The sequence below is a fragment of the Lissotriton helveticus genome, chromosome 10, assembly GCF_964261635.1.
Source record: "Lissotriton helveticus chromosome 10, aLisHel1.1, whole genome shotgun sequence".
NCBI lineage: Eukaryota > Metazoa > Chordata > Amphibia > Caudata > Salamandridae > Lissotriton > Lissotriton helveticus.
The window spans coordinates 55358244-55502422 of NC_136071.1; the positions used below are offsets into that span (position 1 = coordinate 55358244).

The 144179-nt window shown below is 44.6% G+C and overlaps 1 protein-coding gene across 1 annotated transcript; it reads left to right on the plus strand.

Annotated features, from left to right (window-relative positions):
* Window positions 1-994: 994 nt before the first annotated feature.
* Window positions 995-98175, plus strand: LOC144785032 (olfactory receptor 1f45-like). Its single transcript, XM_078664154.1, has 5 exons — window positions 995-1440; window positions 31629-31681; window positions 32438-32560; window positions 79251-79426; window positions 96945-98175. Exon 5 carries the CDS (start codon window positions 96958-96960, stop codon window positions 97882-97884), a length of 927 nt encoding a protein of 308 aa, XP_078520280.1. The 5' UTR covers window positions 995-1440; window positions 31629-31681; window positions 32438-32560; window positions 79251-79426; window positions 96945-96957; the 3' UTR covers window positions 97885-98175.
* The last annotated feature ends 46004 nt before the right edge of the window (window positions 98176-144179 follow it).

Below are 144179 nucleotides of genomic sequence, written 5' to 3' on the forward strand. Positions count from 1 at the left end.
AAATGCCTCCATAACTTTCCACAGATACTTACACGCTGTCAAATGCCTTCTCGGCATCCGACAGGGTGACCCCTATGGGTTCTTCTGCATTTTCTGTAGCATCAATCAAGACAATTACACGTTGCATATGATCTGAGGTCCCCCTCCCCGGAATGAACCCAATGCTGCCTAACCGATACTAATCTATCTATAATGCTACCCAGTCTATTTCCCAGGATCTCAGAGTAGAGTTTGATTTTGCTGTTTACCAACAGAGTGATTGGACTATAGCATCTCAGATCAACAGCCTCCTTTCCTTACTTAAATGAAATTATTACATTGGCTGTCATTCATGGGTCCGGGGGATGCTTTCCATTTCTCACCTGCCTGAATAACGCTGACAGCCCACCCAAAAGTTCTGATGAAAAAACGTTATAACATTTTAGGAGAACCGAATCAGTTCCCACTGCCTTCCCGGAAGGGAGGTCCTGAAGAGCAAGCTGGATTGTCTGGAGAGAGAATTCCACCCCTAACAGTTACCGCTCATCCAGGGTTACTTTATTAGATTATGCTCTAAGTATTCGAGACAAGCCGTTGCTGGAGCTTTATATAAATCAATATAATATGCTTGAAAAGCTTCTCTAACCTCATACAGATCTGTCACAACTCTACCTTGTGTTAGGAATTAACATTGGCAAGTGTGCTTCATTCTGGTTCGTGCATTTTCAGTTGAACCCTTAGCGTCAAAATCCGTACTTTCCTGACGCTCCCTAAGTGGGATAAGGAGGAGCTGGGCCCTCCCATCATTGCTTGGCTTACTTGCTGTGACCACGCCCCCTTCCCACTTCCTGGTTCCTGTTCGAGTTGCTTTGCTGCCGTCTAGAGCTCTGCTGGGCTCTGTCTTCTAGTCGCCTGATACCTGATTCTCCTGACCCTCTGCTACTCGCTTTTCTGCCCTGTGAGTGTGCGTGTGGTGTCTGGTTGTGAAAGCGGTATTCTTTGCCGCTTCGTTTTCCGTGAACACGACGCCCTGCTATTCCTCACGCATTTTGCGGGCGTAATCGGTTCACTCTCTGCTTTATACTGGTTTTGCTACCACTGTTACCTCTTTGGTTTGCCCCTTTGCTTTAGTGGTTTTTTCCTCTTGAGAGTGAGCGCTCCGCCCTATCCTCCTAGGGGCCGGGTGTCTCACCTCCTGAGTGGGTGCTGCTCCGCTGTATTCGCCCCCTGTGCAGCCGGTCGGTGCCCCTCACTCCTTTTCTGTTTTGTGTGTGTTTTGTCTGGTGTTTTGGTGTTACTGCTCCGCTGGCCTGGTCCTCTTTAGTCAGCCGGCCAGTTCACCTCACCTACCCTTACCATTTGCTTTGCGTCAGAGGTGTGTTGAGTCCTTCGTGAGTCCTGTTTGGACCCCTCCCTGATTGCCTGGACTCATCGTTGACGCCGGCCCGATCTACACTTGGGGTAAGATCCATGAGTGATCACACTTGTCAATGTTTTATGGTGTTTCATGTAAGCATAGGGATTGTGTCTATTCCTAACTTGATCTTTGTTTCCTAGCCTGGACCACCCCCCCCGGAGACGCCTTTTCTACTATTCTGTTACCCCACGTATGAGGAGAGTGGTGGACACTCCTTGGGTAAATTCCCTCATACTTTTAGGATACAACAGATAGGAGTGTGGTCTACCTTGTTAGCGCATTCCTGCTGCTGTGTCTTGGAGGTGTGGGGATTTGTCTTCGCTCCCGTGGAAGTTGGCCCTTCTCTTAACACCTTGCCCATTCCTAATTTCATTACTATGCCCTGCAGCCTGTTTTTGCCTCTTCCTGACTGCTTACACCCGCCCCACCCATTCATTATATTTATAGCACTCTTGCGTTCTAGCCACGAATTTCCCGGCCATCTTCTTAGCCGTAAATTAATTCAAGTGTGACCTAAATATGGCTATGTGATTCAGCACCAGGGATCACTCTTGTCCAGATGTACCGGCTACAACCAAGTCTGCCTCTGCTCCCCCTAGCTTTTGATAAAGTTCTCTAATCTGATGGTTAGAATGCCTCTCTATACTAAATCTAAGGGTTGCCCCTCTTATGCCAGCCTTGAAGGTTTCCCAGACTATCCCAGTTGAGGGACTACCTTTGTTAAGTTAAAAGAATTCTGGGATCCACCCCTTCATATGCCTTACATATTCCAGATCGTGCATGAGACTCTTCTCAAAAGACCATCTTCTAAGCACCCTCCCCAATCCCTCGAGTGGTAGCTAGCTTTAAAAAAAGAGGGTTGTGGTCTGACATCAATCTTGGAAAGAACTGTATTTGCATCCCCCTAACCAGTGATGGCGGCACCAAAAAATAATCCAGTCTTGCAAATGTGCCATAAAATGCTGAATACTAAGTGTACCCAGCATCAGGTAATTTCAAGTTTACCCAAATACCTACTAACCCAATTTCATTTCTGAGATGGTTGAAGGATCGTAAAGACTGCGGTTAATGTACGATATAGTGGCCTGCCTTTTCTTTTTGCCTTTCTCTAGAGACATTCTGATTAAAAATCCAACATACTATATACAGGGCTGGCCAAGTTGGTAGCTCTATTGCTAAGAAATTAAGCAGAGCTGGATCATCCAAGACAGGTGCATTTAATAAGGAGAACATAAACCCCCGTGTAATATTTACACTACACCATACTTGTCCACTACCTACTGGCCATTGATAATGGTCTTCCCATTTGCTAATATGGCCAGCCCCTTAGTTCTCGTATCCTGAGTTGTACAACAGAGAACGTTGAATCCCAATGATTCGAATGGGGCTCTAATGCTCCAGGCGATTTCTTGTAGACAAAAACACCTTCTTTTAAGAATTTTAAGTCCTGTTGTATACTTCTCTTTTTGGCCATGTAATTTAGCCCACAAAAATTAACTGTCGCAATACGTAACTTAGCCATCCCCCATACAGAGCACACAGCCTTCATGCTTAATTTTCCGTAATCTTATATCCATAATAGGACATCAAAAAAGCCCCCCAACTCATACCACTATTTGTATAGATCGACTGAAGTGACCCGACCATATCAATAATACAACAATTTTTGCATTCCCCCCACCATTTTTCACACTTTGCCTTCCATGTGCACATTACATTTGCTGCTTTTCAACCATATTAGAATCCTGTCCCACCCTTCCACTCAACCACCACCCTTGAGAACCGTCCTCCTGTCCTCCCCATAACCCCCACCCCTTTCCCCCCAACTGACAGACAGCCAGACCACCTGAGGTCTGTCTAGTAGAAACTTATGACAGGTGCTGCTAGCCCCACCTCTCCAACGGCACTCCCCACCAAGGAGAGAAGAAAAACAATAGGCAATATCAAGCCTGTGTAAAGCCAAGATACCTAGCGATCCCATAGGGCTGTATGAAGAAGAAGAGAAAGGATTAGAGGCGAAAGAACAAACAGAGGAGCAGACCCAAAGCAACCAAGTACAAGTGTTTTCAGCCAGAAGGCCCATAACATCACTTATACCTTAACCTTAGCATCCACCACGTCACACAAGTATTCCTTAACTTGGATTTCTGAGGTAAAAACCTAATGGTAACCTTAACAAGAGTACCCTTAACACCGGGGCACAGGGTCTTTCCGGGATAGTGCGTTGGGTGATTAGCTCTGTGGTCTCATTGGTCTCATTTGGGCCTGGGGTAAGGAAAGAAACACTCTCAATGTCTGTTGTTTTTGTCTTTTCTAGACCTGGAATATTTGCACAGAGTTTTAGAAGATTGCTGCGGTTAAGGATGTCCCACTTGCCCTGTGAGGCATATTCAGGGTACAGCAGTATTTTCCGGTCATAGTGGTTTATAGATGTCAGATTTTGTAGAGTGATTGCCTCCTGTGGGTCATGGGCCTTTGCAGGGGCGTAACAAAGGCCCCCGCAGCCCACGTGGTCCGGGGGGGCCCCCTGAGCTCCAGGGCCCCCCCTGCAGCGACCGTGCATTGTACACTAATATTGTAAGTGTCCGTCTCGTTTTAAAAGTTATTCTTGTGAGGTTTAGTGTTCAAGTGATTAATTGGGAGCCCTTTGCATGATAAAATGTCGGTAAATAATTTGCTAAGTCAGTGGCGTAACGAAACTTGAGGGGGCCCCCCTGTAAAGTACATGGAGGGGGCCCCCTCCTAGCGGCCCAGCCAACCACCTACCTCATTTCCCCACCACTCAAAACTCTGGTATATTTTTATTTGAAACAACCAACATTTAATGAAATGCTTCTCATTCAAAGTTTCAATAAAATATATAAATATATAATAGATAATATATAAACTACACCATTCATAACATTATTGTGCAGAGCAGATTATTTAACTTAGACAACAATGAGAAAAATGGCAAGGAGTGGTCCTATTCGCTTAAGAACTGCCTATCGCTGAAGAACAAATAACTATTTAGGGTCTGAATTAGAATTTACATTGATAGACAATAACTTTAAATTTTGAAAGACAAACCCAAACCAGCAATTTCACAGACGCGACTGACAATATACATGAGGATTACACAAGATATAACTCAGTATCCTGCCAACCCCATGAGAGATAAACTAGTGAATTCTCTGCATGCCACACACTTCCGACTGTCAAGGGTGTGCATAATAACGTGACCTGAGGAAGCACTTTTAATTTCTACCATCACGTCTGTTAGACCTGGCATCATTGGCATGAGTCTCTCCTCCGTTTTTTTTCTGTTTGCCTCCTCTGTTTACGATGTTTTTTGCTGGTATATGCTTTGGGCACTGTGCCACTGCTGATCAGTGTCACAGTGCAAGTGCTCCCTATGTGAAATTGCTGTATTGATTGACTTCCATGTTTGGCTTATTTGGTTTACTATCAGTCCCTAGTAGAGTGCACCAGGAGTGCCAGGGCTTGTAAATACAAATGCTGCTAGTGGGCCTGCAGCACATGTTGTGCCACCCACAAGAGCGGCCTAGTAAAAGTATGTCTGAAGGTCTGCCATTGCCAGACCACGTGCAGTCTGACTGTCACGAGGACTGCGCAAGTACACCTACTTGCCAGTCCCTAAACCTTCCCTTAACTTCATGTTAGTCACCCCTATGGTAGGCCCACGGGCAGGGTGCATTGTAAGCATAAGGTAGGACAAGCCTGACAAGGTTGGCATGTCCTAATAGTGAATTACATCCATAGTCGTTTTTCACTATTGTAAGGTAGCCTGCTCTCCATCAGTTAGAATGGGCTGCCAGGATTATTAATGTTATAATCCTAGCGGGCTCGGGGAGCATGGTGCAATGTCGAGTTTGGTATCCCTGAACTCAGGGTTTAATAACGCATCCGTTTGTGTGGATGGTTTTTGGACTCTGTGTTTGAAAATAGCACTTTTAGAAAGTAGCTATTTTCTTGTCTAACTGTCTACCGGTCTCTGCTGGTTCTGGTGTGCGTGTGACAGGAGCTGGGCGGCTCCAGTGAGTCTGAATGAGTCAGTGTGGGATGAGTGGGGCATCTGCATTGAGAGTAGGGGAAGAGTAGCTCTTGATAGCCTGCCCTGCCTGATACAATGTTGGCTCCGCCCCCCTGCCAGGCGACTGATGACTCTGTGCTTGCCTGGGACTTTCCTGGCCCGCCTCCTGCCGGGCAGCTGATGGCCCTGCCCCTGCCAGTAACAATGCTGGCTCCGCTCCTGCTGAGCGGCTGAGGACTCTGCCCTGCCCAGTGAATAGGCCAGGTGCTCTGGCCTGGCAACACCCACAACAAACCCAGGATGGGGGGAAATTCCCCTGCATGGACAAAGGGATCAAAGCCAAAAAGGGGTATAAGAGAAGGACCCCTGAACCAAGAAATCAGATCACTTCTGACAAGGAAACCTGAACCAAGGACAAGAAGCCTGCTGATCTAAGGACTGCCTACCCCTTCTGCCAGAGTGCTGTTTGTTGGGGGAATCCTGCATTGCTTCTTTATTTTTGCCAAGGAACCAGGAGAGAGGAACTTTGTGTGTACTCTCACTCTTTGCTGAGAAAATCTCCAAGGACTGGAAGAGTGCCAGTCTCCTGTTGAAGTCACAGGGCTAAAGGACTTCATCTGCTTAAAGTGCTATTTGCTGGGATTTGTGAATCCAGCACCTCTGAAAGAATCCAGCAATCTCGACGCCGACGGACGCCGCCGAATCCAGCTCGACATCGTGAGTAACGGCTCCAGTGTCCCGCTTCCTCGACGCCGGCCGCCGGGCCCGATCGACGCCAGCAGCAACGCAAGTGAGTAGTGAGTTCGGCTCCAGCTCCAAGTGACCCCGTGTCTGCACCGCTGCTGATCGCATCGACTTCGAGCCCTCTCGACGCCGTGAGCGCTGCTCACTCTTGCAACATCGACATCGACGACGCCGTATCCTGCTTCATCCCGTGAGCGCTGCTCCCGCCTGACTTCGGTCGACGCCGCTGCAGATCGCCCCGACTCCGAGGCCCGATCGACGCCGAAGGCGCGACGCCGGACATCTCGACGCCGCTGATCATCGAGTGCTTCACTTTTCCAAGGTACTGTGTTGTTGGGGTCTGTGCGACTCCGGGCTCGACGTAGCGCTCCTCGCGGTCGACGCCGAACCTTTGGATTAACTTTGCCTCGACGTCGTGTGACTCCCGTGTGGGTTACATTGTTGCCAAGAACTGTGTTTTAGAGAAGAAGAGTTGCTTTTGATACTAAAGACTTTTGTGCTAAGAAGAAACCGTGCTTGAACTATTATTTTTCCTTCCAAGAGTATTTATTGAAACTGTGGTATATTTTTGTCGTTATTTGGTCTTGTGCTAAGCCTTATATAAAAATACTTATTTTTATAATACTACTGTGTCGTGTCCATTTGTAGTGTATTCACTTTATTACTGTATGTGGTCATAAATGCTTAACGCACTGCCTCTGAGATAAGCCTGTCTGCTTTGCCAAGCTACCAAGGGGGTGAGCAGGGGTTATCTAAGTGTGTGATCTCCTTGCCCTGACTAGAAAAGGTGTGTCCCTATTTGTCAGAAGTGTATACCTCTGCCAACTAGAGACAGCCGCTTCTAACATTGGTGGGTCAGCGGTGGGATTTTGAACTTTGCATTTATGACCCATGTGCAGTGATTAGTGTGCGCTACATAGTGAAAGCAGACCATAGCGCAGCCACAATCTGTTTTGGTTGGATAATCTATTTTTGTTCTCCGCTTTTCCTGAAGCTTGATTTTTGAACTGCCAGTTTTAACCATGAGTGATACCGGAGTCACTCCCCTTGTTGTTGTTGTGGAGGAATTTGATAGAGCCAAGATAGGGACATACGAAAAGAAGCAACTGCAATACTTTTGCAAGCAGTTTCAAGTTCCTACCAAAGGCATCTCCCGGAAAGGAGACTATTCCAAAGCATTGGAGGCCTGGTTAGAGGCCAGAGACCCCTCTGCCCCGGTGGTGGTACCGCCAGAGGAAGGGGAGGAGGAAGTGCCCGTGACTGGGCCTGTATCCCCTCCTGGCAGCAGTATTTCCTCCAAAGGTCTTTCCCCTGAAGAAAGAGAAGAAAGGGCGAAGGAGCGAGCCTACAACGTGGAAATGGCAAAACTTAAGATAAATGGGCAGTTGGAGATAGAGAATGCAAGAGGCAGGAGAGAAGCCGATTTGGAGATCAAAAGATTAGAGTTTGAAAGAGAGAAGTTAGCTTTTGAGCGTGAGAGAATGGTGAGGGACATGGAGCTCAAAGCTAAGGAGTTAGAATTGAATCCCTCTGGTGGCAGCGTCCCATCTGTGCCTGCAGAAAGTAGGTTTTATTTTCCCAAAGATGTGATCAAAGATTTTCAGAAGAATGAGGATATTGGTCAATGGTTTAAAGCATATGAGTTAGCATTGTTGGCCCACCGGGTCCCTGAGAAGGATTGGGGAGCGGGGTTGTGGGGTCGCTTTGTGAATGAGGGAAGAGATACCCTGTTAGACATGCCTGTTGAGAATAGGACGTCTTATGCTCATATGAAAGATGCTTTAATGTTAAGGTATGGCCTAACCCCAGAAAAGTACAGACAGGCCTTTAGAGAATGTAAGAAGTTGCCTGGTACCACGTGGGTGGAGTATGTGTCATATTTTTGCAGAGCCATGGATGGTTGGGTAAAGGGCAGCAAAGTGGAAAGTTATGATGCTCTTTATGATTTGTTTGCTTGGGAGCACTTGTCTAATAACTGTTTTCCAGAGCTGCGCCAGCACCTTATTGATAGCAAGATATCTAACCCTAGAAAACTTGCTGAAGAGGCGGACCGCTGGGTCAGTACCAGGGTCCACAAGGGTCCAGTGGGAGACTCAGCCAAAGGTGGGCAGGGTCCCCAGCAGAAGAGTGGGGGGGACAAGGGTAAACAGAAGGAGTCCCAGAAAGGGCCCCAAAGTAATCCCCAAGGGAACCAAGGGAAAGGTTCCCAGCCTCCCCCTGTGAAGAAATCAGAGGCCCCGCCAGGTAAACCTGGTCATAGGGGCCCACTGACCTGCTTCGTTTGTAAGCAGGTAGGACACCGTTTTTATGACCCTCAGTGTCCCTTGAAGAAGTCTGGTGCACTACCCAGTGCACCACCCCGTCAGTTGGCTAGTGTAGCTCTGGGAGGGGAGGAGATGGTTGCCCATGGTGGGGAGGGTCCCGCGGAGATGTCCCTGGTCTCTCTAGGAGACATGGAATTGGTCCCTCCACCCCCTCTGCCTAGTAACACTAAGAAATATAGGCAGTGGGTGACCATTAATGGCCATAGAGTGGAAGCTCTCAGAGACACCGGAGCGAGTGTGACAGCTGTCAAGTGTCACTTGGTGTCCAGAGAGCAGGTTGTCCCCCACGCATTCTACCCTGTGATAGCTGCTGACAACTCCCAGAAAGAGTGTGAGGTAGCTCAAGTTTCCTTTGAATGGGGGGGAGTTTCAGGTACTCTTCAAGTTGCTGTAAGGCCCGCCATGCCTGTTGATTGTCTCCTGGGCAACGATTTGGAAGACTCCCCTTGGGCTAAGGTGGAGAGGGAGACACATTTGAAAATGTTGGGTGTGCCAGAGTGGGTGTGTGCAACCACTCGATCCATGACAGCAAGTAAGGGTGTTGATGGGGTTCTGGAGCCTGAAAGTATGGCCCAGGACCCAGCGGTGAAGAGAAGAGGCAGGGGGCGCGGGAAACCGTCCCCCGTAGTTCCCGTGGTCCAGGAGGAGGCAGACCTCGAGGGGGATGCCCTGGAACCCACAGGTGAACAAGTTGCCGAACTGGGAGACCTGCCCGAGCTGACCCATTGGCAGCAGGATGGTGGTCCCTCCAGGGAGGAATTCTGTGCAGAACAGAAAGTGTGCCCTTCTCTTGTGGGTATGAGGCAGCAGGCCTCAGCCCAAACCTCAGGTGATCAGTCAGGGTCACATTTTGTGTACTGGGAGAACGACCTCCTGTATAGCGAGCCTAAGGCTGCTGAGCCTGGGTCAGCCTGTGTGCTGGTGGTACCCCAGCGCTTCAGAGCCTTCCTACTGGGTTTGGCTCATGACGTTCCGTTAGCTGGACATCTGGGGCAGGACAAGACCTATGACAGGCTTGTCACCCATTTCTATTGGCCTCAGATGCGGAGGGATGTAGACATCCAGTGCAAGACCTGTCAGACTTGCCAGGCAAGTGGGAAGAGCGGGCGGAAGCAGAAGGCTCCCCTCCAACCTTTTCCCGTGGTCAGTACCCCCTTTGACCGGGTGGGGATTGACATTGTTGGGCCACTGGACCCCAAGACAGCCCTGGGCAACAGGTTCATCCTGGTCTTGGTGGACCATGCCACACGGTACCCGGAAGCCATCCCTCTCAGAACAGTGACCGCCCCCGTGGTGGGACGGGCACTAATGGGTGTTTTCTCCCGAATGGGGTTCCCCAGAGAGGTGGTGTCAGACCGGGGCACCAACTTCATTTCCAACTATATGAAGTCTCTGTGGAAGGAGTGTGGGGTAACTTATAAGTTCACCACTCCTTACCACCCTCAAGGTAATGGGTTGGTTGAAAGATTCAACCGTACCCTTAAAGGCATGATCATGGGTCTTGAAGAACCAATGAGGCGTAAATGGGACGTCCTCTTGCCATGCCTGTTGTTTGCTTACCGTGAGGTGCCACAGAAGTCTCTAGGGTTCAGCCCCTTTGAGCTTTTGTATGGTCACCCGGTAAGAGGACCTTTAAGTCTGGTCAAAGAAGGCTGGGAGCAATCTCCCAGGAAACCTCCCCAGGATGTATACAGTTACATGCTGGCCTTTAGGAACCAGACTAGGCGCTTCAGGGATCTTGCTCAGGCAAATCTGGAGGCCAGCCAGGAGGAGATGAAGCGGTGGTACGACCAGAGGGCCACTCTGGTAGAGCTTCAACCTGGACAGAAAGTTTGGGTCATGTCCCCTGTGGAACCTTGTGCGCTCAAGGACAGGTGGACTGGACCATTCGAGGTTGTGGAGAAGAAGAGCGATGTCACCTACCTGGTGGATTTAAAGTCTCCCAGGAACCCCTTGCGGGTCCTGCATGTCAACCGTTTGAAGCCCCACTTAGAAAGGTCCGAAGTGGGCATGCTCCTAGCTACAGATGCTGGAATGGAGGAGGAGAGTGAGCCTCTTCCTGACCTCCTGTATGCCAAAGAGCAAGATGGGTCAGTGGATGGTGTTGTCCTCTCTGACACACTGACCCCTGAACAGCAGCAGGATTGTCTCCATTTGTTGGGGCAATTCCCTGATCTGTTCTCCTTGATTCCTGGTGTTACTCAGTGGTGTGTCCATGATGTAGACACCGGGGACAGCACTCCTGTCAAGCACAAGGCTTACAGAGTGACTGACAAGGTCAGAGCATACATCAAGGAGGAGGTCTCCAAGATGTTTGCCCTAGGGGTGGTTGAGTCCTCTAGCAGTCCTTGGGCCAGCCCAGTGGTCTTGGTTCCAAAGGCTGCAGCGCCTGGTGCTTCACCGGAACTTCGGTTCTGTGTGGATTACCGAGGACTCAATTCAGTCACCAAGACTGACGCGCACCCCATCCCCAGAGCTGATGAGCTCATCGATCGGTTAGGGGCTGCCCAGTACCTTAGTACGTTTGATCTAACGTCTGGGTACTGGCAGATCGCCTTGACCGATGGGGCAAAAGAGAGGTCAGCATTCTCCACACCAGATGGGCACTACCAGTTCCGGGTTATGCCCTTTGGGATGAAGAATGCCCCTGCCACCTTCCAGAGGTTGGTCAACCAGGTCTTGGCTGGGCTGGAGGATTTCAGTGCTGCCTACCTGGACGACATCGCAGTGTTCAGCACCAGCTGGGAAGAACACTTGTGCCACCTCCAGGAAGTGTTGTTGGCCCTGCGCAGAGCAGGCCTCACAATCAAGGCCAGTAAATGCCAGATTGGGCAGGGTTCAGTGGTGTACTTGGGGCACCAAGTAGGGAGCGGCAAGGTGGCCCCCCTGCAACCCAAGATTGATACCATCCTGGCATGGGCACCGCCCAAAACCCAGACTCAGGTGAGAGCCTTCCTGGGTCTCACGGGTTACTACAGGAGGTTTGTCAAGGATTATGGTAACATTGTGCACCCCTTGACTTCGCTGACTTCCAGGAAGCAGCCACGACTTGTGAACTGGACTGACGCCTGTCAGACGGCCTTTGACACCCTGAAAACTGCAATGTGCACAGCACCCATACTCCAGGCACCCGACTTTTTGAAAGAATTTGTTGTCCAGACGGACGCTTCAGAGCATGGCGTGGGGGCTGTTCTAGCTCAGGTGAATGAAGAGGGCCGAGACTTACCTGTAGCCTTCATCAGCAGGAGGTTACTCCCCAGGGAACAGAGGTGGAGTGCGATAGAAAGAGAAGCATTTGCTGTGGTCTGGGCACTGAAAAAGCTGAGACCCTACCTGTTTGGGACTCACTTCCGGGTGCAGACAGACCACAGGCCCCTCAGATGGTTGATGCAGATGAGGGGTGAGAATCCAAAGCTGTTGAGGTGGTCCATTTCCCTACAGGGGATGGACTTCACGGTGGAACACCGCCCTGGCACAGATCACGCCAATGCTGATGGTCTGTCCAGATTTTTCCGCCTTAGTGATGAGGACTCCCTAGGGTAAGGGTAGTTCTCCCCACATTTCAGCTGGAGGGGACACGTGTTAGACCTGGCATCATTGGCATGAGTCTCTCCTCCGTTTTTTTTCTGTTTGCCTCCTCTGTTTACGATGTTTTTTGCTGGTATATGCTTTGGGCACTGTGCCACTGCTGATCAGTGTCACAGTGCAAGTGCTCCCTATGTGAAATTGCTGTATTGATTGACTTCCATGTTTGGCTTATTTGGTTTACTATCAGTCCCTAGTAGAGTGCACCAGGAGTGCCAGGGCTTGTAAATACAAATGCTGCTAGTGGGCCTGCAGCACATGTTGTGCCACCCACAAGAGCGGCCTAGTAAAAGTATGTCTGAAGGTCTGCCATTGCCAGACCACGTGCAGTCTGACTGTCACGAGGACTGCGCAAGTACACCTACTTGCCAGTCCCTAAACCTTCCCTTAACTTCATGTTAGTCACCCCTATGGTAGGCCCACGGGCAGGGTGCATTGTAAGCATAAGGTAGGACAAGCCTGACAAGGTTGGCATGTCCTAATAGTGAATTACATCCATAGTCGTTTTTCACTATTGTAAGGTAGCCTGCTCTCCATCAGTTAGAATGGGCTGCCAGGATTATTAATGTTATAATCCTAGCGGGCTCGGGGAGCATGGTGCAATGTCGAGTTTGGTATCCCTGAACTCAGGGTTTAATAACGCATCCGTTTGTGTGGATGGTTTTTGGACTCTGTGTTTGAAAATAGCACTTTTAGAAAGTAGCTATTTTCTTGTCTAACTGTCTACCGGTCTCTGCTGGTTCTGGTGTGCGTGTGACAGGAGCTGGGCGGCTCCAGTGAGTCTGAATGAGTCAGTGTGGGATGAGTGGGGCATCTGCATTGAGAGTAGGGGAAGAGTAGCTCTTGATAGCCTGCCCTGCCTGATACAATGTTGGCTCCGCCCCCCTGCCAGGCGACTGATGACTCTGTGCTTGCCTGGGACTTTCCTGGCCCGCCTCCTGCCGGGCAGCTGATGGCCCTGCCCCTGCCAGTAACAATGCTGGCTCCGCTCCTGCTGAGCGGCTGAGGACTCTGCCCTGCCCAGTGAATAGGCCAGGTGCTCTGGCCTGGCAACACCCACAACAAACCCAGGATGGGGGGAAATTCCCCTGCATGGACAAAGGGATCAAAGCCAAAAAGGGGTATAAGAGAAGGACCCCTGAACCAAGAAATCAGATCACTTCTGACAAGGAAACCTGAACCAAGGACAAGAAGCCTGCTGATCTAAGGACTGCCTACCCCTTCTGCCAGAGTGCTGTTTGTTGGGGGAATCCTGCATTGCTTCTTTATTTTTGCCAAGGAACCAGGAGAGAGGAACTTTGTGTGTACTCTCACTCTTTGCTGAGAAAATCTCCAAGGACTGGAAGAGTGCCAGTCTCCTGTTGAAGTCACAGGGCTAAAGGACTTCATCTGCTTAAAGTGCTATTTGCTGGGATTTGTGAATCCAGCACCTCTGAAAGAATCCAGCAATCTCGACGCCGACGGACGCCGCCGAATCCAGCTCGACATCGTGAGTAACGGCTCCAGTGTCCCGCTTCCTCGACGCCGGCCGCCGGGCCCGATCGACGCCAGCAGCAACGCAAGTGAGTAGTGAGTTCGGCTCCAGCTCCAAGTGACCCCGTGTCTGCACCGCTGCTGATCGCATCGACTTCGAGCCCTCTCGACGCCGTGAGCGCTGCTCACTCTTGCAACATCGACATCGACGACGCCGTATCCTGCTTCATCCCGTGAGCGCTGCTCCCGCCTGACTTCGGTCGACGCCGCTGCAGATCGCCCCGACTCCGAGGCCCGATCGACGCCGAAGGCGCGACGCCGGACATCTCGACGCCGCTGATCATCGAGTGCTTCACTTTTCCAAGGTACTGTGTTGTTGGGGTCTGTGCGACTCCGGGCTCGACGTAGCGCTCCTCGCGGTCGACGCCGAACCTTTGGATTAACTTTGCCTCGACGTCGTGTGACTCCCGTGTGGGTTACATTGTTGCCAAGAACTGTGTTTTAGAGAAGAAGAGTTGCTTTTGATACTAAAGACTTTTGTGCTAAGAAGAAACCGTGCTTGAACTATTATTTTTCCTTCCAAGAGTATTTATTGAAACTGTGGTATATTTTTGTCGTTATTTGGTCTTGTGCTAAGCCTTATATAAAAATACTTATTTTTATAATACTACTGTGTCGTGTCCATTTGTAGTGTATTCACTTTATTACTGTATGTGGTCATAAATGCTTAACGCACTGCCTCTGAGATAAGCCTGTCTGCTTTGCCAAGCTACCAAGGGGGTGAGCAGGGGTTATCTAAGTGTGTGATCTCCTTGCCCTGACTAGAAAAGGTGTGTCCCTATTTGTCAGAAGTGTATACCTCTGCCAACTAGAGACAGCCGCTTCTAACAACGTCTTTGCTAGTAAGCAGGACAAAAACAGGCAGGCAAATGAGGCTGATGATGAAAACTACTTGGATGCTTCAGAACATAGTTGCAGATGTGTGTCAGTTTGAATGTATCATTTCTGTTGTGTAAACAATACTAATTGCAAGATTTAAGGGCCACGTTTTACAGACAAGAGAAAGCAAAAGCATAATTATCACAGCATGGAGCATAAAATCAAACCATATCAGCAAGTACCTAATGACAGAATCTATACAACTATAGTTGGTAAAGCAAAGGAAAAAGTGCAAATACTTCAAAGTGCAAAATAAAACAATCACCAATCCAGCAATATACAAAAATCAAGCATGTTTTGTAAAATCAAGGAATTTATGCAAGAAGGCGAGTACTCAAGGGAAAGATTCAACAGAGGAAATAGCAGAAGGGATGGGATTAGGAGGTAATCACTCAACAGTTGGATGAGGACGATAAGAGCCAAGAATGCAGGAGTTGAAGGGATAGATGCAAGAAGGGATGATCTAAATGTACAGCTGCAAGGAGGCAGGAGCTAAAGGGACAGAGCCCAAAAGACAGGCAATAAGGGGCTGGAGCGGTCTTGAATGTAATGTATTGTTATATTTATAGAGTGCTTACTTCCCCTATATGGAGCACTGAAGCGCTTGCCACTTGCCTACATGAGTAGCAAGCTACACTATGTGTAGGGTGTGGGGTTGGAAGGGTGTTGTATTTGTTTTGATGCTGAAGCGTGCACGCAGAATGCAGTGAAAAGGGATGAGCATAACTTTAAAACTGTAGGGAGTGTCTGGCATTACATTACAGATACATGAGCTGAGCTTTGGCACCGGCAATCATTCTCCTACAAATTAAGCACTGCTCATCTATCTTGGCTTTCTTCTATCCGTTAGACCCATTCAAAAGACAGTGAAAGAAGACAAGAAACTGTGAAGCACTGCACAGCCAAATATCCATGTTAACATTTTTCGAGGGATATCTTGACTATATGACGCATATTCTTGTAGAAAGGATGTTGGAAAGCCCATGCAGAAGCCTACACATCTGTAATTAGATCATATCTCAAAAATTCAATAGATGCAACCTTAGCTTTAGTGGAACATGCAGTATTCGGCAGAAGAGAGTGGTTGTGTAGAAAGTTGCAGCGCTAAAGTCATGATGTGATAGTCCTGTTGAGGATGTCTGGGTCGGACTGGAGTATAAGGCAGTCAAGCAGTGTTTGATGGACTGGTCTGGCAGGTCAGTGTTTGGACCTGTTTTTTGGATGTTCGTGGGTCGGTTTTAAAGTCTACTGGGCTGGTTTGATAGTTGATTTCCCTTGTATTAAAGCAAACATTGCCTCAGATAGCTCAAATCAATGCAGTCTTTCATACCTTACCAAACATATTATACAGTGGTTCTTTACAAGTTAAAAACGACCACAATTTGCAAATATGGGCCACTTTTTTACTATCTAATTCACTATTGGGGCCACTTCTCTTTTGGTGCCCTGGCCAATCCTGTCCTCATGGGCGTAACAAAGGCCCCCGAAGTACGGGGGGCCCGAGCTCCAGGGGCCACCTGCAGCGCACAGTACTCCAATACTGTAAGTGTCCGTCTTTTGGAACTAGTTTTAAAGTTATGCTCATCCCTTTTCACTGCATTCTGCGTGCACGCTTCAGCATCAAAACAAATACAACACCCTTCCAACCACACACCCTACACATAGTGTGTAGGGGGAAGCAAGCGCTTCAGTGCTCCATATAGGGGAAGTAAGCCCTCTATAAATATAACAATACATTACATTCAAGACCGCTCCAGCCCCTTCTTGCCTGTCTTTTGGGCTCTGTCCCTTTAGCTCCTGCCTCCTTGCAGCCGTACATTTAGATCATCCCTTCTTGCATCTATCCCTTCAACTCCTGCATTCTTGGCTCTTATCGTCCTCATCCAACTGTTGAGTGATTACCTCCTAATCCCATCCCTTCTGCTATTTCCTCTGTTGAATCTTTCCCTTGAGTACTCGCCTTCTTGCATAAATTCCTTGATTTTTGTATATTGCTGGATTGGTGATTGTTTTATTTTGCACTTTGAAGTATTTGCACTTTTTCCTTTGCTTTACCAACTATAGTTGTATAGATTCTGTCATTAGGTACTTGCTGATATGGTTTGATTTTATGCTCCATGCTGTGTTAATTATGCTTTTGCTTTCTCTTGTCTGTAAAACGTGGCCCTTAAATCTTGCAATTAGTATTGTTTACACAACAGAAATGATACATTCAAACTGACACACATCTGCAACTATGTTCTGAAGCATCCAAGTAGTTTTCATCATCAGCCTCATTTACCTGCCTGTTTTTGTCCTGCTTACTAGCAAAGATGTGATGGTAGAAATTAAAAGTGCTTCCTCAGGTCACGTTATTATGCACACCCTTGACAGTCGGAAGTGTGTGGCATGCAGAGAATTCACTAGTTTATCTCTCATGGGACTGGCAGGATACTGAGTTATATCTTGTGTAATCCTCATGTATATTGTCAGTCGCGTCTGTGAAATTGCTGGTTTGGGTTTGTCTTTCAAAATTTAAAGTTATTGTCTATCAATGTAAATTCTAATTCAGACCCTAAATAGTTCTTTGTTCTTCAGCGATAGGCAGTTCTTAGGCGAATAGGACCACTCTTTGGCATTGTTCTCATTGTTGTCTAAGTTAAATAATCAGCTCTGCATAATAATTTTATGAATGGTGTAGTTTATATATTTTCTATTATATATTTATATATTATATATTAAAACTTTGAATGAGAAGCATTTTATTAAATGTTGGCGGTTTCAAATAAAAATATACCAGAGTTTTGGGTGGTGGGGAAATGAGGTAGGTGGTTGGCTGGGCCGCTAGGAGGGGGCCCCCTCCATGTACTTTGCAGGGGGGCCCCCTCAAGTTTCATTATGCCACTGGGCCTTTGTAGAGTTTGGGGTTGCCTGTGCCAGGGTGTCCAAACAAACTTCTACCCGGTTTGATGTGACCGCCGTCTGCTGCACTGCACTGTCGTCCCGGAGCGTGGTCTAGTTGGCCTAGGTTTCATCTTGCTGTTATAGGTGGACTCAATGTTGCCTTGAGATAACCTATGATCTGGTGCTGTCGTGATGATTTGTTTATTTGTTTTTGGGGTTTCTTGGTTCCTGCTGCTCGTTCTTATGTTCGATGATTTAGTGAGCAGGGGGCTTTTGAAGTTAGGTTCCCAATCTCTCTGTAAGTTCTGATTTCCTTCCCCGGCTTGTTGTCCTTGTGATTGGTTAGCACACCAGCTTTGTTTTTGTTCCCTCGTATCCCTAGGGTCTAAGGGGTGGTCTGTGGAGTGATGCACGATGGTCAAGTTGATTTGAGAGGTAATTTTACCTAGTATTTCTAAGCCTACAATGTTTTTGTCTAAGTTTTCAATCTGGAATGGAATATTGATCACATGTTAATCATCGGTGTGGGCGTCGGTCTCCTGGTTTTCGGGCAGCAACCATTTCCGAATGGAGCCATTGTTGATGGATTGCTTTTTTCTCTGTTTGTTCAGCTTTCTTAATTTTTTCTTATTTTTTCGGGAAAGATGATAGGTGTCAGGGCTTGCCGGCTTTAGATTATTATGGTGACCATGGTTGTTATCAGGGTTGGAGCTGATTTTTGTTCCAATTTCGTCAGCCCTGCCTGGATGCTCGGTCGCTGCCCTTATCATGTCTTGTGAGGATTCTATGTCGCTGGTTTATGGCTCATTTGTATTGGAAGGCTCCTTGGTGTTTTGCTGGGAATGTGAGTTGTTCCGCTGCCTGCTAACTTCATTCTTAAGGTCCTCGATTAGCGTGTTCATTATATCTGGAAGTTTTTCTAGGTTGAGCAATATGGGGCTGTAGCCACAGCCCTCTGGTTTGGCTATTGATGTGGTGTTAGCCTGGGCTCTGTGTATTAGTGAGTTCAAATGTTCCAGTTTGGAGTCTATCCCTGAAATCAGGCCAGCAACTGTTTGTAGTATGTTTATTTGAGCGTCAAGTTTGTCTGCGTGCATTATTGCCGCGTTTGCCATTGAAATCAAGGCTTTGTTAATTAGTACTAAGTGATTTCCTATTATTGGGGGCTTCTATTCTTTTTCCACACCCCCGCTTCAAGGACTAAGGATCCAAGAATCTTTGTCTTGTACGAAACCACTAAGGTTTGAGGAATTTGTTTCTGGTGTTCCTATTGTTTCACTAATTGTGTGTGCTTTAGTTCTGTTGGCTCTATTAGCTCCGTTGTTTCCATTTGATTGCGTGTACCCTAGTCTTTGAGGAGCTGAGTTCAGTGGACTATTATGGGTGGGCGTAGCTAGTACTGTGTTTCTTTCTGATATTTCTGATGTTCTGTCCCCTCAAAAAATGATTATTTCTGGCGAAAGTGGAGAGGCTAAACACCTGGGTGATTGGGGTCCTGTAGGTCTATCAGCGTCTGTTAGCGTGCTGACAATTCTGGTGATTTTTACTGTACGTGGTGTGCATGGTGGGCACGCTACCCCTCTAGGTTCCGCAGATGCTGTGCGGTGCAGGAATTCTCTTATATCTCCGCTACATTCTGTACAAGTTGTTTTCTTTTTAGTGCTGAGACGGGTGTTACCCATGGGTTCGTCTGGACTAGAAGCCCTTCCCGATGGGGTTGCAGGTGCTGATACTGCTAGTAAGTCTCCTGTTTGCTGGTCTTCCTTGGGACCTGACCTGGTTTGGAGCTCCCTCTTCCTGGGGGGTAGAGCAGCTTTGCCTTTTGCCGCCTTAGTGATTTTTGGGGCGAGGCTTCTCTTGATGTTGGACCAGGTTTGAGTTTCTTGTCCTCATGGTTGTGAGTACATTGTTAGCTATTAAGCTGTTGAGCTATTCAACTGACCTTGCTGCGTGAAGCTTCGACCGCGTTTAAGTGCTGCCTTGCAGCTCCTGCCTGCTGCGTGCGAGAGGTTCCTGCTGCCTCAAGGCAATGGTTGTCGCTTGCACCATGCCGTGCTAGTGTCGTAAGTCACAGCTCCTGCCGCTTTGTGACTGTGCTGTGACAGCGCTAGCGGCACTTCGCCGCACTATGGAGATGACTAGCAGCGTGGTTCCCTGCGTCAACGCCGACAGCCTCTGCAAAGCTGGAAAAGTACCTGCTGCCTCATGGCCGTGTCCAAACAAATAGACTGCGGTTCCGGCCGTGATGCCGGGCTGTGCCCAAGGCCTCAGCCAAGGGAGGCACCCACCGCGTCGAAAATGGTGCCAGCCGGGCTCACAAGGGGGGGAGCAGCAGTTTTCCACCCCAAGTCCTGACCCCCCCCCGCCTGCACCAGGGGGCAGATGCCGGAGCGGTATTGCAGAAGTCCACACAGAAAGTTCGCACTATCCGCTTCGGTGGGCCAGTATTGGGGGGTCCAGCAGGCGGGCGGGGAGGAAGGAGGGAGCTGGTACCATCTGCCTGCCCGCATTCTGTCCATCAATTTGCAAGTGAAGGGTGATACTCAGAAATCGGTCCCAGGAAGCTTGTTTCTGGTCCAGGGAGGACCTGGCTTGGGAGTTCGGGCTGGACTGTTCCTACAAGGAACAGGGTCAAGGCTGATTTGCATATGGCTGCGTCCAAACTGGGGTGGAGTGGTGAGCAAAAGAATGATGGATAAACCAGGTTCCTTGTGACTGGGGGTGAATGTTTGCATTGTCCAGCATTCCGTGCATCAATTGTTACTTTTGCATATGTCACCCTAAGTGGGAAGGGTATGCCCAGACGTGGGACCCATGCTCACTACACCACTGGATTCAAGCTAGCCTGGCTGATGAAGGATGATGCCCAGAAACCTGTCCCAGGATGCTTGTTTCCGGTCCAGGGGGGACCTGGCTGGGCAGTCCGGGCTGGACTGTTCCCACAAGGAACAGGGTCAAGACTGATTTACATATGACTGGGTCCAAACTGGGGTGTTGTGGTGAGCAAAAGAATGATGGATTAAACCCAGATCCTTGTGACTGAGGGTGAATGTTTGCATTGTCCAGCATTCGATCCATCAATTGTTTCTTTTGCATATGTCGCCCTAAGTGGGAAGGGTATGCCACGTTTCTTTTGCATATGTCGCCCCAAGTGGGAAGGGTTTGCCCAGACATGGGTCCCGTGTTCACTACACCACTGGATTCCAGCTAGCCTGGTTGATGAAGGTTGATGCCCAGAAATCGGTCCCAGGATGCTTGTTTCCAGTCCACGGAGGACCTGGCTTGGCAGTTCGGGCTGGACTGTTCCCACAAGGAACAGGGTCAAAAGTGATTTGCATATTGCTGGGTCCAAACTGGGGTGATGTGGTGAGCAAAAGAATAATGGATTGAACGCAGATCCTTGTAGCTGGGGGTGAATGTTTGCATTGTCCAGCATTCCGTCCATCAATTGTTTCTTTTGCACATTTTGTGCCAGCACAGTCAAACATGAAATTCCTTCCTCATTGACTGCATTGGTGTCAGTCACTTCTAGAGTATTCAGTGTTGCGGGGTTTCTGGTGTTGCCCGTAGTTGAGGATGTGTCTGTCTGGGTAGGGGTTAGCTGGGAGTTGCTAACTGAGGCAGGAGTTGTCGCAGTGGACCCTGCTGAGCACGCTGGTGCCATCTGCCTTCCCAAACCAGATGGCACCGGTTGTTCCTCATAGTCCGAGGGTACAGGAGAGTCTTCACCGCCGATGAGCTCATTCCGTGTTGGAGTCTGGGCCTAGCTGTTGTCATCTTTGACCATGGAGGTGTTCCCAGATCAGCCTGTGGCTACAGAAATGACAGTTGTATGGCCGCATCTGCTCCTCGCTGAGACAATGGGGGCCAGGACTACCTGCACCAGCACTCTTTGCGGCGCGCCTGCCGCTGACATCACCCTTTGTGCCTGAAGACGCTTTAAAAACCACAGAGAGCTCCTGCAGCGCGGGATGCCCATTGTATCCCCGCATCTGCTCCTTGCTGAGACCGGGGGGCCAGGACTACCTGCACCAGCACTCTTAGCGGCGTGCCTGCCGCTGACAAAACCCTTTGTGCCAGGAGGCGCTTCCCGCAGTGAGGGGTGTGCCCGGGTAAAGCCTGTTCAAAGGGAGGGCCCGTCTGTGCCTGTCTGAGACAGGAGGAGGCCAGTCTGGGCCTGGTCTCTTGACCTTGTGTTCTGGATGCAAGAACCAAGGTACTGCCACAGTTTTATAATAACATTTACTGGGCAAAAGTGATCTCCTTGTGTGACTGACTCAATATCAAGTATTTATTGCTGGGCACAGGATTGTTTTGTCCTCTTCCCTGTCTAACAGAGCATTTAATTTCAAAGCATCAACTATGGTCAAACGGAAAGCGGGAATCAGGGTGTGGGGGGTAATAACACGGCAACCATTGAATCCTTTTTAACCAGGGCGGCCAGTGTCATCTCGGAGGAGATATCCCTGATGGAAAGAAGGCTTTCCCTGGAGATAGGTAAATCCACCACACCCCAGCCTCATTTGGACAGCCCAGGAATAGAAGGAGCTAACCCCAGACCTATTTTATCACGTGCAGTTGCCATAGACTTTTATGATGAAACAGCAAAGACATTGGTGACACTGGTGGAAGATGATTTACCGAGCCCTCCCATTAAGAGAAAGAAATTAGGTTATAAAAAAGCCCCCTGCAATCCCCCATCAAAAATGCCTTTAACACCAGCCAACCTTGATGTAGAACATTTTATTGACTTACTTTTACCTATAAGACTGGAATGTATATTTGATAACTACTTAGCCCCGATTCGATAAAAAACTGGAGGGTTTGGATGCCAGACTCAATGCAGTTTTCCCGATAAATCCACACCAACTGGCTGTAAGGCAATTTATGGGAGGCGGCATACTGATCATGCTGGGTCCAACAATCTGCAGGCGACAGAAACACGAGACATAGATATAGAGGGCCTGTTAGTAGTACCCCGCTGCCCTACTCAGGTTCATTCTGATCCTCAAGCCCACGCAAAAACTCAAAAGAAAGGGCATTAGAATCAAAGAACTGCCAGAAAGGCTAGGTTGGTAAGTGTGACCTGTAACCCAACTGGTAACCTACCTTAGTTGACACAAATGGGAGATATTGCACAGGTAGTTCTACCTCGAGGGGCTTTAATAACAGGGGGGTGCTGACTCAAATACATCTTTAAAATCTCCACTGAGAAGTATTGAGACCATTGACTTGCCTCCGGAAACAGCATCTTTGACCATAGTCCTGGTGGGTGTCCCTCCAATTACCCTGGGGAGTAAACAATCGACATTGAACCTGATTAATAAGTCACACATTGGTGTGATACGAATATTGTTAATGGCCATCGGATGTTCTCAGGAATTAACATGGCCAGAAGAGTAGGCTGGTGGGGAAAAACGTTGAGGGGGGCTGTTTGATAGTAAACATGAGACATCATATTCAAGTTCAAGTTTTGACAGATTGAGAGCTCTGGGTCATTTCTAAAACTTTGATTAGGATAGCACCCCTTCAGTATTTCTATCCCCCAGCAAATCCTCCTTATTCCAAAAGCCCCTGGCTTCAGGCATCGGATACATTAAAGCCAAGTGAATCCATTGACTGTGGTCTGGCCCTATCTTTATCTTGCATCAGAACGCCCAAAATCAGCCACATCATGTCCACTATTCGCTATCTGTACTGCGAGGGGCCCGTAGTAAATCCCCGGTCAGCCAAGAACAAAAAGAACGGGGTGTCAGAAGGCTTAACCCCGTAAACAAGCAAACTAACTTAGACTGGACATGGTTGAGCAGGTCCATAAACAACAAGCCGGAAAAACACTGACATGACAACCAGGTAACCGGGAAATCGCTCAAAAGCTTCAAAATCTGCTCTTGGAACATCAATGGCATTGGGGAAAAACTTATGGACGCAGATCTAAAACATTACATGCAAAGCTTCGATATCTTAGCCCTCCAAGAAACTTGGTCAGATTCCCCACCACTACTTCCAGGCTTTTCCTTGAACTTCATTCCTCCAACTCAGTCCGCAAGATTTGGTCACAAAAAAGGAGGCCTAGCCATATACAGTTCACTAAAAAACACAAGTACAGTGGAACCACTTCCATACAACCTAGACTCTCCGAACGCAATCCAAGTACTACGAATCACCATTAGAAACCAGGGAAAGAGGGAGGAGATCATTTTAATAAACGTGTATCTACACCCCCGAGGTAAGAAGCAAGGAGCTCGGCAGCTGATAGAAGAGCTGCCAAAGTTATTAACTGCAGAGCATACAAACAGCTTGATTGTCAGCGGTGACTTCAATCAGAATATGCTCAACAAACCTGCAAGGAACAATACTCGCAGGATATTTCTTCTGGGGGTAGAACTACAAAAGCATCACTCCGACTTCTAGGTGCACAGGAAGATCTGGATCTCAGAGCACTTAATGGGAGATTCACTGTCTCCCACTCTCTATACTCTCTCTCCACTCTCTCTCCACTGTCTCCCTCCACATCCCCTCCACTCTCTCTCCACTCTCTCTCCCTTTTCTCTCTCTACTCCACTTCCACTTCCACTCTCTCTACTCTCTCTCTCCATTCTCTCTACTCTCACTCTCTCCATTCTCTCTACTCTCTCTCCACTCTCTCTACTCTCTCTCTCCACTCCCTCCACTCTCTCTCTCGCCACTCTCTCTCTCTCCACTCTCTCTCTCCCTTTTCTCTCTCTACTCAACTTCCACTCTCTCTACTCTCTCTCTCTCTCCACTCTCTCTCTCCACTCTCTCCACTCACTCTCTCTCCACTCTCTCTCTCTGCACTCTCTCTCTCTCTCCACTCACTGTTTCTCTCTCCACTGTCTCTCTCTTCACTGTCTCTCGCTCCACTGTCTCTCTCCACTGTCTCGCCACTGTCTCTCACTCTCTCTACTCCCCCTCCACCCTCCCTCCACTGTCTCTCCACTCTCTCTCCACTCTCTCAATCTACTCTCTCTACTCTCTCTCCACTCTCTCTACTCTCTCTCCACTCTCTCTACTCTCTCTCACACCACTGTCTCTCTCTCCACTGTCTCTCCTCTCTCACTCTCTCTACTCTCTCCACTCTCTCCCCTCTCTCTCCACTCTCTCTCCACTCTCTCTCTCTCCATCCTCTCTCTCGCTCTACTCTCTCCACCCTCTCTCTCCACTCTTTCTCTCTCCTCTCTCCTCTCTCTCCACTCTCTCTCTACTCTCTTTCCACTCTCTCTCTCTCTACTCTCTCTCCACTCTCTCTCTTCTCTCCCTCCACTCTCTATCTCTCTCTCCACTCTCTCTCTCTCTCCACTCTCTCTCTCTCTCCACTCTCTCTCCACTGACTCTCCACTGTCTCTCTCTCCACTGTCTCTCTCCACTGTCTCTCTCTACTCTCCCTCCACTCTCCCTCCACTCTCTCTCAACTCTCTCTACTCTCTCTCCACTATCTCTCTCTCCACTCTCTCTCTCCACTCTCTATCTCCACTCTCTCTCCACTGTCTCTCCACTGTCTCTCTCTCCACTCTCTCTCTCTACTCTCTCTCTTTACTCTCTCTCCACTGTCATTCTTCACTCTCTCCCTCTCAACTCTCTCTCTCTCCACTCTCTTTCCCTCCACTCTCTCTCTCTTGCTCCACTCTCTCTCTTGCTCCACTCTCTCTCTCACTCCACTCCCTCTTACTCCACTCCCTCTCACTCCACTCCCTCTCACTCTACTCTCTCACAAAGTAGTGTGCATTGCCATGGGCGTCCGCAGAAATGTTTCCGGGGGCACATTTTTTACTTCATCACCATCCCCCTTGCACCCTTCTCGCCCTTCCCCTTGCACCCTTCTCGCCCTCCCCCTTGCACCCTTCTCGCCCTTCCCTTTGCACCCTTCTCGCCCTCCCCCTTGCACCCTTCTCCCCCTCCCCCTTGCATCCTTCTCCCCCTCCGCCTTGCACCCTTTTCTAATTTGCACCATTCTCCCCTCTGCCTTGCACACTTCTCGCCTCTGCCTTGCACCCTTCTCCCCTCTGCCTTGCACCCTTGTCCCCTCTGCCTTGCACCTTTCTCTTCTCTGCCTTGCACCCTTCTCCCCCTGCGCCTTGCACCCTTCTCTCCCTCTGCCTTGCACCCTTCTCCCCCTCCGCCTTGCACCCTTCTCTACTTTGCACCCTTCTCCCCTCTGTCTTGCACCCTTCTCCCCTCTGCCTTGCACCCTTCTCCACTCCGCCTTGCATCCTTCTTCACTCCGCCTTGCACACTTCTCTCTGCCTTGCACCCTTCTCCCCTTCCCATTGCACTCTTCTCCCCTCTGCCTTGCACCCTTCTCCCCTCTGCCTTGCACCCTTCGCCCCTCTGCCTTACACCCTTCTCCTCTCTGCCTTGCACCCTTCTCCTCTCCGCCTTGCACCCTTCTCCATTCCACCTTGCACCCTTCTCCCCTTCGCCTTGCACTCTTCTCCTCTCTGCCTTGCACCCTTCTCCTCTCTACCTTGCACCCTTCTCCTCTCTACCTTGCACCCTTCTCTCTACCTTGCACCCTTCTCCCCTCTACCTTGCACCCATCTCCCCCTGCCTTTTATCCATTTCCTCTCCGCCTTGCACCCATCTCCTCTCCACTACACCCATCTCCTCTCTGCCTTGCACCCATCTGCTCTCTGCCTTGCACCCTTCTCCTCTCTACCTTGCACCCTTCTCCTCTCTACCTTGCACCCTTCTCCCCTCTGCCTTGCACCCTTCTCGCCCCCCCTTGCCCTCCCTGCGGATGCCCACATGGTGCTTCTAACAAGAGTGCTTACCTGAGGGCACCATTTTGCTGCCTCATTCCTTCTCATATGAGCTTTGCCCTGGAGAGTGCTCTCTCTGGGGGCCCCCAATCCCACCCTTCGCCAGGGTCCCGAGCAGTGCTCTGTGCTGCCTCCTGCTTTCTGGGGCCCCCACCCCCGTCCTTGTCAGGGTCCTGAACAGTGCTCTGTGCTGCCTCCTGCTCTCTCTCTGGGGCCCCTACCCCCGTCCTTGTCAGGGTTCTGAGCAGTACTCTGTGCTGCCTCCTGCTCTCTGTCCCCCCTGTCCTTGTCAGGGTCCTGAGCAGTGCTCTGTGCTGCCTCCTCTCTCTCTGGGGGCCCCCACGCCCACTCTTGTCATGGTCCTGAGCAGTGCTCTGTGCTGCCTCCTGCTCTCTAGGGCCCCCACCCCCGTCCTTGTCAGGGTCCTGAGCAGTGCTCTGTGCTGCCACCTCTCTCTTTGGGCCCCCACCCCTGTCCTTGTCAGGGTCCTGGGCAGTGCTCTGTGCTGCCTCATGCTCTCTGGGGCCCCAGCCCCCCCGTCCTTGTCAGGGTCCTGAGCAGTGCTCTGTGCTGCCTCCTCTCTCTCTGGGGCCCCCAGCCCCTGTCCTTGTCAGGGTCCTGAGCAGTGCTCTGTGCTGCCTCCTCTCTCTCTGGGGCACCCAGCCCCCGTCCCGAGCAGTGCTCTGTGCTGCATTCTCTCTCTCTGGGGCCCCCACCCCCTCCTCCTTGTCAGGGTCCTGAGCAGTGCTCTGTGTTGCCTCCTGCTCTCTCGGGCTGCTAACCCCCTCTTTCCGGCCTCCTGCGCTCTGACTGAAGAGAAACAATGTAAGTTGATACTTTGTTTCTCTTTCGGCAGAGGGAGGGGCTCAGAGCAGGGAGTAGGCTGCAGACAGCCTGCACCTGCTTTGGAGGGACAGCTCTCAGGAGAGCTGAGGGGGGCTGGGGCCACCTTCATTTACTGAAGGGAGTGGGGCCCCCCACAGCAGGGGCTGCGTGGGCGTTTTTTACGCCCCTGTCAGATTTAGCTGAAAAGGTTTCAGGGGCTCTCTCTTCCAGGCAGAAAATATGCAGCCACCTGGACGGAGTTTATTAGTGTCTAGGAGGCTGAGGGAGAAAGATGCCCTCTCAAGCCACACCTGTCAAATCCTTGCCCCTATTGGAGTTTCCAGGCAAAGTTCATGGGATAGCAACCTGCCCTACTGACATGACTCTTGACTGGTGTGGGGTTTTCTCGATGTACTTCAACTGTGTGTCACCACTGTGAGGGGAGGTCATGCTGTGTGCCAAGGGGGCTTGAAGCCATGCCAGGTACCCATATAGTCTTTCTTAAATCAAAGACCTAAGAGACAAATATGGCAAAGTTAGTGGGCTAGTCAAACCCTTATGGTCTAATGTAGGTCGGGATCAGTCACACCATCTGAGGTGAGATCCCAATGTAGATTCACCTGCTTTGTCGAGAAATTGCGAAATATGTGTTGTAACCGAACCTGAAAGAAGCTACACGATGCAGAGGTAGTATGAAGGCAGATGGTGGAAGCAGGGAGTGGTCTTATGTGCAAAACAGTCATAGAACCTTGTTTCAGTGAAAGACTAATTGATTCATTTAGTAAATAGGTTCCTCAGAATGGCCTCTCAGGATAGCTGGTGCTCAGAAGCCCGTGTTATTAGCTGATAAAGTAAGTGATTACAAATCATGGGCTGAACCAATAAGTTCTCAAACATTTAAATGGGCAAGAGGTTCACTGTTGTGGAGTTAGGCCTTAAAAAGGGACCATGAGCCATTTTTGCTAGGCACAACTAGTGTTATGGACCAAATGATGGATTATGGTGCCAAATTTGGCATTCATCGGACCCAAAAAGGAAATAGATTATATAAATAGCAAGACTTTGCAGAAGGACGTTGAAATCATCTAAGTAGTGTGAACCAACTCACCTAACAAAATAAATAGCCATTAAAAGGCATGAGGAGATGAGTTGCAGTTCCACAATCAGCCGGTTGCACTGAATAGGAAGGCTGCTATGATGCACATGGAAGCCAGAGGTATAACGCCAGCATGTCACCTCATCATAATCTCCTACTCAGATAAAACTCAACTTATCATCTCACTCACCAAGGACCCCACCAACGCCAGAACCAACTTCTCCAATGCCATGACTAGAATAGTCAACTTGATGAGAGATGACTGCCTCAGACTCGACAAGAAAGAACTACTGACAGAAGCACTGATCTTCAGGAACAATACGTCAGCCTAGAACCACAGCTGGTGGCTAGCTGACCTTGGACCAACTCCAAAACCAACAGGCAACTTGCGCAATCCTCCTTGACGGCCAACTGACCATGAAACATCAAGTCAATGCAGTTGCCTCCTCCTATACACTTTGCTTGCTCTTTAGATGGATTCCAAATAACACCAGAAGGACCATTGCCCAGGCCCTCATCACCAGCCACATCGACTATGGCAACACTCTCTAAAACAGCATCTCCAATCCGCTTCTCAGACAACTTCAGACCAAACAGAGTTTTGTGGCCAGACTCATCTTGGACCTTCCCAAATGGTCTCCCATCACTCTCTACCTAAGGGACCTCCACAGGCTCTCCTTCCAGAAGAGATGCCAGTTTCAGATCCTCACACAAACCTACAAAGCCCTCCACAATCAAGGACCGTCCTACATCAACCACATACTGAACTTTCATTAACCATCCAGACACCCGCGTTACTCCTCACTCTCCTTTGCCCATACCCTTCGCATCCATCACAGCTGTAGCGGAGGCCGATCCTTCTACTACTTGACCACCAAGACCTGGAATAACCTGCCCCTCCACCTCCAAACTGCACTCTCCCTGGCTGATTTCAGAAAGAGACTCAAGACATGGCGCTTCAAAGGTGACACGGCATCCTCAGCACCCAGATACCCTTAAGAGTGACAGTGCTCTGCTTTACAAGTTCTGTTTAATTGATTGAACGTGTTGTTTATACAAGATGGATGAAGATTTTTTCGAAAGGCACTAGCTTATCCTTCGATGGCCTTGACAGATCAAAGGAAGTCGGGTGCAGGCCTCCAAACTGATTGTGTCTGAGCCAAGTGCCCTCAAGACATCAAATGTGAAATTACATTGATCCAGGAGAGGCTTATAATAGCCCTGGGAAAAGTAGTGGCTCTACTGAGGAATCTGCATCAGCTACAAATGTTCCTATGTGAAGCTAGCATGTCAACCTCATACAAATCAATATCATTTCCTGTGTTTAACCTTGAAACCAGTGAATGGAATTTCTTTCTTTCAATATTCTAACTGTGTTAACTATACCTTACATGACTATTGCAAACTAATAGTTTGGGATGGCCAGGAGGCTCTTTATGGCAAAGAAGTAGCCACAAAATATATGTAGTGATTGACAAAGGTTCCTTGTAAAGAATCTGCTGATTGTACATTTTCTACTGTTGTTTAAAAATTCATGTTTACATACTGTTTTATTAGTGTTGTGTTTATATATAATCTCCTTATTATAGCCTATTTCTCATAGCACTATTTCTCGAAATGACATATATGGTTAGTTACAAATATGTTACGATGTTGATGAACATTCACCTCCATTGAATCCTGTTGATGGGACCATGCTGTATGGTACAAGCATTAAATAAAATAAAATAATGAGTCAAAGCCCAGGGTGGCTTGTGTATCCTTTAATTCTTAGACAACAACATCATTAAACTGAAATTTTGAAATGTATTGCGTCTTCTGCCATCTGCGGCTCCCTGTGCACACGAGAGGGAAGAGGAATGAAGCTCCCAAGAACCTCACAACCTGCTTAAATACCTGCTAATTTAGCAGCCAGAACTCTGTGCTGACAGCAGTGCCTGAATTTATCATCCACAGTATCAGAGCAGAACCGAGTATTAAGAGAAGGGCCTGAGCAGTCTATGTATGTGAGCCAGAGTGTGGGAGTGTGTGTGTAGGGGGGTGTAGTTAGAACCTATAGTGTGATAATATTTTTATGTTGATGCAATTGTCTCAGACAATTTTACTGCTTGCATGCACTGCCTCTTTCTTTATACAGTTAAAGAAAGACAATTCTTCAGGGGGGGGGGGATTTTCAGGTGGTTGTAAATGTTTTTGTAAAACATTACATGAATTACTGACCACACGAATAGTCATTTTGCTGCAGACTTCTTCATTGCGGTGGATGATGTACGCCTTTATTTCAATACACAAGCCTTGATATCTCCCCTATAGGCATCAGTAGTTTATTTAATGCAACACAATCAATATCATAATGACTACTCTGTATTTAATCTGTACATTTTATGGATGGTACCTGGAAGCTGCCCTCTAAGGTATTAGCAGTACATCGAGAGCTTATAGAAGCACCGCTGCGTCCTTACCATGACTGCCTGCCTAGACTCAAACTACATCACATGCAATAAAGCAAAACTATTGCAATGCAAATATATTGTCCTAAACGATGTAGCACATTCGAAGTTTAGGTAAAGTAGACATGCAGTTAAGACTAGTAAATATATACTTACCTTGACGATGTAGTTGTAGGCAATGTAGTGAACATGATCTTATATAATTATTTTCCATATAGACTTTTATGCATGAGTCTTGAAGTTGCCACTTAGGTATCAGTACTGCATGAAGATGTAATCTAGGTGGTTCCACTCTTTCAGACAGTCTGTAACATGGCAGGCAATTATACAAGATTTACTAAGCCAAATTAAATAAACGATGGACCATCACTCACAGCCCTCTTGATAGAGTCAACATGCTATGTATATAATGAAATGAATAGACGCCAGGAAATCTATTATTGCTTAACTTGGCAATCAGTATATAGTCGAAACACATAATCTATACATTTACCATGCTGGCATATTCTTCCCTTTTTAGAAGGGTTTTAATATTTATATCGGTATACAGTTGTTTGTTTTAATTGTTGATTTGGCAACATGATTTTATATATTGATGGTATATTTCTATTACAGTGTATTAAGGCCTTATATCTCTGAATAATATGTAGCACTTTTGCACTTTATGGACATACCTTTTGCACAAGAAATTTAAGTATCCTTTTTAGGGGACTTAGGGGCATATTATCAAGCCTGTGCGATAAAATTATCGCCGCTTTATCGGCCGAAAACGGCCAATAAAGCGGCGATAATGGGCTTGATAATATGCTCTAAGGAATTCCAATCGATCCCATGTTAGATATCTTCACATCTAACATGGGCTTCGATTGGAATTCCATAGAGCATATTATCAAGCCCATTATCGCCGCTTTATCGGCCGTTTACGGCCGATAAAGCGGCGATAATTTTATCGCACAGGCTTGATAATATACCCCTTAATTTGTACATATGTGTAACACATCGCCAGTTGTTATGTGCTATTGTGATTAATTATTATCGTAATTTGCTGTTTTAATTCTTGTCTTTGCTTACATGGATTGTTATGACAACCCGAATAAAAGCTTTAGAAACGGAAACGGAGTCAACAGGAAACTTCGTTATCTACTTTATTGAGGTAAGATTTGAGGGTTAATGTTGAACCAGATGTTTATCAGGGCTCATAAAGGTTTGTCTATTGTATCAGTATGATGTCTCTGAAAGGACCACTGTCAGTGAGTGAGTGAGCAAATGTTTGACTGGTTTAGTGATTGACTGAGACGGTGTATCAGTGACTGGCTGACTAAGAGTCCAAGTGAACGAGTTAGAGAAAGATGTATCTATTATCTATTCCTGTGTAAAGACTCCATTTGTTGCAGATAATGCTGGTTCTTGAACTCTGTGTACAATGCCACTGCTGTCCAGGCCTTGGTATATGTGCTCCGACCCCTAAAACAGTAACATGGTAAAACTACTAATTGGCATATTTACCTTCCATGTAAGGCCATAGTACATGGTGCAGAAAATGCACAATGGCATGGAAAAATCAGTGGTTGTGCAGGGGTGGGCAGATGCATCGCAACTCTTCTGGCGCATCCCTGCTGATTAGCAGAGATGCGCCAGAAGTAGTAAATCTGCCATTGAGTTCTTATCCCCATACTTGTTCCACTTGTTTATGTTTATAGATCTGTCTTTTTCTTGCTTACGCTCAGATCCACATCCTATTTTCTCCAGTACTTCACTATAAGTCTCTATCAAGGTACATTTGTATGCCCAGTTTCCCGGCTGTATTTGAATTGTTTTTATTTTGCAGGGTATTCCAAGTTCTTTCTTCAATTTGGAATCACAATCTCACCTGGGAAATCATGGATTATTGTTTCTTTCTTTATTTTAGCACCTAATGCAGTTAAAGTCTGAGTCACCTTAACAGCACTATGGTCAGAGTTACAGAGAATATTCTCCAATACATCGAGGATTGATTCCCAAATTGAATGCAACATAAATAACCCTTTAACAGGTCAGTTTCTGGGACAACTTCAGTTGGAGTTCATATTTTATCTGATTTGGACCTTCTTGTCAGAATGAGGGGGAGCAACTGCCCTCTGTGTTATATATTGATATATCCAAGATCGACAGTCTAGTAAGTAGTAGCATTTTACTATTTTATCGCTCAAATATCTTGTTTGGTTTTTCCTCGGGCTTCATTGATGAGAGATTAGTTTTTTATCCAATATTTCTAAATGTTGCATAATCACAGAAAACATGGTTAACTAAAACATGTCCTTACTTATGCTGGAATTATAGAGAGACACATTTCTAAGAAAAGTTCTGACTGCACTTGTGACTGTTAAGTGTATCCCTATGCTTTTCCTATTCTTAACTGTAATGGGGGGATTATCTCGGACAGCATTATTCCTCTGGCTTTTATGTACTTCCACTGTATCTCATGACTGGTGTTGCTACAGATCTGTTGACTTCTCTTTTTGTTACCATCTGTGGGGGATGTCTGTGACTGCAGTGGTTCATTTGGACTTCATGATTCTCTATATTTGTAAACAGTGCTGCTTTATAGTACTGATTGAAATCAGCTATAGAACTTTTCTGGGATATTGTGTCCTAAGGTTTCCTGAGATTTTGCCGCCAGCTTGTCTTTACCACACTGCTCCCTGTTTAAGAGTTCTGAAATCAAATAGGCCATTTTGAGTAATTTTACATAGCTGTGTTTTTTTTATTTGTTCTTTGTTTAGTTTGGAAGCTAGTGATATTGTGCCTAATTCTCTTCCTTTGCAGTCTTTTGTATCCTCAAATTTAACTCTTCTTGCAATAAAGATCAGATGGGAGGAGCTCAATGCCTCTATTTCCTTTTGACCTTTATATTTTTCACCATAGTATCACACAGACGGTTGTAATTCTCTGATGCTTCTCAAAAGAGAAATCATTTATCCTGGTGATCAGGCAGCTTAATAATTAATCTGGTTTACGGATCTTTCGCAACCGCTCTTGCAGCCAAACACCGAATATCATAAGTTGTAATATTTATTCACTGGGGGAAACTTTCCAAAATGAGACACCGTTCCTTTCAGTTTACCTAAAGTTTTTCTCTTTTTTGAGGGAACAAGACTCATTTTGTTGATCAAAACAGAAACACATTGAATATTTAGTGAGGATCAATTCTTTACAATTACAATGTATATATTACCACAGTTCAGATAGCCTAGCACTTCCTGGATTGTAATTGGTTGTCTCTCACTGATGTGTTCACCTCAAGCAGCCATGGACACCACTCTGATCTCCTCTTCTAGAAATTCACTTGCAGTGGCGTAACGAAATTTGAGGGGGCCCCCCTGCAAAGCCCAATGAGGGGGCCCCCAGTGGGCCATCCCACCACCTACCACTTTTCCCCACCAATAAAAATAAGCAGTCACCTAAAGCCTTATTTTCAGCACGTATCTGTGCATACTTCGAACAGCAAATAGAAATAGGATGTGCTTTAATTGTGTTCTAGGGCTGCCTGAATGATCCATGACTGATAATTAAAGAGAACAAAGACAGAAAAGTCACATTACAAATGAATACATATATTTTTATTTACAACCCTATTTAGTGTCAAGACAAGGTCTTTCAGGGTCTTTAAACAACATATGGCTCGAATTTTTCGATTGGCAACCCTACTTTATATTCCTTTTCATGACATGCATTCTCACACTACAGCAGTAAATGTATATTTCAACTGTAAGGAATAGGCAGAGTGGGGGCCCTCTGTTTCTTGGTCACAGCATGCCTAGGCTTTCGGGTGTCAACCTTAGGCCCATGATTTGTGCTGCTTGCATTCTCTAGTTATGCCTTACTGGCCTACACTCTCCTATTCCCACCTACCTTGTTGAGGCTATCCTGGTTGAACAGATACTGTATCTTTCATGTTCTTCCACGGCATTACCCTGCATATGTCTCAGAAAGCAACATGTATATCTCTCTTTATCTCTCTCCCCCCTCTCTCTCCCACCTCTCTCTCTCTCTCAGTCTCTACTCCCCTCTCTCTTTCTGCTCCTCCTATCATGGTATCACCTTGCATGTGTTACCCTATCTTACTCTGGATTGCTTGCTGGCCTGAATGTCCAGAGGCCCCCTGTTCTCACCACATTAAATACCAATGGATTGCGGAGTCTTACCGTCTCCCAAAGCGACTTCCTGTACTTTACTGCCTCCGGTTATAAAGGTACATATTGTCTCAGTGACTCCTGTTGTCATCCAGCGTCCCCTTAAGTATTCATAGTTTGGCAACTCACTGGGACAGAAAGTAAGCCTGGCACCAAAATAAAAGTGGCCCTCATTAGGAAATTAGACAGCTAAAAGGGCGGCCCATTTGCAAATAGGGGTAATTTTTATCTTATCAAGACATGCTATATATGTGATTTCAAGGTATGGTAAACTGCATGAATTTATGCTTGCTGCAGTGCAAAGTTTGTGGTAATGTAATGGATATCAACAGTAAAACCCATCATACCAGATTCAACAGGCCGACAAACAGCGTACAAATAAGCCCACTCTCTGAGGTGTCACATCTACTATTTTGGGGACAATACTAGCAGTGGGAGAGGCAGGAAAAAGAACGCTCTTAGCTAAAGGCTGTCACTTGTTTAGCAAGGAATGGGCAACTGTGTTTATTTAAGGATACTTCAGGCAAGGTTTGTTGTATTATCCAAAAATCACCAGTAAAACCCTGAGCACCAGACCATACAGGCTGAAATAAGTCACTTGCCACATTGACCTGCAAAGCTACCCCACAGGACTGTACTGCACAGGTGACAGGCCGGCAATGAAAAAGGAATCTGTCACCCATATTCTCTATATATGTTTTATAACTTAGGTATGAGAGATGTCGACTCTGCATTTAAGCTTGCTCAGGCACAGTTTATATAGCAGAGTAATAAGCAAGAAAACACAATGCACAAGATCCTACATGCCCACAAACAGCCAAAACAAATCATCCTACACTGTGAACTGTCACACATAGCCTTTGGGGACGGACATTATCGGCAGGGGCAAGGCAAGAAAATAAGATAGCTGCCTTCTCCCACTTCATACACGTTATAGGTGTTTTCACTTTTCAGTAATCACGCCATGCATTTGAGCTTGCTTCAGGCTTTGCTGTAAGATCGGGGAAATCATCATTAAAACTCAGAACAAAAGACCCATTCGCCCTAAATATGAACCAGCCCACACACTGGCCTCCACAGCTACCCTTCAGGACTATAATGTACAGGCAGTGGGTACCGCAATGAAAAGGGAAGCTGCTGTCCACTGGCTCAATATAAGGGGCAAATCAACACACTGCATAGATGCAGCTATGTTTTCCACCACACAAGGCGCTGATAGGCCAGGTTGTATGCTTGAGGAAGAAGCCGGACACAACTTGTTTAAATCCAAGGGTGGGGGTCAGCGATCTCCGCCAGTAACTATAAAGTCAGTGCATTGGCCGGTCAGAAGTAAGTAAAGGCCAAAGTATCTTTGAGACAGTGTGTGTCCTGTAGTGTGTGTGGGGTCGTCAATGATCGGGGTCAACTCGAGATTGCTCATGCGGTCGAGGATGTGGGCGGTGTTGTTGTCTTTGGGGTTATTGTTGTGGAAGTTGAGGTTGCCAAGGAAGATGTAATCCTTGGAATCCCGGCCTAGGGATGCAATGAAGTCTGTGATGATGTTGCAGACATTAGAGTGCGGGTCCAGAGGTCGGTATGCCAGGGTGCGTCTGATGGTTTTCCTGTTGTCCGCGTGGAGATTGAAGTTGAGATGTTCCATGGGGGTGGTGGCATTATTGGTGGTGGTGGTGGTAATTAACACTGAAACATTAGAGGAACCCTGGTGGACAACTGCGCTCCTCCATAAAAAGATTGTTCTCCTCCCTTCCTTCCCACTCAGGGGCATAACACAGGGCCGATAACCGCTGTGGTGCAGGAAACTCCAACCCTTCAAGGGCCGGCATCCCCTCAGGGAAGCCCCATTCAACCTAAACCCATGATTATCTATGAGCTATAGGAGATTTAGGGGCCCCTCTCACATTCTGAGGGGGTTATAGTTTTGCGTTAAACTACTGTTCCTGCTAGAATACCAATGAATTTGACTTATTTCATCAGCAGCAGCACTATAAAGCGGCCCTCTGAGCAACGCTGCCTCTCGCCTACAAAGAGCACAGCTTGCAACACGATGAGACACAAGCAACCTCTTTAACCTTTCCACATTAAACAGACAAGCAGCTTCGAAAAAAACCATGTATTAATGTGTCAGCCTAACATAATCCAGCGATACAAAAGGGGATGATGGATGGAGCATTTGAGCAAATCAAACACTCACCCCCAGTCAACTGATCTGGGTTTGATCCATCACCATTCTTTAGCTCACTCGGCCACCCCAGTTCAGACATGGCCATATGCAAATCAGTCTGACCCTGTGCCTCATAGGAACAGTCCAGCCCGAACTGCCAAGCCATGTCTTCCCTGGATCGGAAACAAGCATCCTAGGACCGGTTTTGGATTCATAATCCTCATCAGCCAGGATATCTTGAATCCAGTGGCCAAGTGAGCAAGGGACTCATAATCCAGCAGCAAAACCAGAAATGTCCAGCCTTTCTAATTTCGAGCATTTCGGGTCTCACGCTTTCTGTTTAACCCGTTCGGTGCTGCCGTGGGCCATTGGCCGACGGCAGCACTACCTCCCCAGTGCTGCCGTCGGCCAATGGCCGACGCTGCCCCGCCCATTTTGCGGAAATGCCGCACTTCTGTAAAATCGCGGCCGCCGTTAAGGCGTTAAAGACTTGATTGATTTTGCACGGGAATGACATGGTTTTATTAGCGCTGACTGAAAAGAAAGATAAAGTAAAAAAAGCTAAGAAATCAATGTATACAACGTCATTCCACAGGTATGCATTAGAGGGTTAGTACTTTTTTAAATGTACTCCGGGAACAGGATAAAAAGGTTCATTTTTTTTTAGACTAAAAAGACAGAGCTACCCTCACTAAAATTATGAACACCCGAAGTGGACTTAGACATTTATCTGTTGCAGGTGCTTTCCTATTAGTGTCATTTTCAGAAGAGCTATCTACCAATCAGAGCTCTCCGTTTCGTTTAATGGTGGCAGGTTCTGTGGAGATTACCATACCTTTTAGTGGAGCAAGTAATTGAAAGATTATGTAGTAGATTAGCTACTAGGGGCAAAGAGGCCCTTTCTCAGATAGTTACAGTGAATTGGCTTAACATGCTGTATTATCTCAAGAGGCGAGAGTAAAGGTGGAAGGAGGTGGGGGAGGGGCTTGAGGGATGATATGATAAGTAGGATTGGGTGAGGGAGATAATTTAGCTTCAGAGCTGAGCTACAGCTACACAGGGAGGTAATTAAAAATTGAATGAAATTTGATTTTTTTTATTAAGGGTGTAATAGCTGCCAAAATGTGAAATTGTGAAATTAGAAAATATCAGGCAACAGGGTTCAAGGCACACATGGTGATGAAAATAAAGTGTACACTGCAGGAGTCTACTTTTACGGCCAATTTAATCTAGTGTCCAAATAGCAAACATGAAAGAAGCTGGAACAGTCCCATGCCTCATCGCTGGTTTTGTTTTAATATCGTTCTGGGCGCGAACGTGAGTTTCTGCCCATGCTGGTATTACTAGAAGTGCTGTAATGCCACACACTTTGCGATTTCCACAGACACATTTCACCAGATGATACCTGACAGAATGGGTCCATAAATGATATCTGAAATGTCAGAATCTCGGTCCAACATCCTCTGTTTCCGTCAGTTGAAGACTCGTAATATTATGTTACATTTACATTACAGAATTACTGAACACCTGCAGTGTTGGAAATTTTTGCAGAATTACAGTAGCCCTGTTCCTGCATCACACGTGATAGTGTCTTTAGTGGCCAGTGAAAGAATGTGTTAATACTGTCCACACTACAGTCAGGAAACCAAGAAACATCTTGATGTCACACATTTTTTGCACCATCTGCTCTGTTTACACTGATAGAAGCAAGAGTGAAAAAATACATGCTAACGCCTGCTACATCAGTGTGGCCACATTGCAGAACAAACTTTTAAAAAAAAAGTTTTTTTACATGCAGGAATTTTTTAAAGAGATATTTGATTGCACAGACAATGGAGTAAATATATTGCTAAAGGGCTTAAATGTGATATAACACCAAACCATGGTGAGTTTTTTCTAGAAATGTACCGTTTCGTGGCAGCACAGCAGCAACGGTTGTACATAACAGTAGCAGGACATGGAAATTGCAGCCAGCTGTAGGTGTCGAAAGCCACACATCAGCCACAGCCTTACTTGTGAAGCGGCAGCAATTCCAGGGGCCCGCCAGGTCCACTTTTGTTTCATTTCCACAGTTGAATTCATCATCCCGCGCGTGGCAAGAAGTGAAAGTCCCTGGTAGCCCGCCAGGCCCGGGCCTGGGCCAGGGTGTGTGCACCCCCCCACTATTACCAACCAATTGGAGGCCACGGTACCAAAACAGCACCATTTAACTAACGAGGAGGCTGTGCAGCTGGCCGTGGCGTGCGCTGTGCACACCCTTTAATTTATGAATGAACTTCAATCATGAATTAAATGATGCGCTTGCGCGCACAGACTTGAGGCTTGCTTGACTGAGTGAGGGGGCACCTGGAGCGCGGGGGGCCCCCGCACTGTGGGGGCCTGAGTTACGCCCCTGGGCGCACAGGCAGTGCACCTCCTGGCAGCTTCTTTGCCTCTACGCCCGTGTCTAGATTATGTTGTGGACATAGAGGCAAAAAGATTCCCTCATTTACATGGGGCCACGCCCCTATGCAAATGAGAGAACACCCTCTGATGATAGTGCTGGCACTTTATGTATGCCCCTTCTGTAACACCAAAGTGCCCCAGGGGAATGCCAGGCGAGCGCAAATGCCTGTTGCACATCAGGGGCACTTCTGTTATATGGCCTCAGGGGTCATATTGTGCATAGCACTCTGGGGTGCATTTACGCCTACATCTTGCGCCTCGAGGCACCATGGCATTATAGAAGGGACTGCAGATGCTTTTGTGGCCCCTTTTGTAGTATAGATTGACCCAAAGCTAAATGTGCACCAGCACGATCCTCAGGCGATGTGCTCTGAATTGCATGGGGGTGTGTGTGACCCCATTTACATGAGAGAATCCTTTGTGTCCATGCCATTCTATAGATGTGCATGCAGAGAGGCAGTCAGGAGATGCCCAAGTCAATGAACTCCGTAAGGTGTGGTTCTCTGGGGGGGCATGGGCTTCCGAGGGCCCTCTAGCCTTCACCCTGCCGTCACCCATACACCTTCAGGCAGGAGATCTGTCCCCCTTTGAAAATAAGGGTGTGTTGCCAGCTTCAGTGAAACGTGGAGAAGACTATTGAAACAACCAGTCTGCCTTTCACTAATGTGTTGTTTGCGGGTTCGCATATGCACAGGGGACAGAACATTTGCTGTAATTTATGGAGCATGGTCCGATCTGAACCTGGCACTCGCACTTATGGGCTTAAAGAGGTACCGAGTGGGCAATAAGCTATATTTGTAATGTGCCCCATGAGCATATTTGTGGCAACTGAGAAACATGGGGTATTGCAATAGCATGCAGGGATATCTTAAGGAATTGGGGGTCCTGGCCAAAAATATTTTGGGGGCCCGCATTTGGAACTGCTTTACGGTTTTTATCGAATTTCAGTTCTGACAGTGCGTTACATTTAATATTCAGGGATAGTGCAGTGTATTTCAATATTGTAACACAGCAGCAGCTCGCTAATATTACTGCAATCTCTGTGACACCCTCCAATTTCTCATACGTGAGGTTCTGCTTTGATCTAAAAAAAATATTTGATGGATGTTGTATGAAATATAAGCACATTTCTCTGCAGAATGTCTGCCATAGACTCTAACAGATCACCCATATTAAAAATAAAATCAAAGAAATTGTATTTAAAACAAGTCTGTTTAAGAACTATTCCAGGTCATCAGGGCTATACTCTGCAGAACAGAGCAGGCTCTATAAGGGGATCACCCTGAAAGGCTGGTACCATGGGCCAGAGGCCCGCTTTTCTTGCCCTTTCTAGCGCTCCGTTCGTTGTAATGTGGACTGCATAACTGCTGTCTCCAGAACAGGGAACGGAGTTGAATGGGCCAACTTAGTTGCATAAGATAAATAAGCAGAAACTATGGCTAGTAGATAATATTGAAAAAGCGTCCACTTAAAGCCCTGGTGACGGATGTACGTTATTACGACGCACACTTTTACAACGCGTTCCATTACAACGCGGTTGTAACAACGCAAGTCGTTACAACGACTTGCGTTGGGGGGGGGCGCAAATTAAAAAAAATTAATTTACTATTCCAACACCAGTCCCCGTGGATAGTAGGGAAGGTGTTGGGATAGTAAATTAAATGATTTACTATCCTTGAGCGCCCCCCAGCGCAATTCGTTGTAACAACTTTCGTTGTTATGACTGCGTCGTAATGGAATGGCGTTGTAATGGTTGCGTCGTAAACGTCGCATACCCTGGTGACAAGACAATAATGTTGCTGCTCCTGAGTTTCAAAAAGAGAAGCGATCGCAGCTAGACGCAACATATTCCTCAGATATTGGCACACTGACTTTGCGCAAAAGAATGCAGCTTTATGTCTTCCATTTTAAGGTAACAAACTCCTTGGAGCAGAACTTGAAGAGAGACATAGTAAGAATTTTAGTGAGAAGAAACACTCCTCTTTCAGACAGACTCTACTACTTTATCGGGTCGAAATATATCCAAGTCTTTATTCAACGAGCGTCCTGCTGGCAAAAGTTACAGATCTGTGCGGCCAAGCTGCTTTCAATCCACAGCCTTACCTGTGAAGCGGCAGCAATTCCAGGGGCCCCCCAGGTCTGCTTTTATTCATTTCAACTGTTAATCATCTTGGCCCACGGCGCACGCAGCAAGAAGTGAAAGTCCCTGGTGGCCCCGCCCGGCCCGGGCCTGGGCATGCGCCTGTGCACCACCACTCCACCATTAACAACCAATTGGAGGCCACGGCACCAATAAACAATGAAGTAGCTGTGCGCTAGGCCGTGGCGTGCGCCGCATTTAATTTATGATTGAACTTCAATCATGAATTAAATGATATGTGTGGCGTGCGTGCACAGAGACAAACTTGAAGCTTGCTGGGCTGAGTGAGGGGCCCCTACCTGAAGCGTGGGGGCCTGGGGCCCCCCGCACTGCGGGGGCTGCGTGGGCCTGTGTTACGCCCTGAATTCAGCACAGTTTACCAAATTGCAGCAAACATTCTAAATTCAGTCAAAATATTGGTATTACCACTTCTAGGGTACTCCATTCTCTTTCCCTTGCACACTGACTCAGCTCTGGCCTTAGCCACTTGACCTTGATTTTGAAAAGTATTGCTATTGCCTACACAATTATTTTGTGAATAAATATTAATAGCATTTTCAATGGGCTTCCTTTATTTAAGATATGTTTTGTCAACATGTTTTTAGTAAGCTTTTACCCATTTTTGTCATCCATCCAATAATAAAGTATTATATCAACAATTGGGTAAAAATAGAAATTCATCACAGATCACATATGCACGGAAGAAAACAGCACAAAATGTTCCAACCATATAGTACAGTATATAAGATTAGACCCCTGGGACACCCTAGCAGCCATGGCCGGACTGGGAACCGAATCCTCCGCTGGCAAGCTGATCAGCCGCCCCCCAATCTCCCCCCCCATGTTGGTGCGGCCGAGCTGTTGGCTAGGGCCAGTTTCAGCTGATTTTGTTACCCCCGTGACAAAAACGGCCCCATAGGGGCCCAACCGGACCCCACCCAATTGGCCCACCAGGGAAACGCCCGGTGCCCGCTACGGCCAGTCCGGCCTTGCTAGCAGCCTACCCTCCTTCCCTTCCACTTGCAGTCAATTAGTCAGCCTTCTACTGGTAGGAAAACACCCAGTCTGACAGAGGCCCCCCATATACTCCTCTAAATAAATAAAAAGCACTTCCTTCTAGGGCTGGAACGTAGGAGGTAGGGAATACAACCAGCAGAGGCTACACCCAGCTGCATATTCTGTGGTGACAGGGAGATAGTCACATTAAGGATTTCCTTTAGAAATAGTTCAATTTCTGGCCTCAATATATTGAGGTGGGTAAACAAACAGAACATTTGGACCAAGTCTGCACTTGGTTCCTGACAACAAGGGCAGCATGTCCCAGCCACCCTACCCCATTTAGCTATTTTGGCGGGAGTAAAGTATAAATCGGAAATTGTCTTATAATGTTGGGTTTGTAAATTGGATGAACATAAAACTGATCCTCCCATTTCTAAAGATTCCAAGAACCAGGAGTTATCCATGTCAAATCCCCCTGCCATTTGGTATCACGTTTTTCCAGGTCCCCTGGAATCCCCTCCATGAGGCACCCATATATTTGTGATACTGAGTAATTGGTTCCCCTAGTTGAAATCCGCAGCAGGAGTAGCCTAGAAACGCCTGCTAATCCCCCCACCTTTCCAAACAAAAAAACCCTAAGTTGTATATATTTTAAAAAAAATCTTGAGTCCCTATATTAAAACTAGCTAGAATCATTTCAAATTATGCCATATGATTCCCAGAGATCTCCTAACCTTCCCAGACCAACTCGTTCCCATTTAGATAAGCAACCGTGAAGGATTAATTCGAGCAGTTGACTATTCCGATATATCAGGGTATACCAACAATATCAACATAGTACCAGGTTCTTCCGAATTCCGGACCACTGTCTGAATACTGCCATCAAAGTCTTGAACAGTGTTCTTTTATAATAGCTTGTCTGAAAGTTTTTCACCAAGAATCCCTTAGCTGCAGTCCTGATCGCTACGTCAAATATTGATGGGACATACCCCTCATTCGCCTCCTCTCCTTCCTTGTAATCAAAGACAGGGTGAAGATATGGCAAAGCTGCTGCTAGGCAATACAATTGAAAATTTGGCAACCCACATCCCCCCTTTCCATGGGAAGGGATAGAAACCTATTGGCCCTCCTGCTTTTCCTATATGACCAGATAAACCTGGCTACCAGCTTCTCTATTGATTTAAACCAGGCATGTTTGAACTCCAGAGGCATTGTATGAAACATATAAAGTAACTACAGGAGGAATCTCATTTTTGCTAGGTTATATCTACCTAAAATAGAGAGGTGTAGATTGTCCCATCTTGTAAAATCCTTTTTAGGGGTTTTAGTGATTGGAAAAAGGTTTATTTCAACTAACTGCTCCACCTTAGCAGCAATGATAACCCCGCGATAAACAGCCTGTTCAACCACATGACAGTCATGGGTAGACGTATATCTATTTACCACTACTCGTGTATTACACCTATTTTAGAGATACCCCTAGTTAGCCCCAAATTCCTCCATTATCTTTTCAATAGCATGGAGAGCATTATCTGGATCTGTTGCAATATTGTCGGCATAAGCCAATTTTTTTGAAACCCATCCATGCAACCAAATCAGAATGACATCAATGGAGACATCCAGTCTCTGAAGAAGGGTGTCTATATATAAAAAAAAGTAGCAAGGGAGATGCAGGGCATCCCTAACTCATTCCCCTTTCTATAAAGAAAGGGCTGGGATTTGTGCCCCATAATCTGAAGTTGAGCTACTGGGTTGGAATACATCACTCGAATTGCTTGAATAAAAGCCCCCCCAATCCAAATGCCTCCATAACTTTCCACAGATACTTACACACTCTCAAATGCCTTCTCGGCATCCGACAGGGTGACCCCTATGAGTTCTTCTGCATTTTATTAATCAAGACAATTACACGTTGCATATGATCCGAGGTCCCCCTCCCCGGAATGAACCCAATGCTGCCTAACCGATACTAATCTATCTATAATGCTACCCAGTCTATTTCCCAGGATCTCAGAGTAGAGTTTGATTTTGCTGTTTACCAACAGAGTGATTGGACTATAGAATCCCAGATCAACAGCCTCCTTTCCTTACTTAAAAGAAATTATTACATTGACTGTCATTCATGGGTCCGGGGGATGCTTTCAATTTCTCTCCTGCCTGAATAACCCTGACAGCCCACCCAAAAGTTCTGATGAAAAAACGTTATAACATTTTAGGAGAATCGAATCAGTTCCCACTGCCTTCCCGGAAGGGAGGTCCTGAAGAGCAAGCTGGATTTTCTGGAGAGAGAATTCCACCCCTAACAGTTACCGCTCATCCAGGGTTACTCTATTAGATTATGCTCTAAGTACTCGAGACAAGCCGTTGCTGGAGCTTTATATAAATCAATATAATATGCTTGAAAAGCTTCTCTAACCTCATCCAGATCTGTCACAACTCTACCTTGCCCATTCCTAATGTCATTACTATGCCCTGCAGCCTGTTTTTGCCTCGTCCTGACTGCTAACACCCGCCCCACCCATTCATTATATTTATAGCACTCTTGCGTTCTAGCCACGAATTTCCCGGCCATCTTCTTAGCCGTAAATTAATTCAAGTGTGACCTAAATATGGCTATGTGATTCAGCACCAGGGATCACTCTTGTCCAGATGTACTGGCTACAACCAAGTCTGCCTCTGCTCCCCCCAGCTTTTGATAAAGTTCTCTAATCTGAAGGTTAGAATGCCTCTCAATACTAAATCTAAGGGTTGCCCCTCTTATGCCAGCCTTGAAGGTTTCCCAGACTATCCCAGTTGAGGGACTACCTTTGTTAAGTTAAAAGAATTCTGGGATCCACCCCTTCATATGCCTTCCATATTCCAGATTGTACATGAGACTCTTCTCAAAAGACCATCTTCTGGGCACCCTCCCCAATCCCTCGAGTGGTAGCTAGCTTTAAAAAAAGAGGGTTATGGTCTGACATCAATCTTGGATAGAACTGTATTTACATCCCCCTAACCAGTGATGGCGGCACCAAAAAATAATCCAGTCTTGCAAATGTGCCATAAAATGCTGAATAGTAAGTGTACCCAGCATCAGGTAATTTCAAGTTTACCCAAATACCTACTAACCCAATTTCATTTCTGAGATGGTTGAAGAATCGTAAAGACTGCAGTTAACGTACGATATAGTGGCCTGCCTTTTCTCTTTGCCTTTCTCTAGAGACATTCTGATTAAAAATCCCACATACTATATACAGGGCTGGCCAAGTTGGTAGCTCTATTGCTAAGAAATTAAGCAGAGCTGGGTCATCCAAGACAGGTGCATTTAATAAGGAGAACATAAAACCCCCAGTGTAATATTTACACTACACCATACTTGTCCACTACCTTCTGACCATTGATAATGGTCTTCCCATTTGCTAATATGGCCAGCCCCTTAGTTCTCGTATCCTGAGTTGTACAACAGAGAACGTTCAATCCCAAGGATTCTAATAGGGCTCTAATGCTCCAGGCGATTTCTTGTGGACAAAAACACCTTCTTTTAAGAATTTTAAGTCCTGTTGTATCCTTCTCTTTTTGGCCATGTAATTTAGCCCACAAAAATTAACTGTCGCAATACGTAACTTAGCTATCCCCCATATAGAGCACACAGCCTACTATGCTTAATTTTCCGTAATCTTATATCCATAATAGGGCATCAAAAAAGTACCCCAACTCATACCACTATTTGTCGAGATCGACTGAAGTAACCCGACCATATCTATAATACAACAATTTGTGCATTTCCCCCACCATTTTTCACACTTTGCCTTCCATGTGCACATGACATTTGCTGCTTTTCCACCATATTAGAATCCTGTCCCACCCTTCCACTCAACCACCACCCTTGAGAACCGTCCTCCTATCCTCCCCAGAACACCCACCCCTTTCCCCCCAACTAACAGAGACAGCCAGACCACCTGAGGTCTTTCTAGTAGAAACTGATAGCTAACAACAAGGAGCTTAGAGGGAAATAAGGTCGTAGGTCGCCCTCCACTCAACATGTACTTTCCACAAATATGACCTAGACCAGATAGGCACCTAACAAATAATTAATTCAATAGTGTATCTTGCGTTGAAAAAACCATTCCAACTAACTCCCCTATTTTAATTGATGGGGTAGGTGATACACCTATGTTGGGCCACATTTAAAAATTGCCCAATCCCCTTTAACAGACGTTGTGAGACATACTACACACACCCATGTGTCAGACTCAGACAAAGAAAAAAGTGTGTGCGAGCGAGATGGCACCTCACGGGCGAACCACCAACGGGAACCTGGCAGGTACTCACCAGGATTCTCCTGTTCTCATCAGTGGCACCATCAAGCTCGGAAGAAAAATGTGTCCAAAAACAAACAGTGTGTTTGGTAAAGTATGCAGTGTAGAAAGACCAAGTACAACACATAAAGTGTCAAAACAACATATAAACCATAAACAACACGGATCTCTAGCTTTATTCTGTCTCTTTCGTGTTGGTTATGGACTCTAAAAAAGTAGGTATGGCTCCTACTTATCCCACCATACTCTACTTACAGCCTACTGTAGTAGAAACTGATGACAGGTGCTGCCAGCCTCACCTCTCCCACGGCGCTCCCCACCAAGGAGAGAAGAAAAACAATAGGCAATATCAAGCCTGTGTAAAGCCAAGATACCTAGCGATCCCATAGGGCTGTATGAAGAAGAAGAGAAAGGATTAGAGGGGAGAGAACAAACAGAGGAGCAGACCCAAAGCAACCAAGAACAAGTGTTTTCAGCCAGAAGGCCCATAACATCACTTATACATTAACCTTAGCATCCATCACTTCACACAAGTATTCCTTAACTTGGATTTCTGAGGTAAAAAACCTAATGGTAACCTTAACAAGAGTACCCTTAACTCCGGGGCACTGGGTCTTTCCGGGATAGTGCGTTGGGTGATTAGATCTGTGGTCTCATTGGTCTCATTTGGGCCTGGGGTAAGGAAAGAAACACTCTCAATGTCCGTTGTTTTTGTCTTTTCTAGACCTGGAATATTTGCACAGAGTTTTAGAAGATTGCTGTGGTTAAGGATGTCCCACTTGCCCTGTGAGGCATATTCAGGGTACAGCAGTATTTTCCGGTCATAGTGATTTGTAGATGTCAGATTTTGTAGAGTGATTGCCTCCTGCGGGTCATTGGCCTTTGTCGAGTTTGGGGTTGCCTGTGCCAGGGGTCCAAACAAACTTCTACCCGGTTTGATGTGACCGCCGTCTGCTGCACTGTTGTCCCGGAGCGTGGTCTAGTTGGGCTAGGTTTCATCTCGCTGTTATAGGTGGACTCAATGTTGCCTTGAGATGACCTATGATCTAGTGCTGTCATGATGATTTGCTTTTTTTGTTTTTGGGGTTTCTTGGTTCCCGCTGCTCGTTCTATTGTTCGATGATTTAGTGAGCAGGGTGCTTTTTAAGTTAGGTTCCCAATCTCTCTGTAAGTCCTGATTTCCTTCCCTGGCTTGTTCTCCTTGTGATTGGTTAGCACGCCAGCTTTGTTTTTGTTCCCTCGTGTCCCTAGGGTCTAACTGGTGGTCTGCGGAGTGATCCATGGTGGTCAAGTTGATTTGAGAGGTAATTTTACCTAGTATTTCTAAGCCTACAATGTTTTTGTGTATGTTTTCAATCTGGGTTGGAATATTGATCTCATGTTGATCCTCGGTGTGGGCGTCGGTCTCCTGGTTTTCGGGCAGCAACCATTTCCGAATGGAGCCATTGTTGATGGATTTGTTTTTCTCTGTTTGTTCAGCTTTTTTAATTTTTCAGAGTTTTTTCCGGGAAAGATGATAGGTGTCAGGGCTTGCCGGCTTTAGATTATTATGGTGACCATGGTTGTTATCTGGGTTGGAGCTGATTTTTGTTCCAATTTCGTCAGCACTGCCTGGATGCTCAGTCGCTGCCCTTATCGTGTCTTGCGAGGATTCTATGTCGCTAGTTTATGCCTCATTTGTATTGGAAGGCTCCTTGTTGTTTTTTTCTGGGAGTGTGAGTTGTTCCATTGCCTGCTAACTTCCTTCTTAAGGTCCTCGATTAGCGTGTTCATTATATCTGGAAGTTTTTCTAGGTTGAGCAATATGGGGCTGCAGCCGCAGCCCTCTGGTTTGGCTATTGATGTGGTGTTAGCCTGGGCTCTGTGTATTAGTGAGTTCAAATGTTCCAGTTTGGAGTCTATCCCTGAAATCAGGCCAGCAACTGTTTGTAGTATGTTTATTTGAGCGTCAAGTTTGTCTGCGTCCATTACTGCCGCCTCACAACCGTGTCCAAACAAAAAGACTGTGGTTCCGGCCATGATGCCGGGCTGTGCCCGCGGCCTCAGCCAAGGGAGGCACCCACCGCTTCGAAAATGGCGCCAGCCGGGCTCACAAGGGGGGGAGCATGCAGATTTCCACCCCAAGACCAAGGATCCTGACCCCCCCCCCACCCCCCGCCTGCACCAGGGGGCATCCGAAGCAGAGCAAGGTTCGCTTCTCCTCTGTCCACTGTCTCATGCCGGGGGGGAGGGATTAGAACGAACTCTGCAATCAGGTCAGAGAGGGAAAGACCAAGGCCCGGCAGATGCCGGAGCGGTATTGCAGAAGTCCACACAGAAAGTACGCAGTAGCCGCTTCGGCGGGCCAGTATTGGGGGGGCCAGCAGGCAGGCGGGGAGGAAGGAGGGAGCTGGTACCATCTGCCTGCCCGCATTCTGTCCATCAATTCGCAGATGAAGGGTGATTCCCATAAATCGGTCCCAGGATGCTTGTTTCTGGTCCAGGGAGGACCTGGCTTGGCAGTTTGGGCTGGACTGTTCCTAAAAGGAACGGGGTCAAGGCTGATTTGCATATGGCTGCGTCCAAACTGGGGTGGAGTGGTGAGCAAAAGAATGATGGATTAAACCCAGATCCTTGTGACTGGGGGTGAATGTTTGCATTGTCCAGCATTCCGTCCATCAATTGTTACTTTTGCATATGTCACCCTAAGTGGGAAGGGTATGCCCAGACGTGGGACCCATGCTCACTACACCACTGGATTCAAGCTAGCCTGGCTGATGAAGAATGATGACGTTTCAAGCCAGCAGGCTGGAGGTGGACACACGGGAAGCTGATTTCGTCGCTAACCGGATGGTATCCGAAACATTGGAATCACGGAACCACTGTGGTGCAGTAGCAGATTTCTGCACTAGCATCTAACTTTTTTACGCCTACCGTGTGTCGGACAGTACATTAAATTGACGTGCATACCTACGTCAGTGTTTAGCAGGTGTAGTGCCGTAATTGTTCTGGCTCGGCGCACCCCACCGCATGATGTCACTTAACATACAGCAAGATCGCAGTCCCTAAAGAGTTTTTTAACTGGCTGGACATGAGATGTGTTTTAATGAAATAAACGAGGCATCAACCCTATGAGGTTACGTTCTGATAGAAATCTCGGAGAATTGTTGGGAAGACATTTCATGTAACCCTGATGAAGGTGGTGTAATCCTATGATCCACCGAAACGCGTCTTTATAAAAAGGAGGATTGTGGTTTAAAAATTGAGAAAATAATTCTGACATTTCTGCTGAATTTAATTTTCTGTATTTACCTCCTTTTTGCCAATAGGAATCTATTGCTTCCTTACTTTTAATGTTCTTCCCTCTCTTTTAATTATTGTTGAATTATTGTTTTTAACATTGCATTGTGTAATAAATTGTCCAGATCTTTTCATAATTTCATTTGTGTTTTGCCTCATAAGTATAGTAATATTTGCTAGTCTATTTGTGTTTGGTTTTAATTATGTGTTGAATGGTTGTCACTTGAATAAGGTGTCCCAAAGGGAATTTTTGCTTGACCTAATAGTCTTTCTGGTACCCCATCCCTTTGGCTGCGGGGTCCATCTCTCTTTTATTAGAGTGATGAAGAATGATGGCCAGAAACCTGTCCCAGGATGCTTGTTTCCGGTCCAGGGAGGACCTGGCTTGGCAGTTCGGGCTGGACTGTTCCCACAAGGAACAAGGTCAAGACTGAGTTACATATGGCTGGGTCCAAACTGGGGTGTTGTGGTGAGCAAAAGAATGATAGATTAAACCCAGATCCTTGTGACTGAGGGTGAATGTTTGCATTGTCCAGCATTCCGTCCATCAATTGTTTCTTTTGCATATGTCGCCCTCAGTGGGAAGGGTATGCCTCGTTTCTTTTGCATATGTCGCCCTAAGTGGGAAGGGTTTGCCCAGACATGGGTCCCGTGCTCACTACCCCCCTGGATTCAAGCTAGCCTTGTTGATGAAGGGTGATGCCCAGAAATCGTTCCCAGGATGCTTATTTCCAGTCTAGGGAGGACCTGGCATGGCAGTTCGGGCTGGACTGTTCCCACAAGGAACAGGGTCAAAACTGATTTGCATATTGCTGGGTCCAAACTGGGGTGGTGTAATGAGCAAAAGAATGATGGTTTGAAACCAGTTCCTTGTGGCTGGGGGTGAATGTTTGCATTGTCCAGCATTCCGTCCATCAATTGTTTCTTTTGCACATTTTGTGCCAGCACAGTCAAACATGAAATTCCTTCCTCATTGACTGCATTGGTGTCGGTCACTTCCAGAGTATTCAGTGTTGCGGGGATTCTGGTGTTGCCCGTAGTTGAGGATGTGTCTGTCTGGGTAGGGGTTAGCTGGGAGTTGCTAACTGAGGCAGGAGTTGTCGCAGTGGACCCTGCTGAGCACGCTGGTGCCATCTGCCTTCCCAAACCAGATGGCCCTGGTTGTTCCTCATAATCCGAGAGTACAGGAGAGTCTTCACCGCCGATGAGCTCATTCCGTGTTGGAGTCTGGGCCTGGCTGTTGTCATCATTGACCATGGAGGTGTTCCCAGATCGGCCTGTGGCTACAGAAATGACACAGTTGTATGGCCGCATCTGCTCCTCGCTGAGACAGGGGGGCCAGGACTACCTGCACCAGCACTCTTTGCGGCGCGCCTGCCACTGACATCACCCTTTGTGCCAGAAGACGCTTTAAAAACTACTGAGAGCTCCTGCAGCTCGGGACGTCCATTGTATCGCCGCATCTGCTCCTTGCTGAGACCGGGGGGCCAGGACTACCTCCACCAGCACTCTTAGCGGCGCGCCTGCCGCTGACATCACCCTTTGTGCTAGGAGGCGCTTCCCGCAGTGCGGGGTGTGCCCGGGTAAAGCTCGTTCAAAGGAGGGCCCGTATGCGCCTATCTGACACCGGAGGAGGCCAGTCTGAGCCTGGTCTCTTGACCCGGTTTTCTGGATGCAAGAACCAAGCTACTGCCACAGTTTTATAATAACATTTACTGGGCAAAAGTGATCTCCTCGTGTGACTGACTCAATATCAAGTATTTATTGCTGGGCACAGGATTGTTTTGTCCTCTTCCCTGTCTAACAGAGCATTTAATTTCAAACCATCAACTATGGTCAAACGGAAAGCAGGAATTGGTGTGAGGGGGGTAATAACACGGTAACCATTGAATCCTTTTTAACTAGGGCGGCCAGTGTCATCTCGAAGGAGATAGCCCTGATGGAAAGAAGGCTTTCCCTGGAGATAGGTAAATCCACCTCACCCCAACCTCATGTGGACAGCCCAGGAATAGAAGGAGCTAACCCCAGACCTATTTTATCACATGCAGTTGCCGTAGACTTTTATGATGAAAGAGGAAAAGACATTGGTGACACTGGTGGAAGATGATTTACTGAGCCCTCCCACTAAGAGGAAGAAATTAGGCTGTAAAAAAGCCCCCTGCAATCCCCCATCAAAAAGGCCTTTAACACCACCAACCTTGATGTAGAACATTTTATTGACTTACTTTTACCTATAAGACTGGAATGTATATTTGATAACTACTTAGCCCCGATTCGATAAAAAACTGGAGGGTTTGGATGCCAGACTCAATGCAGTTTTCCCGATAAATCCACACCAACTGGCTGTAAGGCAATTTATGGGAGGCGGCATACTGATCATGCTGGGTCCAACAATCTGCAGGCGACAGAAACAGAGACACTAGACATAGATATAGAGGGCCTGTTAGTAGTACCCCGCTGCCCTACTCAGGTCTATTCTGATCCACAAGCCCATGCAAAAACTCAAAAGAATGGGCATTAGAATCAAAGAACTGCCAGAGAGGCTAGGTTGGTAAGTGTGACCTGTAACCCAACTGGTAACCCACCATAGTTGACACAAATGGGAGATATTGCACAGGTAGTTCTACCTCGAGGGGCTTTAATAACAGGGGGGTGCTGACTCAAATACATCTTTAAAATCTTCACTGAGACGTATTGAGACTATTGACTTGCCTCTGGAAGCAGCATCTTTGGCCATAGTCCTGGTGGGTGTCCCTCCAATTACCCAGGGGAGTAAACAATCGACATTGAACCTGATAAATAAGTCACACATTGGTGTGATACGAATATTGTTAATGGCCATCGGATCTCCTCAGGAATTAACATGGCCAGAAGAATAGGCTGGGTGGGCCACATGGTGGGGAAAAACGTTGAGGGGGACTGTTTGATAGTAAACAAGAGACATCATATTCAAGTTGAAGTTTTGACAGATTGAGAGTTCTGGGTCATTTCTAAAACTTTGATTAGGATAGCACCCCTTCAGTATTTCTATCCCCCAGCAAATCCTCCTTACTCCAAAAGCCCCTGGCTTCAGGCATCGGATACATTAAAGCCAAGTGAATCCATTAACTGTGGTCTGGCCCTATCTTTATCTAATAGGTATGAACCCCTGCGAAGGCTTCAGGGGCTCGATGCCATAGATTGACAACTATCAGATGAAGGTGAACAACAGGAGCCAAGAACACAGGATCTGTTCATTGACAGCAATTCTTTAGCTGGAAGTCCAAATTCAGCTCCTCAACTTAGCCCGGCCATTTGTTCAGCTACCACTAGTGTTCTACCTTTGAGGCCTGCCCTAATTGGAGTTGGTAAGGTTCCCTCGCCAGGGAAAGCCAAACTCCTTTTTCCCCCTAGTATAACAGCCACCAAAGCAGACCCCACTTGCCTGAAGGTACTTTCATGGAATATTCAGGGTATAGGGACCAAGGGAGATTATGTCAATTGCTTGCTGTACAAGAGACATGGGATAATAGTGAAGGCTTCTACTTGGATGGGTTTACCTCTATTTCCAAGCATGCAATCCCTTCCACATCGGGACGAGCCAGGGGAGGACTCCTCTTATTGGTCTCTCTAGACCTATGCTATAAAACAAACCGCATAGAGCATCACTTTCTACATATCTTGGCTATAGAGTTGGTTTTCAAGAATCACCACCCACTATTAGTAGTACATTTTTATAATTCCTTGACCAGATCCTCAGCAATTGAGCATCTAGGCAGCCTGGATGGTTCCATTGACATCTATAGGAAAAATAAATCTACCTACTCTGACATTCAAATTGTTGGCGATTTTAACACTCATTTGTGTAACCTTGATTGTAACCCAACTATGATTTATGGGGATTGTATAGATTTAAAAACGCATTTTGAACATTCAGAAGCAGGTAGACTCTTAAAAGGGCTTCTCTCAGCAAACAATTTGTATTGGCTAGAACAAACGGAGGTGAATACCCCTATTCCTACCTTTATTTGCAGGGATGATCAGTATTATTAATTTCATAATGACTTCTGCATCCTTAGCCCCTGCAGTCCGTAGCATGGTCACTTTATGGAGTAACTTCAGAGACCATAATCCCTTTATACTTGATCTACTATACTCATTTGCCTTTTGAAAGAAGAGACAAGGGGCATCTCTAACTCTGGTTTTAGCACCAAGGATCAGTCATGCAGTGGAGGAGTGTGGCTCAATGGTTAGAGCGGCAGACCCTGATGCAGAGTTCTGGCCAGGGACCAGGGTTCGATTCCCGCCTCGGCAGGGTCTCGGGCTCAATTTCCTCAGACCTGTTAATTCTCGCCTCGGTGCCTATTTTAATCACGGGCCCCACGCTGCAACTCTGGGCAATAGCTTGCTTAGCCTCCACACCGGCCCCAACAGCGCTAAGGATGCCTGGCTTCACCCTGGGGGTGCCCAGGAGTGGACACTTCACAGGGAAAGCCAGGAGGGGTTCCACAGCGGTATGAGTATCAGCGCCAGGAAACCGAATAGGCGACACCGCAAGGTGACTGTCTGGTGACAGTGCGCTCTATAAGTACCATGACATTTACATTTACATGCAGATTGAAGTGGAGAGGAAGGTTGTACCTGATAGGTTTTTAGACAATCTGTACACGGAGTGCACAGCTGAGGTCTCAGTATGTATGGATGCTAACATGCAGGGCAAAGTGGTAGTAGATGATTTTAGATCTCTGACTAGCCAGATAGCTTCCAATTTAACTGTCTGGGGTAGGGAAGATGGACATAAAGCGAAGAGGTGGTTTGATGGCACCTGTTCAGCTGCCCATAGACAGTTAATGTTGGCTCTCAAACAAACACCAAGAAATGAGAGCGAGATTAGGGTATGCAGGAGGGTTTATAAAAAGGCCATTCATGAGAGGAAGAAAGCTATCAGGGAAAAGGCATGGGAGGAACTTGGTCAAGCTAGTACATACGCTGACAGCAATAAGTTTTGGGCTGTGGTTAACGGACCGTTTTTTTCTGAGACTGGAAATGTAACCATGGACTGCATTGTACCTTGGGGGCATGTATAGTGATGGTGATCTAGAGAGGACTGTAGCATAGTGCAGCCCTAGTTTACCTCTGGAATCACTTTATTTTAAGGCCACTGAGATTCATGCGGCTATCCTTGCTACAGCTGGGGGAAAGGCTCCTGGCCAAGATGGTGTACCAGCTGACTTGTATAAGTCAGACCCCCGGTTGGGGCAACAATACTAGTGTGGGTATTTAATGCGGCCAGCACATGTGGCTTTCCTTCATCATGGACGAAGGCTATCATTATTCCAGTTTTTAAAAAGGGCGCAAAAGATTATCCTTCCTGCTATAGACCCATTTCGCTCCTGGATTTTGCTGTTAAAATTATGGGTAAGGTGATCTTGAATCATTCATCCTTGTGCCTCAAGAATTTTAATGTTATTAGTGATCTACAGTACAGTCTTCGCCAAGGGAGGGAAACACTTGACCATTGCATAAATTGAACATGGTGATTGGGAAGTGTACCATTGCAAAGAGGGGCACACTGCACATGGGATTTATGGACCTAACATCGGCCTTTGATCGAGTAAATTGGTCAGAATTATGGCAGATCTTGGAAGAGCTTGGTATGGAGCCGAGTTTAGTATCCTTTTTACATTATGCTCACAACAACACCACAGCGGCAGTAAGTTTCAAGGAAGATGGCAGTCTGACTGACTCCTGGGAGGTTAAGCGAGGGGTACGTCAGGGGTGCATTTTGGCCCCTTTACTGTTTACGCTCTACATAAATAAACTTGGTGACATCCTCACACTGTGCACTAAAGACATTCCAAGAGAAGGGGCCAAAGTGGTCCCTGCTCTACTGTATGCTGTTTACGCAGTAGTGCTCGCAAGGACTGCCAGAGGCGTCCAAAACCTTTTAAATGTTTATATTGATTTTATGGAGTCCCTCGACTTGGCAACCAACTATTCTAAATCCCATACAATGACAATAGGCAGTAAAATGACCGCAAAGACTACGTTTTTATGTAAGGGGGCTGAACTGTCGAAAGTGTCTACCTTTTCCTACTTGGGGGTGTTGTTTGATGATCACAGGACTTGGGTTGCACAAAGGCAACTAAAAAAAGAATACATTGGCAAGAGCAGTTGGAGCTGTATGGGATTTTGCCAAGAGGTTGAGATCTAAACCTATACCCACCCTACTCAAGATTTATAAAGAAAAGTGCATACCCATGGTGACATACGGGTGCGGTGTTTGGGGTTATAAGGACATGAGGGATATCCAGGGGGTTGAGAATAAATTTATGCGCTGACTCCTTGCTGTCCCCTCATGTACCCCCGCCTTCATTTTGCATGAAGAGGTTGGCTTGGGGTACATCCTGATCACATCGCTGTCGCACACTGGTACTGTGGTTAAGGATTTGGTCAAGTTCCTCTACCACCGTGAACCAGACGGTACTAACAGATTGCATTTCTCTTGATGGAATGACTCGTATCCCATGGCTGAAATATATTAAAGAACAAATGAGGGATTTGGGCAATCCAGACCGCTGGGACTGGCAGCCAACAGGGATATCAAAATGAAATTCTTAGCCAGGCGGCAAGCAATCAGGGAGGGCTTGGATTAGCTGAGGCCTCAGTGAGAAGGTAGGCTATTATAAGTATGTCCACACAGCTACAGCCCTACCTGTCATTAGTTACCAACACACAACACCGCTTTGCCTTAATAAGATTCCGGCTGAATCAGGTGCCTTGGAATTTAGCCTTTCCCAAGGGTTATTCCATGCCAGGTTCTGCAACAGCTTCTCGGAACAGGATACCTTACATTTTATACTTTTTTGTGAATTCTATGCCCCCCTTTGCGAGAAATGTATACTGCCACTATAGAGAGAGACCAACTTTACTCAATTTCGACCTGCACTAATTTTTCTGCAAATGCTAACCTCCCCTATAGTGTGATTCAAGGTAACAAGCTATCTGTTAAGGGCCATGAGACTTTGGAAGAAGATGCCCTTGCAGTAGCGATGTAACATTGTTTAAACATGGAATTGGTATTTTTTGCCTTTTTAATATATCTTAAATGTATAATCAAGAGTGTAGGATTTTTACTAATGTATTGATATTTGTTGTTTTTCTTTTAAAAATATGTCCTCTGAATTAATTGCAGTACTTGTCACTATGTGCTTGATAGGCCTTCTGTTGAACACGTGTATTCCCTCTCAATGTATCTACTGTATTTTAAAGTTTTAAGGTGTTTTAATTGTTCACTTGTATGGCTTTTACATGCCGAATAAAGTATTTGTAAACTGAACTGAACTGACACAGTCGATTATGTGATTGTCCAGTGCACCTCAACTGGTACACATTAAGTACATGCCTGGATCAACAAACAGTTTAAGATGGATGAATTCACACTCTTACACATGCTGTTATCCTAGACTTGGCATGACAAATGCTACTTTTACAAGATGTGTATCGGGGTTCTACTCCAACTATATGCTAACATGGTTTTGTACTATGGTTTTCCTTTAACACGTCCACTGACATTGACTACTACCTGTCAATCTGTAGATTAGACTGGCAGAATAGTAAGCTCCACAACTGAAGAATGGGCATGACGTACATGATTTTTTAATTACAAATTGTAGTTGTTGTTATTCCTGTGTACTGTGCACAGTCCATGTATTACCAAGCACATTGGTGTGACAGCCTACACCCTCACATTGTGTGTAATTCCCATCAAAATGTAGTCATGATGTGAGTGATGTGCTCATAGTTTTAAAAATCATTAGTCTTGTTTACATCCGTCTAATTGTTCTCATTGTTCGAACATGTAAGTTCATAGAATTGTGTATACACAGCTCAGGGATTTGTTACAATCCATAGTTAGATGTGATGTGAATGTGTTTGGAAGTACTTTACAGAGGGTTGTTTTGTGAGCAAGGGTTATGAGGGCTGCTGGGACTTGTGGTCAGTGCAGTGAGTCCTCCCCCACCCCACCCAGCCTACCTGGATCTATGAGTTCCTGCCTGTGAGTGGAAGTATAGTGGAAAGATGGCTACCACAGGTGCCTGGTGTTTAAATTGACCACAAATCCCACCAGGGCCTACACTCACAATACCTGGCACTTGTGTCAGCCACTTGCTACTACACTTCCGCTCACTGTTAGGAAAACAGACGCCCTAGTGGGCTAGTTGGGAGAAGTATTTGTGTTTAGTGGCACCGACGGAGAGTGCGGGGCCTCGTATACCTGAGCACGGTCCAGGTGAGGTGAGGTCCAGTCCCCTGTCATTCTGGATCACGTTGAGGATCCATTGACAAGGAGGATGAGTACATAACTGTAGGTACAGGTTGCATCGTTCCTACAATTATTTATATATACCCTTTTCACTAATTAGGTGGGTGTAGTATTGGTTTCACACTTTCACAACAGTAGCAACTATTTAAGAGCAGTGGCCCTGATGAAAGCCAAGGGACGTTGTGCCCGATAGGCAGAAACATGTTGGCCCAGATTGCGACAGCCATTTCTTCCATACTGTCGTTTGCGCTGTTCCTGTTTTTTAATTAGGGGATGTGCCATGTTCCCATTAAAGAGTTTGTTTGGACACATCACCCTATTTTAGATTCACCACTTCTTATGGTATATTGCACTGTGTTTTCACCACTTTCTTTCGACCATCATAAACTGGCCAACAATTGGTGGTTCATAGCTTACTGTGGACCTTTTCCAGCACCAACAACTTACTGTGTGGTATGGGGTCTAGATGATCAAAGGACCCGCCTGGTCACAGTGTGGACGGCCAAATGATAGGACTGATCACTTGGTTTGTTTGATGGTTATCCATAAATAAGATGTTCTGGATTTTGTTGACCAGTTTTTGAGTGAGTTCTAGATATTACAGTTTGTGTTTCTTGCACACTGTTTCTCGCTCTTTTTTCTTCGCCCCTTAGAATTTATTTTTATGGTGACTGTTGCACCCACTGACATAGTGAAATATATGTCAGTCGGGCCAGTAGATTTGGCTCATAGACCTCCCAGGTTCTTGTTTGTTGTTCCGAAGTATTTGTGTGACAGGGCCTGATGGGATTTATGGCCAAATCTAAATACCGGCTCCTATGTTAGCTATCTTGCCACTACACTTCCCCTCACAGGCAGGAACACATAGATTCAGGTGGGCTGATTGGGAGGAGTATTTATGGCACAGGGCCTGATGGGAGTTGTGACCCTGGTTTGATCTGGTACTTATTCACGGGAACCCTGAGCAGCGCTTGTGCTCATCCACATTCCACAATACACTTTCGCCACTTCCCTGGGATCCCCGAGGAAGAAGGGCTTTGCCTCCTACAGTTGTAGGGTATACCTGTGTCTGTAGGTTTTCAAGCTTGAATTCCTCAAGGTTTTTTATACCCTTTTTGCGCTACTGTTTTCTTTGATATTTCCAAAGCATATGGCACAACAACATAGCTGGGCGGCGGTTACACAAATGTGACAGTGCATAGAGTGCCCGATACAGTGGCTACTGTCATCTTGGTTGTCAAGGCGGACTGTCATACCACTTTGAAGTTTTTTATTCCTGGATTACATTTCCTGCAGTTGAAGCAAATGATGATTTTTTTCATGCTTATCGCTGCTCCTCGTGAGGCGTATTGTCCTTACACAATGATTGAAGTTCCGTTGACTTCCAAGGAGCATATGATTTGGTTTAATGGCGCTCTTCCTCACCCTATCTCTTTTGTTCGTATGGGCCCCTTAAGTATTGATGGGGCTGTTTGGCTGGTTTGGGCTGGTTTTATACAACTCTCTAAAGGTTAGTGGAGATTGGTCAGTTCTATCCACAGGCAACTCAACTCTATCGATGAGTCATACAATACATTTCTTGTACCTTTCAGGTGGCTCCACCTGGAGCTGAGCCTTTGGCACCAGTACAGGGCGGGGGTCTAGTGATTAGTCCCGTCATGATAAACTCTGTGATTGACAAACGTCCTTAGAATCGTGAGGATCTTCCCTTTTGGATTGCACAAAAAAATTGAACAGATTGATGCGTTTTTTCCGCACACAAGTCCAATGGAAAATCACAGAATCCCTACTATGTGTTTGCCAAGTGGTCTGATTCCCCCTCTAGTGGACTGCAACACCTGGAGGACGGTGTTTTTCTCAGTGTTATACTGTGCTTTGGCACCCCCTCCATGATCGTACTGACGAGTGTCCTAAAATGGGTACAGGATGAACATGAGACTGGCCCAGCCCTGGCTCGGGGGATGAAATTAGTGGGAATTTTCCCTATTGTCTCCGATATGATTCTGGCTAACATTAAAGGTGAAGCAGTTTGTTTGCAGGTGCTCCAACGCCTTGTGGCTGTTGTGGATGCTGATTGGGAGGGACAGTTGCAGATGATTATGGTGGATGTCTATGCATCCCTAGGTTGTAATAATTCGGGAGTCCGACCATTTACATAAGTGCAATGTAAACCCCCTCCGGACAAGCAGGGTCGTCCAGTCTTTCCTAAGAAGGGCTGGAACAAAAAATGGCAGCAACAGAAGCCTAGGTCTCATGCTGATTCTGTAGTGTAGTTCCTATTATCCCAATATGCTCTGCGCATTGGAATAATATCTTCAATAGTATAGACGTAGGACAGAGGTTAACTAGGTCTTCTACTGACGATATTAGACTTAAAGTTTTGTGTGCCAGCTAGCTCAGAGTTCACTAGAAACTTTCTCGAATAGCAAGGAGGAGTTTAACCCCCCTGGATAGACAAGAAGGGATTTAGTTTCTGACAACCATAGAACATGACAACTTTGCTCTCCCTAATCAAGAGTATATCTCTAGAGTCGTGTGAAAACAAAAGACAACTATTTTACTCAGTCAATACGTGCATTCTTAGTTTCACCAGATTGTAGAGAAAAGAAGAGACGGGCGTGTTCAATAAAAAGGTGTTATTTATTGATCAGTCTCTTTTCTCATACAAGAGAAATGAATCGCTACAATTGCAATACTTATGGTTAAGTAAAGTGCATACAGTAAAAGCAGGATTATAAAATAATACTGTAAAAGCATTGATATGGTTTCTTAGCCATATGATACTTTAATATGGATAAAAGATATACATACATATATACATTGACTAATCGTACTCAACTTGTGCTTCTAACTACGCCTAACCCTGTGTACCTGACCTGAGCCTAATACATGGGAGGGAGTAAGTAAGTAGCAGTTTAAGTTAAGTTTGGTTTGCCAAGAATCTGACTCAAGAATTCTCTGTAAGGGGTTAGTCAGTTCAGTACCTGGGATTTAGAAGGCAGGAGGGCTGGTATCTCTCTCCCAGGACTCGGTATCCCAGTTACCCGCGAGGGCAAGCCGGAAACGCCGGAGGCTGGATTTCTCGGCAGGAGAAAAGACAGCGTCTCTCTCAGCGCGTCAAAAGGGAGGGGCAGCGTCCGTGGGCTTCCTGCATCAGCTGGGCTCTCCGGCAAGTAGCGCTGCTCCAAGCTCATCACCACCGTGTCTTTGCTTAGGGCAGCGTCAGTATATTTATACCTGGAAGGTGCCGAGTTTGACGTAAGGATGGACATAAAACGTCAGTAAGGATGTCATAAGAACTGGTCGTTCTTACATTCTTTACAGGAGTTCTCGAACGAAATCAAAACAATAGCTGCGGGGGATTTCCCAGGTCTGCTGGTGGTTTGGTTTGTTTTGAGAACTCAGTGTGCTTTCTAGGAGGCTGGAGGAATAGTGCTTGCTTAATGTGACAGCATGCGCTATGACTTAATCTGAAAACGGGTTTCTGTGCCTTTGTATGGATACTAGTGATTTATTAACCGGACAAGGGTCAGAAATAGGAGTATCGATATAGGTCCCTATATAAACACACTACACCCACTCCACGCATTTATGTACATATTTACTAACCTAAGCAATAGTAAACATAACTAATAGTGCATGTGTATACCGAACCACCCCAAATTTTTTTTGCATTTGAAAAATGGTGTTGCGAAATACACGAAAATGAGTACAGGTACTGTATGCATTCAAGCAGTGTAATCATTCAAAAGAGATGCACATATATATCAGCATGAATGATTCGCGAAATTACACATGAAATGGCTCTTAATACAGAAGAAAAAGTGCGAGACCACTTAATCACATACAAATACAATTACGTGTAAATAAGCTAGAGGTTGAGGTAATGTAATGTTTCTAGAGTTCCTAAAAATAGAAGCTCTGTTCTCTAAGAATAGTTTTACTTTAAGCAGAAGATAAGTGCAAAAAGGTAAATATTTTGGATTTGTTGAAAAAGTTTTCGTTTTCAGGGGAAGCAGGAAAAAAGTTCTCAGTTGTTTTTTAAAACTGAAGGCCAAATTCAGAGTTCAGGGAACGCTGTGTGCACGTTTGCTTAAAGTCACTCTCTCTGTTCTGGTGGAAACATCATTTCAGACAGACTCTCGAAAAAACAGTCTACCGCTTCTGGTGAAAGTTCGACTAGGTTGGAAAATGTCGCTACCATGCAGTCATGCGCATGTTTGCTTTCAGTGATGTTTCGATCAGCATTGCTTACAGAAGGTCGTACCTGGTTGATGCTGCTCTCATCTTGTACTTCACTACCCTTCAATCGTAGTGGTGAAGTCTCCACGAATGCCGTCATCAGGATAGGTAGCCGCTGGGGACAGCACAATGCATGAGCCTTTACCGGACTCTTCGAAGTATCTGCATCCAATGGTACTTCTGATTGTAGTGTAAGACAGGTGTCCAACACGCATTCTTCGCCGCATAGCATGCACCTCAATACAGGCATAACACAATTCTGCCACATGGGTCTGAACGAAAGAAACCAGGTCATATTCAGATCTCTTAGCCGGGCTAGTCCAAGGACTTTAGTTATGCGGTCCCGGTAGCGTATAGCTAGGATTGTTTCTTCCATTGTTGCTGGAGTCTTGTCTGTGACATGGCTTGTCATAACGAAGCAGGAGTAGCAAAAATAAATGCCTGCTACGAGTCCCAACAGGAGTGGAAGTCCGCCAAAGATGGAATGGACGAAATTCGGAAAAATACCCAGGACTGCTTTGAATGGTGTTAACAGTCCCGAAAAAACGGTCTTAAATACACTCGCGATACCATTTGTATTAGAAATATTTAAGATTTCGTTTAGCATTTCTGCGAAGTGTAGGGGGCAATTTGTTGATAACAATGCATGTATCTCTCCCGTTGTCCTTGCAACTTGGAGATCATACGTTTCTTTTGATGACGTCAAGTGAACAGGCGTCTGTAGGAGCACAGTCTTCATTCTGCTTAAAGTATCAATTTGAATAGAAGAGATATTCAAACTGGGCCAAATTTTTCCCTCCCTGTCTGGAGTGTCATTCGGAAACAATACTCTTTCACAGCAAGTGACCATGGAGCTCACACTTACTAGATAAGGTTTTCCTGGCAGCAAGCCACAACATCTGTGATCCACACTTAGAATGTAACTCCCGTTAGAAAGTCGTCTAAAGAATGGTTCTATTTGCGTTGCAGGTGTCCCGAGCTGGTGACATGAAAGGTTATTTGAATTCCCTTCACAGGCCCCATGCAAACTTATACCCTGACACAGAAGTATACCACTTAGTAATTTTTCACAATTATTACCACTAAGAAATACACTCTGTCCTTTATTACTGTAACATGTGTGTGTATAAGGTAAGTTCCATGTTGACTTAATGTATCCTTTACCCAACCTTTCATACTGGCCTGCCTGTATATATTTTTGGCAGTATCGAAACTGGAAAGTCCTTATTGGAATAGTTATTATCCCATGTATTATCCACTCAATGACGGGTCGTTCTGACATTGTCAATGGCAATCGCTCAAGTTTTTCAATGCTCAGAATTGTATAATCAGCACCCTTTTGTGCCAAGCTGATTTGTGTATCAGTAAGGTTAAAGATACTGAATAATGACGTTGTGTTGATTAAACGCCAAGGCACGTAGCCTGAACGCAGATTTTGTAATGTCCAGCAAAGCTGTACAATAGAACGCAATTGGGACTGACCGTGTTGCAACATCAGTAAGTCTTGCTCTATTATATCGATTGCAGATGATACAATACTGTTCAGTGAATCCAAGCTTCGTTGTAAGCTGCATATATAGAGGCCACTATGAAACGTTTTTGACGCTGTTTGCGTGGTCCCATAATGAAATCACGCAAGTCAGCATCTTCTTTAAGTAAAGTCAAGCGTTGCTTAATTTCAACCAGTGTGGATGTTTGTAGCCATTCGAGGCACAGTTTCCCTACACTGTAAGTAGTTATAATCCCCGGATGTTGTCCCTGGGAGTATCTAGGGTCTGACCTGGTCAATGTGAACCCCTGTATTTTGTTCAGGAATCTATCTTGACAGTTATTTGTGTCTGTGGGCCAGATCAACCATTTTTTCCAATCAGGATGTGTTCTGTTTTGGTTTAAAATATGGGATACGTCTATTTCAACTTCTGTAGTGCTATTACTGTCAGGTGTTGGCTTTGGAATAGACGGTTTGTTTAAGTCTTTAATTTTGGCTAGGCCAAGACAGGTTGTCTGTTGAATTGTATAATTCAAGAATATAATTTGTTCTGGGATCATGCAGGCTCTAAATAATGATTCTATACCTTGCACTTGCCAATCTCTTGTAACCCAGATTGTTTTCGTTTCAATATTATTGTTCCAGAAATCAAAAACGAATGTTTTCATTTTTTCAAAAAATGTCTCTGGATAGATTAATTTTGTATTTGTAAGCATGGTTTTCATTCCTGTCCTATTTAACAATTTAAAATAAAATGTTTCTGCATCACTTGTGTTGAACCCTGAGAAATAAGAACATTTTTCATAAAATGTTTTTGAACTGCCTTTTGGCGGAGTAGCACAATGTTCCCATTGGTTATAATTAAAAACATTTCTAGGTTGAGCAGATTTATGCAGATAATGGTGACCATAGTGGTTGTAACAATACATCTGGTCATAATTAGATGAACCTTGCAAATAATCATGTTCTGTAAATTTAGCTGACATCACTAGATCAGACATCATATAATTAATACTTTCAAAGTCCCAATCATCAGCGAATGTGCTTGGTTTTACAAAGTCACTCAATGAAATCTTGAATTGATGAGGATACTTCAGGAGCTCAACCGGACCATAGATTTCGTAATCAGTCTTGTCCCATGCTACCCCACCGGGTATAGGATTGGCTGTGAAGTTTACTGAAGAAAGTTCTCTTTTCTCGATGTGCGAAGACTTGTGTGGTTTCAGGACTAAGTTGATTTTCTGATTTGCTGTGTCCATTGTAACATATTTTCCCTCAATGAAATGTCCCAAGCATAGTACCATGATGAGCCAAAGTATGAGGACAAATACACCTAGTGCCACCCAAATTTCAATCCATGGAGAAATCAGATAGGTTTCTTTTAGTTGATGAAAGAGTTCCTTTGCTTTGTCTTTAAAAGTTTTTGTTGTTGGCTGTTCCTCAGGCTCACTTGGATCCTCAGAAAAATCATCGAAGTTGATGAAGTAGCCTGATGCTGTTCTGTCAATTGTTTCAATTGCTTCTGGATTCCTTTTCGCTTTTGGAATTTGCTTTGTTTTATTAGCATAGTCAATGGTTACATCATTGTAGATTGGTGTTTCTTGATGTAAAATTTTGATTTGGGTTTCAAGAGGTTTAAGTTCCATGGCTTTGTTGCATAGTCCTTGTTGATTCACTGTAGGTTTATCAAATGTGATTAGTCTCTCAGTTTGAACCTCTGTATTTGTAGCAAACGTTGGTGTTCTACTACTTCTTGGGAGTCCACTTGGCCTACTACTTGTTATCGGCCACATGATTGTGGTTTAACCAGGTCGATGGATACAACTCGGTTCTCCTTTTTACCAGCAAGGGGCGGTAATACTACTGATCTTGTCCCGTTGACAGACAAGACAGGTACTGCTTTTCTGTAACAAGGCCAAATTCCTTCTTTACCGCGATCTTCTCTCTGACCAGATCCCCGATTTCTGGAATCCAGACAGGCCTTGCTGGGACAGGTGGTTTCTCTTCAGTGGCTGTTGGCTGTTGTTTCAGCTTTATGTTGCTCAGGTCTTTTCTTTTTTCGTTTAAGTCCTGTAAAATAGCCAAACGATCTTTGATATCAAAGCATTTTTCTTTCACCACTGAAGTTTGACTATCGAGGTCCTGGATTAACATTCTAGTCCCAAACAATAGTTCGTACGGACTGAGACCTCTCAGAGAATTTCTTGGCAGATTATTAAGACTACGTTGGACACTTATTAAATGTTTGACCCACCCAGCTCCCGAACCTAATACCTTTGCCATTATAGATTGCTCTATGCCTTGGTTTTTTCTTTACACCATCCCGTTTCCCTCAGGAAGGAAGTGAGAAGAGTCCCACAATGCAATGCTCATGCTGGCCATGCCCCCCTTACAAGCTCGAGAGCTAAAGGCAAGACATTGGTCAGAACGTAGCATGCTCCTAGTGTATATGCCATTATAGACTCGCAAATCTTTATATAACAGTTCAGACGTCAGTCGAGTGCTGGGGTCTACATTTCTGACTGTAATACGTCTGCCGTCAGCTTGGTCTTTTTCTCTTGCTACAGCTGTTTGAACCGCATGAACAATGTTTTCCTTAATGCTGAGCGTTTTTTCAGCTTCTGTGTACAAATGTGATTTGTATGCTATTGGTACCGTTTCTCCCTCATTAGAGGTCAGGTATGTGAATCCGCATCTTCCTGGGATGACCCGGATTACAAGGTTGCGTGTGTTATCGCGTGTTTGCAATTTTGTTTTAGCTAACATGTCTGTTTGCAATGATCTCAAAATCTCTGTGTGTTTTTGAGTCCAATTGATTATTTTAAAATCTGGTTTTATTAGGTCATAGAGAGGTTTAACTCTCTCTGCATAATTTATAATGTAAGTTCTTCCGAAATTCAGGAAACCTAGAATTGATTGTAAGTTTTTCAGCGTTCTTGGTGCTTGGATTACAGCACATATCTCTAGGAAATTATCAGCCAGGCTTTTGCCTTCACTTGATAGTTCATATCCTAAAAACAGGATGGTTAGATGGGCAATTCTTGACTTTTTGAAGTTGAATTTGTAACCTTCTGCTGCGAACCCAAGTATTATGGTGTTCACTCTTTTCAAGTGAGTATCCAAGTCATCATCTGTTAGATAGATGTCATCGACATAAGATAATGCCTCATCATCATACATTTGTAGTAACTCTGTTACTCTCACTGAGAATAATCCTGGGCTATTCTTGAACCCCTGTGGCAAACGACAGAAATTTTTCTGCGAGCCGTTTATTGAGAAAGAGGTCAAATATCTGCTTTCAGGTGCTATATTTTGACCAAAAAATCCAGTAGAGATGTCTAATGTTGTTTTGTATTTTTTGCGCACTATGCTATACATTAGTGCTGCACTGTGTGAGTTTTGAACTGCAAAAGTTTTGCAACATGAGTTTAGGTGTCTGTAGTCCAAAACTAGACGATATGAATCATCTGGCTTGGAGACAGGAAACAAAGGATTGTTCATTGGTGAGGTGCAAGTTTCAATCACCCCTTGGTATTCAAGTTGATCTAAGATCTCCCTGACTTGTTTTTTAGCTTCTTGCTTAATTGGGTACTGCCTCTGTGCAGTTGGTTGAGATTTTAACTGGATTTTGTGAGGAGGTGAGTCCTCATCCCATCCCACATGATTTTTATATAGTGCAGGAGCCTGGGCTACTGCCCACTTTCTTGCAAGTGTATATTTTTTATGAATTGGAATATGATTTGAGAAGGCAGGCATAATCATTTCTTCGCCATGCGGGCACTCCCTGACAAACTCCGGTGGCCAGTCTTTTTCAGCTAGAAGGATGTCATAGCCTTTGGAGAGATTATCCCAAAATAGACCCCTTTTTTTCCTAGTCTTATCTCCCTCTATACGCAATGTTATTTCATATATTTTATGAGTTTTGCTAACTCTGGTATCTGCAGTTTCCACCTGAATGTATTCATTTGTGTCCACTGTCTCCAGATGATTCATCAGGATCTTGCAAGCTATGCTCACTTCTGCTGCGCTGTCTAGCATTGTCTGAGCCCACTCTCCGTTTTTCAGCTGTGTCCTCAGTATCCTCGGCATGTTTGATTACTTTAATACTGGCTAGCTTCTTTTTTGGAAATTGTAACTTTTTACTTTGATGAGCAGGTTCCTTGTCTTTGGACTTGATGTGCTCTTCCCTGTGTTCTGACCGTCCTCTTCTTTCCGATTTCTGTGAGGAAGTCTGAAAAGATCGAGAGGGACGTGTATCAATATCTTGATATCTATCAGGTTTCTTCATATTATCCCTATTTCTAAGGTTGTATCTTTTCTCAGAGGGCTCCCTCTGGGGAGACTTGTGTCCTTGGTTCGGAGATCTTTCTCTCCGCTGAGGAGACCTTCCTCTGGACTGGAATCTTTTTTCTTTGGGAGTGGATTGTTTATTTCCATCCCAGCTCTTTTTTGGAGTGTATAGATTATTTTTAATAAATACTTTTTCAGGATTTTCAGTTAGTTGGGGTTTCACTGGTTTCCCACCCAAACTATCTCTTCCTAGTTCTTCATAGGATTTTTCTATGATTCTGGCAAGTTCAAATGGTTGGTCTGCTATATCTGTTTCTTTCAACCTTTGGCGGATCGCCACAGTTGCTGCTTCCCCCTTTATGTTGGCTAGTAATATTGCCGAGACCTGCTTGAAGTCTTTCAGTAATTTCATACCCAGAGTTAAAGCAGGTTCTGGACCATATTCACTTTGAATCTGTTTTAGCACATCTGGTATTACCGCCATGGACGGAACACCATGCGTTTTTGTGTAAATGGAAGCAAAGACTGTGCCCCAAGTGTCACAGTCCTCCACATGTGGTGCGATTCCCATTGGAAGACAGATAGTCAGAATTCTGTGTTTCTCAACAGGGGTGGTATCCGGAAATACCGCCTCTATTTGAGTGATTTTTTGTGCTAACCAGAATGGAATTTGTTCCCGTTTAATGGGTACTTTACCTAGACAGGACTGTATGTTCTGTGGTGTGATTTTATTTGTGTTCCCCTGATGAGGGGTCAGCTGTGGAATTTTAATAGCTGTTTGGACTGTTGAGGTCCGCATTACATATTGGACTAATTGTCTGTGTATTTTAATCAGTTGTTTTAACTGTGCTAAAAGTTCTGGTATTGACATTTTTTCAATGTCTGGATGTGGTGTGTATCCGGCTAGAACCGGCCACGTTGCTCCTGGTCTACCTAGTGGACCGAGCCTGGTGATGTGATCATTATGTTTTAGGGCGCCTTTAAACCAGAGCAGGTGCTCTTGGTATTTTAGTGGTATTTCCACCTCCTCGAAAGGAGTGTACTCATCCGGAGGTTCCTCTATCTTGTAATAGTGGAATTCCTTTGTTACAGCGTTTGCTGCTGGAAAGTTTATCCATGAATAGAATACCTCTGTCTGCCGATATTCATGTGCCTCAATTACGAATATGACTGTACCACCTCTTGGTGTTAGTCCATTCTCTATAAGTTTAAGTGTTATAGTTTTTCTTATGCTGACCGGGATGAGTATTGCGTCCGGGTCAGTCTGCAGGAGACTATTGTCATCCTCTATGAGACGAGCTGCTATTCTAGCTGTCTCCCTCTCTTCTTCAGTTTCTGACATTTTTACTGACAGAAGGGTTTTTGTTGCAGATCAGGTTTCCAAGGAAACAAAGATTAGGTGCACAATATTTTGGAACAGTGTATCCTTCAACGTTGAATAAACCAAAAACCATACATAGGAGTCTCCTCCTACTAAGTTTGGCGGATTTAACCTTTGACCCACTCCAGACGTCTTTGGAGTATTTATGGGAGAAAGGGTCTGTGTGAAAAAGCACGCCTGAGTTACTCTAATGCCTTGCGTTAGATTTATCGCCTTACCAAACGTTGGGCGCCATGTAGTGTAGTTCCTATTATCCCAATAGGCTCTGCGCATTGGAATAATATCTTCAATAGTAAAGACGTAGGACAGAGGTTAACTAGGTCTTCTACTGACGATATTAGACTTAAAGTTTTGTGTGCCAGCTAGCTCAGAGTTCACTAGAAACTTTCTCGAATAGGCAAGGAGGAGTTTAACCCCCCTGGATAGACAAGAAGGGATTTAGTTTCTGACAACCATAGAACATGACAACTTTGCTCTCCCTAATCAAGAGTATATCTCTAGAGTCGTGTGAAAACAAAAGACAACTATTTTACTCAGTCAATACGTGCATACTTAGTTTCACCAGATTGTAGAGAAAAGAAGAGACGGGTGTGTTCAATAAAAAGGTGTTATTTATTGATCAGTCTCTTTTCTCATACAAGAGAAATGAATCGCTACAATTGCAATACTTATCTATACTACTATTATAAAGAGAGAACTGTGTCCTTTGAGCCAGGTAAACTCGAAAAGTACACCACCAATCCAAACACCCAAGACATCTTTGGAAACCTCAGGGCAAGCAGAAGGACATAGGCTATATAAAAATAAAAAATATACGTTCTTTAAAAAATTTAGGAATAAAAAAAAAGTAGTCCCTTGCAAGTAGCGCCGGCCGCGACGTGCGTGATGACATCGGGAGCGCGGGGAGGAGCGGCGTTCAGGAGCTCATTCTGTCTCCCCAAGAGGAGCTGAGCGGAGCCACTTATAAATCCATGCCTTCATTTTGTGTTGCGTTGGGTGGGGGGCCTCTGACTGGGCTGGATTTAGTCATGTGTGGCTGCAACAGGAGCGTGCGTGTGTAACCTTTTTAAAATTCCACCGCCACGTCGCCAGCTGCCTTATCGTCAGGAAGCGCACACGCACCGGAAACGGCAGTCCAGCACTATTATTTAAAGCCGGAGCGTGTCATGAAGTGTGCAGCGCCAGATCTCGGGTAGGTATTTCTGCAATCAATGTCCCGTTTTATTGGCAGGCACAACTTTTAAGAATAAAAAAGCAGACACTTTTCATGTACCAGAGATACTTTCTCTGCATCAGTGTTTAGTTACGGCAGTTCACTTCACAAATTTTAGAGTGACCCCAACTTTCACGCCTCGACGGTTGAGCTTTACCCGGAATCCCAGCAGGTCCCACATGCTGCTGACCTCACTCTACAACTTCTCCACATTGCCTGCTGTGCCCCGGAAACTTGCTTGGTTCAGAACTTCTGTCTCTGTGAGGGCGCACTCTATCCCTCACATACATTGTCTCTGCTGCTGTGTCTCCCTTAATAAGGAGAGACCGCTCGACCAGATAGGATGTTTACAGTTGTAAGGCCGCCAGGGAGAAATTAACAGATTTGCAGCCATTGCCATGCCTTGCCGGCAAAGCCCTTTTTACTTTGTATTGTAGGGGTTTTATTCCTTTAGCCCTTCGACATTGTTAAATGTATTCCGTGTGCGTGCTCTCTCCTCCCTCTCCCGCTATTAAACTCGGGTACGGGCTGGCTCATTAACTATCATTTCGCAGACCAGGCCCAGTAATATTTACCGAGTACACTGCGCTGTGGTATCTATGTCCGTTCACAGATGATTATCCGTTGATCTCTATGCCCTGGTGGGGTGCTTGGAGGTGTGCTGGGTCTGGGTGCACGGATGCATATGTGTTTCATTGTAGTCCTGTATTGGTGCCCGTTTGACTGTTTGCACGCACATTAGGCAGCACATCAGGCGTAGATGTGGGCATTTTTGTTGTTGGTCTGTGTTCATGCATTAAATGCTTTGAACCATCTTGCTTCTCTTCCTGCTCCTCGCACAGGGTTATTATCCTCTTACACATTATTCCGCCCTCACGTGCCCCTTCTATGTTTCACACAGGACGTTCCCTCCACTTCTCTCTGCCCGCCGCCTCCCTGCATTGATGTGGGCATTAGCATCGAGGGCACAGATGATAGGGTGCCTTTGCATGGCGCGCTAACAGAGCAGATATGAAGCGATGCCAGCACAGTCTACACAATAAGATGGAGCCAGCAGAGCAGGGAGCAACTATTACAGGGGCCGGAGCTCGGAGCTTTGCTGAGTAACAGCAGCGCACAGAGACATCACTCTAAGACAGGATCTGTACATTACAGGCAGCAGCTGAGCATGACGGGCAAAAAACATTAACGTAGGAAAGTAAAGTCACATACAGCATGCATGCAGAAATAAATGCACTAAGACCACTGCGTGTACACAGGACATACATGAAAAGAAGCATAGACTCCCATGAACTCACAAATGAAATGGAGCCGTGTCTGTACACCTAGACAGCAAAGCAGCTGTAAATGCCACTTGCACCAATTCAACTCACATGCAGGCACAAATTGGCAGCACATGCAGGCACACATACATTCTGCACCCGTAGAAATACTGCATACAAGCGCACATACATACACAAAATGCGCCACCGACATTAGGGTGTTGTGGTGGGGGGAGAAAAAAACGATGGGTGAAACAATTTATTTTTTGCATTGTTGAGAGGAAGGGGTAAACTGCTAGAGACAGTAGAGAGAAATCAAGAGACAGACACAGAGAGTGAAAGAGGGTGCAAAGAAGAGAAAGGCAGACCTACAGACATAGGGATGTAGCTAGAGATAAAACGACAGAATACAGGCCTAGAAAGAGAGAAATACAGATACTTGGAGATAAAGTCAATGGAAAGCAATGAGAAAAGAGACACAGAACGCGCCTGTAGACCAAAATGTCATGCCTGGTGTGTACTAGAACTAAACTGGGTGTAATTGATTAGATAAGAGAGAGAATAGATAGCTAAATAATGCAATAGAGATGAAGCAAAATTTTAAGAAAGATGTAGAGCCAGAATGAGAGAGAGGAGAGAGAGAGAGAGAGAGAGTGTGTGGGAGACAGAAGTAATGGATTGTTAGAGAGAACGAGAGAGGGGGGTGAAACAGAGGGAGATGGAGCTAAGCAGAGCCAGAATGAGAGAGTGTGGCAGAAAGAAAGAGGGGTATAACAATTTGTTGAGCTAGAGCGAGAAGAAGAGGGACATGGGAAGTAAGACAGATAAAGGTCTGAGCATACATACAGTTATCTATACTGCTATTATAAAGAGAGAACTGTGTCCTTTGAGCCAGGTAAACTCGAAAAGTACACCACCAATCCAAACACCCAAGACATCTTTGGAAACCTCAGGGCAGGTAGAAGGACATAGGCTATATAAAAATAAAAAATATACGTTCTTTAAAAAATTTAGGAATAAAAAAAAGTAGTCCCTTGCAAGTAGCGCCGGCCGCGACGTGCGTGATGACATCGGGAGCGCGGGGAGGAGCGGCGTTCAGGGGCAAGAGGAGCTGCGGACAGGCAGGGAGGAGCGGCGAGCTGCGGACAAGCGGTGAGGAGCGGCGGAGCAGTGGAGCGGTAAACTCAGCAGCGCGGGGAGGAGCGGCGGCTGAGGTAAGTGAAGCAGCCGCGGGTGCGCACCGAGGGACGGGCGTAGGGACGGGCGGGGGCCATGAGTGCTCGGAAGCCTTTTCCTCAAAGTCGGGACGTCGGGGGGAACCGCGGACACGAGCGTGGGCAGAAGCGGCCAGGACCAACAAAACCAGAGCAAGGAAACACTAAGTACGCTCTACTGCTCCCGGCCACTCTGCTGCGCCTCTCCTGCTGCGATGCTGCCCCCAGCCACCTTCTGCCCCGGGCAACGCCGGGGCGGGCTGCTAGTGGTTAAGTAAAGTGCATACAGTAAAAGCAGGATTATAAAATAATACTGTAAAAGCATTGATATGGTTTCTTAGCCATATGATACTTTAAAATGGATAAAAGATATACATACATATATACATTGACTAATCGTACTCAACTGGTGCTTCTAACTACGCCTACCCCTGTGTACCTGACCTGAGCCTAATACATGGGAGGGAGTAAGTAAGTAGCAGTTTAAGTTAAGTTTGGTTTGCCAAGAATCTGACTCAAGAATTCTCTGTAAGGGGTTAGTCAGTTCAGTACCTGGGATTTAGAAGGCAGGAGGGCTGGTATCTCTCTCTCAGGACTCGGTATCCCAGTTACCCGCGAGGGCAAGCCGGAAACGGCGGAGGCTGGATTTCTCGGCAGGAGAAAAGACAGCGTCTCTCTCAGCGCGTCAAAAGGGAGGGGCAGCGTCCGTGGGCTTCCTGCATCAGCTGGGCTCTCCGGCAAGTAGCGCTGCTCCAAGCTCATCACCACCGTGTCTTTGCTTAGGGCAGCGTCGGTATATTTATACCTGGAAGGTGCCGAGTTTGACGTAAGGATGGACATAAAACGTCAGTAAGGATGTCATAAGAACTGGTCGTTCTTACTTTCTTTACAGGAGTTCTCGAACGAAATCAAAACAATAGCTGCGGGGGATTTCCCAGGTCTGCTGGTGGATTGGTTTGTTTTGAGAACTCGGTGTGCTTTCTAGGGGGCTGGAGGAATAGTGCTTGCTTAATGTGACAAACGGAAAAAGGGGGGGTTTGGCCCTGTGGGAAAGAGGGTAGGTAGGGCCTATTAATGCCAAGAAGGGGGTTTACCTATGCCTCTTATAAGCACAATTGTGTGCACATAAATGAACCATACAGAGAAAACCACATTAATTAGTAAACTCCGACAATAATGTCATTTGCATTTAGGCTTTTATGCATTCAAATTTTTAAGAAAGAACAAGGAAAGATACATAGTCTACTGAACATTGAGCAAACATCAATTTTGCCAGGGAAAAGCCAAGGAAACATTGTGTACAAAAATAAACATCAAAGATGAGTGCAAATGAATTAACAAGTGGTGCAAAGCTATTTACATATTCACAAGTGTAACAGTATCATGCAATCATATGAAATAATATGAGAGAAATTTGCGACTTGTATATTCAATCACAATTCCTGTTGCTAACTATTTATCAAGGACCATTTTCCTTAAGCGCAGGAAACCAAAAATGAATTAAGACAAGACAGTGACTTTTTGTCACAACTAGCTTTTTTGCCGACGCGTTTCGAAATCCAATGAAAAGATCGTCGGATTCTCATCAGGGCGTGGAAATGTATCCGCCGATACTGTTTGGGGAAAGAGAGAAGGGGAGGCGAGTTTAGAAGGCTGAGCCTTTCATGATAAATTAAGCTTATTCCCAAGTGAATGCACCCGAGGGTGCAACATACCTCATGCGACCAGTGAAAGTTGGTCACCAAAAGTTATTTCCAAACTCAAACCGAGTCATCAGGCACTGTGGTAGTCAACCTGCAAGGGAGTGACATGGCTAAAGTAAGTGACTGCTATGCGTGGCGCAACTTAGTGGGCCAAGAGGGAGATGTACCAAAGCAAAGGGGTGCATATGTCCCTGCAATAAAGTGTACATAGGAAAAACGAGTCAAGCAGTGAATGTACGAATCACACAACACCGTTCCAGGTTGAAGAAAAAGGTGACCTCTGCACCTATGGTGGAACATTTTCTGAATAAAAACCATGGCGAAAATGATTTCAGATGGACGGTCCTCACATGGGTGGACCCAAAACAATGTTCACAAGACATTGAGGCTGCACTTTTACGCAAAGAGGCGTACCTCATTATGAAGTTCAATAGCGTAAATAATGGGCTAAATGTATTGAGTGAGGTAACGAGAATATAAGTGGCTCCATTGTCCTTATTTGTCCCTTCCAATAGAAGACTACATGTCCCATAACCCTCAGCGGTATGAATCATAGCATTCCTTCATTCTGATTCGCTGGTTTTTGCATGTGACCATTGGGTGGCTTTTCATCAACACTAACGCGGTAGCGTTCCGCCTTCTCTGCCCTTCTCCTTGGGACTACACCGCGCCAAATCAAGTACGCACGGTGAGTCCCGCTTTTGCCCTTCTACTCCCTGGGCGCATACACATGCCTCTGCCCACGCTGTGGGTTTCATAATAACGCTTGTTCCATTATTTATCCAGGAATCAAGCTGATTTTGAGCCACATTGCTGCTCCCCCTACAAGCAAGTCAAAACGCTAGGAGGGCTTAACACATTGGATTCCTTCTGCATCCAATCCCAGCGAATCGACCACGAAGTAAGCTTGGCCAGTTAACTCTGGGTATTTTATATTCATACACACGACGTGTTTTCTAAAATATATACATCCCTTTCATGTTTGCAGCAATTTCAAGGGACAGATTATCATTGGAATTCAGCACCTTGACCACGAGTCCTTCACACAACGGATTCGAAGGTAACCTTTGCTTTGGTACATCTCCCTCTTGGCCCACTAAGTTGCGCCACGCATAGCAGTCACTTACTTTAGCCATGTCACTCCCTTGCAGGTTGACTACCACAGTGCCTGATGACTCGGTTTGAGTTTGGAAATAACTTTTGGTGACCAACTTTCACTGGTCGCATGAGGTATGTTGCACCCTCGGGTGCATTCACTTGGGAATAAGCTTAATTTATCATGAAAGGCTCAGCCTTCTAAACTCGCCTCCCCTTCTCTCTTTCCCCAAACAGTATCGGCGGATACATTTCCACGCCCTGATGAGAATCCGACGATCTTTTCATTGGATTTCGAAACGCGTCGGCAAAAAAGCTAGTTGTGACAAAAAGTCACTGTCTTGTCTTAATTCATTTTTGGTTTCCTGCGCTTAAGGAAAATGGTCCTTGATAAATAGTTAGCGACAGGAATTGTGATTGAATATACAAGTCGCAAATTTCTCTCATATTATTTCATATGATTGCATGATACTGTTACACTTGTGAATATGTAAATAGCTTTGCACCACTTGTTAATTCATTTGCACTCATCTTTGATGTTTATTTTTGTACACAATGTTTCCTTGGCTTTTCCCTGGCAAAATCGATGTTTGCTCAATGTTCAGTTGACTATGTATCTTTCCTTGTTCTTTCTTAAAAATTTGAATGCATAAAAGCCTAAATGCAAATGACATTATTGTCGGAGTTTACTAATTAATGTGGTTTTCTCTGTATGGTTCATTTATGTGCACACAATTGTGCTTATAAGAGGCATAGGTAAACCCCCTTCTGTGCTTAATGTGACAGCATGCGCTATGGGATGTATGACGTTATAATGCATACTTTTACTCCGCAGACCATTACAACGCGACTTTTACTCCGCATACCGTTACAACGCATAGCGCCTTGGGGCGCTGGATAGTGGTAAGTATAATTTACTATTCTAACTCCAGTCCCCGTGGACCCTAGGGAAGGTGTTGGATAGTAAATTATACTTATTCCCTATCCTAGAGCGCCCCCCAGCGCAATGCGTTGTAATGGTATGTGGAGTAATGGTCGCGTTGTAATGGGTCTGCGGAGTAAAAGATCCGTTGTAACGGGTGTATACCTGCGCTATGACTTAATCTGAAAACGGGTTTCTGTGCCTTTGTATGGATACTAGTGATTTATTAACCGGACAAGGGTCAGAAATAGGAGTATCGATATAGGTCCCTATATAAACACACTACAGTTCGCCTCCACCGGATGCTACTGAGCGTGGATATGATTTATGTGACCGCTCAAAAATTAAGCCACCTGAGAAGATCCAGGTTCCTGATCCCCATTCTCCTCTTTCCTTTTGGGAATCATCGGATCAACAATTTGTTGGAGGAGGATGACAGGATCACAGACAGGGTGAGTCCACGCAACAAAGGAGAGACCCGCAGCACCAGTTTGATGTAAAAGTCAAATGGGAGGAACCACCTCCATATCGTGCCCCATTTTAGAAGAAGAAATTTGCTGCTTTGACTGCAAAGTATGCTCCAGACCGTGAGAACCCTCCTCCTGGACAGGAGTTGGGCAGTAACTCTCCTTAGCAGCGTGGCCAAAGTTACCATAGTTTGGCAGATATTCCACAAGCATCTGGAGGCGAAAGCAACTGACACTTTTATTACTGTTGAGACCGCTGACACCCGCGTTGCTCCACCTGATAGGATTCACCACATTGAACTTCAAATTGAAGGCTATAATCAACGCACAATAAATGCAGTCTTTTGGAATAATTTGACTTCTTCTTATGACATTTTGTTGGCGGAGATTGATTGGCCTCCTCTGTTTGTCCTCGCTTCCTCTAGGGGCAAGGATTTAATTTTACCTTATTTTTCTCAATATGTCCCAGAAGAGACTAAACAAGTTTATGCTTCCGAGTGGGCTCTGGCCTTAGCTCCTACTTGGAATCGCAGTCAGGCGCATTGGGATAGGGATTCACCATTGCATGTAAGTCCTTTGCGATCTACACCGCAACTTCCAAAGTTGAATCCACATCTAGACAGGACAAGACTGATTTGCCTTGCTTGGTACACACCCGTGGAGGCACAAGGCGAACAATATATGAAATGGAAAGAGGCTCAGAGCAAAAACTAATGTTGAGATTAATTTAATCATTCTTTCAACCTCATTTTTATTTTCTCAGTGACTCCCACTAAAAGGAATGGGTATGTCCAGATGTGGGTCTGTTGGCCATCTATGGCCTTGGAGTCATGCTGCACTCATTCATAAAAAGCAGAAGACTTGTAGTAGGAGGGTTTTTAAAAATAAATCCAAGAAAAGTTTGATTAGGTAGTATTGTAGAAATGTGTGCACTTTTAAATAATTTGGGAGAATTCTGCGAAATCCCACATATTTAAATGAAATACAAATCTAGCACTCAGTACTATATTTTACCACAAAGTGTGTCCTTGAGTCGATTCACAAGGAAGCTTTGTGAGGTAAAAATAGCACCAAAATCACAAGTGGCGTGAACAACAGCCACTCACATTTTGGTCATTTATGTTGTTCCTGCACTATAATTTTGACACAAAGTTTATTTAACTATACATAGTACAATTATGTAATTCTAGGAACTTTACATTAAAAGTGTCTGCAAAATTCCACAAATTAGTCAAATTTATATTTTTTCCAGGCCTAATAGGAATGCATGTCTTTGAGATATTTCTGCCTGAAGGTTACTAGGTTCCTCTAATGGTAGATGCCTGATGTAGGAGGAGTATTGAGGGTTGGAGTGCATATTTATGAACGCGTTTGTCACAGAGCTCTAACTGGAGTTACGGCATCGTTAAATGTTTTCCGCACCCTTAATTTTATTTTTATGTTCATTTTCATTTGGTTTTGTTTGTTTCATAGTTAAGCATGGCAAGAGGTACCTTTTTGTTTTAAGGGGATTAGAAGCAATATTCACAGAGTTTTCAACACCAAAATTGTTTTATATTCTAATAGACATGAGGCGTCTTTAGCAAAAGCTGTTGACAATTGGTTGTAGTGTTCCTGATGTGTTATTTCTTTCACCCTACAGTATCTCCTAAAGAAGGCCGTAATGCCCAAAATGCATTGGGTTACAGACTTCACGTCATTTAATGAATGGATAATATTTACATGCTGTAAAGAAGGCCAGGATGGTCATTGTCCAAGCACTTGAAAATCAAAATTACTATTCTCTTATACAAAACAAGTGAAAGAGGATTAATTAAAGTAAGTAGTTTAAAATGGACGAACTTTGGTTTATGATGATTTCTTGATCTGAATTGGTGGTTGTGCATCCTGGAACTGACAAGTGTTCATGCATCAGCTTCACAACCGAACTCCTCTAAAGGTAGGACATTTGAAAACTTACAAAGGTGCAAGTAAATACTTTCAAATCATGAGTAGGCACTGTGATAAAGATAAGGCAAATTTGAATTGTTTTAAGGTGAATCAGCTCAAGAGGCCAAAATGGCTATTCTCAACTCAATACATACTCAAATTGGAAGCTGTTCATATTGATTTAGTTTGCACTACAAATAATGGATGTCAGACATGTATCTCAGCTTTCTAGCTACTCTGATTGGAACTGAATCCGTATGTAGCAGATGTTGAGGATCCAGCAATTCATTAAGGCCATGCCCTTATTCAAGATGTAGTGATATAAAACCCTTGAACACTCTATCGCATATCATGTATAGCTGTTATGTAGGCAATGCAAGCTCAATACTTAGATAACTTCCTTTCTCTATCTCTTAATCATTAGAGGTTCCTTTCATTTACAGTATACCATATGTGTGCTTTTTGCATCATCCATAAAATCCTGACCATCCTTGCTTGAGCTTGAGTCAGTTTCTAGTATAAGACTCTCTTAAAATACCACAGACTTCATTTAGAGTTTGGAGGTGATGGGATATCTACCTAAAAGTTTTGTATGCAACATCCGCCAAACCTTCAATTCATCTGCCTCCTTTATAGGAGGAGAAACTACTCTGGTTCGGAAAGAAGGACCAGTACTTGCTCCCTGATAGTAAACATCCTTACTGCCACTTGCTCATGTATGTTATTTTTCCCTGCTGGGGATTGCCAGAAGCAACCCTAGGGTGGATATAGCTTTGTGGGTTTCAAGGCATAGAGTGCAGAAAATAATTACCAGTGGCTGAGATTGATTCAAACTTTCCATCCGTCAAAGTTTTGTTTTCAGGTGAAAATGACTTAAGTACAATAAATATGCACAGGCATTAAGCACATGGCCGAAGCAGAACCTCCTCACTGGCAGGTATGGGAAAAATTGTGCATTCGCTTAGGGGTCTCACATTTTCCATTAAGGCTCAAGCACTGAATGGCATTAGGTCTGTAGTGGTCTCCCACATAGTCATGTTATGTCTTGGAAGAGTTTGATTCTTGAAAAAGTGGTCAGAATGGTTGGCAAAAGCAATGGAACCCTAAATATGAGCACATGACCAGTAGCCAGAGAGTACCATAAATGCAAGTTGAAAATAAATTTGGAAAGAAAGCTCAAGAGAACTTGAAAACATGTAAAAGTAAATAAATTGGGTATGTACAGTCTGCCCCAAGAAATTAACACAGTGGAAAGGTTGGTCTGCTGAGAATGGTCAATCCTATTTGTGGAAAAGTTGCTGGGCACACCAGTTGCCACATGGTGCTTTTTCTCTGAAGAAATGTGCCTCTAATTCAGCTGAAAAGGTTTCAGGGGATCGACACCATGGCAAAACATATACAGCCACCTGGCCTCAGTTCATCAGTGTCCAGGAGGCTGGGGAAAAAAATATACCTTCTCAAGCCTAATCTGTCAAATTCTGGCACCTCTTGTGTGTTACCAGGATAAGTTCATGGGATGATAACTTGCCCTACTGGGATGGCTGTTGACTAGTGGGGGGTTTCTCTTTGAAGCTCAATTGTGTCACACTAATGTGTGGAGAAGTCATGCTATGTACCAAGGGGGGTTGTAGCCATGTCAGGTACCCACATGACCTATCTTAAATCAATGACCTAGGATACAAATGTGGACAATTGAACGTCTGGTCGAAACCGATGTTCCACTGAGGATGGGGATCAGTACTCACCTTCTGAGTTGAGAACTCAGTGCGGTTTCACCTGTTTTGTTATGAAATTGGAACATATTTGTATACCTGAAAGATGCTGAATGATGCAGAGGTAGTATGAAGGAAGACATTAAAAGTCATGGACTGAAACTTTTGCAATAAGTCTCATAATATTCAAATGTGTAAGATGTTTCTTGTTGAGGCGTTGAGTATCAAAAAAGCACCATGAGACACTTTTGTTAAGCAACACTAGTATTATGGGATGGACCACATGATGGTTTATGGTAGAAAATGTTTACATTCCTCAGACCCAAAATAGAGCTAGGTGATATAAACAGTAAGACTTTTCAGACGAAAGTTGGAATCCACTAGTGGTGTGTGCCAACTCACCTTCCAAAATAACTAGCCATGAAGAGGGATGAGGTGACAAGTATCAAGTCCACACACAGTTGAGTGTGCACTGAGTAGGAAGGCTGCTGGGGTGCACATGGAAGCAAGGGATAACATGCCAGTCATTCCTAAGAGATGGATGAAAAGTGGCTCGAAGGGACTAGCGTATCCTTCTTTGGCCTTGGTGGATGAAAGGGAGCTGGGTTCGAGTCTGCAAACCCAGAGTGATGGAGCCAAGTGCCCTCAAGCCATTAAATATGAAATTGCATTGATTCAGGTGAAGCTGATAATAGCACTGGGAAAAGTGCTGGCACTACTGAGGATTCTGTATCAACTACAAATGGTCCAACATGAAGCTAGCAAGCTACAAATGAGCATGATGGCCCCTGTTTAACCCTGGGACCTATGACCTTGGACCCTGGTACCTGTGAAAGGAATTTCTCTCAACAATATAACCCTGTTAACTATAACATAAATGACTATTATAAATTATTTTTTTGTGATGGCCAGCGGGCTCTTTATGGCAAATGAATGGCCACAAAATATTTCAGCAATTGGCAAAGGTTCCTTGTAAGGAATCCGCTCATTTTATTTTTAATGCAGAAAACAATTTACATTTCCCTACTGTTTTTATGAACTCTCATTTACATACTATTTTATTAGTGTTGTGTTTATGTATTATCTCCTTATTATAGCCCATTAGCACTGTTTCTTGTTATGCTATATATGGTTTATTACAAAAATGTTAGGATGTTGGGAGAAGTGTCACCTCCCTTGAAGCCAGTTGATGGCACTATGTGGTATGTTACAAGCATTAAATAAAAAGAAAACCGAATGAATCAATGCCTAGGGTGGCTTGTTTATCCTTCAGTTCTTAGGTCACAAGATCATTAAACAGAAATATTTGAAATGTATAACATATTTTGCCATCTGTTGCTCCATGCAAACTAGAGACACCTGTCAAGAGGAAGGAGGGTCCCGAGGCCCTCACAATCTGCTTAAATACCTGCTGATCGTGCAGCCAGAGCTCTGCGCCGACAGTGGTGCCTAAATTTATCATTCACAGTATCAGAGCAGCGCCGAGTATTCAGGAGAAGGGACTGAGCAGCCTATGTATGTGAGCCAAAGTGGGGGAGTGGAGGAACTGTGTTGTTTAGAACATATACAGTGTTCATATTTTTATGTTGATGCAGTTATCCCAAACAATTAAAATGCTTGTCCTGTGTGTACTGATCCTGTCTTTGTACAAATACAGACAGACAATTCTTGATTGGAGGGAGGGGTTCCCAGGTGGTTGTAAATGTTTTGGTCACAAATTACATGAATTGCTAACCCCCTGGTCGATAATTTAGCTGCAGACATCTTTGCTGTGGTTGATGTTTGAGCCTGTGCAGGCATTTTCCCACATACATGCCTTGATAGCTCCCTTCTAGGCATCAGTAGCTTAATCAGTGCCACACAATCACTAGCATAATGACTACCCTCTCCTTAATCTATACATCTTATGGGTGGTGTAGGAGAGTAGGGTCTGCAATCCTATGATCACCCAGATTTTTGCTTTTTGCTTCACTGGTTTATGACTTTCCCTGGCTGTGGGCCTGCTAATCAGACCCACAGCCTCGCTGTTCTCTCTACTCCAAATTGTACCCAGGTACTGAATTGGCACTGGGCCCTTTCCAAGTCCCTGTACCCAGGGCTGAGATGCACCCAGAAGTCTCCCAGGGGCTGCAGCATGTATTATGCCACCCCTGGGCTGACTAACTAAATCAGACACAACTGGCTGCTTGACAGCTGGGGCAGAGTGGTGTACTCACCCTCTGCTGTAGATATAGTATTCCTATATCTAAACCTAAATGGGCACACAGATCTCCTATCAGTCACTCCTATGGCAGGCCTTGACAATCCTGAAGGCAGAGTGCTTGGAATCGTGTGAGATGGTGCTCTGGCATGAGCTGAGCCTATCTGCGGCTTCCGGGATCAATCTCTTAGCCGTTTCCATGATATCGCATACCATATACTCTTAAGTGCATTATAATCCTCGCGGTTATATGCCAACTCTGGTATCGCTTTATCAAAACATGTTGAGTAAGGTGTCATACGAATTGGAATACTAACCCCTCGCCAATTCTGGCGACGGGGTTAGCATTCCACCCTTCTAGAGGGACACGACATGTATGTAACCTATAACCCCGGTTAAAGTCAGACAGAGCCTTAGCTCCACAAAATGGATGCTGCCACCAAGACACAAGTCTGCCCTCCTGCTGCTGGGAGTCCTCCCAGAGCAGGAGGCAAGGACAAAGGGTTTCCTGCCAGGGGCGGTGCCAGCACCGTCCCAGACAGGGTTTTGTGTATTCTAGGTAGGCAGGGCTTAGAGGAAGGTGACTGCAAGTGGCACCCCGGTGCTCACTGTGCATAGGCCGGCTTGAACCAGTTCCAGGGGCACACCAGACCCTGAGCTGGGGAAAGCCCGCCAAAGGAGAGGGGTGTAACCACCCCCCTCCTAGTCCCACCCATAGGGCAGGACTTAGTCGCGTGCCAGCCCCCTTTTGCAGGATAAAGGTAGGAGCAGGCCCCCTTCCAAATTAGATCATCTTTGAATCCTGAAACTACTTTCCATGAAAGGAACTCAGGACTTCTTCCCAAGATTCTCCCTTGTGACTAAGGAGTAGTCACCCTGCAGCAGCAGGCACCAACCAAGCATCGCGGTTTGTTGCCAGTCTCTCCTCCGGATCAAGACTGCTCCAGCACGACGAGAACCGGCTTCCCTGGCACCTCTGACCTCAACCTACATCATCAGCCCAGCTGTGATCCGTGGGTGCGACGAGACCTCGAGGGACCGGCCATCTTCAGAACTGCACGACGCTTGTCCAGCACGACCACCGAGTGACCCTCGACCGAGTGCTTTGGGGTAAGAGAAGCCCCGACCCTGAGCAACTCCAGCACCGAAGTTCAGCCCCCCTGCATCCACGAGATCTGCGTGGGGCCCTTCTGCTTTTTGCTGCTCACCGCGTTGTCCAGGTCGCTTGCCCGTTGGCTAGGGGCCCCCTCACGACGCTCCACGACGACAACCACTGCTGGTCTGGTTGCTCCAGACTAGCCCTTGCTCCCCTCCAAAAGAGGAGCACCCTGGACCCTCCTGGTCCACTCAAGACGCCATTTTAGGTCCACCGCGTGGGCCTTGCATTTGCCAAGACTTGTTGCCCCAATCCTGGGTCCAGCGACGTCGACAGCAAGTACCTTCGTGGGACAGCTCGCACCTCCATCCTGGTCGCCGACAACGCCTCCTGGTCCGAGAGACTGCAGAGCCCAGCAGCACCCACTCACCTGGCTGAGGTGACTTCGTCCGGTGCCATCCTGGTGCCCACCTAAATCACTGGCTAGTGATTCAGAACTTGGTCCCCTCTGCTTACAGGTTTCTTCTTCCCTGATCAAGGCTTGGATCCCCACGAACTTTCTTCACTGGCCGCCTGCCAGCAACTTCTTTCTTCAGGCTCCTGGTTCTTCAACGAGGGTTTCCGACGCAACTGCAACCCTATACAGCCGCAGCCCCTGGGCTAGGTAAACTGAGTACTCCGGTGCTCCAGCATAGTCCAATACCCTAAGTGTTCGGATCCACTCCCGTTTTCGACCCACCTAGTCGGGTTCGCCCGAGAACAGTAACTTTGCAATTGCTAGCATCCTTAGACTTTTTCCCGCCTTACGCGTGAGAGTTTCCACTCTGCACACGACGTCCACAGGCCTCCTGCTCCTAACCTAAGTGTTTAGTATTGTAGGCCTAGCGATTCTAAAGTCTAGAATAGTATTACTTACCTGCTAGTAATTTCGCATTCCACTTTTGTAATATATGGTTTTTCGTGCCCCTCGGGCATTTGTGTAAATTGTGCGACTTAAAGTATTTTCTTAAGAGTTTTGTTGTGTGCTTAGCTCCCTGACTCATAAAGAGTTCAGGGTAGACTTGTTATAAATAAATATCTGTTTATTTTCATAACAACTTGTGTGGTGTCCTTTCACTTGGTGTTCAAGGGGTAATGTGATGGTAAAACAGCTGGCTTAACACGCCCTCTAGAGTCTTAGCCTTAGACTGCTCGTATCCATGCTACTAGGATAGCTGGTCTATAAGGTTGACTTACAACCAATAATCAATAAGGGTTGTTTGGACTGATACATAGTGATCACTAGAATAGTGAGCACTGCATATCAGGCCAACTTCTCACATTGGTTGCAGCGGTGGGATTTGAGCTTGCTGTTGTTTTACCACACATATCCTAAGAATATCATTTGAAAGATCACATAAGTACTAAGGTACATATAACTTAGCTTAGAATACTCTGAGTTCTACTGAACCAGCTGTTGTAGCTCCTAGGGCCTAGCACACCCTAAACTACAACTCTAGCAAGGGATCAGTAGGCAAACATATAGTGTAGGTAAGTGCACCACTTACACCTCACTAGAAAAGCATGTCCACCCAAGGAGAGTCTACTGAGACCCCCCTTGTGGTTATTGACCCTCCACAGGTCAAATCAAGATATGCAGCTCTCAGTTTCCAGGAGATGAGACAAGTGTGTACCTCCAGGAAACTGAAACAGGGGTCTAACCCCACCATTCCCTTTCTGATAGGTCTCTTAGAGACTTATGATGCGAGAAAGATTTCTCAGCTAGATAGGAATATGCCAGCCTTAGAGGGTACCTCTGGGGATCCAGACCTCCCCAACACTGCAAATGCAGTTGAGGAGGAGGATCAAGAGGAACTCTCTGGGAATGAGGTAGACAAAGGTCTTGAGGTAGTCAGAAGGCTAACTAGGGCCAACTTAGACTTACTTGGGCTAGGATCTGGGGGACCCCCAGTACTGACCCGAAGTGGGCCTAACCTTGGAGTTAGGAGAGATAGATCTCTTTCTAGGGACTCCAACAGATCTCTGCACTCTAATGCCTCTTCTCAGAGGAGAAGGAACTCTCCCCAAAGGAGATTGACTTCCCCTCAGAGAATGGAGCATGAAGCAAGAATGAGACAGGCTGCTCTGAGGATTGAAAGGGAAGAACTTGCCCTGGCCAAAGAAAAGCTTGCCTTTGCTAGAGAGCAGCAGATGAGTGGGATAGTTCCCACTGGTGGCAGCAATCTCCCAAGAGATAGAGAGAAGGGTTTAGATACTAAACACCTGACAAAAATAGTGCGCCCCTTTAAACAAGGGGATGACATCCAGAAATGGATGGCTGCTCTGGAGAGGGCCTGCACTGTGCAGTGCATTCCCCAGAGTCAGTGGGCAGCTATACTGTGGCTCTCCTTTGATGGTAAAGGTAGAGATAAGCTCCTCACTACAAGCGTGGAGGATGCTAACAATTACCAGGTCCTGAAAAATACACTGGTTGATGGGTTTGGTTTAACCACTGAGCAGTACAGGTTGCTGTTCAGAGACACCCAGAAAACTCAGTCTCAGGACTGGTCTGACTTTGTGGATTGTGCCACTAAGGCTTTGGAGGGCTGGTTGCTGGGTAGCAAGGTTACTGATTACACAGGATTGTCTAATCTGATGATGAGAGAACACATTTTAAACAATTGTCAGAACCAGTTGTTGCACCAGCACCTTGTTGATTCAGATCTGACCTCTCCCCAAGAATTGGGAAAGAAGGCAGACAAATGGGTCAGAACAAGGATCAAGCAGAACCAGAACCAGAACCAGGGTGGTCAGAAGAAAGCAGACCAGAAGGGTAATACTAAGAATGAACAAAATGACCAGAAGTCTTCACCAGGTCCCCAACAAACCAAAGAGGGTGGGGGTCAGGCTTCCCAGAAGAAGAAGACTCAAGAAGGCCAGTCAAAAAGGTGGTGCCAGTACTGTAAAAGTAAGTCTCACTGGTTTAGTGAGTGCACCAAAAGAGGAGGGCAAACTCTTACCACTACAGCCCCTAAGGCAACTGCACCCCCTAGTACAGTCAGTAGTGGTAGTGCACCTCCCAAGGCATTAGTTGGGTTAACCTTGGGAACTGAGGGGTCTGACAACTTAGTTGGCACACTCACTCAGGCTGTCCTTGTCTGTACAGGGGATATGGATATGTCCCCTGAAGTAAGTCCCAATACTTTGGGCAAATACAGGCAGACACCTTTGATCAATGGCAAAATGGCTCAGGCCTATAGGGACACTTGTGCCAGTGTCACCATGGTGACACCAAACTTTGTGGACCCTGGACAGATCATGCCAGGTACAGATTTCCTGGTGACCAATGCCAGCAACGTCACTACCAGTCATAGTATGGCGATTGTTGCTTTCTCCTGGGGAGGGGTAAGTGGCCAAAAGAAAGTTGTGGTTAGTTCAGACCTCCCAGTGGAATGTTTGTTGGGCAATGATTTGGAGTCATCACTATGGTCAGAAGTGGAGCAGAGGACTCACATGGAAATGTTAGGCTTGCCAGCACATGTGCTTGCTGTGACTAGGTCACAGGCCAGAAGATGCCCCACTGAACAGGTGCTGGATCCTGGAAGAATGGACCAGACACCTTCCAAGAAGAAGAGCAGTAGGGTTAAGGCTTTGCCTTCCCCCTTGCCCCAGGTTGAGGATCAAGTCTCTGAGGAGGCTGGTCTGAGAGAGCTGAGGGAAACTGAGCCTAAAGAGCTTGAACTTGATCAAGTTGAGTTTCTGGGCTCAGGGGGACCCTCCAGAGAAGACCTGGGGAAGGCACAGTTAGACTGCCCTTCCCTTGAACCCCTCAGACAGCAGGCTGCTGCTGAGGCTGCAGGGAATGCCACAGGTGCCCACAGGGTATACTGGGAAGATGGACTCCTGTACTCTGAGTCAAGAGACCCCAAACCTGGTGCAACCAGGAGGCTGGTCATCCCCTTGTCTCTGAGAGGTTTCCTTCTCACCTTGGCCCGTGAGATTCCCCTTGCAGGTCATTTAGGTCAGACAAAGACGTGGGACAGGCTTGTCTCACACTTTCTCTGGCCCCACATGAATGAGAATACCAAGGAGTTTTGTCGCTCCTGTGTCACTTGCCAAGCCAGTGGTAAGTCAGGTGGCACAACAAATGCCCCCCTCATACCACTACCTGTGGTGGGGGTTCCCTTTGAAAGAGTGGGGATTGACATTGTTGGTCCAATGGAACCCCAGACAGCATCAGGGCACAAGTTTATACTGGTGGTGGTGGACCATGCCACCAGGTATCCTGAAGCTATTCCACTTAGGACCACTACAGCACCTGTAGTGGCAAGGGCCCTAGTTGGAGTGTTCTCCAGAGTGTACTTCCCTAAGGAGGTTGTTTCTTACCGAGGTGCAAACTTCATGTCAGGATATCTGACTGCAATGTGGAAGGAGTGTGGTGTAAACTACAAGTTCACCACACCCTATCATCCACAGTGCAATGGGCTTGTTGAGAGATTCAACAGGACCCTCAAAGGGATGATTCATGGACTACCTGAAAAGCTCAGGCGTAGATGGGATGTCCTGATACCCTGCCTCCTGTTTGCTTACAGAGAGGTCCCACAGAAGGGGGTTGGCTACAGCCCTTTTGAACTTCTGTATGGGCATCCTGTAAGAGGATCCCTGTGTTTGGTGAAGGAAGGATGGGAGAGACCTCTCAAAAAGCCTGCAACCAACATAGTGGACTATGTACTTGGTCTCCGCTCCAGGATGGCTGAATACATGGAGAAGGCATCTAAAAACCTAGAGGCCAGCCAAGAACTCCAAAAAGCTTGGCATGACCAGAAGGCTGTCCTGACTGTGTACCAGCCTGGACAGAAGGTGTGGGTGCTGGAGCCAGTGGCCCCAGCAGCACTCAAAGACAAATGGTCTGGGCCCCACACCATCATTGAGCAAAAGGGAGAGGTCACCTACCTGGTGGACCTTGGAACTCCCAGGAGCCCTCTCAGAGTGCTCCACGTGAACAGGCTCAAGGCATATGTCGACAGGAAGGACATGAGTTTGCTCATGGCCACAGATGAGGGACAGGAGGAAGAGAGTGACCCTCTCCCAGACCTGCTCACTCAGAATCCTGATGATGAATCAGTAGATGGTGTTGTCTTTTGTGGCAGCCTCTCTGAACATCAGCAACAGGATTGTAGACAAGTTCTGCAATCCTTTAGACATATGTTCTCTCTGACACCCAGCTAAACTGATTGGTGTACCCATGAGGTTGACACTGGGGACAGTCTGCCTGTCAAGAGTAAAATCTACAGACAGCCTGATCATGTTAGAGACTGCATCAAAACTGAAGTGCAGAAAATGTTGGAGCTGGGAGTCATTGAGCCCTCAGATAGCCCTTGGGCTAGCCCAGTAGTTCTAGTGCCAAAGCCTCACACCCAGGGTGGTAAGAAAGAGATGAGGTTTTGCGTAGACTACAGAGGCCTCAATGCAGTCCCTAAGACTGATGCCCACCCAATACCAAGAGCAGATGAACTTATAGATAGATTGGCTTCTGCCAACTACTTAAGTACATTTGACCTGACAGCTGGGTATTGGCAAATCAGGTTAGCTGAGGAGGCCAAGCCCAAGACAGCATTTTCTACCCCTGGTGGGCATTATCAATTTGTGGTAATGCCCTTTGGTTTGAAAAATGCACCTGCCACCTTCCAAAGGTTGGTGAATCAAGTTCTCACTGGGATGGATGACTTCTGTGCAGCATATCTGGATGATATTGCTGTCTTTAGCTCCACCTGGGAGGATCACCTGGTCCACCTGAGGAAAGTGTTAGAGGCCCTGCAAAAGGCAGGCCTCACTATCAAGGCCACTAAGTGCCAGATAGGGCAGACACAGGTTGTATACCTGGGCCACCTTGTAGGTGGAGGCCAGGTTCAGCCCTTGGAGAGTAAGATACAGGCCATCAAGGACTGGGCTCCTCCAATCACCCAGACTCAGGTTCGAGCTTTCTTGGGCCTGACTGGGTACTATAGGAAATTTGTCAGAAATTATGGGTCCATTGTGACCCCCCTTAATGACCTGACAAGTAAAAAGATGCCAAAGAAAGTTCAGTGGACTGCAAGCTGTCAGAAAGCATTCGATGACCTAAAGCAGGCCATGTGCACAGCACCTATCCTAAAGAGTCCAGACTTCTCCAAACCATTCATTGTCCAAACAGATGCTTCTGAGTTGGGTGTGGGAGCTGTTCTATCTCAGCTGAATTTTGATGGCAACGACCAGCCAATTGCTTTCATTAGCAGAAGGCTGACCCCCAGAGAGAAAAATTGGTCAGCTATTGAGAGGGAGGCCTTTGCTGTGGTTTGGGCCCTGAAGAAGCTGAGGTCCTACTTGTTTGGCACTCACTTCACAGTTCAGACCGACCACAAGCCCCTCTTATGGCTAAGTCAGATGAAGGGTGAAAACCCCAAACTACTTAGGTGGTCCATTTCCCTACAGGGGATGGATTTTACAGTGGAGCACAGACCTGGTACTGATCATGGCAATGCTGATGGGCTCTCCAGGTATTTCCACTTAGAGCAAGAAGACTCACCTGGTCAAGGTTAGTTTATTGTCCCAAAGTTTGGGGGGGGGGGGTCATGTAGGAGAGTAGGGTCTGCAATCCTATGATCACCCAGATTTTTGCTTTTTGCTTCACTGGTTTATGACTTTCCCTGGCTGTGGGCCTGCTAATCAGACCCACAGCCTCGCTGTTCTCTCTACTCCAAATTGTACCCAGGTACTGAATTGGCACTGGGCCCTTTCCAAGTCCCTGTACCCAGGGCTGAGGTGCACCCAGAAGTCTCCCAGGGGCTGCAGCATGTATTATGCCACCCCTGGGCTGACTAACTAAATCAGACACAACTGGCTGCTTGACAGCTGGGGCAGAGTGGTGTACTCACCCTCTGCTGTAGATATAGTATTCCTATATCTAAACCTAAATGGGCACACAGATCTCCTATCAGTCACTCCTATGGCAGGCCTTGACAATCCTGAAGGCAGAGTGCTTGGAATCGTGTGAGATGGTGCTCTGGCATGAGCTGAGCCTATCTGCGGCTTCCGGGATCTATCCCTTAGCCGTTTCCATGATATTGCATACCATATACTCTTAAGTGCATTATAATCCTCGCGGTTATATGCCAACTCCTGGTATCGCTTTATCAAAACATGTCGAGTAAGGTGTCATACGAATTGGAATACTAACCCCTCGCCAATTCTGGCGACGGGGTTAGCATTCCACCCTTCTAGAGGGACACGACATGTATGTAACCTATAACCCCGGTTAAAGTCAGACAGAGCCTTAGCTCCACAAAATGGATGCTGCCACCAAGACACAAGTCTGCCCTTCTGCTGCTGGGAGTCCTCCCAGAGCAGGAGGCAAGGACAAAGGGTTTCCTGCCAGGGGCGGTGCCAGCACCGTCCCAGACAGGGTTTTGTGTATTCTAGGTAGGCAGGGCTTAGAGGAAGGTGACTGCAAGTGGCACCCCGGTGCTCACTGTGCATAGGCCGGCTTGAACCAGTTCCAGGGGCACACCAGACCCTGAGCTGGGGAAAGCCCGCCAAAGGAGAGGGGTGTAACCACCCCCCTCCTAGTCCCACCCATAGGGCAGGACTTAGTCGCGTGCAAGCCCCCTTTTGCAGGATAAAGGTAGGAGCAGGCCCCCTTCCAAATTAGATCATCTTTGAATCCTGAAACTACTTTCCACGAAAGGAACTCAAGACTTCTTCCCAAGATTCTCCCTTTTGACTAAGGAGTAGTCACCCTGCAGCAGCAGGCACCAACCAAGCATCGCGGTTCGTTGCCAGTCTCTCCTCCGGATCAAGACTGCTCCAGCACGACGAGAACCGGCTTCCCTGGCACCTCTGACCTCAACCTACATCATCAGCCCAGCTGTGATCCGTGGGTGCGACGAGACCTCGAGGGACCGGCCATCTTCAGAACTGCACGACGCTTGTCCAGCACGACCACCGAGTGACCCTCGACCGAGTGCTTTGGGGTAAGAGAAGCCCCGACCCTGAGCAGCTCCAGCACCGAAGTTCAGCCCCCCTGCATCCAAGAGATCTGCGTGGGGCCCTTCTGCTTTTTGCTGCTCACCGCGTTGTCCAGGTCGCTTGCCCGTTGGCTAGTGGCCCCCTCACGACGCTCCACGACGACAACCACTGCTGGTCTGGTTGCTCCAGACTAGCCCTTGCTCCCCTCCAAAAGAGGAGCACCCTGGACCCTCCTGGTCCACTCAAGACGCCATTTTAGGTCCACCGCGTGGGCCTTGCATTTGCCAAGACTTGTTGCCCCAATCCTGGGTCCAGCGACGTCGACAGCAAGTACCTTTGTGGGACAGCTCGCACCTCCATCCTGGTCGCCGACAACGCCTCCTGGTCCGAGAGACTGCAGAGCCCAGCAGCGCCCACTCACCTGGCTGAGGTGACTTCGTCCGGTGCCATCCTGGTGCCCACCTAAATCACTGGCTAGTGATTCAGAACTTGGTCCCCTCTGCTTACAGGTTTCTTCTTCCCTGATCCAGGCTTGGATCCCCACGAACTTTCTTCACTGGCCGCCTGCCATCAACTTCTTTCTTCAGGCTCCTGGTTCTTCAACGAGGGTTTCCGACGCAACTGCAACCCTATGCAGCCGCAGCCCCTGGGCTAGGTAAACTGAGTACTCCGGTGCTCCAGCATAGTCCAACACCCTAAGTGTTCGGATCCACTCCCGTTTTCGACCCACCTAGTCGGGTTCGCCCGAGAACAGTAACTTTGCAATTGCTAGCATCCTTAGACTTTTTCCCGCCTTACGCGTGAGAGTTCCCACTCTGCGCACGACGTCCACAGGCCTCCTGCTCCTAACCTAAGTGTTTAGTATTGTAGGCCTAGCGATTCTAAAGTCTAGAAAAGTATTACTTACCTGCTAGTAATTTCGCATTCCACTTTTGTAATATATGGTTTTTCGTGCCCCTCGGGCATTTGTGTAAATTGTGCGACTTAAAATATTTTCTTAAGAGTTTTGTTGTGTGCTTAGCTCCCTGACTCATAAAGAGTTCAGGGTAGACTTGATATAAATAAATATCTGTTTATTTTCATAACAACTTATGTGGTGTCCTTTCACTTGGTGTTCAAGGGGTAATGTGATGGTAAAACAGCTGGCTTAACACGCCCTCTAGAGTCTTAGCCTTAGACTGCTCGTATCCATGCTACTAGGATAGCTGGTCTATAAGGTTGACTTACAACCAATCATCAATAAGGGTTGTTTGGACTGATACATAGTGATCACTAGAATAGTGAGCCCTGCATATCAGGCCAACTTCTCACAGGTGGTACCTGGAAGCTGCGCTGTGAGGTATCAGAAGTACATCTAGAGCTTATTGGAGCACCAATGCAGCCTCACATAGTCCCTACCATGGCTGCATGCCTTTAATCTGTGCTTTTTATTGGGATACTCCTACTACATTACATGCAATGAAGCAAAAAATTGATACCTCAATAAAAAGAACATTTAACAATAGACAAAGACAAAAGCAATGGTATAGTAACAACCTGTAACAAACAGGCAATTGTTAGTACAGGACAGGATGAGTTGATTTGGAGCAGTAAACTAGCAAACATGAACTTCTGATTTGGTGATTTGGGAATAATGGTTATTATTTCATAAAGCATAAACTCACTAACATGACATAACATTTAAACATAAATCAAATTGCAAAATTTGAACAGCACCACAACATCAATCAATGCATAAATAGAAAAAAATTTAAGAGTCTATAAGAGAAAAGTTTGACAGAATTTTTTATTTATTTTGTCAAATAAACCTTATCCCCCTCCTAGCACCTAAAGCCCGAGGAGACGGGATGCTCTGGGTAATAAAGGGAATTAAGTGAGCCTGATAGTCTGTCAATATTGGCTCTGCAGACACAAATAGCAATGAATTGTGTGGAGAAAAAAGAATAACCTGGCAATTATCAGCTGTCTGTGGCCAGACACAAGCTGCACCTTATTTTTCCCTAATGTCTGAATTACACCCTATATCACACCCAGGAGTTGTGCGTACTGACTACCTGAGACCCAGAGATCTAAGCACAAAAATCTCTCTCTTCACTTCTTTGCAACACTGCCAGTGTTAGGAAATGGGCAGTCCCTAAGAAAACCACTTTACCTAAAAAGATAAGATTGAGGTGGTGACCCAATATAACACATCAAGGGCCTAATTGTACGAGTTGTGTATGCTCACTGGCTCAAGTGAAATAAATAAGTGACTGAATAGAAAACACCAAGGGCCGGGGGTGTACCGGTTGTGTCATGTCCAGCAGATTAAGAAAAAAAATGAGGGACCCTCTATAAAACACCAAGGGCCGGGTGTGGGCCAGTTGTGTCATGCCCAACAGTTCAAGTGAAAATATTGTAGCTACCCTCACCTTCTCTATCATATTGACTAGGGAAAAGTGATCTACCCAATTCTCCTAGTTTGCCATTCGCCACATGCTGGGACTAAGGATCAGATGTAATCACCCTGTGATGGCGGCCTCCGGACAGACTTCCCCCTGCGGATTCAGCAGAACTTCTAATCAGTTATGGCATCTGCTCACCGATCTTGTAGCACAGATGTGTATCAGTTCGGACAGGGGTCTTTATCCTTCGGCAGCAGTTGGGCTCAATAATCCAATCTCTCCTGACTGGCTTTCCAAAATGTAACTCGGATATGAATTTACCTAAAATAAATGAAAAGACATGAGATATTTGGCAAAACAAGAACTAATTGGTTTAATTAAATGCAGCGAGCGGGAGAGTATTGACAGAGTTGTGTCTGAAGAAAGTCTTTCTCTGTACAGAGTTTCAGTCTACAATATATACATCTTGTGAGGTGCAATAAACCTGAATGCTTGGAAAAGCATCTCAGTCTTCAATAACAAGTATGGTCATCTGATAAATTAACCTTGGGGAGAGCTAGTGTGGGCCAGTGTATATGTGTCCAGACGTCTGGTATGGGGAGCGTGAGATCACTACGAGTGGTGTGAATGATGTGTCCTGCTTGGCTGAGTGCTTATATCTACATGTGGCATCGAACTTTGTGGTATTTTTGGGGAAAGTGCACCTATGGCCAAATGTGTCTTATTAAGGCCAATTTCCTCTGACCTGTTCATAGTGCAACTGTCTATGTGTGGGAAGATCAGGGTTTTCCCCGGTTGCTCTTCTGTCTTTGGGCTAAGCGAGACCCCACCAGTGACCTGTCACTCTATAGGTGTGTTTTGGGGTTGCAAGGCCTGTCTGACTCTGAGTCAATAGGGAGGTCACTTTGGGTGAATCTGACAGCAATTATACAAGTTTTTAAGAACTTCTACAAATGATGTGGTGGTCATTGATATAATTTTTACCGACATCCTCTGTATTGTGAGTACAGTTGTCATAGCATACATCGATATTGCCTTAACTGATATTGACATTGTTATGCATGCCTAGATCATGGCGACAATGTCGACATTGTTTTTACTGGTATTGACATTGTTATGTATGCATAGACACTGACATTGCATTTATTGGTATTGGCGTTGTTATGTGAGCATAGTTTATGGCAAACATTCACATAGAATTTATTGGCATTGTCGTTGTCGGGCCTGCATATATCATGGTATTCATCAACATCGCATCCACCCTGCCTAACAGCTCCTTACACAGCATTGTTCATGAAAGGTAGCTTCTACTCTGTAAATGGGAACTGCAGGAATTGGAGGGTGTAGTCAGTGGTTCTATTAGCGACTACATCCTCTGTCTGATGCCCCTTTGCTTTGGGCCATTTGCTTGGTATTTGTGTCCTTGCTTTCATGAAGGGGACTGCACATTCAGTTCCTTGAAACAGCATAAGTAGTTATGGAAGCCTGCTTCTATGCCCGAATATGACAACCAGCATACTGCAAAACAGTCCTTTTGCTGACTCTATATAAAAGGAGCATCTGCAGTGTAATCCACTATCTAAACAGCTTGCCTCTTTGCCGCATTTATTGGGTGAGTATTCAGAGTCAAATAGAATTAGATCACTTTAATTGAATTTAGATATACTGAAGTCCTCAGCAAAATACATAAAACCCTTTCAAATGTCCAGATGAATGCAACTGTCCACTTACTATGATCACAAGGTAGACCTACCCGTTCCCGTCTACCTCAGCGTTTTTCACCACCCATCTCTCCTCGCACCAGGCTGTACCATAAACCTTGGCCAAGTATACCTGATCCAAATAGTGAGCACTTTTAATGAACATCAAGGTCATATTTCACTTGCTAAGTGCCAATGGGAAATAAATCAAAATGTATACCCTCATGTGCTGCAATTCGAAAACAGATAGCTTAGTATTTGGATAGTTAATTTTATAATTTAAAAAAAAATAATTAAATACTAATGATGTCACGTTTGCTTTAATCCTACAGGGAGACTACCTCAATGGTGAAGGAAAACCAAAGCACCATGGCTGACTTCATTCTTCTGGGACTATCAACAAACCCTCAGCTCAATTGTTTCCTCTCTGTGCTCTTCTTCTTCATTTATTTTACCACCCTGATTGGAAATGTTGCCATCATCTTGGTGATCATCAGAAGCCCCCGGCTGCACACTCCAATGTATTACTTTCTCTGCAATCTGTCCATGGTGGACATCTGTTTCTCAACAACCACAGTCCCCAAACTGCTGTTCAATCTCTTTTCTGGGCAAAACACCATTTCATTCTATGGGTGTTTCATCCAGATGAATTTCTTCTACTGTCTTGGAAACATGGACAGCTTTATCCTCGCATTGATGGCCTTTGACCGCTATGTGGCAATCTGTGACCCCTTGCACTACAGCAGCATTATGACCTGGCGACTTTGTGTCCAGTTGGTGATTGGTTCCTGGGTGACACTGTCCTTGAATTCAATGTTGCATACAGCCATGGCCGCCAGGCTATCATTCTGCCGCTCCAAAGAAATTCAACATTTCTTCTGTGATAGCCCACCTATGCTGAAGCTTTCCTGCTCCAGCACTTTTGCCAATCGAATACTCATTTTTACTATAGTCCCTCTCTTTGTCATGGGGCCCATGATTTTAGTTCTGATATCATATATCAAAATAATTTCCACTGTACTGAAGATTCAGTCATTGCAGGGAAGGGGCAAAGCATTTTCCACCTGCACACCTCACCTTATTTGTGTTGCATTGTACTTCGGTGCAATTTTATTCACCTACATTAAGCCATCCTCAAGTAACTCCTTTGAATATGACAGGGCGATCAGTGTTGTATACAGTGTGGTGTGCCCCATGGTAAATCCATTCATCTACAGCTTGAGAAACAAGGAGCTTAAAGGGGCTCTTCGGAAAACTTGCAATAAATTCTGAGAAACATCACATTCAGAAAGGAGGAAGTAATGACGGATGATGCAACATGAACCCCTGGCTCTTAAATGTCTGGCTTGAATGTTTCTGTGGTTCCGCAACTAATAGGTAGCCACAGGTCTACAACCTCGTCCTGAGTGAACATATCACGATTGTCAACCAGCAACACTCACAAGTTTCAATGTATACTTCTAGAAAACATTTGTGAAAGCCATTTTGTGACTACTCCAAAGTGTGTCAATTGGTTGTAGTGCACAAACTCACAGGTATTTCTCACCCTGTAACCAAATGCAAACAGGTACACCTACATTTAGTGCACGTTTCCAGCATGGAACTATGGGCTAGATGTAGGTAAATAGGTTTTACCGATTCTAAAATACCGAATTTTACCGATTAGGTATTTTAGAATAAGTAAATCCTATGTAGGTAATTATTCGGTAAAAATTACCGAATCGATAAGATTCGGTAATTACCGAATCGTTAAGATTCGGTAATTGACCAATCTGTATTTACCGATTCGGTTATTGCCATTTATTCCTATGGGCCTGGAGGCCTATAGGAATGAATGTCAATTACCGAATCGGTAAATACCGATTTGGTAAAATAGGGAAGTAGTCAAGTGTGGCAGGGTATCACTTTGACACCCTGGTGCACCCCTGAATAGTGCTGGTGTGCACATGTGGCATGCATGCCCTAAGGGCATGTATGTCTGTCACATGGCACAGGTGTAAATGCACACATTTGCATTTACATAGGAATTCCTTATTTACCACCAACCAATAGCCTACCTACATCTGGACCTATGACACAAATATGATACTACCATGGATCTCACTGTGCAGGGCATTTTGACCCATCTGGGTTCTACTAGACAAAAATGCAAAATAAATCAACTTGACAGTGCTAAGGCAAGTGCAATTTGTAAGCTATGCTTTTTTCCCTCTATTATTATTTTACTTTTACTTCATACAACAGAGTAACAAAAAAAAGGGAAACAACCAAGCATAATTCTTGCCACAAAAAGGGAAGTAATAGGGAGAGGAAAGGAGAAGAACAATGAAGCCGAATTTCAACAGGACTTAGGGCCAGATGTAGGTAGAATTGATTTACCGATTCTTAATTACCGAAAATTACCGAATTTTACCGATTCGGTAATTAAGAATCGGTAAATCTGAGGGGTGGATATGTAGGTATTCCAGATGTGCTGGAATAACGAATCGGAAATATTCGGTATTTACCGATTCGGTAAATACCGAATCGGTAATGCCCTTTCATTCCTATGGGCTTTGAAGCCCATAGGAATGAATGGGCATTACCGATTCGGTATATACCGAATCGGTAAATACCTATTTTCACAAGGGTGCAGGGGGTGTCACTTTGACACTCTCTGGCCCCCCCAAAACAGGCTCGGGTGCCATGTGGCAGGCATACATGCCCTAAGGGCAGGTCTGCCTGTCACATGGCATAGGTGTGCATGCACACATGTGCATGCACATCGGAATTGGTATTTTACCATCAAATTGGATTTGATGGTAAAATACCGATTCAGTAAGGCCTCTGGGACTCAGAAGAGTCCCACCTACATCTGGGTGCCTCAGATTCGGTAAATTTACCGAATTTTTATTTTACCGAATCGGTAAAATTACCGAATCGGTAATTTTACCGATTCGGTAAAAAAATGCCCCCTACATACCTGTCACCCATTTACCGATCAGTAACGGCCAAAATCGGCCGTTACCGGTCGGTAAAGGGCCTGAAACGGCCACCTACATCTGGCCCTTAATCATTCCATTGAAAGCTAGATCATACCTTCTCGAATTTCGTAACTGAACGCCAGCCACTGGCTTTAGCCACTGCTCGTTCACATTCATAAATTTGCTGTAAAGAAGCCCACCAGTCACTAAGCTTTGGAAGACCGAGCAATACATAATCGAGCTGAGACAATTGAAATTGTAACTAAGGCAAATAGATGCCGCTCTAGGCCCCCTTAAACCCATAGAGTAAGTCTTTTTTCCCAATGGGAGATACCCCCTAGTTGGGCTGTTAGAGTTAGAGTCATTTCCTCCCAGTATGCTTTGAGTTTAAGACACTCCACAAACATATAGGTTAGGTCCACTGCTAAAAGAAAACCTTCTCCGAAGCTTTGGTCTGTGTCCACTAAAAAATACAGCTGGGTGTATAATAAATCATTAAAATTGTTTTAAATTGCTGTAACTTGAAACTGACTGATATCACCGGGTGATCTATTCCCTCCAAGTCCTCCTGAATCTCTGTGACACATACTTCCTTTTAAAAGTTCTGACCAATTTGAAGCCATTCTCATGCTGTCGTCCAGGGCACCCACCATCAGTTGTCTGTAAAAGAGACCGATAGTAAGATAATTCGATGTAGAGTATTGATAAGCAAGAATTTCAGGTGGATTAAGTTAGAGCAGTGCTGGAAATAGTCCCTAAATTGGAGTTATTTAAAGAAAACATTGTGTGCAAGCACAAACTGTTCTTGCAGTACAATAAAAGTCTTAAACCCTTTTGAGTCATACATTGCCCAACAGTGTTTAGTCCCTTTTGATGCCATACCTTTGAGACTGAGGGCCAGATGTAGGTGGCCCAATACCGGTCGGTAACGGCCGAAATGACCGAATGTCGGCCCTTACCGACCGGTATTGAGCATTTGAGATGTGGGGGCCACATTTATGATTCGGTAATTTACCGAATCGGTAATTTAAGGAATTGGTAAATTACCGAATTCTTAAAATATCGATTCGGAAAATTACCGAATCTGAAATGTAGGGAGCACTCAAGTGGGTGCTTTTTACATTTAAGGATTCGTTATTTACCACCATAAGTTGGTGGTAAATTCCGAATACCTTTTAAAAAGCAATTTGTTGCTTTTTTTTCAGTGCCATGTGGCAGACTTACATGCCCTTAGGTCATGTATGTGTGCCATATGTATTGTATTGTATTGTATTGTAATTGCATTTATATAGCCCTTACTACCCCTGACGAGGCGTCGAAGCGCTTTTTCGGTGAGTAGCACGCTACTTCGGGACCCATAGAGGATTAGGGCCAGATGTAGGTAAATACTATTTCATACTGATTCCGTATTTAAGAATAGGTAAATAGTATGTAGGTCATTTTTCTGTCAATTTTACAGAATCTGTAAAATTCAGTATTTACCGAATAGGTATTTACAGATTCGATAATTGCCATTCATTCCTATGGGCCTGGAGGCCCATAGGAATGAATGTCAATTACCAAATCGGTAAATACCGATTCGGTAAAAGGGGGGAAACATTTAAGGGTGGCAGGGTGTCACTTTGACACCCTGTTGCACCCCTCAATTATGTATGGGTGCACATGTTGCAGACATGCATGCCCTAAGGGCATGTATGTCTGCAACATGGCACTGTTGGAAAAGCAAAAAAAATGCTTTTTCAAAGGTTCTCATTATTTACCACCAACTTGTAGTTGGTGGTAAATAACGAATCCTTAACTGAGGAATGCACTAACTTGAGTGGTCCCTACATCCTGGATTCGGTAATTTACCGAATCGGTTTGCTAAGAATTCGGTATTTTACCGAATCCATGAATTACCGATTCGGTAAAATACCGAATCCTACAAAAATGCCACCTACATCTAAAAAGCCCAATAACGGTCGGTAACGGCCGAAATTCGGTAATTTCGGCCGTTACGGACCGGTATTGGGTGACCTACATCTGGCCCTAAGTGTTGAATTAGTATAGTGAAACATGCAAGTACATTTGGTGGATAGGTTAGTCAGTTATTTGGATTTGGAATGATAGCAGAAGGATAGAGGAGAACAAAGGTTTGTATTTATATAGCACTTGTTGACGCACGCTATTCAGGAAGCCTACAAACGATTAGTGGTGAATTAATATGGTGAAATATGAAGTAATTTTAGTGGTGGATATTAGTCAGTTACTTGGAATGAGAAGGATAGCGGAGGGAAAAAAGGGCAGGAAAGATTTGCATTCATATAGCACTTGTTACCCCTGATGGGTGTTGAAGCGCTTTTCTGGCGAGTAGCACGCCACTCCGGAACCCATAAAGGATTACTGTTGAAAATTAGTATTGTAAATCTATTAAGTAATTTGAGTAGTGGACATGTTATTCAGTTATTTGGGTAGTATATTAGTATATTTTAATATGGAATTTGAGAAGTGAACATGTTAGTCTGTTAATTTTGATTGAAAAGGATAGTGGAGGGATAAAAGAGTGAAGGATTTTTTTTTTTTTTTGGTCTTAGCAGTAGGAGGAGGCTTTTGGATGAGTAAATAGGAGTTTGGAGGGGAGGAGTCAGAGGGAAAAGTTTAGAAAGGTTTGTTTTAGCGGATCGGTATAGTAAAAAGAGGTGTCAGATGATGCTAGGAGGGGTAGAGTAGGAGAGAGTCTACAAAGGGTTATTTTGGCGATCATAGTAGTGGTATGGGATTTGGGATAAATGATAGAGTGGATGTAGAGGATATATTGATAGATGTATAGGATGAGAGATAGGGTAGTGCATTGGAAGGAGTAGTAGAAGAAGTTTGAGATGAGTCAGAAGTTTGGGCTAGAAGATATATTGAGCGAAGTATAGACTGAGAAATAGGGTAGTGCATTGGAAATGCTAAATTAGAAGAAAGTGATAAATATATAGATCCATAATTACATTGAAAGCATATAGATATATAAAGGAGGTAAGTATATGTAGATTAAAGATATTGATAGTGGCACGGGATGAGAAATAGAGTAGTGCACTGGACATGCTTTTTCAGGAGAAAAGTAACAGACACACAGATCCAAGTACATGGGAGGTACATAGATGCACAATGGAAGTATGTACATGTAGACCAAAGATGATTTTTATTTACTTATTATTATTATTATTATTATTATTTTTTCTCTCAACAACATAATTATTTTACATGTTTATACAAAGTAATACACAAAGATAGGTACATATCTATAGTGAAAACAAATGCTTATATACAGAGGGATATGCTGTAAATTTCTGTTTGCGTATGGTGCTTATGTGGGAAAGAGCCAAATCTGGAGTATTTTTCAGTAGATATGGTGATTGTTGGTGGACCTTATTTTGGGGGGTAAAGAGTTCCATAGTTTGGCTGCTTGAACAGAGAAGGATGTGCCACTCATGTTTTTTTTCTTGTATGGTGGGAATTTGAGGCGAGATGCTCCTTTAGAGCGGAGGTTCCTTTGTTGAATGTGTTTGGTGCTTTTATTCCTGATGAAGAGTGGTCCCATTCCATGTTTTGCTTTGTGGGTGATACAAAGCAGCTTGAACGTGGATCTTCTAGCAAACGGTAGTAAATGCAGGGTAGATGTGATCTCGCGGTTTGATATGCAAGAGTTGCCTGGCAGCCAAGTTCTGAATCCGTTGTAGTCTTTTCATGGTCGTTAAAGGTGAGCCATGGTAGAGGCTATTGGCGTAATCGAGTTTGGACAGAACAAGGGATATGGTAGCTTGAACCTTGTGTGGAAATCCCAAATGAGGGAAAATTTTCGCAGCGTTTTTACACACATATATATATATACACACACACACACATAAACACACACACACGCACATATATATACACATATATACACACACACACACACACATATATATATACACACACACACACACATATATATATACACACAAACACACATATACATACACACACACACGTATACACACACACACATATACACACACACATATACACCCACACACACACACACACACACCCTGTCACCCTTGAAAATGTTCCCCCTATTACCGATTCGGTATTTACCGAATCAGTAATACTGAATGGCTTCCAGGCCCATAGGAATGAATGGGAATTACCAAATCGGTAAATACCGATTTTTAATTACCGAATCCTACGGACTCGGTAAAATTTACTGAATAATTAGCTACATCCCATTTACCGATTCTAAAAATACCGAATCGGTAAAATTCAGTATTTTAGAATCGGTAAAGTAGGATTACCTACATCTTGCCCTGAGTCGTGGAAGATCTCTGGAAATAGGGGGTTAAACCACAAGGGGGCAGGCGTAAAAAAGTCAGGAGTGAGTACCTACGAGTTTACTCCTGACAAATGTGTGTTATGTCCATGATGGCCTTAAACCACACTCTTTTGAAGTAGTTGGGGTCCATTATTTGATGTATTGCATGTCTGATATGTGGACCCACCGCCAATTGATATCCGATCATAGTTATGCCTGCATCCATGCCTGTTAAGAGTCTCAGGAGCAGATTTACAAGGAACTGACGCATCTGCATAGATGCGTCAGTTTCCTTGCGCCAGCGTCAAATGCCCTTGTGCCGCCATGGATTCGCTGCATTTACAATACAGTGCTCCATGGCGCAAGGATTAACAGATGTGTCAGAAATTCTGACGCATTTGTTGGCCTAAAAGTAATGCTTTGCTGGAGTTGTGTCGCAAGCACGACGCAACTCCAGCAATGTATTTTGAGTCCTATACTTACTGTACTGCATCACTTCTTACGATTGCTTCAAGTAGGCGTAAGGTTTTGACGCAGTGGCGTCCTAAAAGTGATGCAGTGAAATCTTGTAGGTTTCACTGAGGCCTTCCTGCGTGGGAACGCCCACCCTGCATGCATTATACCTGACGCAGGTATAAGGTGAAGCAGGGATTTACTACGTGACGCATCTCCCTATATGCGTCACGCTGTAAATAGGCCGCATCGTTTGAGCCGCAGTTGCGTCAAAAAAGTGAACGAGGCACAAGGTGCTTGTAAATCTGCCCCTCTGTATCCTACCAGCAAACTCAGCCCAGAAGTATAATTTGAAGTCTGGCAGGTTAAAACCCCCTTGTCTGTACTGCAGTTTAAGATACTTGATAGGATTCCATGCCCTCCTATATCCCCATAAGAAGCTATCAATTAAACCCTCGAGTTTTTTAAAGAAAGAATCAGGGACATGGAATGGTGTTGCTCAAAATACATACAAACATTTTGGTGGAACATTTATCTTTATAATATTACAGTGTCCCATAATACTAAGAGGTGATCCATGCCAGGATTGTGGTTTCATAGCTGTTTTTCAACAAACTCTCATAGTTCAAGGGGATGATCTCTTCAACATGAACGGTTAGACGGACTCCCAAGTAGGTAGCAGATTTAACGACCATTGACGACAGCGTGCATGTTTGATAGTTCAATACAATTTGTGTCTTGAAAGATTAAGCTTATAATCAGAAAAGGAGCCAAATAGTTCTGCTTCCTCGATATACTCCGAAGCGATGTCAAAGGATTAGTTGTAAATATTGCAATTTCGTCGGCATAGGCTGTGACTTTTAACTTCACATCATTTGTCTTAACTAATTGTATACTGTTCTCTAGGAGGTGGCTAATATATGGATCAATATATAGAGTGAATAATGTGGATGTAATAGGCACCCCTGGTGTGTGCCTCTGTGAATAACAAATTAGGAAGAAGGGATATATCACCGACAATGACCTTAGCCCTTGGTTTGCTATAGAGCTTCTTAATCATTGCACTATAGCGGGTTCCGACTCTGAAAGTAGCCAGTGTTGCCCAGAACATTTCCCAGTTAACCCAGTCAATGGCTTATTCCGCTTCTGACATTATTATGTGATTTGTTTTTCCATTTTCCCCACCACATTGAATGCTGCTATAGCTGTATTAACGTGAGCGACTGTATCTCTTCCAGGGACAAAGCTGTGCTATTGTATGGATACTAGATTAGGTAAATGGGGAGCCAATCTTAGCACAAAAAAATTAGAATAAACCTTGGAATTAGCGTTGATCAAAGATACGGGTCGATACAATCCTCTTTCCTACGAAGGCTTATCTTTTTTTTAAATTCCATTAAATTTGTCGAACCCCACGAAGCCGGAGCACCTCCACTGTTAGCCATAATGCTACATAAGCCATTAAATTCTGGTATTAAAATATCTTTAAACACCTTGTAAAATTCAAGAAGTATGCTGTCATCACCGAAAGCCTTACCAACTGCGAGTTTATCAATAGCCTCTTTGATCTTATCCGAGGTTATATCCAGTAGAAATTGATCTTTCTGTAAGTTATCTAAGCTAGGAAGATGATTCCTTGTCAAAGAATGTGTTACTATGTCAGGATTATGGTCAGGCTACTGACCGTAAAGTCCCTGATAGAACAGCTTAAATTGTTCTGCAATGTCACTAGGGTCTGTAAAGAGCACATCTTCTTCTCCCTGAATGCATTCAATATGGTTCTTTGCCCCCTTTTATCAGCAATCTGATATGCTAGAAGAGGGCCAACCATGTCCCCAAATTCGTATGGAAAGATTCTGTTCGTCTGATAGATTGCAGCTACTTTCACACCACTGCTAACCTTTAGTTAGCAGTGATGTTTCTCAAGTTCAAAGCATTCTGCCCACCTTTCCTTTTCTGTTGAAGTGTAACACTGTTTTTCTTTACGACAAACTGTAAAGTAATGCCTCGGTCATAGGCCTTCGTGGTGTCCCAGACCACCGCTACTGAGGAAGACCATTTATTAATATGAAAAAATTATCTTAATAGCCTTCGGCTACATGATTGATACTCTACATCGGATAATATATATATCGTGTGTGAAAGTGAATTGATAGTTATAGTACCCCACTCCTTTGTGCCAGGGATAGTCAGCATGATGGGATTATCATCAGAGGTAATCTTTGGGAAGACCTCCATCAGCGCATCTTTAACCAGTTGCTGTGAGGTGAAAATCATGTCTATGCACGAATAATGTTTATGGGGATTAGAATAATATGAGAAGCCGACTTCAGCTGGATGTAGTGTTCTCCAGACGTCTACTAATCTAGGTAAGCGTATAAATTCAAAGAGTGAAGCCCGGGTTTTAGCCATTCACACATGTGCTATAGAATTTGTTGAATCAATCTTATATTGCTTTAGACAGTTAACGTCTCCCATTACTATAGCCTGATCACTATAGGCAAGCAGCTCCTGGGATAATTGGTCAAACACACTGGGGTCTTCCGTATTAGGGCCATACACTAAGCAAAAAGTGGCCCGAAATCCCCCAAACCTCATCTACGCGATAACCCACCTGCCCTTAGGGTATACTGTACTTTTCAATAGATTAATTTCCTGGTTTTTAGAGATTGCCACTCCCCGTATTGAAATTGATTGGAGTGAACATACAATAATATCATAATCCAACTCATTAAGCAGGGCTTGATCCTTATAAGCAAGTTGTGCTTCGGTTACCCCCAATATATGTGGTTTGAGTACTTTTAGTTCTTCTTTGAATAGTAGTCTTTTCTTGCTCTGATTAAGACCTGACACATTCCCAAAAATAATTTTCATTGCAGCCATTTCTTTTTTTGGGGGGGGGGTGCAAATTGTTTAATACCGGTTTTGTCCCACACCACAATGTGTTGTTTTATCCTTTTTCACGAGGTGTTTCACTGCTGGATTTGTTTCTAGTAGTGTGCTGCATTCCTTCACCCATTTGTAAGCTAGGCTAAGTTCAAAAACTGTAAAATTCTCAAACCATTGTCAGAAAAAAGGGTGCATACGCATATAAAACACTTACCAAAAAACATTTTACATCAGATAGAAAATGGTAATGTACAACCCACATTTGAATAATCTTAATACGAATGCTCCTATACTATAGATATGGAGATATCAAGTTTAACTTCTTTGGGAACTTATTTCCACTCATTAGCATTTATAGCTTTCTTTCTTTCATGATATATGAATTCCTACAGCTCGCTCTGCTGCTCAAATCCCAGTCTAGGAATAAAATATGCAAAATTACCATTTCTTTTATTCCTAAAATACTTTTATACTCCTTTACATATTGGCTGAACTAAGTAAGCTCACCCAAAATGTTTGAAAGAACTCATGATTAAAAAAAGAAATCGTGCATACAATAGAATGTAAAAAGAAAACAAAGTATTATATAATAACATAGTAGTATACACAATATTATATAATTAAACACAGCTACGTGAGATGCAAACAGTGTACATACAACTTATACACTGAGCAGTAGTCTAAGAAAATTGTACAATAAGGTAAAGTACCTGTTTCATAAACTACAATAAATACTGAAATGTCAGGTTTGTCATCTTTTTTAAAGCCATGTCCCAACATTTTGCCCCAGTGTCTGTTTGGTTGAAGTTTCACCACTTAGCTCAAATTTCTGAGAAGGTTTAAATTCTGGTTTTTAATCTTCATAGACCTTGGTCTGTCAATGAGACGTTTGTCACCACTCTAAAAGAGCTGTTGACTCCCCAAAATGGCAGGTTTCTAGTTAAGGTAGGTCTGGGGTCTCAACAATATCGCATTACCAGTAATGCATACTACTTTAAAAATGCCCTTCATTTTGATTGACAGCCACCCCCAGCGCCTTGAATATTTCTTTGTGTAGGGAGTTCTCAATGTCCAATCTTAACAGCATGAAGTCTTGGATCTCTATCTTGAAATCTTGATCCGGTGTAGAAGGAATAAAGGGCCCGATTCACAGAACTAACTTAAGACAAAATCCTAAACTTACTACTTTTGGTATTCACAGAAATTAGGATTTTGTCGTAAGTTTGTCTTAAGACAAACTTAAGACACTTAAGACAGACTTAAGACAGACTTAAGTTAGGAATTTGTCTTAAGTTTGTCTTAAGTCTGTCTTAAGTATGTCTTAAGTCTGTCTTAAGTCTTTTTTAAGTTTGTCTTAAGACAAACTTAAGACAAAATCCTAACTTCTGTGAATACCAAAAGTAGTAAGTTTAGGATTTTGTCTTAAGTTAGTTCTGTGAATCGGCCCCCAAATGTCCAGGTAGAATACCACTCATCAGTGGTGTTCCCATTGGACTAATTATTATGACAGTCCCATTGGGTTTAATGCAAAAGTCCAAGTGAGTTGAGCCACATTTCAATCAAGATAGTGCAGCTAGGAGGTTCTATACTCAGTTTTAGCATTGATTTCGAATATGTATTTAATTGTTTTCTTATTTTTTTATAGAGGCAATCTGGTTTGAGTGAATTAATCCTTAGCGGCTGAAGCATCCTTCAGGCTTGGAAGAGCCATCAATTCAACATCCCTAGGGGAATTTTTTTTTAAATAGAGGTGGATCTCATCTGCATTGAGCACCTAAGCTACGTCAGAGTGGCAAGTGTGGAAGCCAATGCAAAGATACAGGAGGGTAGTGGAAGGAACAGAGCCTTGAAGCAATGAAGGTAAAAAGAGCTGACTGGATATTTTAATGCACTGACAACTGGATTTCCAAATATGACCAGAACCAGCTGAGGACTGTGCTATGTGCCATCTTCTATCTCCGAGCATATTCAAGAGAGTAGTGTGGTTCATCATGTCCATAGCACATGCTACATGTAGGAGGATACATAGGCAGGAGTCACCTTTATCTAGAATGTGTAGAGTCTTCAACTATTCTTAAAGCTGTAGTCTTAGTGATACAGAATCTCCCTGATGGGAGTTCATCTAATTGGCTATTTTTCTCACTGAAATGTGTAATCTGGGTCTTCACTCAGTTCACTGATATTTTAGTCAGGGAGGAGAGATTAAAGGCTGGAGAAAAGCAACCACTTTTAGGCTCCCACATTTTTTGGTTTGGTGAGCTTTAACTATATTCTTTGTTGGCCATATCTAATAATCCTTGATATGGTTGTACCTGGGTATAGTGGAGAAACCTGAGATATCCGCCAAGTATTCCCTCAGACTTTGAAATGGTATTAATGGTTCTAGTTATTAAATCACCTAGGGCCACATGCATCAAACTAAGGAATTGTGATTCCTAAGTTGCGATTTTTGAGAAATGGTAATTTAGGAATCGCAATTCCTTCTGCATGTAGGAATTGCAAAAAAGATTACGACGCAGTTTGCATAAGGAACGTGCCTGAACTGTGCCTGGGCCAAGGCTGGACCAAGACCTGGCCTTACTGCACCTGTCAGAGCCCAGAAGAGACTGGTCTGGGCCTCCAATCTTTGTTTTATAATTTTGTGTCCTTCCCTCATCATGGATAAGAGGAAATCATCTAACACTCCTCCTGAGCATACACATAATAAGAAATAACTGCCTCCTTATTTGCTTGAGCGGTAGGGGCTTTGGATGAGTAAAATTGCAGAAACTGAAAAGCTTGTATATTTTAACTGACAAGCCATTATCTAAGGATCCAGGAAAATATGGCTCTATACTATCTTACAATCCTTGCTTAACAAATGTTTCTCTTGTTATTGAAGTGGAGGAAGATATTGAGAACAGTGCGTCAGCTATTGAATATCTTGGACGCTCTGTATCTTTGAAGGTCGAAAAACCGGCAGGTTTATCTTCTACTGATCCTGGTCCTATACTCAATGATGCTTGCCTTCAGGATATGTTGGTCGATAAGTTTCTAACCTATATTGTTACAGTTCTTAAACCTACTTTCGACCATGCCCATGCACAATTCCTGGCTAATTAAGAGATTTGATAATATTATTAAATGCTCAATTTGATGAGGCCAGTGTTGGCCTCATTGTAAGCTGATGTATTTTCTGAGCCCCAAAAGTCAGCATAAGGGAATGGTTCTCAACCTAATAATTATTTGACTCTCATTGGAGACTCAGCTACAGCTGTTTCTATTGACGCTAGTCATAACATCATTCCAAGGCATACAATTTCATCTACCCAGATAAACAATCTTTCCTCGACCTCTAAGAGCAGTAAATCTAATACGATAATCTTGAACTTACCTCCTGCAGCTACTCCTTTTGCTATGGTTTTATCCAGTGTTCCTAGTCTTGATCATGGCAAACACCAAACAATTCAGAAGCTCAAAAATGAAACTATGCAGTAGCCTCACACACAGTTTAGGGAATTATTTTGCCGGATGATTACATTGTTTATGTTAGGTAAGTTTTCTTGTGGGGCCCCCATGAAATGTGGCAAATGGGAGTGAGTGGTAAGCACTTTTAGAAATACTTACCTTGTCTGTTCTCTGTTCAATGTTTTACAATCTTAATATTATGTGGAAAGTATAATCAGGGCCATTCCTCTAGGTTTTGTGATAGGCATCCTTTTTTACCTTGGACACAGGGTCATCATTGACTATGGTACACTCTGTGGATAAAAGTTGCCATTTGTGATACCTTTCCTTAATTGATTCACTCTTTTAGAATCCTTAGATACCAATGAATGACTTGTAAATCAACATTTCGGAGCTTTAACATATTATTTTCAACTCCCTTTTACTGTTGCCACGAATCTGGATGATGTGAATTCTTGTGATAGTCACTCTCCAATATTCATTTAGAATAACCTAAATCATGAAGTGTCAGCTGATGCATCAAATTCCAGGGGCACTTTGAAAGATCCTGGGGGCATATTATCAAGGGGGTTTATCTCCCCTTTTTTGGCTTTAAAAGCCAAGAAAGCGGAGATAAAATTATCCCCCTATTACCTAGCTGTCGCTAACACCAGTTAGCGACAGCTAGTAGGAGATAGCGACCATCTTGGGCCCCGCTTTGCATGTCAGTGAAATTTATCACTAATGACATGCAAAGTGGTCGTGCCAAGATGTTAGCGACTGGAAACAGTCACTAACATCGCTATCTCCTATTACCAACTTTTGGAGATATTCGCGTTAAGCACAAATATCTCCAAAAGCTTACACCTGCCCCTGAACAGTTCTTAGCCATGTTATCCAATGGTAGGTGGATAACATGGCTAAGAGCATTAGCTCGGTAATGAATGAATATCGCTGACTTTACAACGATATTCATGCATTTTGGCCGATTTTCATCGCTTAGGAGAGAAACCTTGATAAAAGCAAGGTTCCTAAGCGATAAAAATCGCCGCAGCATGGCGATAAAAATATTGACGCTAAGCCAACATAGCGATAATTATCGCTAGTTGTTGGTAATATGCCCCCTGGATACATTGATATATATATTGACTTATCACCTTTTGTTTTGAGCAATTTAAATATACTTTGATGTAACATTGCTGATCTGACCTGAAAGTTGTCAAATTCTTCTTGGTTAGACTTTATGAAATTATTTGATATCATTGTATTTCTATAAAGTTTGTCTATTCTACCTCATTGTTTAGATATTTAGATGGTTATGTCAATTTTAGGGTACCTGCAGTTTCTTCCACTTCAGGACAGCTAAAGGTGGAATTTTGGCTTAGCCTGCAACCAAACCAAACCAAATGGTCAAGCTAGTCACTTATCTGCAGACTCCTTTATCATTCTGAGGCTAATGCTAAAAAAGGGACAGAATATTATAGTGTTTTATGTTTAGGATAACTTTAAAAGCAACAATGTTGGTAATATGGTTACATTGACCATGTTAATATCTATCTTAATCTTACTGTTGATCCCTCTAGTCTCGGCTATTCAATCTGTATTGCTGGGTATTTTAAGGCTAATATTGGAACTTAGTTTAGGATTGAAAATCCAGATTTTTTAAATGGTATAATGAAGATTTCTTCTTTTCTAAAAAATTACTTTTGGATTTAATATTGAAGAGGAATTTGTTTCATGTTTGATGTTCATAAGGGCATGAACTACTCTTCCATTTGTAATGCTACCTTTGATGGCAGGTGAAGCTCAACCACATTGACTAGTGATATCATCAATAATATTTTATCCTCTTTTGTTACACCATTTAGTTTCAAAGATCAAAATCATACATTTTCCTAGTCTTCATGGTTCTTGTTTCCTCTAAATGTATTTATGACTCTGTCAATGCCTCATTAGATCTTGAGGCTGATTTTCCTTCGCTAAAATAAATAGGAGGTTTAATAATGCATATTTACAGGTGAATAGGAGGCTTAAGTGTTCTCCCACTAGGTCCCTATAAAATAGTGTTGAAGTAGCATCCTGCAGATTACAGTATAAAGAGAAAGAATGATTTAAAGGACAAGGCCAGGAAAGATGTTTCTGCCACTATTTCAAAATAGGAATACTTGTGTTTTTTGAAACGTTATATTCTAGTGTTTTAATTCTAATATGAATTCTTCTTAGACTTGACTGTTATTCAGATACCTGGATTCAACATTTTAACACTATAAATGACGAGTCTTATACATCTGCTCTTGACTTTAGTATTTTTGTAGACAACAGACAAGGGCTGGTACATCATTCTCCTTATGAAGGTAAGGGAGGACATCATCATTAGTCCAGCTATGAAGCAGCAGGTCAAGGTTGTGTTGTGTCTATGGGTCCCGATTATCACCCGAGTTCTAAATTTCGCCAGTAAATCCACTAGTCTGGTCTCTTGATGTCAATAGATATTCATTCCTGTGATTAACGAAGGAAACAGGAAAAACACTGCTACCGGCCAATTTCTTTTATTGACTCGTGGTACAAATAGCTGGCAGAGTCACCATGGAAAGGAATTTGACATGGGCCGAGGTCAAATACATTTTCTTAGACCTACAATATGGATTCAGGCCTGGGTTTGGTACTATAGAACAATGCTTTAATCTTCATTTCCCTATTGACCGTTATAACATTATTATAAACGGGTCATTACACCAAGCAGTCATTTTTTTTAAGTGTGTTCTTTGACTGAGTTATTAGGCCAAAACTTTGGTCCCTTCTGGCTACTAACAGAGTTGACCTGGGCATTATATACTTTCTGTAACACCACCATATTGATCCATCTGCAAGGGTTTGATTTAGTTCTAAAGGTGAATACAATTAAATTTTTAAAATAGCCATAGGTGTTCGACAAGGCTGTGTGTTGTCCTTATTTCCTTTACTGATATATTAATGACGTAGAAACGTGTCTGGTAGCTAGGCATAAGGATGCCCCTCCTCCCTACTTTAGTTTATTCAGAAAAATTGTATTATTAGCTAGGCCAGCAAAAGATTGAAAAAACTCCTTAAGGGTTTTTTTCATCTTGGATGATCTGGATCTTAGCACCAACTTTGCTAAGACTTTAGGTATGATACTAAATACTTACATTTTTCCATCAATACTCATCACGTTCAGTTTGTCAACGCATTTTTGTATTTCGGTTTGGTCTTCCGACAAGCGCACTGCATTTCTTGTTGAGTTGGGGTTAGCTGCTGCACTAAACTGGCTAAGGCTCCCACATTCCGACTTTTGAGCCTGAGCAGCAGTGGCTCAGGCCTAAGTCAGTTCCGCAGCCTACTTCTATCAGCAGAGTGTGCGAGCAGGAAGAGGAAGCAAAGGTAGGGCGGCAAGGAGACACTAGTGGCTGGGCTGCGCCGCCACTGATAGCCACCATTTGGGAGGTAAGCCTAGTCACTCCTCCACTATGACTCAAAACTAGGCTCGAGCTCAGAGCATTGCCTCAACAGAACTAAGGCCATGGTAGAGTGGTACGTATGTTTATGTGCACTGGGAATTCAATGTCACTGGAAGCAGTAACGGGTGTTAGTACATCTGTGTGGTTGAGTACCACCTTACTAGGTGTCAGCCGCACCCAGGCCCACCATTTAATTTACTTTTGCAAGTAATCAGTTGAAAATGAATTTATTAAGACTGCTTCTATTTAGGATTTAATTTGTTAGAGCCGTCCTTCTTGTTTTAGCGTTTCAAAGAGTAAAGCTTAGGTCCGTAGGGGCCGATTCACAGAAGTAACTTGAGACAAAATCCTAAACTTACTACTTTTGGTATTCACAGAAGTTAGGATTTTGTCTTAAGTTTGTCTTAAGACAGACTTAAGACAGACTTAAGACAAACTTAGGTTAGGATTTTTTTCTTTTCCTAAACAAAGTCATTTTGTGCAATGTAGAGCAGTGTTTATTTTTCTACAGCTGCTTAAGACCCCAGTAGTATCTGTTGCTATTAGTTGTTTATTTCTGCTGCAATTATGATTCGTTAGACAATGGACCTTTAAAGCTGTATGAACAATGTAAAGGTTTTTTTTTATACTCTTGTTTTATTTTGAAGTTTGTTCTGATTTAATGGTTCATATTTTAAACCAAATAAAGATGACATTGATGTTCTGTGGAAAGTGATGACTTTTTTTGCCTAAAAGCTAAAGGGGATATTTAACTGAAGCTATCATCAAATCCAGTGCCTACTACTACAATGAAGTATTTGCTGGTCTCCAGATATTTCAACACTGCAATAGCACAAGATATTCAGAACATTGCTACTCACTAGCCCAAGGGCCCACATGCATCAATATCGGCTTTTGCGAGTTCTAAATTGCGAAAAATAACGATTCGCAATTTAGAAATCGTAAAAGCCTATGCATGAATATTTTCGAATTTTTTTTGCAATTCGGTAAAAATCGCTATTTTTACCGAAATGCATTAAAAATGCGATTTTTCAATTGCGAATTCACAATTCCCATTCATTCCTATGGGCCAAAATGCCCATAGGAATGAATGGGAATTGCGAATTCGCAAAGTGCAATTGCAATTCATCAAGCATTTCAAGGGTGGAGAGGGGGGTCCAAATGACCCCCCCCTGCACCCATGAAATGTACTTTTCAGTATAAGTTACATACACACATGTCCTAAGGACATGTGTGTCTGTAACTTAACAGTTTAAAAAATGCATTTTTAAACAATTTCGCAAATTACCACGAAGTTGAACTTCATGGTAATTTGCACTTCCAATTTGTAAAATCGCAAATTTTTCTAAAATGATGCATAGCATTTAAGAAATCGCACAATTGCGATTTCTTATCTGCTATCGCACTTTAAGAAATCGTAAAAAAGATACGACTTCTAAAATAACTTGATGCATCCCAAACAGCACTTTTGGAATCGCAAACGGCCGATTTTAAGGAATCACACCGTTTGCGACTCCAAAAATGCTTGATGCATGTGGGCCATAATGCTCAGATAACAAGGCATAGCATTTCTAAAGGATAGTCCATGTGCTTTGACCAGGTCCTTGCAATAATGTAAACAAGTTATCTTTAAAATAAGTTAGTCAAGTTCTAAGTCAATATCTCATTCACATGTTAGCATTTCCAGCAATGGAGTGCACTCAAGATCTCTATTTGTGGGTTTTCAGTCTATAACAGCAAGCAGTTATAGTTGTGGAAGCAGAAACAGATTCGGACCATCCAACTTCCTTATCTCCGTGTTACGCTGATGAAAGCTGCATTGGCACAAGCAAAAGGGAATCTGATTGTGTGTTATATGACAGAATATTAACCTCCAAAATGTCATGATACAAATACATTGTGTAAAAAAAAAAGTTGAGGTCCGAAATTTTGGCTTGCTTTACATATATATAGCGTAAAGTAGCTGAAAATCCACTACACAAACCATGTGGAACAACATTTTTACATTCCCTAACGAAGTGGAATTAACATTATAGTACTTATAAAAAGGTAAATTAACGTTTTCAAAAAAGCGTAATACATTTTAAAACATGTTTTACATTAACACTTATTTAAAAAAGAATTAAATAACTTTTAAAAAATGCAACCTATAAAAATACATGATACTTTAAAATACCTTCAACAAACAATATAACAAAATCCATTATTAAATTATGAAATCCAAAAAGTGTTATTGTTTTAAATAAATAATTCTTAAATAGTAAATATAATATTATTATTTGAAAAGAAATAATATAACACAATAAAGGCTTATGAACATTATAAATATACATACACATTGACCATTAAAGAAAAAAAATATTTCTACAGCTAGTATTTATCAGATATTAAGGGCCCGATTTCGATGCGGGCTGTAACGGCTCTGAACATCGGTCGGAGCCCTTCAGCTCGCATCGTGATCGGCTGGTCAGATTCCTTTCCAACCGACCCTTTTTGATGGGGTCGGTCGGAAGGGAATCCTAATCGGATTTCAGAACGGCCATCGACGGGCTCGGAAAGCACGTCCTCCGTTTGGAAAGCCTTCAGTAACCCATCAGCAGGCTCTTTGCGGCCGAGGGATTACAATGGCAGATTTCCACAGCCTTTCTGTGCCCCCCTGTTGATCCCTCCACCCGGTGGTAGGCACCTTGTGGTGCCTGCCACCGGGTGCAGGGTTGAACTGCACCTCTGCTCTTTGCAATGAGAGCATGCATTCTGTTCGGAATGCATGCTCCCATTGTAAAGAATAGGATTGTGACTGAACAGTGTTTGGTCTCATCCTACTTGCAGGGCTGGAACCGACGACAGGAGGTTGTTCGGTTCCAGTTCCCAACTGATGTGATCACATCGGATTCGGGCCCTAAGTCAACTAACAGAAAATGCAAAGCTATTATGAAAAAACTATTAACTATTTTAAAAATAAATAGTTTTAAATAAAATACTCTCAAAATATTTAAATAAAAATGCACAAATTAATATAAATAAAAGCAAGCTCCAATCGAAAAATAAATACAAAATAAAATATAATTCTAATACACTACTGTAATTGCAATCCTACAAAATACTAGGAAAAATACATAGAATGTGTGTGGGCAGAGATCAGATTTTCTATTCTATTTTCAATCTAACAAACATTACGGAAAATGCAGATATGGAGGGGTTAAAATGCTAACATTAGAGGGGGTTTATATTTACTCTTTTGAATCCAATCTGACAAAAGTTTGGGGCGGAGCATACTTCAGAGAGGGATAAGATATACTAATCTTACTCCAGTCTCATTAAAAATGCAGAAAGTGACAAAATTGGTGGGTAGTGCAAGGGGGTTTAATTGACTATTCGCAATCCAGATTAAGAAACATTGACAAAAGTGCAGACATTAAAAGGAGGCAGATTTACTATTTGAGTCCAACAAACATTGTTGCATACTTACTTTTTCTGAAAGTTTTCTACTGTAAAAACAAAACTAGTTAATTTGTATCACACAAACAATTTTTTGCATGATAAATCTATTTTTAGTCCATGTACCCTGTGGCATTTGGTGTAAGTACACCTGGTCACCCAGAGTTACCCAAGCATTTTCTTCACTGAACAAATGAGAAATCCATTTGAACATTTTCGTAAATTTTATTAACTTTAGGAAAGTAGGAGTATTAACTAAAAATCTGACATCACAAAATATGCACACCCTCATCATTTGGATGATCCAACCATGAATAACTCATGAATACGGGGTGTACTAGTTGGGTGAAAATGTGGATTTTTGGTAACACCCTTAATAGGCCTCAGCTTAAAATAACTTGAAGTTATAAATAAGGTTTGTTATCGTAACTTTTGCATGAATGCATAACTTATGCAGGACTAACTTATACACGTATGAGTAACATATGACTCATGAGTAATGTACATACATAAATGCATAATACGTCATCACCAACTATGAGACAAATGCATGAGCATAAGTAGAACCCCGTGGGCCGTGAGCTGACGAGCTCTGTGAGCACCTGCGTGCTGAGAGTGGCACTAACCCTGAGGAAACTGCGGCAGCACGTCCAGCGACCTATAAACATTTTTCCCACTGATGAAAGAGGAATCTAGAAATACGTGTCTGGGGATACACTTGAAAAGAATACTGGTACTGGCACTGGCCAACAAACTGTGAGAACTGTGTGTGATGCGAGCAACATTGAACCACATCGACCATGATGCATGAGGTAATTCAGCTGTGATGTGTCAGCAGGGTGCTCCAAATCCCTTTGACTGTTTAAGATGATATTTTCAATTCAATAGTTTGGTGGACAACTCTAATTGGGTAGACATGGCACTCATGGCTGGTAGATTCCTTCCGCTAGTCCATTGTTGATGAGCAAAAGCGGAGTCAGTATAGGTCCTCTGGTCTTTCTTTGTGGAGGTCACACTCGTGAGTTGTAGTATCATGTTGGTTTGATTTGGGTATGCATGGGTATAAATGGAGTTCAGGAGACCCTCAGGCACCACTAAGGTTGGATTTGGGCACTCTCCCACAGCAGTGTATTTTTCCTAGCCTACTCTTCACAATGGACTCAGTGATTGGGCCTCCCCCCTCAGGTCAACAGCCAATGCAGAACTAGTTGCTCCTTTTCACTTCCCAGCTGCCACGCAAGCTTCCAAGAATCAGCAGACCCCTAGATCACCAGTAAAATAGGCAGACTTGAGGTTGTGTCCCCTACCTTTGGCAGCAGGTCACTGAGTATTCAGTGAAGTGGCCCTATCTGTGGACTTTAAAAAGCTTAGAAGTGGAACAAAGAGGGACGTTTTTAGTCCCACTTTTATAGACGATTTCCAATCAAGGATGTGGATCCACTGTCATCATCATCGTCATCATCATCATCATATAAATTTTTAGTCGGATAAAAATACATAAAAGAATCACAAAATAAAATAGAGTAAAATTTGCAATATTACAATGAATCATCATAAATATTAAAAAGGGTTTACATAAGCAGCATCAATTCTATATTAAGAGTCAAAATCCGTCCGGGGAACATCACTATAAATATGTATAATGTTCAATGATATATAGAAAAACATTTAATTCAGGGGAATTAACATTAGTCATAGTCTGAAATCCTCAAGTGAGTAACCTTACAATATCATGATTTCTTTACAATTTAAGTCTCTGTGCAGTGCAAATTAATGATATGTGAAATAATTGCAATCTTTAAATCCTTCGAAATCCAAGGACACTATCAAGAGGACAGGACATGTGCAATAGTGCAAAAAGTGAGGACTATGTTCAGAATAAAATACAAGAATAAAATCAGCAGTCATTACTAACAACACTGGTTGGTGGCATATGGGGCACAGTCAAAGTTGCCTCATTAGTAGACCTCATATGCTAAAGCTTCTAAATATGAATATGATTTTCTACTAATAAAAGCAATTAACATGTAAACAGAGACTGTATTGCATAAGCCCCCATTATCAAGTTTGCAAATAAAATTAAAGATATCCTGGTAATGGATACATTTTATAGGCACAAACAACGATTGTCAAGCTTGATTCCTTATATACCTATAAAATGTGCAAAAAAAAGTCAAATGCAATGTTGACTGAGAATATTTACCGTTGCATGGACATTTAGGTAACTTTTGAGCCCAAGCCCCCATTTTAGGGAAAGCTAAAATAAAGAGCAGAGTGCCTAGCTATAATCTTGTAAGATAAAATCTATGTTGCATGTTTGGTACGATTAACTGACACCTCTGAACTCCTTGTTGACACAACCTGAACAGTAACTACACACAGTTAACTTAGAGCTTTCTCTATTTACCCTTTAGGACTCTCTGTTTCCCATGAGGACTGCTTTCAATTCTTTCTTGCTGTAACATAAAACACTAATGAATCTTCAGTACTTATGTTCCCATCCACTTCCTTTAAGAGACTATTTATATACACCAGACATGGAACTCTCTCTGTGCTTGAATGTTAGTTTGTCTGCTATAATCTCTGTAGTCATCTTTAGTAATCTTAGTGTCTACTTTTCTCCATATACTGTGCCAAAGTGTAATGAGACTTATCTGGATGCTATCTTCTAGATAAGGGACAGCCCATTCATTATGTACAATATAAGTAGAGTTGAGCTGGGCACAGGCTACATAAAAAACTTTTCTCCCGTGTCTGTAGGATGAACAATTTGCCAAACCCCACAGGGGGGCCCCTTGGCTGACGCTAGTTAAACACTTGTTTTTTACAATATCAGTAATTCTCTAGTAGGATTATTCCCAGTTTGGTGGAAAATCTAAAGAGGGCTTCTGAAGATCTGAAAAATGTCAGTTTCCCAATTTTCAACTGGGAGCCCTAGTGTCCAGTACTAGAGAATTGCATGCCTAGGTGTGTAAAGTTTTGTGTTTCAGCTAACTCAACCCCTTTATTATAATGGGTTAACTTTTTAGCTTCCTCTTCCACATACAATTCTGAAGGCTTTTGTAAGGTTGAGTTTCAAATCTTTCTCGGCCATATACAGGATTAAATTGTCAATCAGGCGTTGCAGGCTGCATCGTCTGCGTGTAGGAGAACAGGAGTCTTTTTACTTGACTACCTTGGGGGCATCAGCATTCAACTTTTACAATGTCTCATCCACCCCATTAATATAGAGTGAAAACAAAAGAGGGACGAGAATACAGCCTTGTCAGATCCTGCGTGTAACCCTAAATCATGGCATGCATTGCTTCCTTGGCCGTTATCATTGGACAGTCAAATGGGCATACAATTGTGACATAAATTCAATAATCTCAATCGGGGCTCACATTTTTTCCAAGGTCTCCCACAACTTAGAGTGGTTTACCAGATCGAATGCACTGCTCAATTCTGCAAAACATAAATGAATATGACCCTTTTTGTCGAAAGTATATTTACTGATAAGAAGGTGTAGGTTAACACATTCCTCCATGGTACCAACATCCCTCCTGAACCCATATTTTGAATCTGTGAGCACCTGATTATCAGTAGCCCACTACCCCAAACTCTCCAAGAGAACTCTGCCCATTTATTTGGCTGTTAAGTCCAGAAGGGATATGGGACGATAGCACCTTGCATCCCCCGTCCCCATTTATGAAGATCAGTACTAATATACTCCACCAAAATAGGTGCCCAAAGTAAAATATATCATTTGAAAGTATCTATGGGTACGCCTTTGGGGCCAGGTGCCTTCCCATTGGCACACTTTTTCAAGGCAAGTGTTACCTCTTCTAAAATAAGTGGTTTTAGGTGTGAAGGCCCTACAGGATATATAGCATCAGTGGGCAATTCTGCAGCATCATCACTAGGGTTAAAAATCTCACCATAATGTCACAATCTGCCTGTTGAACAAGAGACTCAATCCTTGGTGCTGTCCAGTTCTTAAGAAAAGGCTGGATAATTGTTTTTCAAAGCAATATAGTGTCTGTCATTACAGCCACCTGTCCCACGTTGGAACAAAGCCCCTTCTTGTAAATCCACTTTCCTCTCATCAAAAGCCTGTTTATAAATACATCTCAGGAGCTTAGCCTCTTCCCTATTTCTGGGTATGGTCTAGGAGGCTTTCTTGAATTTCCGAATCGCATGTGAAGAGTGATGGTCAAACCATCCAATGTTCTTTTTATCAGCTGCCTTGCTGGTGGTTCGTAAATTGCCGCAATTGCAGCAGTTATTTTGAAAAAGGCAGCTATAATTTGGCATGGCTTAGTGTTCCATTCAGTGCAGATAATAAATTCTGCAGTATTATCTTTTATTATTCTTTCTAGGAAAGCGGATTCATGTATGCCCTGCTTACACTATTATTGCAATGTGTGCTGCTAACTGGACTCTGTTCCCATGATCAGTCTTAATATTAAAAACAAGCGATAATGGATGGCGGTCATGCAAGGAGCTTGGAACAACCTCAAAAGATTCATTCAACCCCAGACCATTATCCAAACCAACACATGGTCAATGGTAGAACTATGACCATTTCCCTGAAAAGTTAGAGTCAGTACTCTTTCTATATCATGGATCTGCTCCATCAGCTCTAAATTATATCTAAAAATAATGTAATATATTGCTTCCCTTTTAGAGTCATGAGGATCATGAGGTTAATCCTTCCCAATTTTACCTATGTATCCACAGTTCTTTCCAGCTAGAGCGTCACATTTACTAAAATTCCTTGCCCAGATATAAATACAATCAACCTCAATGCAGCTCACAAAGGATTCCAGCTCCCTTCAGACAACAACAATTACTCTGCTTTTAGTACTGTTGAATATGTTTTTATAGAAATGTAATTAAACAATAGTCAAGTTCTCAACAGTCTGCAATTATGAGATCTGAAAATAGGGTGAACTGGTGTAGGACTTCTTCGGAGTTAATGGAACTTCAGTGGATATTAATTCAGCTAGTCCTCTATTTGCCCTTTCATTATTTGAAGGTATACCTGGTGTAATAATGTAGGTATATCCTTCTATATGAAAACCTCCCACCTGCCATCTTTCCTCCTGGCATACCAGTTGAGATGTTTTTATCTTATACAACCATTCTACATTTCCCAGTTTATTTTAAATGCTAGCAATATTCCATGACCTAATAATGAGATTTTTGCCCATTTTAATCATACAAGGTAGCTCGGTTGTATCACAGTCAGAGGTTTGTGTCCTCCTTCAAGGTGACATTTAACTCTGCTACCTTTAAGTGGTACAAATCTATTAGGAGTCAGGAGGTTTTGATAAAAAATGCCTAAGGACGGGTCTGATGTGAGTGATGTTATTCAATGGAGCGACCCGAGCACAGCACCCTCAAACTCAGTTGAGCAGCGGCCCTCGAAGGAGACCCATGACTGAGGCACCGTAAGATTCCAGCCGGTAGTGGCTCATTACCATGCCCTCCTCAAGTACTTTTGAGCATATCTATTTTAATTGAGTGCCTCTTTTGTGATGTGCCTGACTACAAAATGGCGCCCGCAGTGGACCGTCGGCAGGGTTCGAGGTTACACCTAGATGAGACCCCCCTGTTTCCATTAACAGCATGTAGGCTATGAAATCGATCAGAGTCTGCAATCTACTTCGCAGACCTTTTGGGACGTCCCTGATCAGCGCTATTAATTAAATGAGAAAGACTCCTGAGGCACCCCGCCTGACCTGCTAATGGCGGCGTCTTTCACACTGGCGCATATTACTCGACATCTTGCTCTCCCTCAATTCAAATGCCGCCCCTGGCTCTGTTCATCATGCCGATCCTCAGCTCGCTCGTATCCTGTGTGTTATTGAGAACAATGGGGACCGACTACATTTCAACCTCAATGACTCATCCCCCTTGCCTGGCTTCAAGATGACCTTCGCTGTGGTACCCTCCTCGTTACTCTAACTCTCCTGGTTCAAAATGACTAGTCATCACCCTGATCCTGTTCAGCCCTCTCATAACCATGTTCCTGATCTCTCAGCAGGACTTTTATTCTGTGTCCTCCGCATTGACAGTTGAGACCTAGCCACTTTGACTGATGCCCGGTGGAGCTACTCTGATAGCTATAGGGGAGATGGGTTGTGGTTTCCCTCCTCGGCCATCACCTACCCAGCCGGTCTTTGGACAGACCCTCCTTCGTCTCTCCTGACCATATCTTCCTCCTCCCCCTCCCCCCATACCTCTATCTGCTCTAATCATCTCTTTTTTCCTACTCTCGACCTTTGCCCTCTCCCATCCTTGCTTATAGTTCCCATCCTGTCACACATCAGACGTTCTTCTGGGATCTTTAACTTGTCTACTGAGACCTAGCTATCTGACTGATGCCCGATTAGCTACTTGATAGCTATAGGGGAGACGGGCTGTGGATTTCCTCCGCGGCCATCACCTTCCCAGTCGGTCATTGGGCAGACTTCTTTTCGTCTCTCCTACTGTCTTTTCCCTCTTACTCTCCCTTCTCACTTCCCCTTCCCCATCTCAACATTATTTGGTGCACCTTCCTTTCTCTTTAAATGTTATGCTTAAACTTGATAATGTTATAATTCTGGACTTCCTTATGTGAACTCTCCCTCATCAGCTGAGACCTTGCTATTTGACTGATGACTGATGGAGCTACTTTGTTTAGCTATAGGGGTGATGGGCTGGGGACTCCCTCCTCGGACATCACCTACCAGTCGCTCTTTGGGCAGACTTCCCTTTGTCTCTCCTGCTGTCCTTTCCCTCTCTCCCCCTGTCACACTCCAAATTCCTATGTTTATTTTGCCTTTGGAACAAATGTAACTTGTACCCTGTAACTCTGATCCTCATGTAAATACTGCATGTACCTGCCTAAAATGACGGCCGCAACAAACCCTACTGCATCTCTTCTGACCTTATCTCCCTCCTCCACCTACCCCCTACCCCTCTCCGCTCTACTCTTCCCCACTTTCCTGCATCTGACCTTTGCCCTCACCTGTCCTGGCCCTTTAGTCCCCACCCTTTTTATCTGCGAATTTTCCCTCGTCAATTGAGATCTAGCTATTTTGTCCGATGCCCGATGGAGCTACCTGGTTTAGCTATAGGGGATTCCCTCCTTAGACGTCACATTACCAGTCGGTCTTTAGACAGACTTCCTTTCATCTCTCTTGTCGTCTCCTCCCGCTTCCTCCCTTTATTTATGTATCTTCCTTCCCTCCTCTCTCAATGTATTGAGACTGAACTATTTTGGCTGATGCCCGATGGAGCTACCTGGTTTAGCTATAGGGGAGAAGGCCGTGGATTCCCTCCTTTGGTCGTCACCTACCCAGTCGATCTTTAGACAGACTTCCTTTCGTCTCTCCTTGTTGTCTCTTCCCTTATCCTCCCTTTCTCACCTCCCCTGCCCCCTCCACCACTTTTGTCTCTCCTTTCCCTCCACTCCTAATTGTATTGCCTATTTTTTGATGTATTGTGTAATTGTTGCTCTTTTTCTGTTACATTGTTGATTCCCATGTAAAGCGCTCTGATACCTTCGGGTCTAGCCAGCGCTATATAAAACTCTTTAAATAAATAAATAAATAAATAAATAAATAAATAAATAAATAAAATGGAGGTTTGTAAAAGAAGCTGAGTGGTACAGCTGTAATTACCAAATTAAGTTGCTTTTGGGAAAGGTCAGAAAAGAGGGATTTTACCACAGAGGAGGAATGAAAATGAACAACAATACCATCTCCCTGGCTTAGTTTTCTAGTACCCAATGTACCCTTCTCAGCATTAATATTTCATGGTATAGAAAGTTTGTATCAACGATCTCTTTTGAAATGCAGTGTACAACATTATTTTTAAGTCTCTTCCGGTCTCACATACATGTGAGTCTAATTTTGGAACATCTTTAAAAATAATATCGTACTGAGTAGCATTCGGTGATAAATGCAAAGGGGCAGATTTCCAAGCCCCTTGCGCCTCTTTTACACCGCTGTTGCGTCACTTTTGTGACGCAGCAGCGGTAAATACCGAATCGGTAAGGGGAAGACCGACAAGGGTGGCAGGGTGTCACATTGACACCCTGTTGCACCCTTGAATAGTGCATGGGTGCACATGTGGCACACATACACTTAAAAAAGCACAAAATTGCTTTTTTAACGTTTTTCGTTATTTACCGCCAACTTGTAGTTGGTGGTAAATAACAAATCCTTACAGGTGAAGAGCACTCACTTGAGTGCTTCCTACATTTCAGATTCGGTAATTTACCCAATCGGTATTTAAGAATTCGGTAATTTACCGATTCCTTAATTTAATGATTCGGTAAATTACCGAATCTGAAATGTAGCCACCTACATCTCAAATGCCTAATACCGGTCGGTAACGGCCGAAATTCGGTAATTTCGGCCGTTTCCGACCGGTATTAGGCTTCCTACATCTGGCCCTAAGCCTTGCATCTGGTAGGATAATCTCATCCCTGGCACCGTCAATAGCTCTAGGGAGGGCAGTATTATTTACATCCTGCTTTTTTTTTTTTTAACTCAACGTATCAGGTATCAGACGGCTTTACATGAGCACCAGTTGCGTTACAGACTGACACATTCATTTAAAAAAATATTTTTTAGGTATATGGACTGTAAGTGATTTTCCCAGAATCACAGGATGATTGAGCCTCCCGCCCAAATCTAACCTGGTTCCCCCGCTTCAAAGTTGGCTGCTCTGGCCGTTAAGCCACACCCACTCACAGCCTTTCCTCTGCATTGACAATTTCAGTATTTAATAAACCCATTGCGGTGGTAAACTAGTTTTTTTATATTATTGTTGGTTTCACAAGACGTTGCACCTTTCCATAAGGAACCTTGTGGTAATTTCTGCTTGCCCATATTTGTTTCTCATTAGACCAGCAAGAATAATCACAATATACATAGGTATTAATAGGCGAAAAGGGTCGTTCTTACCTGCTTAGGTCCTCGTGCCAAGAGGGAGGGGGCCTGGCCTCAAACAGCCACAGACAGGTGCAGCAGTGCTCGTTCTTGGCCCGGTCTTCACCCAGGCGTGTTCCGTACCTCTGGAAATGACTAGCACTTTCAGCGCATTTCAGGCCCCTCAGTGGTGGCTCCGATGTTGTGGTAGAGGAGTGTAGCCCCACTGCTTTCTCGCAGTGTGAGAAACAAAAACATAAAATGGTAATTACTTTCAGCTATTACCATTTTATGTTTCCTTTGCGGACGGGCAGGTGGTCGGGGCTGCTCTTCTAACAGAGCAGGGGAGGAGTGGATTGCCCACTCCTAAGTGCGCAGTGATTGTTTGGTCGGCCCTCTCGGGCTGCCCGAACCAGTCATACGCACTTTCCCCTTCTCCATGCAGGCTGCATTACACCCTGCATGGAGAACATGCCCACCCCTCCAGCCCCTAGCAGAGAGCTGGGTCATGGCGCTCAGACCAATCACAATGCTGCACTGTTGTAATTGGCTTAGGGAGGAAGCCTGGCTGCCTGCTTCCTGTTCCTGGAGCGGAGACAGGAGAGCAGGAGCACATACGCGTGGAAAGGTAAGTTATAATCATTATTTTTTTTCATTATGCTACCTCCCACGTGACCCCCCTCCACGTGACCCCCCTTCAACCTACCCCCCCCCCCGCACTGCCCCCCCACCCGAGAACAATGCCGGCCGCAAAATCTGTTAGTGAGTGCCAGGTTCAAACGGAAGCGACATGGTGGCCGTCGCTTCGGGTTCCTGGCACCACAACTCTGGAACACACTTCCATTAGAGATCCGCTCCTGCTCTGAGTTACTCCAATTCAGAAAGCAGCTTAAGACCTGGCTGTTCACACAGGCATATGAGTAAATTAGTCCTGCCCGCATCCTACTCTGAACAGCGCCATGAAACCTTGGTCTACGTGCGCTTTACAAATGGGTTATAACATAACATAACATAACATAACTTGTGTTGGTCGGGGAAGGCTGGGGGATCAAGTCCTACTCCAGCACTGCCAAAATCACTGCAGGTAGGAGACATAGCCTCATTCAGCAAGCACAGTGTCCTGTGCTGCAGGAAATTCTGGCACTTTTAGCGCATTTAGGCCTCTCATATTGCAAAGGGAAGGCTGGCGGATCAAGTCCCACCCCAGAAGGGATCATTGTCTAAAATAAAGGAACCAGTTTGTTTCCCTTTCACATGTCACATTCTGGCTGCAGTGCAGACACAGCTTTATGTAAGATGACAGGTATCCCAGCAAGTACTGATGAGGCTGGCTCCAATTAGGAGCACCCACAAATGTGAAGCTGTGCACCTGGCTTGCATCAGTCTTCCTGAATTGGCCACTCAAGGATAAGAACAAAGTGCAAGGCCTTCTTTCTGAGCAGGCTGTATCACAACCTCTATCTTGTGCGGTGCCAACCCATGTACACAATGCAAGGTCTCAGCTCTACGTGTAATTGGAAGTTTATAAAAGCCACCTCATTTTGAATAGATAAAAAGTCCTATCCAATACCATGGATTAACAAAAGCTGTGCTTTATCCATTGCTCACAGTATATGCCCTCAATTACACGGTAGGTAGTCTTGCAATCACTAGAGAGTACTATTTTGGTGCTACTCCTGAACTCAGCGCCATAGTGTGTCATATCTACTTTGGGCTAGGCCTCAGCAGGTGTGAAAAATGTTGTTTGTTCTAGAGCCAATAGGAAATCAGGATACCCGTTTCACATGCATTTGGATTACTCAGTGCATGGGTGCAAATCAGTTAAGTATGCAGGGGACATCCCAGCCCTAACACCCACCAGATCACCAAGTTGTGATCGTAAGAAAATGGGTAAATCAGTTGGGGAGGATGTGAGTTCATCCCAAACCTCAGCCTGCAATCTTGTCAGGTCTAACACACAAGAGTGACAGAGTAACCCATCTGCCAAACTCTAAATCAAGCCCTTAGTTTTTTATGGAACTCGAAATCCACCAATGGGGCATGATTGAAGGATGTATTCAGTGGAGACCTCTAGAAATAGCTGTTGAGTGAGGACCTGCTGAAGGGCAGGAAAGTCTCCAAATGAAGAATTTTAAATTTTTTGGGCTGGCTGGCTGTCATCACGAGGATACTTTCTGCACCTTCGCCCAGTCAAGATTTCTACCTTCAGACTGCGGCCCAGAAGGAATAACGTCTTCTACCAGAAGCAAAGTGATGTGTTGGTATTAAGTATCAGGATTGGCATTGGATAGTTTCTTAAAGTAATGCAAAGATGCACGATGCAATGCTTTGGGTTACACTGTGTGAAGGGGTGTTCAAAGAGTGCTGCAGGGGTACCACCCTAGGGCTTTGCCACAAATACCAATTTACAAACAATTTTCGACTGGGATTTGCACCTCGAGGCAGGCTCATTGTGGAGAAGTGTTCACACTTCTGCTTGCTTTTTCTACTCTGCATGCTTATCGCGCATACAGCACCTATACAAAGCAGGGAATCGTTTTTGTACTGTAAGGGTTACCTCTCAGAGCAAAAACTTGTTCTAACAGAATACACACACCCTTGCACTGTGGCGCAAGGGTTTGCACATTGACACATGGCAGCCAAAAGTGTTCCACCACAGGGAGAGAGGAAAACTGTGCCACATCATAGTAGATATGACCAAGTTCTGCTTTCTGCCTTTCGTGCAAAAAGCACAACAACTTTGTTTGAAGCACTGCATTCTATTACATTTTAGTAAGTTTGGCCCTAAGGGCCATATGTATCAAAATCCTCTTTTGCGATTCTCAAATAGCGATTTTTTGCGAATCGCTATTTGAGAATCACAAAATGCTATGTATTTAGGATTTTCAATACATTTTGCGAATCCTACATATTCCTTAATTGTGAATCTCAAATTGCGATTCGCAATTAAGGAATACCTCCCTATTCATTCCTATGGGCCTAGGAATGAATGGGAAGACATTCTCAATTTGTGATTCGCAATTAGCGAATCGCAAATTGAGAATGCAATTTCAAGGGTGCAAGGGTGTCAAAAGGACACCCAGTTGCACCTCTGAAATAAGCATGGATGCACATGTGGCACACATGCACGCCCTAAGGGCATGTATGTGCTTCACATTGCACTTTAAAAAATGCAAAAAAGTGCATTTTTCGATTTGCGATTCCTTAAGGCCAAATTGCATTTTTTGTGCTTCTTACATTGCATTTAAGGAATCGCAAAATTTGCGATTCCTTAAATGCAATCACAAAAATAAGGAATCGCACATTTTTCGATTCCTTATTTTGCACGCAGATTTGCCTCATACATACCACTAAGCAAAATTGCGATCGCAAACACCGAAATTCTGCGAATTTCGGCATTTGTGGTCGCAATTTTGCTTGATACATATGGCCCTAAGTGTCTTTCTTGGAGGACAAAATCCTGAGGCGAAATAAGTCTGACATTATATCAGACAAAGTCCTCTTGAAATCACACAGCTTTTCAGTTAGACCCACTTACTTTACAGAGGTCTTGGAAGGGTTGTATAATGAAATATGTGAAACAAAAAAAATCGAAAACACCAATTTTGGCAAAAGATACTAAGGACATAAATACTGACTTTACATACTTTGTATGTGACGTCAAAGAAAAATAGTAACAACAAAAATATAGTAACCCGCAAAATCAAACAAAAATCGGTCATTATATTCAATTTTAACTATTATACAGTATATTATCTTTAAAACATATATAACATGTGCAAATAATATTACATTAAAAAATATGTCTCATATGAAAAAATAGGAAAATATATAACTTGAACTCATGAACTAAAAGTATATCCTTTATAAAAATTGCTAAAAATAAACATAAACATAGTATTTAAAAAACAAAATTATAATTGAAGTCTAAATAAATATAGTTTTATGAATTCATTATAACAGTAGTTAGTCATACAATAGCTATAAAACATTTTTTAATGAATTATAAAAAAATATTGTTACAAAAAAATAAATACTACAAATGTGTACGATAAACTAGCTTGTAAAATTTAAAAAAAGAAATATTAAAATTTTTTTTTTTTAAGTCAGATGGAAAAAATTACTTGGTGGTGTCAAATTCACCACTCCAACCTAACCAAAAGTTGCGAAAGTGTTTTACTTTGGATGGGTCATATTTTTTATTCCTACTCCAACATAAGCAAAATTTGAGACTTCTGGAAGGGTCAGATTTCCTATTTGTGGTGGTTTCCATTTCTCTTTCCATCATTCAAAGCAGTTTCTCGTGCAGCCAATTCCCAGGGTGGGTCAGTGATAAGATCTGACATACAATTATCCCCTTTGTGAATGTTTGTAAAAATGTTTTTTAAAGAGCAGGCAGTGGTCCTGTGCCTGCTCTTAAAAAACGAAAAGAGAACTTTTCATTTTTATTTTTTAAATGCAATCCGTTTTCCTTTAAGGAAAATGGGCTGCCTTTAAAATAAAATGATTGCTTTACTTAAAAGCAATCACAGATATTGTGGTCTGCTGACCCCAGCAGTCAACCATCCCTGTGATTTTAGAAATTCCTAATGGGTCGTGAATTGCGACTGCCTCATTATTATTAATGAGTTACGTGGATTCGAGACCCATTAGGAAACGCTAAATGAAACTCATAGAGTGTCATACCTTCAAATAGCGTTGACCTAATTGCGATTCACAGTTAATCGCAATTAGGTAATAACCCCTTCGACGCTCATGACGAGCCCAGCTCGTCATGGAGTTTCCATTGATTTCAATGGAAATTACATTGAAGTCATAAAATAGCCTTAGCATCCAAGTGTGACCCTGGGTATCCTTTGCTGAATACTTGACAGGCATAAATTGAGTCATTGTCAGACACACTTTGGGGCATATTACCAAGCAATAGTGATAATTATCGCTATTGCTTGGTTAGAGACAAAACTTTACCGCTGAGCTGCGGCGATTTTTATCGCAAATAAACCTTGGTATTACCAAGGTTTATCGCAAATGCGATAAAAATCGGCCTCAATGCATGAATATCGCTGAAAAGTCAGCGATATTCATGCATTATCGAGCTAATGCTCTTAGCCATGTTATCCACCTCCCATTGGATAACATGGCTAAGAACTGCTCAGGGCAGGTGTTAGCTTTTGGAGATATTCGCGCTTAGCGCGAATATCTCCATAAGTTGGTAATAGGAGATAGCGATGTTAGCGACTGTTTCCAGTCGCTAACATCTTGGCACGCCCACTTTGCATGTCATTAGCGATAAATATCACTGACATGCAAAGTGGGGTCCAAGATGGTCGCTATCTCCTACTAGCTGTCGCTAACTGGTGTTAGCGACAGCTAGGTAATAGGGAGATAATTTTATCTCCGCTTTCTTGGCTTTTAAAGCCAAAAAAGCGGAGATAAACCCCCTTGATAATATGCCCCTTTGTCTTTGAAACCGGCCCACATGTCAATAAATTATGGGATGGAGGAGAGCAATGTCAACATCTTTTCTGTTTTTCTGGAGTGGTTGCTTGGTGGAGTGTGCACCGGCACAGCAGGACAATAGAACACAATAGACGTCCAGGGGCAAAATTACAAAATGGAGGCTGTGACCATAGGGCACTATGGTATTACCAAATGTTTGGGCGCCCCTATCTGTAATGCATATCATGCTGGCTCTAAATGTGCGTAACATGATCTTATGGGGATTTTCATTCGCCCGGGAGCACGGCTCAGTGCAAATGTAGGGAACACTTGACATCTGTGACCACAGCATAATATGGATGTAGTAGCAAAGGAAATAGCCCTTAGGAGTTGCAATGACCGTGGTGCAAAAATAGGTGGCGCAAAATCTGGGAGCCTCAAAAGTAGATCTCATGGCCCTCCAAGGCATCCCGCTGCAGGAAGGTGCAATACCTTACTGCACCCCCTTCAGCAGAATCTCTGTTGCCCTTTGTAAAACAGACTGGGTTGCTGTTTACACGGTGAAAGATTAAGTAGCTCCTTAATGCACCTGGTCCACGGTGAGGCAAAAAAAAGAGGGTCCCTAAGTATAATACCGCCTTTATGCTTAATATCACAGAGCCAGACTGGGATTCAAAAGTAGCCAGTATAAACATTCCAATCACATAAATGTATTGCACTATGCAAGTGCAGCAAGAGAGTACAACCCCTTTCAAGAAGGTTTGGGTTATCCCACCAGAAAAATGTAAACAAATCTGTGGCCTAACACTTCATTCAATAGCACAGTTGTCCTAAAATATTTATTGGCTGAAAAAGCTATGTGCATGATTAAAAAAAGAAGTCAGAAAGTTCAGGCTACAGTTTTCCAGGGACTCAACTTGCTTTGTTTTCTTTGTCATCTCACCCCTCTACCTTTCTGCCACCTGTTTGTTAGTTGGGAAATTTGAGATTCACACCTCCTGAACTTCACTGACTAAAACTACGACTGGTCACTCTCTCTCTCTCTCTTTCTCTGAACAGTAGTGACATTTCCCACTAAATAAGTGATAATGCACACTACACAATCCAGAACACCAACAGCAATACTGGACAAATGTGTAGAAAAAAAGGAGCACATCTCTAAATTCGCATGAACGTAAAACAATTTACAAAACAATAATCACAAAGATAAGACATGTAGAGGAAGCTCCAGTGACCTTATTCAGAGTTGGGAGGTAAAAGGAATTGTAGTAGTTGATATCCTTTTGAAATCTGTGTATTTCCCTTACCATTCTAACAGAGGCTAAGAAACAGTCTACGTTTTGCTGAGGCATGGCGGCTGTCATCATGCAGCCCAGGGAGCAGTAATCACAGAGGAAGAAATTAACACTTAATTATGGTATTATTAAAATAATAGGGCCAGTGAGAGATTCATGGTGCCTACTAAATTATATTGGATAATAGCTGAGAGAGAGCGCCAAGGCAGGATTTTGTCAACTAGGGTTCATAGATTAATTGGTCAATTGTGGTCTTCCCAGTGGTTTTATGTTTGAACTATGACTTACAGAACCACGACTTCCCTAACAACGAGGTCACAACCACGACCTCGTCTGAACCACGATTTTTTTTACCACGATTTTTCGTGGTAAAGGAATGCGTGTCAATAGAAAATGCTTCAAACTAGTACCCCTTTCCCCCACCTCTTAAAAATGAATTCCCCCACCCTAAAAATATACATGATTACCCACACAAACTAAACTAATTCCCCCACCCTTAAATTAAACAGGATTACCTACAGACCCTAAAAACAAACAAATGCAACCACACCCCCTAAAAGCTAAACCCCTACCCCTGTAAACTAACCCCTAACCCCCAACCCCTGTATACTAACCCCAAACCCCCACCCTCTATAAACGAATTCACACACTTTAAAATTATACTCCATCACCTACAAACCATAATAGCTAATTCCCCCGCCCTAATTATAAACACGTTCACCTGCGCACCCTAAAAACATACACGATCACCCACACCCCATAAAACTATTTTCCCCCTCTCTTAAAATAATCACGAACACCACCACCTCCTAAAATCGTTCTCAACACCTTAACTAATTCCCCCACCTTATAAATAAATACGAACACCCGTATCCCCTATAACTAAACACCAACCCCTAAAATCTAACCCTAAAAAACACCCCCACCCCTGAAAACGAACCCCTGTTACCTGTTCCTCTGCGATGCTGATCTGAACTCCGCCCTGCCCGAACATTAGACCGATTCAGCCTTAACCACGCACATGCGTGGTTAAGGCGGAGACGTTCGGGCAAGTCGTTGTTAGGCTTGCGTGACACCGTAACTCGTTGTTCCGGAGTCGTTGTTCAGGATGTTTCCCCTTCCCAGTATGTCTGAACTAATGCATCAGATTTTCAAGAAATGCAACTGCGGCCCATCAATATGGACAAATAGGGCCACACCCCCTTGCCTGTTTCAGGAGAAGAAGAGTGTCTGTCAGGCTGATCAAAGGTCTGCCTGAAAGACACTCTTCTTGTTCAGGTTAGGCAGTCAGGAGCAATATATGCGCTATCTGCACAGGAGCCTGGCTGCCTGAGAGGAACTTTGTCAGGCTGAGGATTTCACTGTCCTGCGGAAATTACCTGCTAAGTCTGGCAAAAGTGCCTTGAGGCCCTCCCCTGGTGATGAGGGGAATCATCCCTGATTGCCTCAAATCTGGGTGCTTGCGTTTTAAGCCCTGAGTTTTGACAGGGCCGAGTATCAATCAGTGACACCCATGGGTGTCATTTGGGAGCAGTCAGGGGTCACAGCTGTGACCTCTAGCTTGCTCAAGGCTGTTCCTGGCACTTGCTCTGTGACCCTGGCCTTAGAGGGGGCAGAAAGTGTCCTCCTCTGAGGCCAGGGGTCAGAAAGGAAGTACCAGGCCAGGAGTAGTAAGCTAGAGGTCACAGCTGTGACCCATGACTACTCCCAAATGACAAAAAATCAAAGGGGGGAGATTAGAGGTGTATCAGATAGAATCTACCTCCAGTACAAGTTTTTTTAACCAATGAGATTCTATCAATTTTTTAGTTTTTTATAAATTAATGGTGATATACGATTTCGGTGAGTGTTGCTGATCCTTGTGTTGACAAGGAAAAGCACTATGTATTTTTAAAATACCCCTCACACACTACGAATCCCATAGTGTCATGCTTCATCATAGGGGTCTTACCGTCCCTCTACGGGGCGGGCGTTACTCCCAAATGACGTCCATGGTGAGATTCATCACAGAGTGGGGTGGGGTCAGCAGTCTCACCGACTCCATCCTGCTCTGTGATGAGATAAGGAATGCTGCCTTCCCTCTGGAAGGCATCATCCCCAACCCTCCTGGGACCTCTGAGGCTTTCCTCTCCGGTAGCTATTGGCACGTAAGTTTTATCTTTTTGAATGTTTGTGCAGGAATGGGTATGAATGAGTTCATATGCATGCATTTTTGGCATGCACTCCCTCACTTCCTGCCAAAATCACCGGCTATCACTGAAAAAAGCTAACATATATTAAAGTACAGCATTTGTATCCGTGTAGTTAAAGTTCAATGCAATACTCCATACAGAAAATACATTTAGCATTTTAGAAACTTTGCCCCTCTTGACCAATGTGCAACAAAAAAGTCCACTGATACTGGTTGGTGGGATGCTGGTTGACTAAAGGAGATGGGTGCAAAGTTTTATTCTGGTTGCCAAGAAAGGTTTGTTCATGATTAGAAAGGAAATTTGCAGAAGGAACTTTCTCCTTGAAAAATTCAAAAATAGTTTTCAATCCATTTCAAAAGAGCTTTGTTTGGTGTATACAAAAAACATAAAAGCAAGGACAAAATTTAGCACACATTTGTTAAGACATTCCACACATAAAACAATTCAATAAATTATCAAGCATGATGCTTTTCCTTGATTTGTGGATATAGGACTGTGGAAGGGGGACACCACATACCTCAACCGAGCGACACCCGAGTGAGGGTATCACGACCTCTAATCCTCCTGCGTCTCTGACGACCAGGAGTCCTGTTCCTTTGTTCCCCCTACAGGCACGCGACCAGAGGACTGGACAAGGACCCGTCCCGGGAACGGAGCATCACGAACACCGTGACCCCGGAAGTCCCGAACCGGAAGCAGCCTACCGGGAGACCGGAAGTCCCACCCCCATCCTAGGACCCGGAACTACAAAAGCCGACGACGAAGAGAGGAGAGCGTTCCCGAGAGCCGACTCGTGGCAGGAGACAGCGCACAGAGAACCATCGAGCGAGAGCGGAAGGAGTGCGAGGATCGAAGACGGAGAGTTGGAGGACGTCTGGACCGAGGAGTGGTGGAGTCCTCAGGAGGTGGCTGGAGAGCGGCCGTAACTCGAGGGAGAGTTACGGCGGGGCACGTGAGTACCGTGTTACCGTCTCCGTGTCCCCCCCCTTTGTAAAATAACCTGTACATAGTTGTATAAAGATAGTCCGCACTGTTAGAGCACCTTTGCACTGTATATAATAGACCTAAAAGACACTACACTGATAACACTTGTATCATACTCCCTACACCCCCAACCCAGCACGAGAGCACTTCTCTTCTACCCTTCCCACACCTCTTTGACCCCCTCCCGTCTGCCTCCTTGTCCGTTCCCCTCCTCACGGTATTCTCATTTCCCTCACGGCCTTGGTGTTGGTACCGGTACTGGAGAAGTCCATACGAAAAGGACTAACCCCTGCTTCTCTGTTTCCCTCCGAGGTCATCCCAACGCCCGGAAGACGTGAAGACCTCTGGAAGATCTATTGGCCGGTGTATCCCTGGGAGCCGCCTACAGCTTCACCCCTGAACTCTGTATATACGCCCGTTTACTCTTGTCAGACAGAACAATAAAAACAGCTACCATAGCCAAATATATACGGCCTCCACGCCTGTTATTCCGGTCCGCAGCAACCCACAGTCCACACCTGGTGTCAGAAGTGGGATCCGGAAGCATGGAGGCCGCCGTGAAGCAACTCGCAGAAAGCCAGGAACACCTTGGGAAGATGATGGAGCGGTTTCTTAAAACAGCCGAGGACGATCGAGGCCAGCTGCACGATGTCCTGAAAGACCAGGGTACCGCTCAAGACCGAGCCCTTGGGAAGCTAGTTGACGTCATGGGACAATCGAGACCCGCGACGGCGTTACCCTCGGTGGTATTACAGAAGTACGTTCCGGGAGAGGACCCGGACTTCTTTTTTACCAACTTTGAGCGCCTGGCTGAGGCCGCTGCTTGGCCAGTTGACCGCTGGAGCCACTATCTTGGGCCTCTGCTAACGGGTGAACTCCAGGCGGCGTTCCAACAGGCCAACATTCAAGGGCAGACACCGTACCAGGACATCAAAACGTGCATCCTTGAGCGGCTTGGGATTGACGATGAGACCTACAGGACAAGACTGCGACAGGCACGTGAAGGACCACAGGAAACCCCCAGGGCCTTGTCGTTCCGCATCCAAGACCTCACCAACCGCTGGCTGAAGCCTGCCACATCCACCAAGGACGAAATATTGGCCAAAATATACCTGGAACAATTCTTGGCCTCCCTACACCCAGCTACGCAGAAGTGGGTCCGTCAGCACTCGAGACTCACATTAAACACCGCTGTTGAGATAGCAAGTGCCTTTAGCCGGGCACAAGACTTCCAGAAGAAGGACGAACATCCTGCACGACCAATCCATGGAAGCCATCCTCGACCCCCGAGGCCGTTAGTTCCCCGAAAACCGGAGCCTATCCCTTTTGTTCCCTTTCCGATGACCCCAAGACCAACCCTTCCCGGCCCTCAATGTTACCATTGTGGGGGTTATGGACATATAGCACGGTTCTGTCCACAAAAGGAAGAACCGATGGAGGTCGGACTGACTCGGAACTATGTATGTCTCACCCAGGAGACCAGTCCTCCTCCCTTCCGGTGTCCGGTAAGGATCGATGGTCATCCTATGATGGCTTTAGCCGATTCGGGTTGTCGGCAAAGCGTGTTACGGCCGCAAGAGATGCCCAGTCCAATGGGGCCTATGACTGGCACCGTAGATATCCAATGCGTACATGGTGATACCCGGAGATATCCCACCACCCGGGTACAGGTACAACAGTTCTCCGGAGAAAGAAGTCCCCTTAATGTTGGCCTAGTACCCAACCTGCCGGAACAGGTTATCTTGGGCAGTGATTACAACGGACTACCCCGTCTGTTACATGACGCTACCAACTCCTTGGAGAAATGGTGGTCCGAGGCTCCTTTTTCCCGAAACCCTCCTCCCGTAGAGCCCACAACCAAGGCCCCGAAGACAAAAGGGCAAAAGAAAAAAGATAAAAGGACACACACCTCTGCCTATCCTGTTCAGGTGGACCCCCATCCTTGGGAAAACGACCGGGAGTTCCGTGCAGCACAACAAGAAGACCCAGTGTTACAAGACGCCTGGGGACGTGCCCTGGAAAACGAGGATCCCTTGCACGTATGTCCCTATTTCTTTAAACGAAACGGTCTGTTGTATAGGAAAGGCGGACCTCAGCAAGAACCACAGTTGCTCGTTCCCGGTCCCTTTCGCGAGAAAGTACTGTTCTTGGCACATAGTCATTTGTTAGGAGGGCATTTCGGGGACGACAAAACGGGAAAAACGATACTGGAAAAATTCTATTGGCCGGGCGTACACAAACAAGTGAGCCAATACTGTAAAGAGTGCCCAGTCTGTCAAAAGAACAGTCGATACCGGCCTCCAAGAGTACCCTTTCAGATGCTCCCCCTCATTGATGTCCCTTTCACTAGGGTTGGGATGGACCTGATAGGCCCCATGTTACCCTCAAAAAGTGGATGTCGGTATGCTCTCGTTCTCGTGGATTACGCCACTCGGTTTCCTGAGGCCGTCCCACTAAAACATCCCACCACTCAGAACATAGCGAGAGCCCTAGGGACCATTTTAACCCGAGTGGGTTTTCCCCGAGAGATATTAACGGACCAGGGTACCCCGTTTGTTTCTTCTCTCATGCGTCAGGTGTGTTCACAACTGGGTATTAGACAAATCAGGACCTCTGCCTACCACCCCCAGACCGACGGACTTGTACAGCGTTACAACGCGACCCTAAAGACCACTCTCAAGAAATTGTTGGGTCTGGAAAGCCGTCGCTGGGAGGAAATGCTTCCTTTGGCCCTCTTTGCTATCCGCTGCAAGGTCCAGTGCAGCACAGGGTATTCTCCCTATGAACTCCTCTACGGAAGGCCCCCTAGAACCCTCCTAGACATGGCTCGGGAGGCTTGGGAAGCCGAGCCTGACCGTACCCGACCTCTGCCTGAATATGTTGCCAACCTTAAGACTCACCTGGGCCAGATTAGGGAAATAGTGAGGCAAAACCTATTGACCGCCCAGGCCACACAAAAGCGACAATACGACAGGGGAGCCAAACCCAGAACCTTCGCACCCGGAGACCTAGTCCTACTTCTCCTACCCTCATCCGACCACAAACTTCTGGGACAATGGCAAGGACCCTATCCGGTAACGAGACAGATAACCCCTGTTACCTACGAAATTGAATTAGACCCCCCCGTAACCAGAGACAAATCTACCACATAAACTTGCTTAAGAAATGGGAGGGCCCCCAACCCGTGCTGTCCAGCATGCCCAAACCAGGGAATCCGCTCTTCATAAGTTGTGTTGACCCGGAACTACCGCCGAACAAAAGGCAAGACCTCAAGAACACCTTGTCGCCCATCCAAATGGTGTTTTCCACTTCTCCGGGACACACCACGGTTATCGAACATGCGATCCATACAGAACCCGGAAGAGTCGTGAGACAACGCCCCTATCGCGTCCCAGAAGCCCGCCGTAAAGTCATCCAAGAAGAAACACAAGAAATGATGAATATGGGCATTATCGAACCATCCATCAGTTGCTGGAACTCACCCATCGTTCTTGTTCCCAAACCCGATGGCTCCACAAGATTTTGCATCGACTTCCGGGAAGTCAATAAGGTCTCGAGTTTTGACACGTATCCGCTGCCCCGAGTAGACGAGATGATAGAACGAATCGGACGAGCTCGCTACATCAGCACGCTGGATCTCTGCAAGGGATACTGGCAAATCCCCCTGAGGAGTGAGGATAAAAAGAAAATGGCGTTTTCTACGCCTGACGGCCTGTTCCAGTTCAGAGTAATGCCCTTCGGGCTTCACGGGGCCCCAGCCACCTTTCAACGGGCTATGAACATTGTCCTGCAACCACATGCACCAATACGCAGGAGCTTACCTTGACGATATAGTCATTTATAGCAATGACTGGCCTGAACACCTGTCTCACCTGGAACGTGTGGTCACCTCTTTGGGTGAATATGGATTCACCATTAACCCCGCTAAAACCACTCTTGCTGCACAAACAGTAAAGTACCTTGGTTATCTCCTGGGGAAGGGGGTCATACGACCTCAAGATAACAAGATAAAAGCCATCCAGTCAATACCCTTCCCCCAAACCAAAAAGGACCTCCGCGCCTTCCTGGGACTTTTAGGATATTATCGGAGGTTCATCCCTAATTTTTCACAGATTGCAGTACCCCTGACCGATCTCCTAAAGAAAAGCCCCGGAACAGAAACCCTACTACGACAACCCTCCCCTCCGATGGTGAAAGCTTTTCAGGACCTTAAAAATGCGCTGTTGTCTGAGCCTGTTCTCATCAGTCCTGATTATACGCAACCCTTCATTCTCCAGACGGACGCCTCAGAACAGGGACTGGGAGCAGTCCTCTCCCAAAAAGACCAGGCAGGCATAGAGAGGCCTATCCTCTACCTCAGCAGGAAACTCTTCCCCCGTGAGATGAACTACGCAGTAGTCGAGAAGGAAGCCCTAGCCATTAAATGGGCCATAGACAGCCTGCATTATTACCTGGAGGGGAGAGAGTTCCTTCTGTATACGGACCACGCTCCCCTAGAGTGGATGGCACGCAATAGGGGACATAACGACAGAGTGCTACGCTGGTTTCTATCCTTACAGCCCTACAGATTCCAAACGTTACATAGGAAAGGGGCTGAACAGGGCAATGCGGACTACCTGTCTAGATATCCCCCGCCGTCCTCCCCTCAAGAAAGATAGCTAGGGAAAGGGGATGTGGAAGGGGGACGCCACATACCTCAACCGAGCGACACCCGAGTGAGGGTATCACGACCTCTAATCCTACTGCGTCTCTGACGACCAGGAGTCCTGTTCCTTTGTTCCCCCTACAGGCACGCGACCAGAGGACTGGAGAAAGACCCGTCCCGGGAACGGAGCATCACGAACACCGTGACCCCGGAAGTCCCGAACCGAAAGCAGCCTACCGGGAGACCGGAAGTCCCACCCCCATCTTAGGACCCGGAACTACAAAAGCCGACGACGAAGAGAGGAGAGCGTTCCCGAGAGCCGACTCGTGGCAGGAGACAGCGCGCAGAGAACCATCGAGCGAGAGCGGAAGGAGTGCGAGGATCGAAGACGGAGAGTTGGAGGACGTCTGGACCGAGGAGTGGTGGAGTCCTCAGGAGGTGGCTGGAGAGCGGCCGTAACTTGAGGGAGAGTTACGGCGGGGCACGTGAGTACCGTGTTACCGTCTCCGTGTCCCCCCCTTTGTAAAATAACCTGTACATAGTTGTATAAAGATAGTCCGCACTGTTAGAGCACCTTTGCACTGTATATAATAGACCTAAAAGACACTACACTGATAACACTTGTATCATACTCCCTACACCCCCAACCCAGCACGAGAGCACTTCTCTTCTACCCTTCCCACACCTCTTTGACCCCCTCCCGTCTGCCTCCTTGTCCGTTCCCCTCCTCACGGTATTCTCATTTCCCTCACGGCCTTGGTGTTGGTACCGGTACTGGAGAAGTCCATACGAAAAGGACTAACCCCTGCTTCTCTGTTTCCCTCCGAGGTCATCCCAACGCCCGGAAGACGTGAAGACCTCTGGAAGATCTATTGGCCGGTGTATCCCTGGGAGCCGCCTACAGCTTCACCCCTGAACTCTGTATATACGCCCGTTTACTCTTGTCAGACAGAACAATAAAAACAGCTACCATAGCCAAATATATACGGCCTCCACGCCTGTTATTCCGGTCCGCAGCAACCCACAGTCCACAAGGACGCAGCATAAAAACACATCCCTGGATCATTGAGAGTAACCAACAGTTTCATGGCAGCATGGGTTGTTCTCGCATTATGTTTTATATAAAGTGCTTTCAGATAAAAACATCTTTTTTAAGTTTCAAAGAGACTTTATTAAGAAGAGATTGCATGAAATAAGGGTACAAAATCAACAATATGAGCAGGAAGCAATGAATGCAAATTAGAAACGACAATATCCTACGGAGAAGAAAAAGAAAGAAAGGAGAAAAAGAGAGGAAAAGAAAAAGAGGAGGAGGAAGAGAAAGGAAAGTAAAGAGAAAGATGCAGGAAAGGGGAAAGAAAGCGACTAAAGAGAAGGCAGTAATGAAGTGTATGAGGAATAGAGAAAAGTAGAAAACAGGAAATAAGGCAATTTGTTATATAAAGATAATGCCAATAAAGAAACAACAATCTGTGCATATAAAAGGAAAAGATAACATAATCACTTCAAGGGGGTTTAGAAACTTCTTCATGGGTAGGGGTATGCAAAGGACGTGATTGGGCAGATACATCTAGAAAAGTAGTAACTGGTAACCATAATAAATCACGTTTGATAGCAAGTTGAACAGGATATACATACGCTCTGTCGAGTCTATGGTTGTAACAAACACCATACCACCATGCTTGAAATGAAACATTCGATGTATATTTCCAAGATTTAGTAATTTGTTGAAAAGCAACTGCTAGGAGAAGGTCGATAATGGAAATATTGGAAAAGGAGGTTTGGGAAGACCATATATCTGAGATACTGCCTATAAAGATATGAGTGAGTGAGAATGGAAAGTGTGTTAAAAAAATGGAATTGATTTGTTTCCAAACTTTGGTCCAAAAAATTAGAATGAGAGGGCATGTGAAAAGCATGTGTTTAAGGTCTGCATGAGCAGCAGAACAGGACTAACAAGTAGAGGGAATAGAAGGGTTGATAGCATGTAATTTAGAAGGGGTAACCAAAAGACGATTGTAAATAAAAAATAAAGTCTGAGTAGTGTTAGCGGCTCTAGACGATTTCCGTATTTTATTCCAAATGTTTTGCCAAACTGGAAGAGGGAAAGAGGTATCAAGATCAGATTCCCAATCTTGTTCTACTTTCGACTTGGTACGAGTAAGAGGGGTGCCTTGGAGATGTTTGTAGACCTGAGAAGCAGCAGGGGAGGATGAGAGAAAAGGAATAGTAAGCGAGGAAGAGGCAGGAGGAGTAGAAGAAGAGGTAATAGAGTCATATGAAGCTTGAACGACCGTGCATAGAGAAGTATATTTGGGAAGGAAAGAAGAAGGGAGGGAAAAATCAGATTGGAGAGATGGAAAGGGAAGACATAGACCGTCTTGAAGAATTTGATGAACCCAAAAGAGACCAAGGGAATACCAGTCCTTCCAAAAAAGAGTTTTATTTTTAAGCTTGATAAGTGGATTATACCAAAGGGAAGAACGTAAGAAACGTGATCGGTCATCCAGACCGTCAAAGAAAATAGGAAGAAAGGTTTTCCTGGAGAATTTAAGAATAGGAAGAGACAATCTAGGGGGGAGACGAGTTAGAGAAATAAATTCCTTAAAGGAAAAAGGATGAAAAAAGGAAGACTCAAGAGTACACCACAGTGGAAGGGAGGAGGTATCTTCGTGAGATTCTAAAAGCAAAGAAGAAGAGTGAGAAAGAAAAAAGGATGCATGATAAGAAGAAAAATCCAGAAAATTGACACCACCCAAGGATTTGGGACGCTTAAGTCTTGCAAAGGACATCCTTGCTTTTTTATGTTGCCATAGGAATTTGGATAGGATAGAATAAATGGATTTAAAACAAGATTTTGGGACATTGACGGGAAGGTTAGAGAGATAAAATAAAATGATTGGGACCAACATCATTTTGATAGAGTCTAATCTACCCCACCAAGATAAAAACAAAGGGTGCCACCTAGTGGTTGAATCCTTTAAGGATGCAAGAAGATTTTTAATATTTAATGCAACCGTGTCTTTAATCGAAGGGGTGAACCAAAGGCCCAGATATTTAATTTTAGATGGGCTCCAATGAAAAGAAGAAGATGAGAAGTCCACATGGAAACAAAATGTATTAAGGGGAAGAATTTCGCATTTGTC

Coding starts and splice junctions, on each gene's coding strand:
- LOC144785032 (XM_078664154.1), top strand. CDS start 96,958: ATGGTGAAGGAAAACCAAAGCACCATGGCTGACTTCATTCTTCTGGGA.